This window comes from Adiantum capillus-veneris, chromosome 9, assembly GCF_014529385.1.
Source record: "Adiantum capillus-veneris isolate H3 chromosome 9, ASM1452938v2, whole genome shotgun sequence".
In the NCBI taxonomy this organism is placed as follows: domain Eukaryota; kingdom Viridiplantae; phylum Streptophyta; class Polypodiopsida; order Polypodiales; family Pteridaceae; genus Adiantum; species Adiantum capillus-veneris.
In genome coordinates, this window is record NC_140939.1 from 67,496,718 (window position 1) to 67,640,896 (window position 144,179).

Here is a 144,179-nt window from a genome sequence, read left to right on the forward strand (position 1 = left end):
TCCTTTTTGGCTCTGATAGGCTGGTTTAGCAGAGTCAATTTTGATCTAGCGTGTTTTCTGGTCACGGCATACAATCAATCATGAGTTTCTTCTTGCCTTGTAAAAACCATGTTGGATTTAGGATCTTTCTCCTCATCTTTGATGGTTTTGGTGTAGTGATCATTGGAGTGTGTTGTTATTTGACATTGAAGATAAGATTGTCTACTACGCAAACTTCGAGCAAAGCAAGTTGTTTCACGGTTGTGTAAAAACATAAGGCACATCCCCGGAGAGGTCACCTAATAAAAATGTAACCTATCACGTGAGTTCAACAGAAGGGTATTTAAAGTTCTTGAAACTTACAAAAATATATATACAGAAGGAAATTATTTTTTCAAATTTGGAAAAAAATTATAGATTTTAAAAGAAAAGGGTACATTATATTCTTAACAAAATTCACAGATAAGGGGTTTTACAAACATGTTTTGAACGCACGTGATATGGTAGTTTTACACATAGTGAACCCCCCAAGGGCACATCTGGGTACACTTGAAAGTAGTATCTCTTTGCAATGTGTTACTGACTCAAGTGGTTACGTATGTAGTGCCGCAAAAAAACTTGTATGTTGTGTAGAGCATGTTTTGTTAGAACATGATCTAGGGACTACCATCCGGCACGAATGGGTCACCGTGTCCACGCAGGTTGATGACTATAGTTGTGGCTAGCGGACTTGTTTGAATGCCTTGTTGCTCCTCATTTAAATTTTGGATATACCAAATGTAAGTAATCGTGTTGTTTCATTGTTTGTTTGCTACAACGTTTGTATTAAAAGAAGCAACATCTTTACTTACTTTCCTATTATCACGCTTCTACAAGAACTTCAATTACATAACTACACCCCAAAGATGTGCGACATTTTTCTGTAATGGCCATCCAGCATAAACAGATGTACAAGAGAGGAAGGACTGAGAGCTGAGGAGTTTGAACACGCTCGCATTGACGAAATGACGCAACGCTACATGTTGGGAGAAGAGGGGGAGATTGACCACTTAAAATATTCAACACAAGCTTCCAAGCAATCACCATCAAACTGTCCACCCCTTCTTCCAATTTCCAAACACACACACTCACCTAGACTATGACACACACACACACACACACACACACACACACACACACACACAGTAAACATAGAATTGACATAGACAAGCTTGTAAGAGAGTGTAAGAGATGTGTAAGAGATAGAGACTAGATTAGAGAGTACACATCAAATAACCATAGCATAAGAGAGTAGAGAAGAGAATCTGCAAGAGAAAGGCCTAAATCTAGCCCCAAACTCCACGGCACCTCTCTTGTGGAGTTGGTATTTAATATATTATTTTGAGTTTAAGGTGCCAAAAATTGAGGCCCCTCTTTACAACCACTTTCACTTTTGTAAATGAGTGAAGCTCATTAGTTCTTGCATGACCCATAAGGGGAGTTCCCACTACAACTATTTACAGAGCCATAGTGGCTTATTGGAATGATGTTCTAAGATACTGTGCAAATATAAAATGGCCAAGAGTAATTGTCGTCGCCTCTTCATCCACTCCCCGCATTCCACTCTACAAAATCATCATCAACTCAATTAATAAAATAAATAGACGGCACATAATTAACCATTACGCCCAGCTATCCCAATTGCAGCTAACCACTACAACATGAGGGTGCCCAGTCTCGTAACATCCCTCCCACCAAGGATAGCAACTGTCCTCAGTATGTTACGAGATTGGGCACCCTCCTGCTGTAGTGGTTAGCTGCAATTGGGATAGCTGGGCGTAATGGTTAATTATGTGCTGTTTATTTATTTTACTAATTGAGTTGATGATGATTTTGTAGAGTGGAATGCGGGGAGTTGATGAAGAGGCGACGGCAATTACTCTTGGCCAAGGGGTTGGCTATTCTTCAATAAGAATGTGTGTATGTATGTAATGGCTCATTGAGAAGGCCTCCTTATATAGATGTAAGGGAGCCTCTATTCGCCCATGTGTAGCTGCCCTTGTTTAGCCATATCTAAGTAGAACTCGTCCATGCATCCGTGTGTGACCGCCCTTGTGTAACCAAGTCCTAGTTTAACTCGGCCACCGGCCATTGAAATCCGAACACCAGCCGAAGACAGGCCACTAGCCACCGGTCATTGACTTACCAACCATCGGCTAGCCGTTTTTCGATTACTTTCCGACCACTATCCGTCGACCAAGGTATTCTGACGAGAAGTTTCGACGGATCTTTCCTAAAACTTTGTCTCGAGGACCCCAAAGGTGAGCCCTAAATTTTCTCCGTACCATCCACACGATCACAAATAAAGTCCTCATCAACGTACAAGTTGGAATCCACCAAATATATGTGCACTCCTCATATGGGGGCCTTACAAACTATGCAACATACATTGTGGTAGGCAAACCTAACGAGTGGGCATTACAAGTATAGTAACAAGATATAGTTTATTTAACACAAAACAGAAAGTTCAATTCATAATTTGGCTTTCAGACATTTCATATTTCTTGGAAAAGATCATAAGATGTGCATGGAGTTGAAGCGGTCCTTTTCCCTCAAGGGCAACAATTATGAGACCAACTGCTTCTTCTCCCAAGTGTCCTTCGCCCTATCTATGAGGACACATCCATGCATCCAAAGTATGCTCCACAATCATCCTCAATCCCCTTAGATCTTGTGCTTAATGCAATGTCTACGCTACAAGTTCAATCACATTTAACCAATTAAACGTTGATAAACTCTTGATTGTAATCACATTCAACCAATCACACATTAGTACACCACTTGCATAATCAAGAGTGAAGGCAATCATGGATAGACCAATTCAAGAATGGGGCAAGCTAGAATCCACCAAATATACGTGCACTATTGGCTTCTCCTCATATGGGGGCCTTACAAACTATGCAGCATACACTGTGGTAGGCAAACCTAACAGGTGAGCATTGCAAGTATACACATCCATGCATCCAAAGTATGCTCCACAATCATCCTCAATCCCCTTGGAGCTTGTGCTTAATGCGATGTCTATGCTACAAGTTCAGTCACATTTAACAAATTAAACGTTGATAAACTCTTGATTGTAATCACATTCAACCAATCACACATTAGTACACCACTTGTATAATCAAGAGTGAAGGCAATCATGGATAGACCACTTCAAGAATGGGGCAAGCTATCATCAATGCAACAATGGTCGAAAAGCCTTGGAGTTGAAATGGATCCAAAACCATTTTCGACGGGAGATCTACCTCAACACTAACACGAGGTCTTCAATGAAGCCCCAACCATGGGATCCAAAGTGGAGAACTGCAAGCGAGAATCACGAGATGTGTGGCACCGTCCATCGACAAAAAGTATACAAAGACACAATTAGCAAACAAGGACAAGGGAAGGTGGGTGTCCAAGTTTAGTTATAAACATTATGCTTGCCACTCATATCACATGATAAGTGCGGACAAAGTGGTTATGCCATCAACCTTGCAAGCATGAGGTGCTGAGTTCAAATAGTGTGGCCGCAAGGTGGGTGCCCATTTTTGTTGGGCCATCCATCCGCCTCGAGTTTCCCGTGGGGCCAACAACCATTGATCCCACCGCCCAGGGGTCTTAAAGACTTAGTGATGAGGGGAGACCCACAACTTGGTATTTGTAGGAGACCAAAAAGCATCGCCAAAACCAGCTAACATGTACTCTTAACGACTCGTAAACCAAAAAAAACATTGCCTAGATGCATGTGGCACAATTGGCGTTACAACCACTTAATAGGCTGAATCTGTAGCAATCAATGAGCCCATAGCTTTTTTTGCAATTAAACGGAAGTCCAATGATTCCAGACACGCTGGCCAAACAGATTGGACTCCCCGGTCTCAATTGGTGAAATCAAAAAAGTTATAGAGGGACTCAAAGTCAACAAAACCCCATGTCTAGACGGTCTCCCGGTCTGAGTTCTATATGACTTTCAAGGAATGGATCACCCAGTTCCTCCTTTTAGTTTGGGAAGAGATCTACAACAGCTCTAACGCAGTTTATTTCAAAGGAACAGACAGGATTCATCAAGGGAAGAAGGATCCTCGCGGCCATCATCTAAATATGGGAAGGGATAGAAAATGCCCAGGATACTGGAATTGATTTTGTCTTTACTAAAATTGATTTTGATAAAGCCTATGATAGGCTAGAATGGTCATTCATTTTGTTAAGTATGGCTCATATGGGATTCGGCACGAGGATCCTTCTGTTTGTCAAGACACTATTTGGTAATGCCAGAGCTAGAGTGGCTCTAAACAATGCAATTACGGAAGCTTTCTGGCTGAATAGGTCGGTGAGGCAAGGGTACCCCTTGGCCCCCCTCTTGTTCGCTATAGCAGTCGATGGTTTGAATTGGCTTGTAAAAGGGTACTGGCTTGTAAAAGGGTACATGGAGCAGGGTCTCATAGAAGGAATCCGACAACCACCTAAAGGAATGCACTAAAGCATGCAGAAATTTTCTCTGGTCGGGAGACACTACCAAAAGAGGAGCTGCAAAAGTAAGATGGGATGTATGTTGCCTCCCAAAACATAAGGGGGGTCTAGGGCTGCGGTCCATAGAAGATTGGGCAGATAAGCTTGTAGTGAAGACCATTATCAGGGCCATCCTTCAGCCGGAGGAGGAGTGGGTCATTCTGCTGTTTAGGAAATGTAACTCCTTCGCATTAGAGGTAGACGAGACTTGGCAACAACTGCCATGGGTCACAAATTTTTTTTGTCACATGAACATCACTCCCAAGGGATCTGATTTGATGAAATCACTGTGGGGTGCTTGGAATAAGTTCAGGTCGCAAATTTGTCCAAAATGGGACAACCCTCAGGGTCACAGAATCCATCACTATGACTTTATCTAGTTCCCCCTTAAACCTTGCCCCCCTATTCAATCCAGACAGTTCAGGATAGCAAAGAGGATTCACAGAAAAGGAGCCAGAATTTGGGGAGACATTTGGAACAAACAAGAACATATATGGCTCTCCTTCTCGGAGCTGATTGGGAAATTCTGACCAACCTTGGGAGATAGATTTATTACTTACGAGGATGCATTGCCTTCCAGTAGACCAGCTCTGGATGCTCTCGATCTCAGAACCCCCATGGCTAAGGCATTTGGATGGAGAGGAGGATTCTGTCTGTCATCGCCCCGTCTAAAGCCCTTCATGTCACTCTGAACAAAAAGTGGAGCCAGAATTGGGACAAAAAAAAGTAGTGCTCTAAATTCAAAGCTTTATGGTATGCAAACATCCCTCCTAAAAAGTCTTTGCTACTTTGGTTGATCCTACACAAGGCAATCTGGACAGGAGTAAAATGTAGAGATTGTGGTCAGGGTTCTGGACTTTGTTTCCGATGCGTAAATACAAAGGAAGACCTCCCTCATATCTTCCTTATCCTCTATCATGATCTTGACCCCACTGGCAGAAGGTTTTAAAGTTTTGGCCCTCTGCCAAACAGTGGCTCTTGGGAGACTCACTTAAAATCATCTCTTCATATTGGGCCAAAATCCGTTCCGAGGTCATTTGGATCATGTGGAAAGAGAGGTATGCAGCGGTGTTTGAGGAGTCTTACCAGACTAAAAGTCTGAGAATGCTTTTTATTGACTTCAATTTGCAGATATTCCAGCTAAATTTGGACCAGTCTAGGATCTACCATGCTCAAAGCAAAGTGTTCGCAGATTGCAAGGCCAACTATGAAGCACCGTGGAACAGCTGGACGAAGGCAACTCACCAGGGGAGGACTCTCCAACAGAGGACTAAGGAAGTAGAAGGAAAGCTGGTTGTTGCGATCAAGCTCATGAGCTGATGCTCAAAATTGAGCACCGAATCCAAATACTGGGTTACTAGTGTTGTTGTTGTTTTTCTTTTTGGCCCCTCCTCTGTAACCTCTTGTATATCCCCTCGCCCCTCCTGGGGTTCATGGATGTAGTTTTTTTTTTAAGTCTCTCTAATACAAGTCTGATCTTTTTGGTAAAAAATAAAATAAAGAGGCAGATCTTTCAACCAGGGAACCCATGTAGCTATTCTTTAATGACCCACAATGCAGCTTGATCTCACACTACATGTCAGGGATCAAGGACCAGGGGCTTCCATCATGCAATTGCAATTGCAATTGCACAACACATAGAAGCCAATGTAAAGGGGGACTCCTACTTCCCTTCAAGCACACCACAAGACCAACCGTGGACAGCCCTTGTGCCAATGGATATGGACTTTCAAAACACCGAGATGTCTAGTAGGAAAAGCTAGCAGGTCGCAATGCTCTCAATCACCACAAATGCTTTTATCATAACAATTATGACGCAATCATGTTAACAAGGTGAAGCCTCTACAATAGGCATTCTAAGACAAAATGCAAAGGAAGTCACATGGGGGCCCCCTCTAATAAAGGGACCCATTCACTAACTAAACAAAGGCACACAAACGTTTGTACACCTTTCTCCAGGCATTTTGCATGCCAAGACACTGTGCAAGGAATTGAAATGCCTAAGTTCAAGTCTCTAAAGCCACCCACTTACAAAGCATTCTCGCAAACACATGAGCAGATGGTTGATGGAGGTAACTGGAGGTCTTCCACAGGTAAAGATGCTCAATCTGAGTCCCTACACACAATCAATCCTTAGAAGTATTCCTGATATGGGAAAAAGCACATTGAGATGCACTATCACTTCACTAGAGACAAAGTAATGTTATGACTCTCATAGTCCCTCGGGAATTTTACACATTGCAGCGAACATACTTGCCTATATGAAGGTTTTACACTAGCCACTTTTGAGGTCAAATGTCGGGTCCCAAAGTATCCTGTAAAATTTGTGTTTCCATCTTGCAAGATCCTTTGAATTCTTATAAGACAATCAGAGGCTCATTATTTATGCTTTGCAGGAATTGTACATACATCTACACAGTGGACTAGTCCAAAAAACTCTTCATGGGGAATATATTGAAGCTCCTAGACATGCTTTCTTCACACAACAAACGTCTTCCCATAGCCTGCATTGGCTGCACCTTATGCAAGAACTGCCTGTATCAAAGTAAAAGTGCACAAACCCAACATGTGCTATATAGCAGAGCCACAGCATACTAAAAAGTGATTGTTTTGCAGAAATCTGCACTGTCGGAAAACCTGCACAACAGGAACTAGACTCTTTGCTTCACCAAAACTCCAATTTGGTCTTTACCTCTTGGAAGAGGCTCGAAACCATTCAAGACACTCTTCAGCTGTTGCGGTCATATGGCACAACTGCCACGTTCGAATCCGAGTCTGACATTCTTCGATTACTAGACCACCCTTTTCCAATCCAAGCTCAGACATAATCTCCTTCCCACTTAGCAAGTGATTTAACTTCCATACATTCTCAAGGCCTAAATTCATTATCGCAGCTTCAGCAGCCAAGAATCTGTCTGCCCTCTCTTTGCCTTGGCGATCTTGAAGGTCGGGTGATTCTGCAAGGGATTCAAGGAGGAGAGCAACCCTCCAAAGCTCCTTTATGTGACCAATCCATAACCCCGCCTTGATCATTTTTCTTGATTGACTTGTGATTACCCAGTCTTCAGCTTCAACAACGCCTAAATTTTCTTCCTGTTCATCAAGCAGCACCTTTAAAACAGTCGTTAAGCCATCTGCCGCATTATGTAAGCTAATTACCCGACTGGCATCCTGGGCTCTCAGCTTCAAAGAGTTCTTCATGATGGTCCTCACCAAAGAAGTCTGTTTGTTTTTCATTTTACGATGGAACTTCCTTAAAGGTAGCAAAAGTGCTGCATAGTAACCAATCCTCCTCTGATCCACTGTCAATTTGAAAGCTCCATTAACCATATCCAAAACTTCAACCATAGCTTTGAGAGTTCCCAAGCACAACCTTTCAAGTCCATCAGGTATGTTCTTCTTTAGCTCTTGCGGCACTCTGAAGACAAACCAAAAGAGATTCAAATCAACTAGCTCTTCCACAGCTCGGACAGGATTTGCAACATTAATGATTAAGTCAATCTCTACTCCAATCCGCTCTCGACTGATTTTGTTTAATAGGGCAGTTCTTACATCAATATCAGCAGCGGCTTCTCTTAAATCTTCTTGAATTATGTAGTCAAATCTTGTGGCGAACCTGACGACACGCAAAACTCGAAGTGGGTCCTCCATTAAAGTAGTTTTTGGAGGCAAAGGAGTCGCGATGATGCCTTGGCGCAGGTCCAATAACCCTCTGCCTGTGAAATCCTCTATGGAACCTGTGTTAATGTTGTAGAAGAGGCTGTTTATTGTTAGATCTCTTCTCAAAGCATCTTCTTCGGGCGTGCCAAGCGTCATAGTTGGTATCTGGCCGTTTATGGCGTAAGTTGCACAGCGAAGATTGACAAAATCGATGTCTACTCCCAAAAGCTTCATTCGAGCACTTTCCAAATGTTTCGATTGAGCAGGGTTGCTGTGTATTATCAAAAATTTCCGAGCTTGTTGATTCTTACTGATCAAGTACTCATTCACTTTGTCACAAAAGGCCTTTCCTAGCATACCCTCAAGCGCTATGTCGATATCGTGGCATTCCTTTCCTAGAAGCTTGTCGCGAACCCAGCCACCTGCCACTCGAAGCTGAATGTTGAGCTGAGAATGGACAAGAACGTCTTTAAGGGTCTCAAAAATCTTCTGTTCGAGGTTGGAAATGAGAATGGAGTCCGCCAAGGAATACTGCTTATGAGGCATGACGGAGCTGTTGTGAGACGACCAGGAAGAAGACCGCCTTGTGTGTCGAACGATGAGAACCACAGTCGCGACGGGGAAAGCAGGAGCCTAGATCTCGCCAACAACGTCTGCAACAATTCTGTCTTTACGGTCCCGCCCTCTTTGCTTTCTTTGATCAACAAGGTAGGCCTACTATTTGCTCGCCCTTTTTACTTGGTAAGCCTAAGGTGCTTTTCCTAAAGGACGCCAGGGGTTAAGCCAATTGGCGCAAACGTTTTTTATCAGAGGCTAACGTTTTTTATCGTGTGTTCGATTGGGGCTCACAGCTTTCTATCTAGAATTTCATCTCTTGGAACACATTGACTACGGGATAGCTCAACAGTGGCAGGACCAGAAAGCTCTGGGTTGTTTTCAGCAAATACAAAGAGAGGACATTTCTCTAGATGCAATCACCTATGCTTGCATCTTGAAGCCATGTGGTACGATGCAGAACGTAGAGAACGGAAAATGTATAATAACAATCTACAACATGCTTGACACTGCCTTGGTCGACATGTATCCCAAATGTGGCAGGGCCAAGGAGCCCTGGGCTATCCTTAGCAAATGCAAACTGAAGGCATTTCTCCAGATGAGAGATGCCCAACAAGGACAAGGCCACGAAGCTCTAGCTTGTTGTTTTAAGGATGCGAAGCAAGGACACTCCTCGCACTACGTAGGAGTTACAGGGACCCCTACATGATGGTTATGTAGCAAAGGAAGGAAAGTAGTTATCTACACCCCTACATCATGGTCATGCACTAGAGAAAGGTGAGCGACAATTTGCTTTGTGGATTTATATTTTGACACCTTATTGAAGTGTGATAGCCAATAGCATAGGTACGCGCCTCTATATGCACAACAACAGTAGTGATATAACACAAATTCAAAAAATTCCCGCAAAAAAAGGGCATTCCATGTCTCTATGTCATAACAAGGGAATGTAAAAGAAGCTTCCTACATTTTAGTTACTATACCCAAAACGGAGTGGATGTAAAAGCAAGAAGAAAAGAAGAAACGGATATGTGTATGGATGTATTGTGTCATAAAGAGGTGGCTCATAGTAAATACAGTGCTTAGATCAACAACACAAAAAGGGCAAAAGGGTTGGCAACAAGTAGTAGCCAAATTTGAAAGACTGCAAACTTCTCTGCAAGGAATAGTACAAGAGGAAGGGGCCTCTTAGGGAAGCTTAGCCTTTATCATTGTAGGGGACATGTAGGACTCCAATACAAGCAACGGTGATATTTTTAGACAAGATCGGCGTGCTTTGGCACTGCCTTGAAGACATGCATGCCAGATGTGGTGTGCTTGAGGAGCTTTGTGTTTGGAATGTCATCTCTTGGAACACACTTATTGCGGCATATGCTCAACAGCAGGGCAGGAACAAACAGCTCTGGGCTGCCAAGTGAGGAAATTTCTCCGAATGCAGTCACCTATGCTTGCATCTTGAAGGCGTGTGGTACTATGAAAAACGCCAATATGGGAAACATAATTCATGATTATATCTTAAGTCAATGGCTACTAAACCAAAACGTTGTGCTTGGCACTACGTGTATGCCAGATGTAGTGTACTTCAGAAAGCACAAAGAGTTCTTGAGAAGCAACTTGGAATGTTGAGTCTTAGAATGCATTGATTGCGGGACATACCGAACAGGGGAAGGGCAAGGAAGCTTTGGACTGTTTTTGGCTGATGTGAAGCAAGCGCATCTCTTTAAATGCAATCACCTATGCTTGCATCTTGAAGGCATGTGGAAATTTGAAAAAAGTTGAGATGGGCAAAAGATTTCACGATGACATTTCTAGTCAAGAGCTAACAAAAAAAAAAAAAAAACGTTATGCTTGGCACTGCCTTGGTCAACATGTATGCCAAGTGTGGCACAGCCTGCAAGGCCTAGGATTTTTTTCAGCAAATGAAAAGCACAAAAAGGGCTTGAGGAGCTTTCTGTCTAGAATGTCATCTCTTGGAACACACTGACTGCAGGATATGCTCAACAATGGCAAGACCAGAGAGCTCTAGGTTGTTTTGACAAATGTGAAGCGAGGACATTTCTCCATATGCAATCACCTATGCTTGCATCTTGAATGCATGTGGCACTATGCAAAACATAGAGAATGGAAAACATATAATCAACAATCTACGTCGTGCTTGACACTGCCTTGGTCAACATGTATGCAAAATGTGGCAAGGCCGAGGAACCCTGGGCTGTCCTTAGCAAATAAGAACACGGGAAGGGCTAGGAGGCTATTGATTGTTTCGAACATATGCACCACAAAGGAATTTCTCCTACTTTAGTCACGTATGTTTGCATCCTAAAATCATGTGTGATGGTCCGGGCCAAAGACAAAGGCAATAAAATCCATGATGAAATATCGAGTTAAGCATTGTTGGAGTATAGTATTGTGTTGGGTTCTGTTCTCGTGGATATGTATGCTAAGTGTGGTGCTCTTTCTCAGGCGCGAAGCATTCTAGAGAAGCTCCCTTCTTGTGACGTGACATTGCTAGTCGGTTATGCTTGCCATTGCCTTAGTCAACATGTACGCCAAATGTGACACGACTAGCAAGCCCTAGGATGTTTTTAGCAAATGCAAAGCACAAAAAGGGCTTGAGAATCTACCTATCTGAAATGTTAAGTCTTAGAATGCATTCATTGTGGGATATTCCTAACAACGGCAAGGCAGGAAGCTCTAGACTCTTTCAGATGCAAAGTGAGTGTATCTCTCTGAATGTAATCACCTATGCTTTCATCTGAAAGGCATGTGGCAATTTGGAAGATGTTGAGATGGGCAAAAGAACTCACGATGATATTGTTAGTCACAGTGTCATAAAATCTAATATCTAACCAGCCCAAATGATTTTCTCATATTAAACTGATCATTTAATGTGGGAGAATAGACGGGAACAAGGGTTAGAATATAGACATGTGCTTACAGGTCTATCTCAACACAGGACCAATGGTAAAGGGGTTCAAATGAGAGATGATCTATCAAAGAGCAAGGCCAGCTAATGGAGCTTAAAAGACCTTAGGGTTAGCTTCATTAAAGACCTCCAAGGGTTAGTGCTATAAGCTTTAAGGTTTAGGACAATTTTCATTATTTAAGGTGGGAACCTATGCCTGTGACTAAGGTGCTTGAGGTGCTTCAAGTCAACAAGGGATGCTACAAAGGAGGGACGAGCCCAAGAAGTAGGGGAAGAGAGACAAGGTCCACACCTCTCACAATGACTTCTCCCCTAAAGGGGCTATGAGGACACATGTCAGGCTCCTAGCCTAGTTGCCTCCTAAATGTGCTTAAATCCTATTAGCTAGCCACCTTAAAGGTCCAATAAGCATTACGATAATTATATTGAGCATATCTTTTATTAGGAAAGGCATTCTAAATTCCAGTTAATTGCTAAGAATTCCTATTGGACAACCTACCAAGGGGTCCAATGAGAATTAAGTAGCCCATGGACTATCTTAATTCCTATTGGCCAATTGACCAAGAGGTCCAATGAGAATTTAGCTCTTTTATTTAAATGTTTGAAGCTTGGAAAATAGGGGTAAGAATCACAAGGCTACCCTTGTTTCTTGAATGGATCAAGGCCAACCATTGGCTAGCCCCAAAAGCATCCAATGAGCTTGTAGCTAGTGTAAAAGACCCAAATCGAATTCTCTCTCTCTCACACTTGAATGCCATGTCCCATTTCCACTCTCATTGTGTCTTGGGAAGTACACAAGTCTTCTCACTCTGAAGCATTGTGAAGAGAAGAGCCTACACCAACAACTCTTGGCTATGGATGCAAATCCAATCAAGAGGCAAGCTCAAAAGCATACAAACATCTTCTCCATCTCTATTAAGTAAGCTAAGCTATGCTACTATGAGTGATGATATGCAGGCGGATTAATCCTTTCTCGTAGAAATACTTCTCCTTCTCTACTCTCGATCTCTGCCAGCTCTCCTCACCTTCGAAGGTGTTTGAGGTCTTGGGATAGAGGCTTGGGATATTTCAAGTTCATTTCAAGTTTTCTAAGTGTTATTAGTGAAAAATCTTGGTGTATGAAGCTTCCATCTTCGTATCACCAAAGAAGGTCTCAAGAAACACAATATTTGTATTGTACCAAGTCTCTCTTGATGGGAGAATCTATAATACAAAAGCCTTTTGGAGGGAGGACCGGCTCCAAGTAAATCTAGTCCTCAAATGTTGTCAATGTCTCTAATTCTCTCTTTTTTTCAAGTTATTGCTCACGCCATGTTAGCTAGGAAATGTGTTTAATGTTGCTCTCTCTATTCAAGCACTCTCTCTACCTACAAGAAGGAACTTCCTTAATGAAATTCTCACTATGTTAATTTGTTTCCGCTACAATCTAAGTTAATAGGCCAATTCCATTACATCCAGACTATTGGGAAAAGCCATTATACTGTGCATTTCTTTGGTCAAAAAGTATGCCAAATGTTGTAGGCCAAGAATCACTGTGGTGTTTTCAGCAGATGCGAAGTGAGGACATCGCTTTAGATGCAATCACCTATGCTTTTGTCTTGAAGACATGTGGCACTACCAAAGGCTCTTTGGTAGGCGTCGTTCAGATTGTTGGCATTTGGCGACCAATGCTTTTTACAAAGTCTATGTTATGCTCATGATGCATGAAGCTTTCCATCTTCATTGCATCACCTAGGTCACAAAGATTGTATTGCACCAAGTCTCTCTTGATGAGAGAATCTATAATACAAAAGCCTATTGGAGGGGGGATCGACTCCACATAAATCCGGTCCTCAACTGTTGTCAAGTTCTCTAAACTTTCTCTCTTGCAAAAGTATTGTTCATGCCAAGTTAATTAAGTACTATGGTTATGTTGCTATCATCAATAAAGTTCACCCTCTATGTTCTCAAAGTAGTCTCACAAAAATGCTCACTCTAATACTCCTAATTCCGCTATTCTCAAAGTTCATAGGCCATTACCATTACATTTCGATTGTACACTATACTGTTTAAATAAGAAATTCAAATCATTTAAAGCAATATTAGCTTTATATTCTACTAGAACCTATTAAGCTGAGGCGGAAGTGACAGTGGGCCAAACATGAAATGTTCTTCCAAGCTGGTGTATTGGTACTTAACCAGGCAAAAGAAAAAGATGGCATCACGAGTCTAACAATGCTGGATTATGTCGGATCAGATGGTGATGCGCTCATGAGGACATCGATCTCTCTTGGGGGAGGAGTGAGTGTTACGGGTCTCCCTATCCAAGGTCATCTCAAGACCCTCCACTCCCTCTTGGCCCTTTCATGCGATCTTGAACCTCGAGGCCTCAAGGACTCGTGGCCCTTTCAAGCGATCTCGACCCTTGAAGCCTCAAGGAATCGTAGCACAAGTGGCATCCATAGCGCGGCTTATGGATGGTAGGGGACTCATTATCGACTCAGTGCGTGGACATGGCCCCTTGAGTTATTAAAAAGAGTTGATGGTAAGTCGAGATGTAAGTGAACTTTAGGACCTAATGATATTAAGCTTACGAACATGCAAAGATGGAGGTTGGGACCTGCGGGTTCCTAGCGCAGGAAACAGGTTACAAATCAAGGAGAAGAGCATCACGGAAGGATCTGCGAGGTTTGGCCTACGGGGAGTAGTCGACCCTTGGGAGTTGTCTTACAGGCCGGGCCTGGTTCACTTGTGGTGCGAGGTAGACGCATGCTATGAATTTTTGGAGAAAATTCAAAGACATAAGGCTGTAGTACCTTGCTCTCCTTTATTTTGGGCATTGGTGCCCACAGTGGGCTATAGTGACGTTTCCCCTTGCGAGGGTTGAGTTGTTTTTTTTCAGAGCCCGAGTTGGTTCCAATGTGTTACTTGGTGCTATAAAGAGACCTGTGTGGGGGAGTATACCCCCCAAGCTAGCCCCCTCCTTGCTTTGGTTGACCCCCTCTTCTAGCACTATCTTGCACGTGATTGGACCTCCTCAAGCCTGGCCAATCACATGCTTAGTGCATACCAAGCAACAAGGGTAGCATTGGGACAAGTGTCCCCCTTTTCCCTTTGAGAGAGAGGATTTGATAAATACATAAACAATTAATTAAATTAACTAAATTATCATTGGACCCCTTGGGAGGTCAACCAATAGGCTTTAGACACACTATGAGGACAACATGAGGAGGAGCTTGACAAGTGTCCTATTTGCTTTCTTTGTACCAAACTTTCCTTGTGTGAGGGTGTGTGTGTTCTCTCTCTAGCTCCTACAATGAGGGCTCGCCCCCCCTTGAGTAGGGATCATGTTGACTTTGTGGAACACCCCCTCAAGCACCTTAGTCATGGAGCACCTTATCACCTTAGTCATTAAGCACCTCAAGCACCTTATACAGCAAGCACGACAAGCACCTCAAGCTTGGGCCAGGTTCCCACCTCAAGCACATCCCTAGCTTGCCTAAGGTCAAAGGACATTTAACACTAACCATTGGAGGTCTTTAATGAATCTAACCCTAAGGTCTTTAAGCTTCATTAGCTAGCCTTTCTCTTTGACAGATCATCTCTCATTTGGACCCCTTTACCATTGGCCCTGTGTTGAGATAGACCCATAAGCACATGTCTATAATTTAACCCTTGTTCTCGTCTATTCTCCCACATTAAATGATCAGTTTAATATGAAAAAATCATTTGGGTTGGTTAGATATTAGATTTTATGACACGAAACAACAAAATAAGGTGCCCTAGCTCAGTATCTATAGCATAGTGATTGAGTGATTCTACTATAGTGATTGCACCAAAGCTTATGAAGTGAGAATTCATCACTATAATAAACCATAAATAAGATTTGGTGAAATCACTATAGTAGAATCACTCAATCACTTTAATAAACCATAAACTGTCTATGGACGTAGAACATAAAGTTACCTCTGCTTCTCTTTATAACTTAAATATGTTTTTTATGCTATTTCATGTCTACTGATTGAGTGATTCTACTGTAGTGATTGCGTCGGAGCTTATGAGCTGAGAACTCATTATTACAATAAACCCTACACCGTCTATGACGTAGAACATAAAGTTAGCTCTGCTTCTCTTTAAGTTTAATCTATATCCTGCATCTTTTGTATTTGTCTTAACACGTGTTTTGTGTCGGGCAGAGAGGACATATATTCACAACAGTGGACATTTTGATTGCACAAGCATGACTCCAGCTCAATAACACTGTAAGGTACGTTATCTGCATCCAATTCTCCATGCATATGCATTTTCTTGGTACAACACATAAATGCTATGGAGCAAGGCATGGCTTCTGTTTCTTATAATTATTGGAGAGACCACAGTGCCAACTCTCCACCATATTGTTGTATGGCACTTCTGCACGATGTGCACTGTATATTTACCATTTTCACTTTGCGCCTAACTGCAAGACGAAATGTTTAACTATTCACATTGCTTTTATGTAGCTTTAATTCAAACATTGTCGTCCGGCTTGCACAATTGGATGACACCCGTGTACACGATCACCAAATTGGTAGTGCAATTCACTTTTTAGTATGATGATACTTTTTTTATTTTTTGAGTTTGTCAATGCTTCCTTAAGTTTAGTTTAGCCACATGTTTTTCTCACTAGTTCATGCTCAATCTCAATCATCAAATCTATATATCAAATATACACGCACTTCCTTTCGCACAATTCAGCAATTCAACTTATGTATTACAATATTCAATACACTCTATACATGTTTACTTTATTCCTAGGTGGTTGATGTGAATCTACAGATGTCCTTGTTTGGCAATGCATTTTATATATTGTAGCCCAATGTTCTCCTTTGCAGAACTATTCTATAGCACAAGGACAACCCTTTATCCCATCTTTTTCCTCCTCAAATATGTTTTGCATTATGTTCTATAATCAACTACCAAGACTCCTTGCTCCCTTCGATTGTGACAACACGTATCTCTCTCTCTCTCTCTCTCTCTCTCTCTCTCTCTCTCTCTCTCTCTCTCTCTCTCTCAGGTTCTATGAGAAATAAGAGAAAATTGACTACATTTAATTTAGAGCAATAAATTCACATGCACTTCTTTTTTTTAAATTCGTCGATGCCATGAAATTGGACCATTTTATAGACAGCCATAGAGGTGATCAATCGTCATCCACGCAATTTTATATAAAAAAATCATGAATGCGCTTCGTACTTTGTTTACTTCATTGCTAAATGCTTGATGTCAATCTGCGTATGTCCTGTTATGTTTTATAGGTGTTCTGTAGCAACGCCCACCAAGCAAGACTAGTTTATTTACTTGTTCGCCCTCTTGCCTTTCCTTGATCAACAAAGTTATGACTTCTTCTCTGGTATAATGGTATTATCTACTCCTTGGACACCATAGAGTCACAAGGCGATGCACGGAAGTCAAGACCCTTTTCGGAACTATAACTTTTGCGGGTCCTTAAATCGTTTTGAACACATGACCCTTTCTTCTCAACAAGTATTTGAATTATAACTCCCTAAACAAAGAGTCCAAGTGAAATTCAACGAAAATTAAGTTCTTTTTCAAAACTAGAACTTCCACCTACTTCTCACCCCTAGAAGAATTGGCTACCTCTTTGTACCCGTACTAAGGTTACTTGTGAAAAATATTGGCCTTCTAAAAAGACCTCAGCATGTAGTTTGTTTGTGCAACAAAAACACACTAAATCACCCAAAACTTTATAAAATCTATGGAATTTGATGGACAAGGATGCATATTTTCTAGGGCTATAAATTGCAATCCTTCTCACCCTTCCTTTGTGATTTACCCTACACATGCATGGAAAAAAATTAGAGCTCTTCCCAATGATGGGCAAGTTGCACAACAAGCCCTTCGTCACAATAGGGTGTTTGAAAAATAGCCCTGCACGAGAAAGGGTATGTTTGGTAGAATTCCTTCAAGGATCACAACTAAGTTATGTAGAACATATAAGTAAATAGTGTTTCATTGTCTTGCGGATGACTACCATGGGTGAGATAGTAGAAAAAGTATAGCTCTATATACACATGTTACCATATACATGTGGTAGTGATGTGTGTGAACACACTAGGACCGTCGGGGCATTTTTTTCCTCTTTAGGAGGTTTTTTCTGCCGAGCATTGTATATACGCCCATCACTCTAGGGCTATCTATCTTTCCATTGCACACTAAGTAATACACTCTCTATTGTGTGCCTTGAGCTTCCTTCGTCTTCTCCAAGCTGCGTGTGTTTCTCTGCAACCCTAATTCCAACAATTGGTATCAGAGCAGGTTGCGTCCTCCCAGGCTTAGTCGCCAGCTGCTCCAGCACACGCCTGCTCACTTTCTTCGATTACAGTGAGGTTTGGCGAGCGTTCGTAGGTCGACAAATATTTCGGGAGAACTCGTAGAGCTCAGTCTGCTCAGATTTTTGATTCGGGTTCATTTCGGCCTTCGTTTCCACTACAGGCAGTACTACACATGCAATTTTGTCGTTTTATGTAGAATTTTTGTCAGTGTCGTTTTCTGCATAACAGGTGCCTTATAGTCTTCTACGGTTTGTGCTATATAGCACGTGTTGTTCCCGCTCCGTTTCTCCTATTTTCGGGAAGTTTTCACATCAGGTAAAGCATTTACCATGGTTGGCAACAACAACACAGATGTGTTCAAGATGTTTGCTGCTGTGGACAGGTTGGATGGGGACTATTACCCTATGTGGTCTTACATGATGCAACATGTTCTTGTGTCAAAGGGCGTCTGGAATATTGTGCAGGGCATTGATGTACGTCCTGGTTCTGAGGATGTAGGCGATGTTGAGGATGTTGCAGGTCTTGCTGCAAGGATTGCAGCTATTAGAGTTGTTTTGCCTACGGTAGAACAAGCTCGTTGGGATGTAAAGGATGCGCAGGCTCATGCATTGATTGCATTGTCTGTGAAGCGCACCATTGTTCCTCACATCCGTTCAGCAAAATCTGCAAAACAAGCTTGGGATATTCTAGCAGGTCTTTATGCAAGCCGCAATGAGGCTAAAATTGCTTTGCTGCGTAAAGAGCTAGAGTCGAAGATTATGCATGAGGAAGATGATATGGACGCTTTCCTTGCTAGTGTCAAGGATATCAATGAGCAACTTATTTCTACAGGAGAAGTCATTTCAGACAGTTCCCTTGTGCAGACTGTTCTTGATGCCTTACCAGATTCTTACCAAACTTTTGCTAGTACTTGGAGACTTATGACCAAGGAAATCCAGAAGTTGTCAAGTTTGATGCATTATGCACATTTCTGTTGCAAGAGTCACTTTCCATAAAAAATAGGAGTAGACAGCGTGCAGTTGAATAGGCTTTTATTGCTTCTCAAAGAAAGGGTGGTAACAACAATGCAGCCACTTCTTATGGTTCTTTTGTGAGTGGCAAAACTTATGTTCCTAATGCTTCTGCTGGCAGCAATTCGTCGGGGAATTCTGGTGACAAGGACAAAAAGAAGATGCGTTGCCATTATTGTAAAGCTAATGATCACTTGATCAAGTCGTGTCCTAAGTTGAAGGCCAAAGAGGCTAAGAAGAAAGAGGGTGGTTCCACTGCAAATGCTGGCTCCACTACAAATGCAGCCAATGTTAAGTCTTCTGTGAAAGGAGACTATGATGTTGATGTTGATGTTGATGTTGATGTTGATGTAGAATGGGCTTTTAGCATAGAGTGCACTTACAATCCTGCTGTCCATGATGCATGCTTGTTAGTTGTTGCAGATTCACATGTGTGGTATTTCGACAGTGATGCTAAAAAGGACATTACCTCACATCGTGAATTGTTTACCTCTCTCGAGTCTGTCCCTCAAGGAAATTCTGTCACCTGTGCCAACAATGCCTCTTATCCAGTTCAGGGAGTTGGAAAGATTGTGCTCACTGCTGCTAATGGCAGTTCCTTCACACTTGTTGATGCACTTTATGTACCTGGGATCAAAAAGAATCTCTTGTCTGTAGCCTCACTTGCTAGACTTGGACTTGTAGTCAAATTTGTGGATGACAGATGTACAGTTCATGATCTCAGTTTTGGTGATGAAATTGTTGCATCTGGCCTTTTGTGTTGTGGGCTGTATAAGCTCACTTTGTATGACAAGTGTGGGAAAAATTTTGCAAATGCTGTTGCAGATTCAAGGGCTATTTCAGATGCAAAACTTTGGCATGCACGTTTTGGTCATCTGGATTTTGCCAGTTTGCTGCGTTTGCAGAAATCTGATATGGTTTCTTCTTTGCCGCCTCTTGAAGCACCTGTCAAACATGTTTGTGAAGGCCATATTTTGGGTAAGATGCAGCGTTCTAAGTTTCCAAAGGATGGTTCAATTCGGGCCATATGCAGGTTGCAGCTTGTGCATAGTGATGTTTGTGGGCCCATGCAAACTCCGTCCTTGGGCAACTACCTTTACTTCATGACTTTCATTGATGATTACTCCAGGCATGCATGGGTATTTCTGCTTAAAGCGAAGTCCGAAGTTTTTATGTGCTTCAAACAATTTCTGGCTATGGCTGAAAATGTCTCGAAATGTACTATGGGCACCCTCCGTTCCTATCGAGGGGGGGAGTATATGTCTCATGAATTTAATGCATTTCTGGCTAGTCGTGGGATAAAACACCAATGTACAATGCCTTATACGCCTCAGCAAAATGGTGTTGCTGAGAGGAAAAAACAGGTCACTGACGGAAATGGCACGATGTATGGTCAAAAGTCAAGCTTTGCCGCATTCTTTTTGGCTTGAGGCCATCATGTGTGCCACTTATGTACTTAACAGGTGTCCTATGAAATCTTTGCAGTCTATTACTCCATATGAAGCATGGCATGATAGAAAGCCTTCTATTGAGCACATGCGTGTTTTTTGGCTGTTTGGCATATGCTTTGGTGCCACAAACACAGCGAAGAAAATTGGATGATAAGGCTGTCAAATGTATTTTTGTTGGTTATAGTGTTGAAAGCAAAGGTTGCAGGTTGTATCATCCGCAAACAAAACGTATTTTGGTTTCACAGGATGTAGTGTTTGTGGAAGATTCTGTTTAGCCCTTGCTGTCATGTACTAGAGACAGTAACGTAAGCTCATAGGACATTTATGACACTTTGTTGCCTCTTTTCAGTGGTGGAAATACAAATGTAAGTTCCAATGAGGCAAATGTACAGTCTATGGGGGTTTCTGAAAATGTTGTAGATCAACCTATTACTGATGCAGATGTACGTGATGTACTTGATGAGGAAAGGGCTGAAAATGAGCAGGCTAGAGGTATGCCAAAATGGCTGGTGCACACTTACTTTGCGTGACAGTAAGTTCCAATGAGGCAAATGTACAATCTATGGGGGTTTCTAAAAATGTTATAGATTAGCCTATTACTGATGCAGATGTGCATGATGTACTTGATGAGGAAAGGGCTGAAAATGAGCAAGCTAGAGGTATGCCAAAATGGTTGGTGCACACTTTGCGTGACAGTAAATTGGATGCACCTTTGTCTAGTCGTACTCGTTCAGGCTCTCGCCATGCATCTTATGCATCAGATTGTTATGCTTTGGCTGTGTCTAGCTTACATGATGTTGAGGAGCCTCTGTCTTTTGATGAAGCACAGAATTCAAAAAATTGGATGGCTGCCATGCAATCAGAATATGATGCACTTATACAAAATGACACATGGACTTTATGTGATTTGCCTCCTGGCAAAAAGGCCATTGGTAAAAAGTGGGTTTACAAGTTGAAATGCAAGCCGGATGGTGAGATCGATCGCCATAAGGCTCGACTTGTTGCAAAGGGTTATGCACAACAAAGGCATAGATTATGAAGAGACTTTTTCTCCCACTTGTCGTATGACTACTGTGCGTTTTCTATGTGCATTGGCAGCTCATTTTGGTTGGGATGTACATCAATCAGACATTGTTACTGCTTTCTTGAATGGTGACATATTTGAGGAAGTTTATGTAACGCAGCCTCGTGGTTTTGTCATAAAAGGACAAGAGGACAAAGTGTGCAGATGTAAGAAGGCTTTGTATGGGTTGAAGCAATCTCCTCGTGCTTGGTATGAGAAAGCTGATACTCATTTGGTCAAACAAGGCTTTCGTAACAGTCCCACAGAAAGCACATTGTATGTAAAGCGTGAGGGTGATGTACTTCTCATTGTGGTTCTTTATGTCGATGATTTTCTGATCACTGTACCAAATGAGAGACATATTGCAAAATTTAAGGCTGATTTGAATTCTACTTTCAAGATGAAAGATTTGGGGCTGTTGCATCATTACTTGGGTATACAATTTAAGCAGTGTGATGGTGGTATTGCCTTGTGTCAGAAAAGTTACATAGAGACATTGCTATGTAAGTTTGGACTTGAGGATTGCAAACCTATTGCCACTCCCATGGAAACAGTTTTGAAGTTGAGTCTACATGATGCTGTTGATCCTGCTGATGTCACTCTTTACCAAACTGCTGTTGGCTGCCTCATTTATGTATGCAACACGAGGCCGGACATTCAGTTTGCAATCACACAGGTCAGCAGATTTATGCATAGCCCAGGGTCTAAGCATTGGCAGGCTGTCAAGAGGATTTTCCGCTACCTTAGTGGCACTTTACTTCTTGGCTTGTTTTATCCCAAGAGGGGATCATTGCCGCCAGACTTACATGATTTTTAGGACTCAGATTGGGCTGGTTGTTTTGACACCCGAGTGTCCACAAGTGGTTTTTGTTTCATGCTTGGCAGTTCATGTATATCATGGTTGAGCAAGAAGCAACCTACTATGGCCACTTCGAGTTGTGAGGCTAAGTACAGGGCAGTCTTCACAGCTACGGTTGAGTGTGTATGGCTCAGACGCCTTATGGCTGATTTGGGTGTTGGATAGGACACTACCAACACTATCTACACTGATAGTCAGAGCGCATTGGCAGTTGCAAGGAACCCAGTTTTTCATGCTCGCACAAAGCACATTGAGGTGCATTACCATTATGTCAAGGAGAGACTCTCAGCAGGAGAGATCAGCTTGGCTTATGTGCCAACACAGGACAACCTTGCAGAGCTTTTCACAAAGGCATTGTCTCGTGAGAAGCTTGAAGCTTTCCTCAAAGCTTTGGGCTTACTCCCCTTTGTGGACTGATCATGTCCTCAGGGCATGGCACTTCCCTTTACTCATGTGCCAGCTCTCGTTCATCGTATCACTCCAGGGGGGATTTGTTACCATATACATGTGGTAGTGATGTGTGTGAACACACTAGGACCGCCGGGGCATTTTTTCCCTCTTTAGGAGGTTTTTTCCCCCGAGCATTGTATATACGCCCATCACTCTAGGGCTATCTATCTTTCCATTGCACAGTAAGTTATACACTCTCTATTGTGTGCCTTGAGCTTCCTTCGTCTTCTCCAAGATGTGTGCGTTTCTCTGCAACCCTAATTCCAACAACACATCCAATATTTTTAAGCCACACTCACAATTGTGAGTGGTGATGTTATATCAACTTGGCAAAGAATATAAAACTAGCCTCAAGACTACATATGTCTTGATGAGACAAGGGTTTTAAAAAGGGGCTTTACAATAAGGATATAAGACTCACATCAAGTCCTCGTAGTCAACGTACACCTGCTCATTCTATAAATATCTCTAACTTACCCTTCACTTATAAACATAAAACTGCTAATTATTGTAGCTATGTAGAAGAAATTCTAGTATAGTAGACATCCTTGTACACGGAGTGTTATGCCTTCCCATGGTTGCTATGTTTGTAGCTATGCTTGAGTTTGTCATATCAATATACATCATATATGGTGTAACCTCCATGAAGAAGTCATGTTTGTCATAGTGAGATGAGTGTATTCTCGTATCATGATTAAGCTCATTTCAAGATTCACTTACAAGTTTGAGCTTTTTGGTAACTCAAAATAAATTCTATCAATTAAGTGGTACATAAGCATAGTCAGCCTATAGCACATCAATAGAACCCTTGTCCATAGCAATTAAGTGGTACATAAGCATAGTCAGTCTATAGCACATCAATAGAACCCTTGTCCATAGGTTGAGCCAACTCACAATCTTTTATCATGAGCTAGAATCATGTATACTCTTTACCCAAGACCCTTTTCTTGAAGCGTAACTCATCCAGTGTATGTCCTAACATATGGACATTTGGTATCTTGTTGCACTGATCATTTAGTGGGATATATACCATGCATGTAATATAGACTATAGCAATAGAATGCTTGAATGAGAAATCATAAAGAATTGGAAAAATAAATGCTAAATTGGTTAGGTATGGTTCATAACCATGCTTATTGACAAGAAAGAGATATCATCTATTGCATCCATATAAGAATGAGGAGACTAAATCATAAAGAATCACTTTTTGACCACAGAAGAAATATAAATGTGTAGAAGAAAATATTCGCGTCCAAAGAATAATTAAAAATGCATATAAGTCAAACAAAGTTCTGATCAAAAAACAAGTTAGTAAAGTATGTATTTGAGAACATGCCATGCATGCAACATATGTGTTCACTCATGCACAAATTCATACCAAAGGTCTTAGAGGTGTGTGGAAATAAATATGATTGAGCAACTAAATACATATGTATGGAGACTTGTGCATGCCTTGCATGTCTTAATAGGGTACTTATGATGTCATGAATAGTAAAACATAGGTATAGATTTATGCATAATCATATAGAGTCTCCACCATCGGTCCCCGTGCTTCTTAGAGAGAGTATAAGGATGATTTGGTGAACACAAATAAGAGGTACCAAACTATTAAAGAATGTAATCTTCTTGTCAACAACTATAGAGGCACTTTGTCATCAAGAAAATAATATGCAATCGGTAAATACCATAGGCAATGTTTGTCCAATCATGAACTTGAGCAGGTTTGTCCCTAGAATGAGGAAGCACTTGTTGAAATGACTCTGTCATAGAAATATAACTTCACAAATCACTATTGTACAATAAATGTTTTTGTTCCTTGTGACTCATAGTCATTGCACCATGACCCATAACATTGGAGAGATAATATCCTTATTTTATGGAATCTCTATCTTCACATTGAAGATGTGTCCTTGGAGTAGTCCTCAAAACTTTTAGCATTGTACCTCATTTTTGCAGGCACCTTCAGTAGATGTAGCAGCAGCTTATTGTAGTCATAGATACAAACTGTAATGATTGTAGTAGCTACAATCATTATAGAGCTCTGCTTGATGTCTAGAACTTCCCTTGTCAATTTGGTCACTTGCTTTGTTGGCAACCAATGCCTTATATGTAAACCAGTTCCATTGAGTAAAGCTAAGAAGTAGTTAGGTAACCTCTAACACTTGGAATGTACTTTGCATGGATGTAGAGGATTGTAAATTAGCCTTACAAAAAGGTCACAATCACAAAAACAGTCATGCCAATTCATAATAACAAAATTTTGTTTTGAAATCCAAACAAAGTTCTTGTAAGAGCAAAAAATGTTTGGAAACATCATTTTTTCTTTGCCAAAACTATCAAAGGCTAAAGTTGCAATTGTTGACCACCTATTTTTCACTACATTATGTAAAAATTGGTGTAAAATCTAAGTAAATTTTTTTCTACGAGTTGGAGACCATGATGATTCCAATATGCTATGCAAGAAAAATGTATAAAATCAAACTTTATATGCAAATATTGATAGAAACCAATGTGAGGGTGTGGTTTATGGCATAAAAGTGTCCACCCATCCATTACATATATCGCCCTTGCTATTAGTCGCCCTGCCCCACAGTATTCCATATGGGCTCATTGTCCCTTGTCTATGACACTATCCAAGACCCTTTTCCTCGCAATATTTTTCAATTTTCTATATCTCTCTACCATTTATCTATGTGTATACTCTATATACATATGCATCTATGTGGGTAGAGATAATGAACATTAGAAACTAATTATAAACTTAATCAAAGCTTGCATCAAAAGAGGGGGAGAGAGAGAGAGAGAGCACAAAATAAACTTGATTATTGAACTAGTTGAAAACTCTACATGGTGGCATCTTTAAATAGGGCTAGAGAGAGAAATACAAATGGGTATTACAAGTCTACACGAGTACTCCCTCTAACCATGAGCTAAAGTGGCCTTTCTGTTGAGAATGGAAAAAATAAGTAATTTTATGCTTTGCTTTGTAGGGCCTCACACACCCAAAAAAGCCTTAGCTTTTCTACTTAAGATTAGAAGGGCCAAATCAAGCTCACATGGATATGTTGTAAATCTCATGCAAAGTACTTTGCACTCATGTGGTGATAAACAAGATTTGATACACATACAATAAATGCAATTTCTCACAAAGTAGGTAATTTGCGCTTGATTATGGCACTTAGGGTGCAATTAGCCAGCAATGTGTGAGCGATTGGCACAAAGGGGACTTATGCAATCAGTCTAATTAAGTGCACAACGCCAATTTGATGATAATGAAACTATAATCAAGTACACATATGCTAATCAAGTATAAACCCATAATAATTTGTTTATACACTTTCCTGTCACTATGATAACTAGTCAATTAGAGTAGTGGCTCATGGTTTGCACAAGAACATGCTAAAGATTGGAGTAGTTGGAACATATGTTAGAAAAAGATTAATTCACTAATTAGAAAATTAAGGAGACTAACCATTAGGGTGAGGTGGACTAATGAAATTTACAATAAGAGGCTAATGACCCCTTCAAAGCTCTCATACCATTTGAAGGCTATGGTGGGTACAGAAAAGAGGCATTCATCACTTAAGAATAATTAAGATTAGCAACTAATAAGACACTCAATCAAAGCATGCCCACAAAGAGAGAGAGAGAGAGAGAGAGAGTGCAAATGCAAAGTAACCTTGATTATATTAGTTGAAAACTCTACATGATTGTTGAGAGGCACATGTTAGAAACTGACTCTGAATAGCTAAGTCGGATTTTGACTTATCGGATATTTACTGAGCTGTATTTTGCTAAGTCGGATGTAACTGTCTTTCAGTTGCAGTCTGCTGAATGTCTTGTGACTGGGTAGTTAAGTCGGATTTATCTATATAAGTGGGGAATGTATCTGCGCACGATGTATCTGTTCTCTGATATGAATGTGATGATGATGGTGCAGTGCAGCAACTATTCAGTGTATTGTCTCTGCTTACTCTGATATTTTGAGTAGTCATGTTTACTGTGTCTGAATTGTTGTTAATGAAGTATGGTGGAGTAGATGGTTATTCTTGCTGTGTATGATGTTCATGTGTTGACCTAACCCACAACACATTTGGCGATCCTGCTGGGTTAACGTTTATTTTCAAGTAATGATGCATGTAAGAGGGAGACAGGAGAGTAGGAAGAGTGTACTACACAAGGGCTCAAGCACAGGCTGGAAACATTGATCCATTTAACTATGATCATGACAATCAGCAATCACCCGATGCTCAGGGGCAGCAACCTGTAGACCAAGGAGGGGTAGGATCAGGAGCAGCAGGAGAAGAGAGAGTGAGGCAATTTATTGGAGCTTTATTCCTGGCAAGAAGAACCACCAGGAGAAGGATCCAGTTTGACCCACTTCAGGGGGCTACCAGGCAAAGACCTAGGAGACCACCACAACCCATTCCAATGGCTCAACCACCACCCAACCCAAAGGTCAAGGCAGCCAAGTTTAGAGCAGGGAGTAAGGAAGATGCTGACTGTCATGTGGCACAGTTTGAAACTAAGTGGAAGGCAAGTGGCTATCAGGTGATGTATGCTGATGGAGTAAAGATGGAACAGTTTGCTGCCACATTGGAAGGAAAGGCCATGAGTTGGTTCAGCCAATATGGCATTGCACATTTTGCTACTTATAATGCTTTGAAGCAGGCATTTCTGCAGAGATTTAGAAAGGAGAAGACTCCGACTGATGTCCTAAGAAAACTCAGAGACATTAAGCAAAATAAGATGCTGGTTGAAGACTATGCACAGAAGTTCAGAATTTTAGTAGAAAGATTGCAGGGGAATGAAAGACCCACTAATGAAATGTTAGCAGGTTATTTTTTGAAAGGATTGAGAAGCAGCTTAAAGGGAGCAGTAGCTAGCATTGATATTGCTGGAGGTCTGGATGACATTGTTACTGCTGCTGCAAGGGTGGAGAAGAGACTTGGCATGACCAAAGCAAAACGAAAAGAAGACAGTGACTCAGATTCAGAAGAAGCATCTGAAGACACAGATTCCAGTGGGAACTCAGATTCAGACTCACCATCAGACAGTGATGAGGAAACAGAAAAAAGAAAGAAGAAACAGAGCAGTAAGAAGAAGAAAGTCAAGCAAAAGCAGAGTATTGAGCAAGATTTGGTAGGCAAACTTAAAAAGTTTGGTTATTCTGTTGTAGCACCTAAAGAAAAAGTGTATTGTCACATTTGTGAAAGGGATGGACATAACACTGCTAGCTGTTGGTACAATCCAAAGAATAGAGGGCAGACAGCACCTAACATAGGAAGAGGAAGACCAGAAGTTGGAGCCAATCAAGCAGTACCATTTAGGGGAAGACCACCATTTCAGAGGACAAGACCTCCTAGACCTCCTTGGAGAGAGCAGGAGAACAATAATAATAGGAGACCCTGTGTGTATTGTGGTGCACCAGATCACTGGGTAGGTCCCAATTGTGCTTTATGGGTGAAGCATAGGGAAGAAAGGGGAATGCCCATTGTGAGATATAATCAGCCCAATCAACTTGAAAATCAGCAACAGCAGCAACAGCAGCAGCAGCAAAATCAGCCAGCAGCTCAGGCAAATGTAATCTTGTTTGATGTGTTTTCTCAGGATGAGCAGATTCAAGATACTGACCAAGAACATGAGCAGCAAGGGAATGAAGAGGAACATCAATGGGCTTGTGACTGTAACCAATGTGTGCAGGAGGATCATGTTGAATTTCTAGCAGTGACTAGGTCTAAGGATAAAGCACCTTTGGATTGGAAGGAGCAAAAAGGGGTAAGAGACCAGGTTACAAAAAGGATTTCCAAACACCAGGCAAAGCAGGTGGATATTGAGGATGACCCAAAAGAAAAGGAAGAGCAGAATAATGGGAGCAAGGAGGTGGAAAATAAACAGGATAAGGATTGGTTTGAAATACTTATTAGCTCACCTCTTCAATTATCTTTGGATCAGTTGTTGCAATTGGTTCCAGCTTTCAAAGACAGATTGTTCAGAAAGCTGCAGAACCTGAATGGACTTGGCACAATGGACAGGCAGTTTTCTCCAGCAGCAGCAAATAGAATTGATCCAGCAGATGTGGACTTTGTGGTACCACTTATTAAAGTACACTTTCTTGGAGAAAATTTTGATGATGTGTTATTGGATGGAGGCTCTGGGGTGAATATTTTACCAGAGGCAGTGTACAAAAGAATGGAGTTGGGAGCTATGGCTCCAGCACCTTTTCAGGTGAAAATGGCAGACCAATCTAGGGTACAACCTTTGGGAATTCTCAAAGCACAGGAAATTCAGGTGTCAGGATTATCCTTTTTTGTTAATTTTGTGGTACTCAGAATGTCAGACTCAGCAGCTGCATATGAAATGCTATTAGGAAGGCCTTGGTTCAGATTGGCTAAAGTAAGACAGGACTGGGGAGAAAATGTTGTCATATTGAAAAAAGGGAAAAAGAAAGTAACCATACCTATGAGGGGAAGGAAGATGGTTCCATTAAGTGAGAAACCACTGTTTGCTCAGACTATTAATTTTGCTGATGAGGTCACAGATGACCAAGAGGAAGAGTTCTTGAAGGCCAATCCAACTGTTGTACCTGTGTTTGAAGTAGATGTGGAAAGCATGTTACAGCAAGGTAAGGAACAAGATGAGCCAGATACAGGTTTAGCACCAGGACAGACAGTGCAGGGTAAGGAACTGTTACAGTTGGTGGACCAGAAATATGCTATGTCTGATAAGGAACAGATTCAGCAGGAAGAAAAGGAGGCCAGGGATATGGCTGAGAAAATTTATGAAAAGAAGTTTGGGGCATCAAGCAGGGTAGAAAAGGAGGAGCTTCAGGAGCTGAATTTAGGAACAGAGGCTGAACCAAGAATGGTCAAAGTGAGTGCACACATTCAAGGGGAATTTCTGGCACAGCTGTTGCACTTATTGGTTGATTATAAGGATGTGTTTGCTTGGGATTATTCTCAGGTGAGAGGCATTGACCCAACACTACATCAGCATAGGATTAATTTGAAAGAGGGTGCAAAACCAATTGTGCAGCAAAGATATAGAATGAATCCTAACTTTGCCAAACAGGTGAAGGAGGAGCTTGATAAGCTCCTGGCAGTAGGGTTCATTAAACCTGTACATGAAGTATCATGGTTGTCTCCTATACTGGTTGTGCCAAAGAAAAATGGAGCTTTAAGAGTATGTGTGGATTATAGAAAATTGAATGCAGCAACCATTACTGATCCCTTTCCTATGCCATTTTGTGATGCTGTGTTGGATGCAGTAGCTGGTCATGAAATGTACAGCTTTTTGGATGGTTTTTCTGGTTATAATCAGATTAGTGTTGCTGAGTCGGATCAGCATAAAACAGCTTTTATAACTGAATGGGGAGCCTTTGCCCACACAGTGATGATTTTTGGGTTAACCAATGGACCACCTTCATTTAATTTTGTTGCTCATAAGGTGTTTGAACCTTACTTACAGGACTTTATGAGAGTCTTTGTGGATGATTTCTCAGTGTTTGGAAAGAAGGATAAACATCTGCTACATCTGAAGCTCTGTTTTGAAAGATGCAGACAATTCAGGATGGCTCTGAATCCTTATAAAAGTGTAATTGCTGTGAGGAGTGGAATACTTTTAGGACATGTGGTGTCAGAAGCAGGAATAGCTATAGATGTCAAGAAAATAGAAGCCATTCAAGCAGCACCAGTTCCTACCAATGTTAAAGAGTTAATGAGGTTTGTTGGACAGACAAAGTGGCACTCCAGATATTTGAGGTATTTGTCTAATGTATGCTTGCCATTAACTCAATTAACAAAGAAGGATGTGGCATTTGTATGGGATGAACCTCAGCAGAAATCATTTCAGATGTTGAAGAAAATGATATCAGTAGCACCAATTTTGCAGCCACCTGATTGGTCATTGCCTTTTCATGTGTTTGTTGATGCGTCGGATATAGCAATAGGAGCTGTACTGATGCAGGAGAAGGAGAAGGGATGGTTCAGACCTGTGTACTATGCAAGCAGGGTTCTCACAGGTGCAGAAAGAAACTATCCTGTGACAGAAAGAGAAGCTTTAGGGATGGTATATGCATTGAATAAGTTCAGGCATTACTTGTTGGGGAACAAGATAGTTTTTCATGTTGATCATCAGGCCTTGTTGTATTTGATCAAGAAGCCACTTCTTACTGGAAGGCTTGCAAGATGGATGTTGTTGTTGCAGGAGTTTGACTTTCAGATTGAGCATACTCCTGGGAAGGAGCATGTAATTGCAGATTATCTAAGCAGGATTGAAACAGGTGAAGCACCTACTGGGGTAGATGATGCACTTCCTGATGCTCAGCTGTTTGATGTGCAGACTACTGTGACTGAGTCTTGGTATGATCAATTGCTGATGTTTTTGACTGATGGAACTATACCAAGGGAGTTCAATGCTGATCAGAGAAGAAAATTTGCACTGAAAACTAGACCCTATTTAGTTATTGCAGGGGCACTATATAAGAAAGGCATTGATCAAGTGATAAGAAGATGTGTGCCAGAATTTGAGCAAAGTGTAGTCTTGCAGGAAGCACATTCAAGCACAGCAGGAGGGCATTTCTCTGGAGATATTACAGGGAAGAAGATTTTGCAGGCTGGATTATGGTGGCCCACAGTTTTGAAGGATGCACATGATTATGCCAAAAGATGTGTAATTTGTCAGAAAACAGGTCAACCTGATTCAAACAGGGATAGGATGGGGGATCATCCTATTTTGCCTTTGGAACCTTTTCAAAAGTGGGGTTTGGACTTTGTAGGACCTGTCAAACCAACTTCCAAGAGGGGATGCAGATACATTTTAGTGGCTACAGATTATTGCACTAAGTGGGTAGAAGCAGTAGCATTGAAGGATAATAAAGCTTCAAGTGTGGCCAGATTTCTTTATCATAACATTATGACCAGGTTTGGGTGTCCAGTGGAGCTGGTAAGTGACAGAGGAACTCATTTTCTGAATGAAGTAATTTCAGAGCTAACAAGGACACATATGATTATGCACAAGAAGTCTACAGCATATCATCCACAGGCTAATGGTCAGGCTGAGAGCTCCAACAAAACACTGATAAGGATTTTGAAAAAGATTGTGACAGAGAATCAGAAGGATTGGGATGATAAGTTGGATTCTGCCTTATGGTCCTTCAGAACAGCTTTCAAAGTCACTACTGGTATGACACCATTCAAGCTGGTGTATGGGCTGGAAGCTGTGGTGCCTATGGAGTTTGTGGTACCAAGTTTAAGAGTCTCAGCAGAGAAGCAGTCTCCAAAGTTGTCAGTACTACACAGGAACAAGTATCTGATGCAGCTGGAGGAGGATAGGTTGGTAAGCTCTTACATTACTGAAGTCATACAAAGAAGAAGACAAGCATGGGTGACCAAGAATGTGAAGTTCAAGATCTTTCAGGTTGGAGATTGGGTAATGTTGTACAACTCTAAGCTGGGACCACATCCTGGTAAATTGTCATTGAGATATCAGGGACCATATCAGATTGTGTAGGATAAAGGACAAGGGACATTCATCATAGCTGATGTGTTTGGTACAAGAGTGGAAAAGGCAGTTAATGGTTTCAGGCTGAAGAAATTTCAGGGAAAGCCACCTCATTTGGACTGGCCAAGTGTAGCCTGTATGACTGTAATACCCCTACAGTCAGGAGATTCAGAATCAGCAAAAGGAAAAGGAAAAATGCTGGCTTGCATGGATTTGAGGAGGTCTTTTCATAGTATCCCATATAATTCACAGGTTGGAGGAAGTAGGCAGTTCCAAAGTGCACATCCGATTCAACATTGTAGATGTTGGAAGAGTACCTGTGTCGGAACTGACCAAGTCGGAATTTTTAATAAGAAATTATTAGGCCCGATTAATAACTTCGGGGAGTGTGCTGAAAAGAAGTTTCGTAGCACTTCAAGGATACTGGGTGGAGATATGTGTGCATGGTGCAGCGAGTATAATCATACATGCAACAAAAGTTCAGTACACATGCAGCAGCGCGGAGCATTCGGGTTTTTGCTTGAAGAAGCTTTATTCAGTCCTGCCATGCCGAAAGCAAAGCAATTGATGGCCATGCAACCACAGCCTGATGAGGAGCAGACCGAAGGTTCGGGGCGACGTTTGAGAAGCAAAGCTTTGCCTATGCGGCTTGACGTTAGCAGTGCAGACGAAAACAGTGACTCTGCAGAAGAGGAAACGCCAACGCCGACTCCTGTGTTAGAAGGTAAGGTGATGCAAGCATTAATGGACCCTTTTATGGACTTCAAAGTTGACATAGATTGTCAGGCAGAGCGCAACGCCATATGGTTGCAGCAGGTAGGATTGTATGAGTTTGCGATTCTGCCTTGGGAAGAATGTAGAAACAACGTATATGCAAAGTCTCAGTTGGAAATACTTAGGAAGACTAAGGGGAGAGTGTCACCGCATGTGGTACTCAATGTGGAGTTGGTGTCTGAGGTGTTCAAGCTGCCTTTGCATCCTAATACACCTATTCCAAAGTGTTCAGAGGAAGCACTGAAAAAGGAGTTTGGTCCAAGAGAAGGAGGCAGGCAGTATTACATGCTAAAGAATGTGGCATATGCTAGGAGAGAGCAGCATAAGTGGTACTTGGAGAGGCTATGCTTTATTGTGAAGTTTGATTATATGTCAAAAGAAAACTTTGCACCATTAAGCTATGCAGAGCAGGGAGGAGAAGTGAGTTGGGCTCACTGGGTGTATGAAAAGTTGGCAGCAGAGATTCATTCTTCAGACAAGAGGAAGACGCAGGCAAATAGTAGGTTATGTGGTTACTTGTCAGCATTGTTTTTTTTTGCACAGAGAGTACAGAATGGTGAAGCAAGGTGGCCTGTGAAAGCAGAAAAACTGGTGCAGGAGAAGCAGCAGCCAGTTCAGATTGAGCATCCCATCATGGTGCATTCTGAAAAGACAGGATTTGTGAAGTTTAATGCTAAGCATATGGAGGCTTATGAGGATTTGGTGAAAGCCAAATATACTCCAGGAGAGGCCTTTGAAGAAATCACAGCAAAAATGCAGTTTGCAGATTTTGGCACCATGGATGTTGATTCACCAATGCAGGTAAAAGCAGAGGAAACACCAATAAAGCTTGGTAAGGCTTTCACATTATCCAACAAGAGGAAGAAGTCTGAACCAGTCAGCAGAGTGTTTTCTAGATTAGACTTTAGTGCTGAGGAAGTCTCTGGAGTATCAGTAGATACTGGGAAATTGGACAGTGATAAAGTAGTTCAGATGCTGCAGCAGGTGCAAGAATTTGTGAGGCAGCAGAATAATATGCTGAAGGTTCAGAGTATGCAAGCTGAAAGGAATGCAGAAAAATTGATGGAGTTTAAAGGACAGGTGTCACAGGTGAAAGAGTTTGAAGAGCAGATAGCTATGATGAAAGTAAAGTATGAGCAGGATATGGAGGAAACAGTGGGGAAACAGAAGATGGAGTTAGCAAAAGTGAAGAGATCATTGGGGGAGTTTAAGCAATGGACTGAGAAAGTGGAGGCAGCGGTTGCTTTGGAGTTGGAAGACATGGCAAAGAGGAATGCAGAGTTACAGGTCATTGTGGAGATGCAGAGGTTGAGATTGGAACCTTTGCAGATACTAGAGCAACAGATGTTGGCACAGGAGGAAATTAGCTTGAGTGCAGTATTAATGAAAGAAGGAGAAGTGTCTATCCTCAAGCAGCAGTTAGCTTTGGTTGCACAGGAGATGTGGCAAAAGACCAAGGAAAGAATGAGATTTGTCATTAAGTATCCATATGAGGTGATAAAGGCAGGGTTAGTGCATGAGGTAGAAGCACAATTGTTGAAGGAAGTGGAGGAATTGCAAAAGGAGAGAGACTGTTTGAAACAGCAGGTTCAGCAGATGGAAGAGAATCAGAGACAGCAGCTTGCAGAGGCAGAAAAGAAAGAGGAGAATTTTACTAATAGTTTTTTGATGCAGGATGTAGCTGAGGAGAAAGTGGCAGAAGAGCAGATTGATACTGTGATTGTAGATAGAGCACAAGAGGTGGAAATAGGAAAAGCTGATGCAGCAGAATCAGATGCAGTAAAGGAAGCAGAGCTGGTGGATCATAAAGTGAATGCTGAGGACCAGAGTAAGGAAGAAGCTGTGCAGCAGAGGGTGGATTCCTGATCAAGGGATATGTGAATCCGGGTCAGATTTCTGCGAAATCTACCACCGGGGCGTGCCATGTGTTGAGAGGCACATGTTAGAAACTGACTCTGAATAGCTAAGTCGGATTTTGACTTATCGGATATTTACTGAGCTGTATTTTGCTAAGTCGGATGTAACTGTCTTTCAGTTGCAGTCTGCTGAATGTCTTGTGACTGGGTAGTTAAGTCGGATTTATCTATATAAGTGGGGAATGTATCTGCGCACGATGTATCTGTTCTCTGATATGAATGTGATGATGATGGTGCAGTGCAGCAACTATTCAGTGTATTGTCTCTGATTACTCTGATATTTTGAGTAGTCATGTTTACTGTGTCTGAATTGTTGTTAATGAAGTATGGTGGAGTAGATGGTTATTCTTGCTGTGTATGATGTTCATGTGTTGACCTAACCCACAACAATGATAGCACCTTAAAATGGGTAGTAGAAGTCCATATGGGTTTTGATGTATATGTGTACACATTAATCTATAGGTGAGAGTTTATATCTCTATTTGCATGCATGTTTGGAAATTTGTGTACCAACTCCTATGTTTTTGTTTATGTGTGTTGATGTATTAAGATATTACTTTACACAAAACAAAATTTATCTTAAAAGACAACTAGCTTTAGATATTAGGGAGTTGATTTGCACAAAAACAATTCTGCATTAGACTCATTATTTGTAAAATATAATCAGAATGAACCAATCATTGCAATCATCCTATACATCAGGACCACTATATGAGGATGAATTACGCCTTCATCTCCAAGGTCGGTTGACTGCAACAACTTTAAACCCTTTTAAGCAAAGATATAATTCTGACATGCATACATATAGACAAGACAACATATTTTGTTTGACTTGGCTATGTATGGCATGTGTCGAAGAACCTACCAGTTGTTATTCACGTCATACTTAAAAATTATTAGACTAGCTACCCTCCTATAAAGTAAAGAGAAAATCTTAAGTAATTCCCACTTTTTTTCGAGTCGAATACCAAGCCAAAACTTCATTCTCAAATTAGTATCCATATGATCTTGAAAGCCTTACTTTAAAGTAACTTTTTACTTTCAGTCAAAGAGTTCAAATTTGTCTACCCATCCATAAACCAACCACAACTTGTATGTAAATTTTTAAAGTGATTTGACAAGCCGTGTTTTGCAACTAAATCTGTATTGTATGGATCTTGCATAATTCATACCAACATATTTTAAAGTGTAGCAATATCTGCTATTAGAGATATTTATTGAGGACAAATCCTACTAAGTGAAGCAACACCTAAAATCATTCATGTTCCAAGCCAAGAACTAAGCACTAAAAAACCCAAATTTCGTCTTAGAGTACAAGCAACGGTGTATCAACCAATGAAAGCACTTAGCTAGCTAAGTGTTCCAAACCCATCCAGAATCTTATTGAAATAGGTCCAGTCCTGATCATGTGTAAACTACTCAAGTCAAGGAGACCATTCATGGTGTTTATAACTTGATATAAGATTCCATACTATTCCCAGTACAAGGCAAATGTGCATTTATATGAGATATTTTATAAGAAGATGAGAATAAGATCAAAAGTTTCATTGGAGCATTGTATTATGCCTTAAATATCCTCAAGGTAAAAGAGAAAACAATCTGATACATCAAAAAATCAGCAGCTAACCTCACTAGCAACAGTTCATGCTACTAGAATCTCCCAAATCTTTGGTGTCATTTCTAAATCAAACCAGTTAGTACACATTTTGAGTCCAAAAGTAAAGCCATAGTATTCCATGACCCATCAGTCCATGCCAACTTCATCTTTAAAATAGATAAATTAAATCTTTGCTACTAGTAAGGAGTAAGTTAAATATATGTGCCATGAATTCCCCAAACCACTCAAAATTCACTCCTAAGGACATCCAGAGCAGTAAGCCAGCATATACTAGAAATCTATGACTTATTGTCATCAGCAAGAACATCAGAAGGTATTGACCCACAAGTTTGTAGTGTATATTCAAATAATGTAGATCTAAACCAATCATAGAGAAGCAGCTAAATGCTCGAGTATCATAGCATTTGCTCATTATGAATAACTAGAACATTGGGGGATGAGAACATCCATGTTTTTCAAAACACTAGGGATTTGTAAAACAAGCCAGTACCGTACCTACATCAAGTATCAGGTATAGAGATCCCATTTCTAGCAAAGGTTGTAGCCAAAAATAGGTAAAAATAGAGTATACCCTAATATCTCTAATCACCTGCTCAACAAGCTAATTTATAGTTCAGTAAAGGCAAATCATTGCTAGTCGATGAGAAAAAACTATGCCAAAGAGTGATAAGCCAATTAACTAAAGTAATCCCACCATAGTACAGTTAGAATATTTATAGCAAGTGCAACCAGTCAGTATGCTCAATAGAAGCAAAACTTCTAGATGTAATCATCCAAAAAGGACCATAGTTCCACCAGTCCATCCATCTTCCAGGTGTTCACATCCCTATCCTATATACAGGTTAAAAACATATTGTTTGATCGAGCCATAGCCATCTCATTAAGGTCAATTTACAAAATCACATGACCCAAGAACCTAGGAGCCAGACTCTAAGATGTTAGCACCATCATAACAAGCTAGAGATGATAGAATAGACCACAATCTGCAATAAGAAAATTAGAGTGCCAATAGCATAACCAATAGCATAGAGGAGTAAATAGGAAACAATAGCCAAGCCATGATCTTTAACAAAATCATACTTAATAAAGTGCAACCAATCCAAGAAGGGAGTGCCAACAAAGTAAAGCCTGAGTGTCAACCAGATTCTATAACATAGAAAGAACCAGATTGTGAAACCAGAACTTAAATCTAGATTGTAAATCCAAGAAACAACAAGATTGTAAAACTATGGTAACCCAGTATGAGTATTTAATTAAAACTACCCTCTTTAATCAAGCCATAGCCATCCCATCAAGGTAAAGTTAGAGAATCAGAAGACCCAAGAACCTAAGAGCCAAATTCTAAGATTTAAGTGTTAGTGCCATAACCTGCAACATAGAGTTGTAAAAAGGAATTAAAAAAGGTTAGTAACTCAATTTTCATATAACATTGTCCTGCACAGTGTAGATTCAACACGGTTACAAGTATTCAAGATCAATTCAAACCATAGTTTAGAGATTCAAGAAAAAACCTGCAAGGAAGATCCTTCCCAAAATCCTTGAAGGTAACATTCAATACAACCCACCAAATTCAACATATAGCAAAGCAAGCCCAAGATCTTCAATCCTCCCTTTCTTACAATCAAAAGTATCATTACAACTCTCACACTTTTAATTTGGCAACCAGCAAAACTTAAAGCACAAGTCTAAGTGAGGGATGGCAATCCCCCACCTTAAAACATAAGCCTGCAGGTAAGCTACCTTAAAATAGGCATAGGCAAGTAAAAATAAAAAGTACAAACCATTGAAAAGCAACAAAATGGACCATGATAGTGAATAACAACAGGCAGAGAATGGAGTAGCACAGCCTTGAAGGAAAGATGATACACTAAGAATACCATAGGTCATTGAAGTTAGGGCAAATATGAGCCAGTTGGCAAGTCAAAAAGGAGGGTACCACTTTGCATACCATTCATCTCAAAGCAACAAACTAGGGAGGAGATTTAGAAACACATGCCAAGTTTATATGATGATGGCAAAGATTGAGCCAATGGTTAATAGAATCGATGAGAGGTATTGAAGGCTATCGCATCAAAGGTAGGAACAAAAAAATGCACCATAGTATTAGCAAGGAAAAGATCTATAATATATGGGAAATCACATGCAGCATTACAACAAATATCAGAGGAAGAAATCACATCGGGGCTAATGTGGTGGTACAATACTTACAAGTATACAATGTTAAACGGGGACTAGTAAAGACTTGCATCTCGAGGGAGGAGAAACCTTGTTTGAAGTGTGTGAAGGAACAGTCGATCTGACTCAACAGAGGGTAGGCTGGTAGGAAAAAAACTGCTAAGTTGTCAATGGGGGAGGTGATAACTCCCATGCCAACTCCAAGAGTTCAAGAAAGTGGGTTGATAAGGTAGAGTTCACATTAGGCAAGTTATATGGGAGGCAGGCACAGTCGCGCAATAAATGCCACCTTATTTTTTAAAGCACTCTCAGAGGAGCAACCCTTAAAGTCAATCAAAGAGGTATTATGAGGGCAAACCCGTCAAGACGACAATCATGGTACATAAATAGAGAGAGAATCTAATCCAAGCCCAACTACAGGTTAGCAAACTGAAGTAGCTAGCTACGAGGCAGAAGATTGTAGCTGGATGAAGAAATCACAAGAGTAAAATTACAAAGTGTATATGTGTGTGTTGTTGTATTAAACTTAACACATATACATAAAAGAACATAACGTTCAAAAGAAAATTGGCTTTAGATAACTGGAGAGAGATTTGTACAATAAGGGCTCAGTCGTAGATTCATTTTTGTACAAAATAATAAGAATGAGGCATCAACCCAATGATCTTATAAAAAAAACTACTGAGTTGTGGAGATCCACCATACAAAGAAGCCTGGTTCTTCAATGACGGACAACAGCTGAGCCAAAACATTGCTAAGTAAAGATAGAATTCTCACATGCATCCATATAGACAAGACAATAGATTCGTTAGTCTTCAGTACCTATTACAAGTGTCTACGATCCTATCATTTGTTATCCATGTCCTACTTGAAAACTTTTTAACTTAAACCTACTATACTTTTTAGAGTATCAAATAATGCAAAGTAATAAAGATGATGACACACCATCAAAGGATAACTATTTAAACCAAAGGAGCGTTTCTACCTTTTTAAAAAGTGATCAGAAGGCCACCACCCCTTCTGATCCAAGTGTGAAAAAGTTCCTCTTAATTTTGAAGTGAATTTATTGTGATCAGAACGCCATCACCCCTTCTGATCCAAGTGTCAAAAGAATCCCCAAAAAAAAAAAACATTTTCATAACATGATGTAATTTTTTGGATTAAAACCCAAATAAGTAATGCATCTTTTTTACATCAAAAAATATATTTTTTTTGTTATGTGGATCAGAAGGCCATCACCCCCTTTTAATTCAAGTGACATAACCACTATTAATTAAATTAAGCCTAAACAAGTTTGTTTTGAGTTAGTCATTCAATATGGTCATGGATTGTCGAGATTACCTACCACTTCTACTTAAGGTCATATGTTAAAATATCCCGGTGACAATTTATTCAAGGTAAGTTCATGATGAAGGTTTATAAAATGTTTACCAAATGGTACAAACATGTGATCATAAGACTTGAAAGACAATAGCCTGGTCTCAAAGTGTTATATCCACCAACTTTATATCAAAAGCTGAAAGCTGATTTTCTTTTGAAATGTTTTCTTGAGCTCTCCTTGGTACAAACACAATTAAAAATTATTTCCACACGGATCCTTGCCCTAAATGTTAGAAAGCCCAATATAAAAAATCACAGCCCAGATCACTTAAGTCGAATCAAACTTTTTTTAACCACAGAGTAAGAACATGCCTTTAAATGCCAAAGAAAATTTGATAAAGATGAATTTAGTTGTAAAGTCAGCTAGTAAGGTAAGGTTTAGTTAAGACTATAGCCACAATCACCAAATCCACTACCATCAGGGCCTCAACCCTAAAGTTAAGAAATGCTAAAACTTCAACAAATAGCAGAAACATGTCTTGTTTATAGGGCAAGTATAAACCATTGTAAATTTTAGCCTTATTATAAAAACTAAACCATTAATGAACTACAATAGTACATATTCACCAATAAGCTCTCGTTCTGCAAGAATGCATAGTTTAGTTAATGGTTTCAAGTTAGGACCAGTCATACCAAGCACTTGTTGCAATATTCCATAATATGTCATCCTACAAGTATCTAAGATCATCAGTAGATTTAGAATAAACGAAGGCCACACCCCCCCTTTTTTTAACAATTAAAATAGGGATTAAATGTTAGCCATCTTTACTAGTAACCATCGTCAATAATGTTCCATAGGGTAACATGAAAAATTGATTACTACCTAACAACATACAAAGCATTGATATTTCAATGAGAAGGAGCATATTGCTCGATCAATTCCAAGGTGAACATTACCATAATCAGGCAGCGACATATGGCCTTCACACATTTAATTGTATACAATAGAGATACACAGTATCAAGGCAAAGTGAGGGATTAGGTCTCCCCAATCTCATAAAAATAAAACTTCGTTCAAAACATATTAAGTGCATAAGTGAAGGGTGAGTTTAGGAATTGAAAAGACAACTGAAAGTGAAAAGTCAAAAGAGATATGGAGGTGGAAAGTCAAAAGACCTTTTGTGTCCATATAAAGAGGTGTTTCTCTTCTCTTTTATTTTCCCTTTAGCATTTTTTTCTCTTTAAAGTGTCCACTCTCTCTCTCTCTCTCTCTCTCTCTCTCTCTCTCTCTCTCTCTCTCTCTCTCTCTCTCTCTCTCTATATATATATATATATATATATATATGTTGTATCCGTCCTTCCTAGCTAATACTATTGCAAGTCCGCGTGCTTTGTCATTACTCGTCACTACGTGCTATAGACTAGTGAGGGAGCACATTAGTCCAAACTCACAATAAGTGTTTACAAAATTAGACAAGGGATAACACTCGGTGCATAAAAATAAATTGGAAATATAGACTAGTGAGGGAGCAGATTAGTCCAAACTCACAGTAAGTGTTTACAAAATTATACAAGGGATAACACTCGGTGCATAAAAATAAATTATAAATAAAATTACGTCACAGCAGCAGCTATTAAACCAGTTAGTGAAACCGATTAGTAACTCAACAAGTCATGCCACCCAAGAAGCCAAGATAGTAACAAGTTATAAGTATTCTCAACAAAAAAACTCGCATGCAGTTTGGCACCAACCTAAGAGGAACCATTTTGCTCAACAAAGATCCATAATGTATTGCTGGGGAAAGAAAACTCACCAACACACTACACATTCAATTGCAGCCAACCAGTATCAAAATAACCAAGTCCCTCAACACACTTTCCAAAAAACACACAACGCAGAGCAAGGCTAAGTGAGAGAGAAGAGTATCCCTCACCTTGTATTAAATAGCTGCAAGTAGAAGTCTAGTACGCAGTAATCGAGCAATGAGTCCCTTTGATTTCACGTACAGAATCGGCCCACAATCCAAACTTGCGAGTAACAGAGCTACAAGGGTTAGTACAGTAGGAGTACTTCGGGATGGCACAGGGAGGAGAGAGAAAGGGAGGACCAAAGGTCATGCGACTACGCAGTAGGCAAGCAGGGGCACCTATAAAAGAAGTATGTAGGAAGACCTTCACACTCGAGAGGAGAGAAAAATAAAGGTCGGGTAGAAGCCACATATATTACCTACATAGGTTTATGCGTGAGGTCCCACCTAATAAACAGCATTCCCTTCAAGGAAAAGAGGAACATCTCAAATTTACCCATTGATGAGAAAGCAAGGTAAAGACTCATGGTAATCACCCACAAGACAATATAACCAACAACTCCATTATGCTAAGCATAAGCCAGACTCACTCATTGAGGGAAAAGGAAAAGACTCATGTTAATCACCCACTCCATCATGCTCAAAATAAGCCAACTACTAAAAACAGCTAAAAGTAAGCAAGCCAAAGTAACTTCTTGGCGCACAAGTCAAATGCCAAAAGAGTAGGAATTCCTTTAAAAGATAACATGCAATGGCAACAAGCAGATTGTAACCAAATGAACCACTCGCGGCCAAGTAAAGTGATCGAGTGAGTGAGTGTGTGTGTGTGTGTGTGTGTGTGTGTGTGTGTGCACGCGCACACGTGCACGCATGAATGTTTAGACATTTGTGTACCAATTTGTGAGCACTCCTATGTTTTTGTTTGTGTGTGTTGGCGAAGATGCTAATATGATTTTTGTTGGTGCCAATCGAATCAAGTGGAGCAAAAATAGTCGGTTCTTAATTGATGTGGCAATGAAGAAAGTTCATCACTAATATTGTTCAATCAATCGTAGAAGAGAGAAGGATACACCTTTCTTGAATAGCTGTGGATGATGTTTGATGTGAGTGCTTGATAGTGTTGGTGCAGGGTCGTGTTCTACTCCTGGTTGGTAGTCCTAAGGTCGAGTTTATGGATATCTACAAACCAAATGAGTTTTTGATATTGTAGCATTTGCTTAATAACCTCGGTTGTGGTACATATGATGCATAACTAAAGATGATCATTAAATTTTCCATTTTAAAAAGATGCATAATTTTGCCACCACCTTCTAGTCATACCTCCTATTTTTCTAGCCTTCTGTGGCACTTGCTTGAAGTTTGAAGTCCATCATCCATCAAAATTGTTGAATCTTTTTGTATTGTTTTCCAAAACCCAAAAGAAAAAAAAGAGTTAATGAAAGGCTGAGCTAGAAATACAGAGCTAGGTGAACAATACAGAGAAAAAAGAGAAGTACTAATAGCCAAAATATTGATAACTGTCAACACATCAATACACATAACAAGCACATGAGCTGGAAAGATAAGGGAATGAACTGAGCTGTAACACCACATCCAAGAAGAAACTTTACATAGCAAGTGATATAGAAGCCCTGCAAACGTGTACCGCACTCAGATTATGTGTAGGTCTAGTTTAAGACTTGTCGAACGTATCTATGAGGTCTGTTGGGATTGTTCCTAGGCATTAGCAGTTTTCTTTTTAAGTGCTTCAAGATCCCAAGGCACAAATTGGCAGGCTTTTTTAAGAACTTGATACTTGAAAGTACTCAAAGTGATCTCAATGTAGCCAGTTGCTCTGAGCTCAATTGTGTTACTGTTAGTTCCCGTTATGTTTCCACTTCGTCAAAGGACCTCCTTCTAATTGAACACGTCCACTCTACAAGTACAAAGTGGTAACAGACTCAGCCAACAAATGTCAAAAGAGATGGAAGAGATTGCACTCACTACCCAAGTGAGACAAGTTTGGCCATTCAGTTTCACTCGAATAACTGTACCTTGCAATTAGCTAGTGTAACGAGTTGTTAATAGAGGTGCAGTTTGTGCATCAAAGGTCCACTCAAAGAGGGGCCAACTAAATGACTGAATTTATCAATGGGGCCCACTTCATCTACTAGAGAAAAACGAGCGTTGCCAGGAATTCGAGGGACATACAGCACCCGTAGAAGGCATCTCTCGTTCTTTTCCAAGATTTTTCCACTCACATGCCCAGATGGCTAGTAGCAGTGGGTGAGCAAGCGCAAAACAGCCCATCACTGCCCATGCAAGGGAGAATACATGCAATGACAAGAGCTGACAACACCACCAGCATGATTGAATGCAAGTTGCAGCAAGAATTTAATTAAGTATAAAACTGAGATAAATGTGCACTCGCAAAGAGGCAGACATATGTCCAATACAAGGCTACTAAGATATTTACAATCGTATTTGGACGACATGGTTCATATGATTCCGAGGCCATTTTCTGGGATTATTATTTCAAGACCGAAACAAAAAATGATGACATAGTTCGCCAAATAAATCATTATTATTTGACATAGTGTTTCATGAAACCCTCACCAGTTCACCTTTTGTTGAAATAAAAGATTGTCACCTAGCAATGCCACATCCCAAAAAGCAACTCAAAGAACTACTACTTTGTGATCTGTAACATCACAACCCGTCGCCAGTTACAACACTTTCTGGCAGTCAATTAAACATGTGCATGCTATTTAAAAGACTACGTTTTCTTGTGAACGTACAAATCCACCAGCCAATTTCCCATGTAATAAATTTTTTCTTCAAATATGGATGATTCTGAGCGAAAGGGTCACAGGTGCAAGCTTCAATTTTCACCTGAGTCCCCACGGCACCTTAAAATGCATTTACGACATGCAAAGACAACTTTTAATCTACTCAACAAACACGCTACGGAGCTTGAACTTGAATCAACACTAGGCAGTGGTTCCAGTTACCACTGCCATGCACACATCCAAGAAACTAATATACAACCACCCTCCCTGAATGATGGCAGTTAGCTGATCAAACATGAGCATGTATCCAACCTATTAGAATGAAATCTACATATGTACAACAATGCAATCCTTTACCTCCCATTACTTCGTAGAGGTGTGTTGTGTCCAACGGAACTCTTTCAACACAGCTCCAGGCAAAGTATGATGCTTTCTTACAGTGTGAGAGCTTCTCTTGACATCGCATCTGCAAGTCCCTTTATTTGCTGCAATTTTGATCAGATACATACAAAGTGCAGAGCAGAGGAGCGCTCTCTCATCCGGCATACCATACCACCTGATTGCTGCCACTTGTCTTACTGCCAGCCTTGCTGCAAATCCGACCCCGCTTCCGGTACAAAAACACACCGTGTCTCTAAATTCATTGGAGAGCTTTCAGACAACTAAGCATTGAGCACACGAACACCCACTTTTAGCCAACATCAAATACATGGTCTTCAAATGGTCTTGTAGATCCAGTAACTGGATCCAGTCGCTCAGGTTTGAAAATTCGCAGCCTACCCTCCTGCAGCCCAAAGACCACTTGTCATTCATGATACTACAGCACAAGATCCAGCTTATGTCCCATCTTTGCAAAATACAAAGCCCTATTAGTAACTAATCCACTGTTTCTATCTTTACCTTTGTACCATAAGCAAGCCCACCCCCAACGACCGGGTGAAAACAAGCGACATTGACTTCATCTTCTGCACTTGGCAGCACTTTCACCAGCTCCATATCAGACACTCTGTAAATCTGCAGTTCCAGATACAGCACAAGTGAAATACCCAACCTCCATCAAAGCAGGACATACTCAAAAAATTTAACCAGGAGATGTCTCAGAAACCTAGATTAACCACCAACCTCAAGAATGGTGAAGATGGGAATGGTTGTTGTTCCATTGATAATGAGGCTCCGAAGAAGAGAGCTATGTCGTCGTCCATATGCCAGTAGTATGTGATCCGAAGCAGGCGAAAACTGCAAAAGAGATCCAAAGTAAGATGGGGAGAGTCCATCAAGGTGAGGGAAACAAACACAACCATCCTGCAGATAAACCTGGATGGACGTCAGGCAGTGAGCTGCTCTGATAGCTCTTGATGCAAGTTCTTCCCCAAACCTGCAGACAATTCAGATGTCAAAGAAACCAAAAACTAGTTGAATGTTTTTGTAGCAAGAACAACAAAAAGTAACAGAAATCAACAAGAGATGGCTTACGTCGCCTCTTCAAGGGAGTATATGCGAAGCTCATAAATAACCTGCTGAGCAGACATTGAATGTCGAGTGGGAGAGCTGGACAAGGAAGCCTCATTCGATGGGTTTCTCAGAAAAACTAACGCTTCAGAATCAGCAGGAGGTAGAACGCATGCTACGCAAGCTGCCAAAAAGCGTCCGCATGGCGAAAAGTGTGCTCCCATTTCACTGTTACCAAAAAGCTTTTAATATACAAAAAGATCCTTACATGCAGTGGCTAACTTTTAAACCAGGGATAGTCTAATTACCTGCATAGCACTGCATGTGGAATGGTTAGTCGGCATCTCCCAGGATCTAGGACTGCACTTGGATTCTTGATATCATGGGGCCAAATTCTCAGTTTCACTGTACAGGGCAGTTCTGCAGCAGCTGCTGCTGCTGCCATAGTAGATGTATCAGCTGCTATCATTCCCAAATTAGGATCCCTACTAGCAAAACCGTGAAGAACCCCCACATGCACAGAGCCAGGTCCTCCAGGGCCAGATGTGGCTAATCCTCTGTGCCCAGCTCCTCGAGAGCGACTTGCTCTAGAGTTTCCGGTTCTTGGAAGATTTCTTGCGGCACCAGAAATTCCAGTCAACCCATGCCGATGCTGATGCTGCAAACCTCTTGACTCAAAAGGTATGCTAGGAACCACAAGTATGCCGTGTTGAGGAGCTTGCAGATTGGGCTGAGCCATACCTGCCTGTGTTTGACCCATGACCCAACCCTGCAAAAAAGGTAATTCCCAACCAGACGACTCGCCAACTTGGAAAGGTGACTGTGACATGGCTGGCATGTTGTCACCAACCAGCACTTGAATATTTACATCATTCCAGATTCCAGAATTGGGCCAAATACCTGCCGCATCCACTGGTCCTTCAGATACATTTGAGGGTAGATTAACTCCCAGCAACGAGTCCCTCGTTTCACTTCTTGGTAACACCCTGGTTAAATTAGGATAAACATTCTCCACACCTGAACTTACAGGATTTCTGCTTCCTTGCCCTTCCGTGAACGCCTGTCCCTCTGCTGCCCTTAGAAGCATATCCACACCCGACTCCATAGCATTACTGGCCTCTGGCAAATAAGAAAGGTGAAAGCTCGATTCATTTATGTACGTTTCAGCCTGAATGTCGCCTTGAGCTGGCCTTGGAGAAGCATCCATTGGCACAGCTTCTGAATTAAAGCCAGAAAACTCCAAAGTATCGCTTTCAGGTAGAAACGTATCTGTATCTGGTAAAGGGGTCTGCTGCACGCCATTAGAATCCATCATCTCATTATCCATCTGCACAGCACCATAATTGTTGTCACTGACCCAAGCTGCCGGCCAAATCCAGGCAGGAGCAGGCAAAGCAGCGTCAGCATTTAAACCAGGTAAATTCCCCCGCTGGCCTGAATCAGATGCAGGTTGTTGGACAGGGGTGAAGAATATAGCAGGTCGAGGATAATGAAGATATCCAGCTGAACTAGCGAGAGTCATAGGACAATCAGGTGCATCTAATCCATTCACCTGCCATGAGCATTGGACTATAACTAAGAAAGGCCAATACATGCCCCAGATCCAATTTAGAGAAACTCAAACCTTACCTCTGCAGTAAGTAGAAGAGGGGCCCCATGGGGATGGAAGTGTACAGCACGTAATGAGCGTCTTGTTCTCAACACAATGGAAGGGGAAGCTGTGTCTTCTGCATGCCTGTTATATTGCCATATGTATAGCTGCAGCAGCAAACCATTTAAGAGTTAAAAACAAAGACGTTGCCAGGCTCAATAACTAAGTACAAACAAGTCCTCGACTGCAATTGTAAGTGACAGCTGCCTCTTATGAAATAATGGACCTTAACAGCTGCCTTTGTGAAATAGCTATATGACCGATAGGGAAACATAAACCTTATGAACCTCAATTGGATTTCAAGGATTCTGTATTACAGAACGGAAAGCAGTACTGTTGCTCAGGTCCCATCCAGATGAGCATCTATAAGTATACCATACCCCCTTGTCCGTCCTTACCCTGAGACCTTGATATCATCTATTTTATTTATATTAGCCAGCATCCCCTTTCGTCTATTTTCTTTTACGTTGTGTGGTCTGGTTGGCAATTTTCCAGAGCCCCACCAAATTAGAGAGATCTTTTCAAAAACTCAATCCCCAAACAGTGTCCAAATCAATATCCTAGATTGCTAGGTTTCAACTTCGATAAATCAAGTTTTCAACTTTGAAAATTGACAATCACAAATTTTGCATTTCTGTAGTGATTGTCCCCTTAATTATTTTCTATTCACATTCTATGCTCTGGCATTTTCTATAATCATTTCCTTTTCATAACTCTCATCAAGTTAAAATGCCAGTGTTGTATCTCCAATGCTTTCAAGTGCTCAAATACCACTGTGTTATATTGCCGATCGGAGTTTTGACCATATCTGGGCTCTCCACTACAGGAAGAAAAGTGCTTCTAGAAGTGCATAAACAACACCATGAGCTTCTATCGACAGAAAAACACAGCATAATATCAGTACGGTGTGCAGACAAACCTTGTGGCCTGATGCAACAGCTAGTAGATCTCCTTGAGCATGAAAAGCAATGGAAGCAATAGGCCTGTCTGCAGAAGTTTCACATAAAGATGCGTAAATGTCTACATTTAGCAAGTGAACACCACAACACCAAAGAAGATGAGACTTACAAAAATCATGTGAAGAAATGCACTCAGCTGTATTTGCATCCCAAATCTTCACTTCATTGTCAAGGCTGCCACTTGCTAGCACATCTGATCGGCTAGGGTGAAAACGTACCTATCACAAGTTAATGTGAGAAGGGTTAAAACAATCGAATAAACACAAATAACACCTATAATTGAGAGAGCAATCAAAGTTGAATTACCTAAAAAACAATTTAGATTTGTTACCTAAAAAGCCTAAAAAGAAAACGGTGGCTCCTCTTTTAAATATATCAATAGTACCAAGATTCTCCCACCAACCAAACTTTGTATTTCCCCTACCCCGGACAGAGGTAAAACCTCCTCCCTACACTCTACGTCAAAACTACCCTTCATTTGCTCCACCTAGCACCCACCTTCTCCATCTCCTCCCTGGCCATCTCTTATGTTCATGCAGCCCCCAAGGGATAACAAGAAGTGTTGAGGATAATGAACGACCGGATTCAAGCATTCACACGCTCCCATAGCTTCGCTTCCACAGGGTCCTTTGGCTTTTGAAAGCTGCTTGAAACAAAGCCTCCAAGCTCGTAAGAGTCAAAGACCGCCATCATGGTTGCTTTCCGAATGGCATAGTTCTCTCCATTCAATTGCCGATCCAAGGGACCAATATCCCCGCTCCTCGTTGAGGGGTGATTCACCACCACCACCGACCGCATCCACATGATGTACTTCGGTATCAAGGACCGAATTCTTGACAGAGACATCACTCCTCTTCATGGTGTTGGAGAACTTGGGCATGTGACGAGGCTAGGTCGAGGTAGAAGAGAGAAAATGCAAATCTGCCCACTACATCAGTGAAATACACAGGAAAAATAGAAAACCATCTCTTTTCGTCGTGGAAATTCAGCACCAAAAACTCGCACAAATCACCAATCCGATTCAAGAGCACACCATGGGTTTGATACCATGTCAAAGGTGCAACGGAAAAGGGTGAATCGGGTGTAAACTTGTCTGCAACCGCGAGCAAACCTCCTCTCATGACCAAGCAGCCAAAGGATCTCAGATCTATCGCGATAGATCTCTTCGTACTCAAGCTCCTAGTGCGAAAATCCCACCATACGGACACGGGAATGACTTGCAAGCAATGTCACATCGTAAAGGGTGTGTATACCGTGAAGAAAGGGAGCGCTAGCAAGAGGAAGTGAGATCGTAGGGAGAAAACAAGAGAGAGAGAGAGAGAGATGGTGGAGAGAGGCCGTGCACACCAAAACACTAGAGAGGTGTGTGTGTGCCCAAAACACTGGATCTCTGCACTAAACAACACGCCAAAGGTACAACCACGAGGTGGCGCCGCGGGGGGACGGGGGGGGGGGGGGGAGACATATATAGGCAATGTAACAAACTTGGACACCCCAAGTCAAGATTCTACCGCGACACAACAGAGATTCACTTCAAAACAGTTCACAAAGACGACACAGCCCAGTGTAGTTCCGTGCCCAGAGGTATTGGCCCCAAAGACTGGCGCCCCTTTCGGTATTTCTTTTTATATTAATCTGTGTTCAAAGTACAAGAGAGTCGACAGGCGCTCACTCTCAGACTCTGCGTCCAGATGCTCTGAGTAATGAGACCCAACCCACTTATTTATTGGTACAAGGGATGCCCAAAAGCAAAGCCCCAAAATCTTTTAACGCAAAAGCAATTGGTCTTTCCAAAAGCTTCTAGAAACAACCAGTGCAATTTACGCAAAGCGTACAGATTGCCACGTCATCAACATAATTTTGGAAGAACTGTACGGACAGTCCAGCGCAATTTCCTGCGGAATTTCCGGGCTACCACGTTAGCATTCACCCACGTCATCATTTCAGCCTGCCGGTGCATTTCATCAAGGGCCCCTCGTCCTGTGGTCAGAAGGGTGCCACGTCACCAGTTTGTGACAGGCAATGATCAGAATTGCCCTACCTAGCTGAAAACCCCACGATCCTGATAAATGGCAAAAATGCTAATAAATATGTAAACTCATTATAAGTGACCTAACACGCATATTTAGTAGCAGAACTGCAGAACACTAACCCCGGGAAACCCAAAGAACGGGGGTATCGACTCCCACCTCAAGCCAGCCTATTAAGCAACATTGTGGAGTGCATCGCCGAGAAAGATACGTCTACCTCAGATACGGCCAGGTTAGCCACAAAACAGCCCTCGCTCCCTAAACTGCTCTTGGGAGATACAAGAGCCACCACCGAAGAGGAATCTGAACTCTAACAATTTGTAAGTTGGTAAACCTTCTAATTTTCCTCCTTTTCTACTAGGGTTTAGGCACCTTGGTTGGGATCTTACAAAAATCAATGAAGTTAATTTGATATCCCTAAGGTCACTCCCAAAGTCATTCAATGTTTCTCATTTCACAGATAATCATAGATGCAAGTAACTCTCATAAAAGATGAGAGAATCTCTGCACGACATAGAGGATTCTAGCTCTGACAGAGGAATTGGCATGGACTACCTTGCTAGGGTGAGAGAGTCTGTGACTAATCAAGCGAATGCGTCTATGATCTCGACGCAAAAACCCTACCCCTAAAACCCGTCACAGCAAACATTGTTGGGGCAAGAGAGAGAGAGAGAGAGAGAGAGAGAGAGAGAGAGAGAGAGAGAGAGAGACCCAAGGGGGTCCCCACCAACCCTTTCAAGGGCCCCCCACACAATTGCCAATGTGGTGTTTGCTTTTGATTGCGTAAATGGAATGTACACACATGCAATACCTCGAATGCAAACTCTATTGACTCAAGTGGGAGAAGTCGCCGAAGTAACTCTTCAAGATGAAGTGCCTCCGGGCTGATTTGATGCACCTTTGGATCCATCTCGATGAGGGGGGTTTGACGGCCACCAAGGGTGGATATGGGACTGAATGCACTCCCAATGTGAGAGGAAACAAGGGCTGAAAACTGGCTACAAAAATGCAGTCAATCTGTCGGGCACAACAGGGCTGCAAACGCAGGTGAGGATGGAGCCGAGAATGGACAGCAACGGGAGCACTTGATGCGGGGAGGGAATGGCCAGGATAAGGCTCAATGGGCTACCGAAGTACCGGGCTGCAGCAGGGAGATCATCATTAGCAGATCCATGACATTTTTGGCGATGGAAAGGGCTGAAAACTGAAAACGTTAGGCTGATCTGTTGCTCTAGAAAATGTTGGGCTGATCTGCGATGTGGAGCAAGAAAACGCCAGGCATGTAGATGCAAGCTGGCATTCCCAAACTTATGCAAAAACACTGGCCAATGTGCTCCTTTAATATTGTCTTTTGAGTGGGATTTTAGGTCAAGTAGGGGAAAATGTGCAAATGTGCGCACGTGGAAGTTCTGACAATAACTCATTATTCTAAGACAAGTTTGACGAATAGACTGCACCAACAAGTTCCTCTAACCTAGACCTACATGCACGTCATGTCAGATGCCCACCGAAGTGTAATAACATCTGTCAAAACGCTTGTACAATCCATTTATGCAAGAGGGTTCCAAAACTAGAAAACCTAATCTAATGGACCCGTTCGAACATGCAAGTTCTACGAACAGGATCACAAAACTACCAGTACAGATCCTCCCAGGGTTCTACACACTCCTATCTAGAAATAGGTACAAAATTGTCTCTAGAGGTCGATGAAGCATGTCCAGGTGGCGCACACAACCATGTGCACCTAGCATTAAAGGCCCTTGGCCTCAAAAACCATTTGCAGTGAAAAGCTTCACATCTAAAATCTCCCGTGGCCCCAAAACGTTGGCGCCCCTTCCGATATTTCTTTTATATTGCTTGACAACAGGTTTAACACTTGGGTAGCTCTGCCTTTACTTCTGCACAAGCGAGAATGCCAAAAAGAGAGGCCCCAATAAATATTTAAAGGCCCTTGGCTTAAAAAAGCATCGGCAATTGAAAAGCTTCACATCTAAAATCTTCCCAGAGCAAAATCTAGCATCCAACAACTGTTTTCACGTTTTACAATAGTCCATAAAGGCCTTTGCCACATCAACAGCAACTTCCATAAATCGTGGCCAGGTCTGTATGTGACAAACTTGGACACCCCAAGTCTAGATTCTGTCGCGACACAAAAGAGATTCACTTCAGAACACTTCACAATTCAAGAGTCGACACGGCCCGGCGTAGTTCTGTGCCAAGAGAGATTGGCCCAAAGACTGCCTTTCGGTACTTTGTACAACTCCCACCGGTGCTCGCTCTCAGACTTTGCGTCCAGATGCTCTGTGTTAGGAAATATGACGTAGCTAAGTAGATAATTGAGTAGATTACTTAATGGAGAGAGATAATTTACACACACAAGAGATTATAGAGTAGAGAGAGAGAGAGAGAGAGAGAGAGAGAGAGAGAGAGTACACACGATATACGTGGTTCACTCACTGTGGGCTACATCCACGGGAAAGCAGCCAGTTAATGGCTTTAGTACTTCAAACAAGAAGTATGTTACATAGGGATTATACCCTTAATAGAGCTCCCGCCTTACTTCACTCTCACCACCTCACACCCACCTTGTTGCATCAACTTCAGACTATCAAATATGTGTAGAAATGGCTTCCTTTTATAGGCCAAAAGGGCCGCCCTCTCTCATGAGAGGCAGCCATGTGTAGCCGCCCTTGTGTAGAGATAAGTCCAAATCGGACCCTCCAATCCGCCCATGTGTGGCCACCCTTGAGAAGACAAGTCCTCCTTTGAAATCGACCACTGGCCATTGACTTTCGACTTCCGGCCACCAACCGACCGATCGTTTTTCGACCACTTTCCGCCGGCCGGTCATAATATTCCGACAAACGTGAAAATTTCGGTTTCCGACGAGTGATTTTTATTTCCGGCGAGTGATTTTTCTTCACGCACGATGGCTTCTCCTCATAATGGAAGCCTTACAAATGTGCGTTTTCAGCACAGAAAATTACAAGGGGTAAATCAGGCTCCATACTTAACACTCTGAGAAGTGAGACCCTTGGGTCACTTATAAATATTACAAGGGATGCTAAAAGCAGAGCCCCAAAAGCGTTAAACTCAAAAGAAATCGAGTCCCAAAAGCTTTTGACTCAATATCTGCCAGCAGAAAGCAGCAACGCAAATTACAAAAATCCATAAAGTGGACACGTCAACATGTCAGCGCAAAAAGCGGACGTCTGTACAATGCCAACGTCAAAAGGTTCATACGCGGCGACGTCAACAGGTCCGTATAGTGCCACGTCAACAGTCCGCACAGTCTCTGTTCGCAGGGTCATGCCACGTCATTAGTTTGTGTTCATAACTGTGTTGCAGGAAACGGCTCCCAAAACCTCTAGAAACGCGTTTCTACGTTTCTAGTGGGCTACACGTTTCCAACTGCCTCAAAACGCGTTGAAATGGCTCCCACTTTTCTCCTTTAAAAAAAGTCAAGCTTGCATTAGTTTATAAATTAAAAAAAAGTCAAGTTAAATAAAGCCTCCCTATTTAAACTGGCCACCCATCGTTAAAAAACAATCCCTACTATCAGTGGAACTGGTCCTCTGCACAACACAGAGAGAGCTCCATAAGTTTACAGAATTCTCTTCCCGGCACAATTGCAAGCGATCGGTCTTCCATGTGTGCATGCTAATGAAAGAGGATGATGCAAATCTTGTTAGAAAGTTTGCTTTTAATGTAATTGTCGATATATCTTTGTGTTTGGCTACTCTCTATTGGGTATACCCCCGCCGTTTCCTTGTCCTGGCAAATGCCGTTTCATGTTCTTTTGGTAGGTTGACGTTTCCAGTTCGAAAACGTTTCGTGCAACAGGGTCATGCCATGTCATCAGTTTGTGACATACCCCCCTCTTGAAAGAATGGTAATCGCCCTCGATTATGCCTGCAAAACAAACAAAGGCCATAAACCAATTTAGTAGACACTACTCTAAGTACTGACGCACTAGACACGACACATCTAGCACTTGTACAAAGACGATAGACACATCATTGCACATGACATCACAGGACATCCCAGGACAAATCAATCACAGAAAAACTCATTCCAAATCTCAGACCATGACTGCTAGCTACGTAATTAGTAACCGCATCTAGATCCATCCCGGACCTCACTGATGCCGGATTAACTAATCCTTATTGCGATCATGTCTATAGAGATTTATGATACCGAAATGTTGCAGTCGTTTCGTCTTTCAGTTCCTGCACTAAACAACTCACATTGGCACGCGGTTGCAGTTCTCGTCATCATTCCACCTGCAGACAGATGGGCAATCTGAGATTGCAAATTCAATTGTTTTGGATTTATTGAAAGTCTTACATCTCTAACCAGAAGACTCAATGGGAATTTTTTTTGGCCTTTGATGGAACTTGTCTACAATAACACGGTTCACTCTTCGACAGGGGAGGCGCCATTTGAGATAATTGAAGGTGCTCAAAAGGTTCCACCCTTTCTCAGCACTAAAGACAAGAGTTTTGGACCTGACCAGTACACGAGGGACTTGGACACTGAGACGATTGGGTGCTCTTACGTTTTGAGAAGGCAAAAAGGAGCGGCTTTTTCCAAACCTTCGCACGAGGTATTATGGCCCTTTCCGGATTAAGAAAAGATAAATGATGTCTCCTTTTGACTCAAGTTGCCCGATACTTGGAAGATTCACAATGCATTCCTTGTGAGTCTCTTGAAACCTTTTAAAGGTGAGGTGCCAGTTGATGGGGAGCCTGATGAGCAACCCAAAGTGGAAGAGAGCGAGGAGATACTCGAATTTGAACAGATTTTGGCACACAAAGAAATAAAGATGAAAGGTAAAGTGATTCGGCGGTTCTTAGTTAAATTCAAGAACTATCCGGCATTAGATGCGAAGTGGATGGAGGAGGAGGACCTAGCAAATACTCCTCCGATTTTGGAACTTTACCTTGAAGCATTCGGTTTAGCTACGTCTACTCCGATAGATACCGCAGGTCAACAAGGTTGAATTTGGTGTAGAGGGATTGCACGAGGGGAGTCACTCTGCTCCTTTGTCACAGATTACTTGGATTGAATAGAGTCATTGATGTCCCCTTTGGGTTTCAGGGATACTTTTGGGCTGACAGAATTCTACTCTATGACTTTATGAAATAGAATTTTCGAAATTGAACATGAATGATGTGTACTCTCTCATATAGTTCTGAGTTCTCCCAAATAGCCCTCTGTTGGGTGCAACGGAAGTGAATGTTGAACTTTGCTCAAGATGAGTGCTCTGAACTATGCTCAAGGTTCCTTTTACTTACAAAAGGGAGAGAGCCCTTGGCAACAAGCCTTGCTTTGTACTTTGGCTGACTATCATGAGCGGTGATCTTATACCTGTAAACCCATTTACAAGGTAGAAGTTTTTTGCCCCGTGGTAATTTAACTAGCTTCCATGTCTGGTTTTTATGCAGAGCTATCATCTCTGACTGCATGGCCAATTGCCAATTCTCGGAGTCCTTCATTTGCACTGCTTCCTTGTAACATGAAGGCTCATTGCAATCAGTCAACATGACATAGTTCATAGATGGAACAAACCTATCAAGAGGTCGCGTGACACGTCCAGATCTAAGCACCATAGGTGGCTCAGGCTCAGCCACAACCTGTGGTTCCACTCTATCCTGTCCTTGCTCCTCTTGAGCCCTGACATTTTGTCTTGCACGCGCAGGTCCATCTTCTTGGAAGACAACTCTTCTAATCTCCTCAACCCCCTTCCGTTCCTTTAGTAGAGAGTGCAAATGATCACAAACAAAGACACGCCTTTCTCAAAAACTGGCTCGTTGCTGCTCGCACCCGCCCCCTCTCCCCCCCTGCGCCATCGCCCTCCCTCACACCCTCACGCTGCTCTCCCACTTGTCCACCTCGCGCTGCCCCCTGCCCTTTGCGCTACCCCTGTTGTTGCCCACTACCCAGCTCAGCCAACTCCCCCTGCCACTCCCCCCCCCCCCCCCCCCCCCCTCGCACTGCCCCCCGTTGCTGCCCACTGTCCAGCCAACCCGAAGCAGTTCCCGCAGTCAACCACGCCAGCCCGCCCCCTCCCACTGTCCGCCCCCCTTGCCTGCTTTTTACCGTTAGCCTTCTCCCTCTCCATTCTTGCTTGACGGGCTTCGCCGGCACCATTGACGTGCTCGGTCCAGCAGGTCTTCCCCCCCTTTTTTGTCGACGATCCTCCGCCTTTTTTTACCAATAGCAGACACAGATGGCGGCTCATGCTCCACCGCAAAGGGACTCCAATGAAGCCCCCTCGCCCGACCCCGCTAAGCCCACCATTCGACTTGCTCTCTCGCCGACAGAGCAAGCGAGCCTAGCCGCTGAGGTAGAGCGATTGCAGGCGACTTCGGTCATCTACAAAATTCTCGGCACCCGACCTAGCAGAGGAGAGCTGCGAGACCTTCTCCAGGCTCGCCTTCTCGCAGAGGTGGGCAAGATCTTGGATGTCCAGATTCTCGGACGGGGGTACTATCAGATCGAGTTCGAGACCTCCGAGACGGCTTCCAAGGTCATAGCTATGAGTCCACTGGCCATCCGAGCATCACGCGCCCACTTTCGACAGTGGCGATATGGTTTTGACCCGACTTCGGATGTGCTAGTAGAGGAGGCAGACATCCCCATCTCAGTCTGCTTTCCGGGTTTACGGAGGGAGTACCTACCACTTCTTTCCAGGATTGGCTCCGCCATCGGGACTGTCTTGGAGACACCTCGTACGGCAGCATCAGTAGTTGCCAAGGCGGCTGGCATCCCCTCGGTTTGGTAGAGATACCCACACGCTCCCAAAGGTCATCCTTCTGCCTCAGGTGAGTGGGGGTTGGTTTAGACAGAGTGTGAAGTACTCGGGCCTCCCGAACCAATGCTTCATTTGCCGACAAATGGGCCACCTAGCGAAGGCATGTTCACGGAGGAGGCTACGACCTGCACCTCAGCCTCAGCCCCAACCTGCCCAGGCTGGGCCGCAGCCACAGTCAGCGGCACAGCGCACAAATTCAGAGCCACCCTCCGAGCCTACGGCTCCAGCAGAGGAGGGGTGGCAGTAGGCCCGTGCCCGTCGACGCCAGGGGCCACAGCGACAGCCTGGCACTCAGAGTGGCCCTCAGGTGCCTACTCAACAGCAGTGGGTTCCCACGGGGAACCGCTTTGGTCCTCTTGAGCAAGAGGAGTCCCCTACGCCAGCCTCCACCTCCGCTTCACCCTCGACAGCCGCTCCCCCTTCAGAGTTCCCCTCCTCCTCCTCATCCTCCCCCCCGCCCTCTGCTCCCCTCGCCTCTCCACCTCGCCCCTCTACCTCTGTCGCCCCACCCCGCTCCTCTTCTCCTACGCTCCCCCCAGCTCCTTCTCTCCCCCCCTCCTGCTCCAGTTCCACAGTCGACTCAGGAGACTGGTCCCTCGCCAGCGGCTAGGAGATCTCTTGGCAACGCCTTTGCCACGAGTCGCCTAGCGAGAGAGGGTCAGCCCTTCTTGCGGCCCCCTCTGCAGATTCAGACATCCTCCCTTGCAGCTATCCCTCATGGTCTGACGAGCATTGACCTTCGACGCCGCTGAGACTTCTTCGACTACGGGTTCACTCGCTTTCTCGGCGATTCCGCAACAGACCACGAGGCAGCCTGCTTCAGGGTCCATGCTTTGTTCCTCGCCGCTAGGGGGACAGAGGCCTTGGACTCAGCAGTTGGTTTCTCCTTTCCCCTTTGTGGTAGGGCCGAGACAAAGTGGTCCCTCGACTCAGTGTTGGGATGGTTGCATACACAGGTTCTCGAGTTCTCTCATCACATGGGAGAACTTGGAGTTACAGATTTGCTGCAGACTTTGTGGCCACTGGCCAAGTTTGCGGTGACACCCCCAGACTCAGCAGGATGTAGGCACATTGTGGTGTACTTCTTTGCTGATACGCAGTGTTTGCCTTACTATGTATACATTCATGAGGACTCCTGGACAGAGGAGGTTGCTTTACGCACGGCTCGCTCTGCTTGGGCTTGGGCTAGGCACTCAGAGCAGTCTCGCCTATCTAGAGGACGCTCGGATGCGGATTACTCCCCATCCAGGCCAGCCTCGAAGATAGCCCGTCTTGCTGCTGCGGCAGCATCTGTTCTCTCTCGCTCCCCATGAGGATCGTCTCGTGGAATGTGCAGGGACTAGGTGGGCCCCAGTTTCAGCGACAACGGGGCCGATTGCGTCAGGAGCTTCAGCGTTGCCTTGTGGGAGGAGAGATTGATCTCCTTATGCTTCAGGAGCACCATCTGTGTGAGAGCCGCATTCGACGATGTGGTCAGATTTTGCGTGGACGATATGATACCTTTTGGTTAGCTGCTTTTGGACCTGGAGGTGGGGTATGTATGACTATTGCGGATTCATTGCAGCAGGCCATTGTGGGCAGAGGGATTATTGTTGCAGGCAGGGCTCAGTGGATTCTATGCAAGTTCAGGGTGGCCTTGTGGGCTTCCTGAACATCTATGCGCCCAATGTGGCGAGTGCTCGTGCAGAGTTTTGGTCACAAATTGTTCGAGTCTTTGCCGCACGCTGACCATTGGTGTGTAGGAGGGGACTTCAACATGTTGGAAGACCCTTCTGACAGGATTGGAGGCAACCATGCTACTGTGCATGGAGTCGAGTTACCAGCTTGGGAGAGGTTGTGTATGACTTTGAGGGTCTCGGATACATGGCAGCACTCTGGCTTTGTGAGGCCTCCAGCCAGTCTTGCCTTCTCTAGATCGGACCGCAGAGTGGGAGGAGTGAATCTATCGCGGATAGATCGCTTCTACACTAGTGACCACTTCAGTGACTTAGGGGGATCAGTGGGCATCCTGGCAGGGACATCCTTCTCGGACCATGCACCAGTGATCCTCACAGTGGCAGACAGGCAGAGGAGTGGGAGCACGATGCTTCACATCCCAGAGCGGGTCTTGTTGGACTCAGCACTCAGAGAGAGGGTAGAGGCTCTCTGGACAGAGGGCATGGACAGCCAGGTTCTACCTGCAGACAGAGTGGCCTTAGGCCTAGCTCAGCTGAGCCACTTTTTTCTCCAGGAGTCTCTGGCTCACCGAGCTGCAGCGAGAGAGGAGGAGCAGCGTCTCAGACAAGGCATTGCTTCACTACAAAGGATGCAGGAGCAGCATCCAGACAGTCCATGGTTGGAGGAGCAATTACAGCAGGCTCGACAGGAGCTTGCTAGCACAGAGGAGAGGCGTCATGAGTTTGCCTTTCACCGACAGGCATCTCAGTGGACTCAGGTGGGTGACAGAGTGACAGGAGCTTTTTTTGAGACTATGGGACCTCGGCACTCGCATGCCAAGGTCAATTAGTTGAGGAGACCCGATGGGTCAGTTGTTTGTGAGCCCGAGGATATGCGTGCAGTTGCTACTGACTTTTACCGTGAGTTACTGTCGGCTGAACCCCAGTCAGAGCGGCAGGATGCATGCAGAGAGCAGGTTTGGGCACAGATGCCTTGTCTTGTGACTGAGGAGATGCGCCACAGGCTAGAGATGCCACTTCAGCTTGAGGAGCTGCACACGGCTCTTAGGGCCCTCCCTCGTGGTAGCTGTCAAGGTGAGGATGGGCTGACTCCCAGCTTTTTCTTAGAGTACTGGGACCTCCTTGGCCCAGATCTTTGTAGTGCCTTTCAGTACATTTTGCACATAGGAGAGATGCCTAATAGCATGATGCCTGATAGCATGAGTGAGGGCTTGATTTACCTCATTCCTAAGGAGGGTGGCTCCTTGGATGAGATTCGACAGTGGCGCCCCATCACCATCCTCAACTCAACCTACAAAAATCTTGCCAAGGCTCTTAGTTTGAGGATTCAGCCACTTTTGGAGAGCCTTATACATGGGACTCAGACAGGTTTTGTCAAGGAACGCAGTATCCTTGACAACATCTTCACTTTCTGGGAGGCTTCTGCCCTGGCACGGCTCCGTGGGGAGGACCTTGTGATTCTTCTTCTCAATTTTGAAAAGGCATATGAGAGAGTTGACTGGGACTTTCTAGAGGGCACTCTACGCACGATGGGCTTCTCACATGCTTGGATCAGAGGGGTGGCAGCTTTGTACAGACAGGCTCACAGTCAGGTGCTTTTGGCAGGAGGTAGAGGTGAGCGCTTCATGCTCACAAGCTCGGTCAGACAGGGTTGTCCTCTTGCCCCCTTTCTCTTTCTGTTCTATGCGGAGGCGATGAGCAGATTTTTGGTGTCACGGCAAGTTGGTTTGAGGGGCTTAGCACTCCCTATTCGGGGAGATGAGCTACTGGACGCTGAGTTTGCCGATGACTCAGCCTTGTACTTAGAGGGCCAGGAGGCCAATCTGCACAAATGTGAGCAGGCTTTGGAGACCTTCTGTTGTGCATCGGGCGCACTGATCAACTGGAGAAAGACAATGGCTTTCTCGGTTGGTAGTGCTCCTGTGCCAGATTGGATGCCAGGAGAGGGTTTCAGGTGGATTCCCCCAGGGACTGTGAAACCGGCCTGTTCAATCCAAAAAGGGCGGTAGACTTTACTTTAAACCTTGATTTAGCTTTCACCCATTATTAGTCGTCTATTTTACCTGTACTTTCAAGACACAACAAAGGGGAGAGGGATACAGGCTGCTAGATTGCACCTGTATGAGTGGACAGACACCAGATTGGCCCCTAACTTAGGCGCCCCTTTCGGTATTTCTTTATTGTTCAAAAGAGGGAATAAACACTGTGGTTCCTACAAGCTGCCCCGCACAAACTCGGCTGAATTTCCACTGTTCCAGCCTGATTTCGGCAGCATAACTGTACTAGAACCCTTCACGGTCAGTATTCCCACGCATTGACTGACTTTCCCGACGCATACGGGCACTTTGCAAAACCTGGCGAGAATCTGCAGCACGCTGAATTCTCTGTTTTCAGCCCTGAAAATGCGCCAGATCGCCTGTACAGCGGTCCCCTTGCGTCCCCGAACCTCCTGGGGGTATTAGGGTCCGTTTAGGGCCAAAACCCTAAACCTGCAAAAATACACAGCAGGCTGTAATTCACTGTTTCGGGCTCCGTTTCGCGTGCCGGTCGCATCCCTAGCAAGTCCTCGAGCTCCCGCACCTGTAGGGCTACTTGCCCTTTGAATCGGACGAGATTTCTGGCGTGAAACCTCTCCGAATTCACCTGTACCTGCGGGGGGATTAGCCGCTAGCTAATCCAGTACCTGTGCAAGAGGCTCTTGCCTCGGCAATCGCGCATGAACCCACACAACTGTACATTGGTCAAATGAAAAGCCCACTAGAGGGGCATAACATACTGCCAAAGGGGAGAGAGAGGGCAGTGCGTAGCGTGCAGGGCATCACTCCTGGCACCGCACTGTGCATAAGAGGGAAAGCAAGCACTCCATAGCTCTTAACCTGTGACAGAGACTTGCAAAATGAGCCTCCCAACTATAAATCACGTTTTTGCCTTCTCTATAAGTAGTAAACTGGCCTCAGAGTGCCAAGTGTCACTCATTTGTGCATTTTCCCGCTTTAGACCCTCGGGTCTAAAAATATCTCACCTGCAGCCTCTGTTGACTTGGCCACAGAGTAACAAAATGATCCCCATGTCAAACTGCACGTAATGACGCGAAGACATTTTCAGGTCCCAAAATAGCAGTTCCCTAAATTTTAGGAGATGCTGCCATTGTATCTTTCTAGGTCATCCGACCCTCTTTGTACACTGCGGCCACATCCAGAACTGAAATGTAGCCTCTGTAGCAAAGGATTCCACTTTGGCTAGTCAATGACCCCACTTGGCTAACCATAGTCCTTGTCCAACCTTAGTGCTCTCTTGCCCTCAGGCCCGGACTCCCTCTGGACAGTTCCACACTAGCTATGCAATGCAGGGCAGTTAGATTTCCCGAGGGGTGTTTCCAAAAAGTGAAAGTAAATAGATAATAAGAAAGAAATCAACAAAAAGGATAGATAGTAGTCACACGCTGGTGACATACCCCCCTCTTGAAATCTCAAACGTCCTCGTTTGCATCTATGTCGTCCATGCTTACTGTCAACACTGATGTATTCAACACCTGTCGACACATATACGACACATACATGCTCATTGTCAACCCTCGTGTATTCAACACCTCGTCGACTCATGTATTGCTTGCGTGTGAACCCTGTCCCAATGACATAGTGGTAGCTTCGCACTCTGCCATTGCTTTGAGTCACGAACTTTCCAATGACAAAATGGTAGCTGCACATTTTGCCACTGTCTTATAGTACACGTTGGATCCCGTAACACTTTCGAGCATATCCAAACCGACAGTTTAAGAATGCAGTTACACATGTACTCTTTAATAGAAGCAATCACTGTATCCTTGACAAACTGACAAGAAATACTCACTTCTATAGCACTAATCAAACTTTTGGACATTCCATAAGAGCAATTGCCAAACTGACAATCTGTACAGCTCTAACATTCATGTAACAGGTATTTCATTTGAGCTCACTTTAAATACCATGTACATCATTTGTTTCAGAAGCCATTGTCACACTGACAATCCATTTAGCTTTGAAACTCAAGGGGTCAAGGTAGGTTGCAAATCGAAGGCTTCCAGGTAAAGTGATAACACAGTTGGTGACTCTGCAAGTTCACCTTCTTCCATCCACTTAGCATCCATTGGTGGATAGTTTCTGAACTTTACCAAGTAACGCCTAGCAACCTTGCCTTTCACTTTCCTTTCTTTGTGTGCCAAAATCTGTTCAGGGACCAAGATCTCGTCAAGTTCCTCGACTTCCGGCTGATCTTCAGCTGGCATATCTTCTGGCACATCACCCACATAGGGTCTGAGAAGACTCACATGAAACGCATTGTGAATCTTCCAACTGTCAGGCAATTTCAGCCTATATGCAACATCACTGATTATGTCGCACACTTGAAAAGGCCCATAGTAACGCATGCTGAGCTTTGGAAACAATCTTTCCTTGCCCTTCATCTTCTTTAACCTTGCCTTTTCAAACCGTAGAAGCACCCAATCACCAAGTGAATATACCACTTCACGACGGTGACGATCAGCTGCTTTCTTTTGTTTTGCCTGAGTCCTTTCTAAGGCCACTTTGACCTTCTTGTACATTTCATCCATGTCCTGAACATACTTATCTGCTTCAAATATCTTGTCCTTTGTATGCAGTATGGGAGGAACTTTCTTGCCACCTTCAACTATTTCAAAAGGTGCCTTGCCAGTTGATGAATGCACTGTATTATTGTATGCATACTCCACCAATGGCAAATACTGCTCCCACTTTCCTTTATGCTCTGACACATAGCACTTCAGCAGATCTAGGACAGTAGAATTTGCCTCTTCTGACTGCCCATCTGTTTGAGGATGAAATGACGAAGAGAATTTGAGCGTGGTACCCATATTCTCAAACAAGCCTCTCCAGAACAAACTAGTCATGCGTGGATCACGGTCGCTAATAATCGACTGTGGCATGCCATGATACTTGAAAATATTGCTCATAAACAAGCGTGCCATCTGATCTGGCTTTATCTTCTTCCTGACAGGAATAAAATGAGCCTGTTTGCTGAATCTGCAAATAATGGTCCAAATACCATCATTTCCTGTCTGCGTTCTCGGAAGATCAAAGATAAAATCCATAGCAATACTTTCCCATGGTTTATCTGGAATAGGTAGTGGTTGCAATAACCCTGGTGCCTTTTGCCTGTCAAACTTGACCTTTTGGCATATTAGGCATTCTCGCACAAAGGCATCCACATCCCTTCTCAATGTAGGCCAATAGAAGAATGTCTCAACCGCTTTAACTGTAGCATCAATACCACGATGCCCTGCATACGGTGGGACATGACTCTCTTCCATAACTTTGCGTCGCAATGGCTTTGTGACACACATTCTGCCATGCATCATCATGAACCCGTCTTTAAGAAGATAATGTTCATGACGTTGTCCATCCATTAGTTGCTCGAAGACCCTTGCAAAATCTTCATCATTTGCATACTGTTCTCTCATATCATCAAGTTCATGATGATAAGGAATCGACACAGCTGAAATTTGTGGCTTCCTTGACAAGGCATCAGCCACAACGTTCTTCTTGCCTTCCACATGCACAATCTGAAAATAGAACATGGACAAGATATTTGCCCATCGCATATGCTTTTCAGATAACTTTGTCTGTGTCAAGAAGTATCGCAAGGTCTGATGGTCCGTTTGGACAACGAAATCTGCACCTAGCAGGTAGTGTTTCCAACTTAAGAGCGCATGAATCACAGCCAGTAATTCTTTCTCATAGACCTGCATGGTCATCTCTGGCCCTTGCAAAATTCTGCTCTCATAGGCTACTACCCTGCCATCTTGCATTAGCACTGCACCAATGCTACTACCGCAGGCATCACACTGGACCACAAATGACTTCCTAAGATCTGGCAACACAATGACTGGATCCGAAGTCATCTTTTCCTTTAAGAGATTAAAAGCTGAAATCTCTTTTTGTGTCCATCTAAAGGTGACTGCCTTCTTTTGAAGAGCATGTAAAGGTGAAGCAATCTCAGCGAAATTTCGGATAAACCTTCTGTAATAGGAGCATAGTCCCAAGAAGCTTCGGACATCATGCACCGTCTTCAAATTTGGCCATGACTTGATCGCTTCGACTTTTGCAGGATCCATTCTGACACCATCCTTTGAGACAATGTGTCCCAGAAAGTGAATCTCTTCCAGAAAAAACTCACTTTTCTTTGCATTGATGAGCAACCTATGACTGCGTAGCTCTTTGAACACAATGGCCAAGTGATGCCTATGCTCCTCTTCATTCTTTGAGTAGACTATCATGTCATCAAAGAATGTACCAACAAACTGCTGGTGTGGACGGAAAATTCTGTCCATCATCCTATTGAACGTAGCAGGAGCATTTGTGAGACCAAAGGGCATCACTAAAAATTCGTAAAGGCCAAACGTTGTTCTAAAAGCAGTCTTGTGCACATCCTCTGATCTAATGCGGATCTGATGATACCCACTCTTTAGATCTATCCTGCTAAACATAGCTGCTCCTTCTAATTTGTCCATAATATCATCAATTCTAGGTATAGGAAACCTATTCTTGATGGTATTCTTGTTCAGTGCACGGTAGTCGATGCACATACGCCATGAGCCATCCTTTTTCTGCACCAACAACACTGGAGAACAGAATGGAGATGAACTGGGCTGAATCAGCCCTTTTTCTAACAGCTCCTGTACTTGGCCCATTATCTCTTTCTGCTGAGCCGCACTAACCCTGTACGGAGGCTTATTTGGTGGGCTACAGCCTGGCACCAAATCTATCGCATGGTCCTCGGGTCTCTCTGGCGGTAATTGAGACGGTAATGAATCGGAAAAACAGTCACTATACTGTTGTAAAAATATTGACCTTTCTTTATCTAGCACAGATAAATTTGATTCATCACAATCTGACACTTCACGTGCAAAAACCAAGTACGCAGAAAGATGCTTTTTCATTACAGAAGTAATAGCAGAAGCTGATACAGTAGGAATAGACTCCGCTTTAAGCTTTACATCCAGAATGTGAGTCTTTCCCCTGCTCTGTACAGTGATCTTTTTGTTGTAGGCATCCATGATTCCCTGTACACGAAACAACCAAGGAATACCTAACAACACATCACATCCGTCCAGTGGCATGATGTAAAATTCTTCAGCATCTACATAGGACTGGATATGTAGACGCAACTTTCCAATGATGGGTGTCACAGCCTCTGTATGGCCAGGACATGCCAAACCTGCCTCTGCTGTATACCCCATCTCTTCAGGTCTGATTCCCAACTTTGAAGCCAATTCTGGGGAAATAAAGTTGGCTTTGGCACCTGGATCAAAGAAGATAAGCACTGTTTGATCCCTAACCTTTCCCCATGCTCTGCAAAGCTCACTTGCATCTGAATTTGGCTTGTCGCCCACCATATCTGGCACTAGACCAGCCATGGGCTTCTTTCCTTTCTTGTCTTCCTTGTCTTCAGAATCAGCTGGCCTTTTCTTTGTAGGACAGTTGTAGGCAATGTGGCCAGGCTGCTCACATATAAAGCATTTGTTCTCTGTCCTCAGGACCTTCTTTTGCTCTTCTGACTTGCGAGGAAAACGTCTTTTCCATTTCTTTGCTGGTCCTTTTTCTGATTCAGCCGTAGCTTTGTCTTTCCCTGTGTTGGCCGACTCCTGAGTCCCTTTAGGAGCCTCATTGGGAACGTGCTTCTTGGCTGAATTTTTCTTGCCTGATCCTGCCTTGACGCCAGTGTTAAATTCACAATCTTCTCCCTTGAGCAAACCATTGCCAGTGTTTGCTACCTCGATGAGCTGCGTCAAAGTAGTGACTTTTGTCTTCGTACAGTACTTTCTCAATCCTTTAGGTAGGCCACAACAGTATTTTTCAATCTGTTCTGTCAATGGCACAAACCTATAGGAAGTTACTGGAAGTAGAGCTTTCCAAAACTTCCGATTGTAATCATCCAGATTTCTGCAAGTGGCAGCATTAAGCTGGTGCCATTCTGTCATGACATCTGCTTCGAAATCATCAGATAACCATGCTGCTGCAAAAATCTGCTTGAAGTAAATCCATGTGGACGGAGCTTGCCCTTGAAGCAATAAAGTTGTCCACCATTGTCCCGCATTCCCTGTCAAGAAAGTGGCTGCCTTGCGGACCTTTGAAGCCTCTGTAAAGTTTCCCCCTGCATAGGCCTTGTCAAGCTGCTGGAGGAATGAAAGAGCCTTCTTCCTGTCATCAAACCCTGTAAAGGTCGTGAATGACACTCCTTTGCCACCTTCTTTGTACGGAGTTGGCCTCTCCAGCGGCGTTAAATTGTCATATGGAAGTGACTGAAACATGGGAACACTATTAGGGTTCATTTGTGTTCCTTGGCCGCTATTAACTTGACCTGGAAATGCCATATTTGGCTGCTGATTTGTAATTCCAGCCATACCAAAATTTGCTTGTGGCATCCCAAATTGTCCCTGAGTGCTTTGAAACCCTGGTTGCATACCCATGACACTGTACATGGGGTTAGGCATCATCGTTTGAGCACCCTCAAACACTGTTCCTGGCGTATAAAACTGATTTCCAGGTGCATGACCAGCCATGCTTTGGAATACGGATCCACCTCCAAAATAGCCAGGGTGTACTGAAGGTGGTGGGAAGACCTGTTGCATAGCCTGTGAGTTGCTTCCCTGCCCATTAGAACCAACTATAGGCTGCTGAAAGGTGGCGGGCTGAATTGGTACAGCTTGAAAAACTGGCATCTCAGCCACCTGTTCTTGCACCTTAGGCATACGTTGTGGAGACTGCATGTTCTCCGTCAAGTGTACAGGTGTTTCCATTGACTGTGCGGTATGAATCACCTGTGCTCGAGCCTTAACAGGCTTTTGAATATGATCCAGTGACCCAACTTGCTGAGACGGAACAAGAGGTTGCAGAAAGGCTAAAAACCTTGGGTTCTGCATTACTTGTGTGAACATAGCCACAGCAGTAGCCAACTGGGTCCTGAATATATCATCATCAGTCTGTGGTGGTCTTGAGGACTCACCCACTTCATGTGTCTGTTGACCCTGTGAAGAGGAAACCTCTTCAGTCACATCATCTGGTCTGTCAGCCATAATTGCAATTCCCTATGTCTGGTCTATGATCCCCTGTGTCTTCAAGCCGAAAACTGCCCAAGGCTCACTTCTATGGGAAAAAGTGATTTAATCCCGTCGATGGAACCATGAAACCGGCCTGTTCAATCCAAAAAGGGCGGTAGACTTTACTTTAAACCTTGATTTAGCTTTCACCCATTATTAGTCGTCTATTTTACCTGTACTTTCAAGACACAACAAAGGGGAGAGGGATACAGGCTGCTAGATTGCACCTGTATGAGTGGACAGACACCAGATTGGCCCCTAACTTAGGCGCCCCTTTCGGTATTTCTTTATTGTTCAAAAGAGGGAATAAACACTGTGGTTCCTACAAGCTGCCCCGCACAAACTCGGCTGAATTTCCACTGTTCCAGCCTGATTTCGGCAGCATAACTGTACTAGAACCCTTCACGGTCAGTATTCCCACGCATTGACTGACTTTCCCGACGCATACGGGCACTTTGCAAAACCTGGCGAGAATCTGCAGCACGCTGAATTCTCTGTTTTCAGCCCTGAAAATGCGCCAGATCGCCTGTACAGCGGTCCCCTTGCGTCCCCGAACCTCCTGGGGGTATTAGGGTCCGTTTAGGGCCAAAACCCTAAACCTGCAAAAATACACAGCAGGCTGTAATTCACTGTTTCGGGCTCCGTTTCGCGTGCCGGTCGCATCCCTAGCAAGTCCTCGAGCTCCCGCACCTGTAGGGCTACTTGCCCTTTGAATCGGACGAGATTTCTGGCGTGAAACCTCTCCGAATTCACCTGTACCTGCGGGGGGATTAGCCGCTAGCTAATCCAGTACCTGTGCAAGAGGCTCTTGCCTCGGCAATCGCGCATGAACCCACACAACTGTACATTGGTCAAATGAAAAGCCCACTAGAGGGGCATAACATACTGCCAAAGGGGAGAGAGAGGGCAGTGCGTAGCGTGCAGGGCATCACTCCTGGCACCGCACTGTGCATAAGAGGGAAAGCAAGCACTCCATAGCTCTTAACCTGTGACAGAGACTTGCAAAATGAGCCTCCCAACTATAAATCACGTTTTTGCCTTCTCTATAAGTAGTAAACTGGCCTCAGAGTGCCAAGTGTCACTCATTTGTGCATTTTCCCGCTTTAGACCCTCGGGTCTAAAAATATCTCACCTGCAGCCTCTGTTGACTTGGCCACAGAGTAACAAAATGATCCCCATGTCGAACTGCACGTAATGACGCGAAGACATTTTCAGGTCCCAAAATAGCAGTTCCCTAAATTTTAGGAGATGCTGCCATTGTATCTTTCTAGGTCATCCGACCCTCTTTGTACACTGCGGCCACATCCAGAACTGAAATGTAGCCTCTGTAGCAAAGGATTCCACTTTGGCTAGTCAATGACCCCACTTGGCTAACCATAGTCCTTGTCCAACCTTAGTGCTCTCTTGCCCTCAGGCCCGGACTCCCTCTGGACAGTTCCACACTAGCTATGCAATGCAGGGCAGTTAGATTTCCCGAGGGGTGTTTCCAAAAAGTGAAAGTAAATAGATAATAAGAAAGAAATCAACAAAAAGGATAGATAGTAGTCACACGCTGGTGACAGACTGCAGTTCGGTACTTGGGTTGTCAGGTTGGTTTGGACTTGTCCCCCGAGCAACAGATTGCTCCTCTTCTCCTGTCCATCAGGAGAAAGCTGCTACATTGGAGCTCAGTACGACTTTCGCTGGCTGGTAGAGTAGTAGTTGCCAACCAGGTGTTGTTGGCGACTATGTGGTACATCACTTCTTGCTGGATCTTCTCGAGTTCTTGTATCAGCCAGGTAGAGAGGCTGATCAAGAACTTCCTTTGGTCAGGTCATGACACTCAAATTGCCCGAGCCAAGGTGGCTTGGTCGGTCATCACACTTCCTTGTTCTCAGGGAGGGCTTGGGATCATTGAACCAGCACAGCAGAGCAGAGCCCTTCTTGGGAAGTTCGTAGTCAGAGGACTTCTTCCAGGAGAGGGGCCCTAGAAGGAGTTCTTGCTGCAGAGGCTTCGTGCCAGGGTGCCTCAGTCAGGAGGTCCTTGGCAACCTTCGACCATATGGATCTTTACAGAGTTGCGCCGAGTTGGTTTGAGCAGGAGACTGGAGGACCGCTTCGCAGTGAGTTTGCTTCGATCTTGGGAGCTCTTACAGCGTGGCCTAGAGCAGAGACAGCCGACGTGCACGGAGGAGCGCCTACGGCAGCCCCTCGTCTGGAACCCCATGGTTAGCACTCAGAGAGGCCACTTGGTTGGTAGTCGGCCTCATGTTTCTTGGGGTCCCATGGCAGCACGTCCAGCACGCTCTCTAGGTGACTGACTAGAGTTCACAGGTTTGTGAGAGGAAGTGCAGGGTTTCCAGCTACAGGGCATGAGAGGGGTGCAGAGCATGTGTCACGACATCTCAGAGTCAGTTCCAACTGAGTGGCTCACACCTCTCGAGCCAGTAGCACCCCGGTGGATGGGAGCCTTCACACGACTAGAGGTTCTCATTTCAGTCAGGGCCTGCTCAGAGTCTGTCTCAGTCTTGTTCTTCGAGCTTCAGGGTGGGGGACGACTACAGCGAGTTGCAGTAGAGGCCCCGCAGGTAGCAGAGTGCTGTTTTCAGAGGATCCGAGTAGTGGGCATCTGTGGGTGGACCTGCGTCATAGACCCCGACCCAACAGTTCTTGAGACAGGACACTGGAGGCTATGGGCTTGGGAGTGTTGTCCATTGGCACAAGTACAGTGGGATCCTGGTGAGTGGCTATGGAGGGACCCCTTCTCTTCTGCAGACCACCCAGGAGTCCCGTTCTTTCAATACATTGTTTGACTGGGACGTCATATACTAGCAGCACAGAGAGAGGCCCTCCCCGCTGCAGCACGTCATTGGCAGGAGGAGGGTCTCACAATCGAGTTCTTGGCAGACTTTTGAGAGAGGTTGTGGGACTCCTGACAGCCGAGGCGAGTCACCTTGTTTCAGTGGCTGGTCGCACATAGAGCCACAGCAGTAGGGAGCTGGCTTGTGCATAGTGGTCTCTCGGCCACTTGTACAGCTTGTGACCATTTGGTGGAGAGTCAGCATCACTGTCTTTGGGACTCTCCCTCGGCCCAACAGGTGTGGCTACGAGTTCTTCGGCTGATGCCTGCTCTCTCCACGGCTCGACAGTACACTTGGGGGGCAGCGGCTTGGTCCACCCTCACAGGCCCGGCACTTCAGTTTGAGCTATCTTCCACCAACAGGATGATAGTGATGCAGGGGGGGCGACCTACACTTCAGCCTGCTACAGAGCTTACTCCACAGGAGTGGTGCAGTGAGAGAGAGGAGTGTTGGGAGCTCATCAGTGGCCTGACACTTTGGTTCATCTGGCGGGCCCGCTGTTTCCGCATCTTTGAGGCTCGCCATGTGCCACCAGCAGAGACTGTTCGTGACTTTTGGCTAGAGCTGATCCATACTCTCAAAGGAGAGCTTGAGGGACTACAGGGCAGCTCCGACCGCATGCGGGAGCGCCGCGAGGCTTTCCTTCGACTCTGGCGCCCTCGGCCTTTCTACACCATAGTCCAGGGGGTGCTCAGATGGCACTACTGTCCACCTGTGTGGCTTTTCCCTCCTCCCATCTCTTGATTTAGCATCATTGTATATATGCTGTTTTTTCATTGGGAGAGTCTCCCCATCATGCTTGTTGTAGCCCTCTCTTGCAGAGGTGGTTGTAGCCCTATGGGCAGTTTTCATTAACTAATAGAAGGATCTTTTTCTCGGGAAAAAAAAAATGATCACAAACAAGTGGTAAACACTGTGCATAAAAGTACTAAGATTGAGAGATAGAGAGAGAAAAATACGACACCAGACAAGTTGTCAAACCCTCCTCCGAAGGCCCCACTCTCTATGGCGAGAGCGGTCTACTATAAATTGCACAAATCTCTACAATGCTATGGACTTGCCGACGATGTCGACGACGATGAGGACGACGACGAGACGCGCTGAAATCTGCAAACGCTAATGGCTAAAATCTGCAAATCTTTATTTGCTGAATTCTGACTCTATGTCGATGACGACAATGCAACGACGACGCGCTGAAAACGCAGATGCTAAAATCTGCGTTTTCCAGGCTGAAACTGCAAACTTTGGCTGACATAACCGTGCGGCGAGGATCTACTGCGGGAAGGTGAGATCTGCAAGGTTTGGGACTTATTTTGTTGTGTCTAAATGCTGAAAACTGAAAACGCTGGTCTAGATCTGAGTTCTGTCGCGATGAATCTGCAAAACGCTAAGCTTGCTTGCTGATCCAAAAACGCTAGGGCTGGTTCTGAGTTCTTGATGCAAAAACACTAGGTCCTGCTGTGTCTTGTTGTCGCCAGGTGGATCTGCAATGCAAAAACGCTGGAGGCTCTGCAAGGCTAAAAACGCTGGTTGTTCTTGTGGCTGAAAATGCTATGAGTTCCGCCCCGGGGGTCTTGCTGAGAAGGTGCCTAATGAACACAAGGTTCCTGCTGCCTCTTCTGCCAAATTGTGCTAGCGCTAGGTTTCTTGTGCACTTGCTTATCAAAATTACCCTACCTAGTTCCCAACAAAAGTCACTTAAAAATAATAAGTGAAAATTGGCTAAAATAGGGAGAAAAGGTCTATGCACTATAAAAATGCTCCTGATGGGTTCTGATGGAAATCTGATGATCATGCTGTGTGCAACCAGAGGATATGCATCTACTCTAAGTGTCTGGACATGCACGGTCTGCCAACAGACTCACAAAAGTGCCAGATCACTTCCTAAGCTAACTGAACTGAACCCATGTCATGAAGCACATAGGGTTAGATGTGTCACGTGACACCCTCCAAAACAAACTCGTGAATCGGGGATCTCTGTCAGAGACTATTGTCTCAGCCTCTCAGGCATGCTATGTAATCGAAATATCTATGCAATCAACAGTCTCGCTAAATGGTCCAGCTTGACTGTTTTTTTCATTGGAATGAAGTGAGCTTGCTTGCTAAATCTGTCAATGACAGTCCAAATGCCATCGTGCCCACTCTGTGTCTTCGGGAGATCAAAGATGAAATCCATTGCAATACTTTCCCAGCCGCAGGTGGAATTGGGTAAAGGCTGTAGTAATCCTTGTGAAACAACTGCGAACAAAGTCGTCCACATCCTTCTTGAGTCTCGGCCAAAAGAAATAACGCTCCACACCTTTCAAGGTAGTATCAATGCCGCAGTGACTCGTAAAAGGTGAACAATGGCACTCAATCAAAACCTTTTCCCTCAACGGTTGTGTAACACACAACATTGTTTACTTCATCAAGTAGCCATCCCATATGGAATATCTTGGCACTATCTCCCCATTCTGTATCCGAGTAAAAACATCGGTAAAACCCGGATCGAAGGCGTAGTGGTCAACCATATCCTCGAAGCTTCTATGATGGATCGTGGAAATAGCCAAGACGAGGGGCTTCTGAGACAATGCATCTGCCACTAAGTTTTTCTGTCCCAGAACATGGACAATCTGAAAGTGAAACTGTGACAAGATGTTAGCCCACCGCATCTCGCTGTGATGATCACTAAAGACCGTGAAATCGGCTCCAAGTAGATAATGTTGCCACTCTGTAAGAGCATGGATCACTGCCAATAGCTCTTTCTCATAAATCTGTGCTACCAATTCTGGCCTTCAAAACATTCTGCTTTAATAAGCAATCACATGGCCTTCTTGCATCGAGACCGCTCCCAGACTACCACCACAAGCATCACAATAAACTTCGAATGGCTTTTGCAAGTCTGGCAAATCCAACACTTGTCCAATATTCAATTTATCCTTGAGTGTCTGAAAGGCAGTCACCTCTGTCGATCCTCACAAGAAAGGGACTCCTCTCCGAGTCAATAAATGTAAAGGCGAAGCTACCTCTGCAAACTTCCGAATGAACCGCCGTTAGTAAGAACACAAGCCCAAAAAGCTTCTAACTTCATAAACATTCTTCACGTCTGGCCAATCGCGGATAGTCTCAATTTTGGATGGGCCCATCTGTACTCTTGTTGCTAAGACGATGTGTCCCAGGAAATGTATCTCCGACAAGAAAAACTCGCTCTTTTTGGCATTAATAACCAATCTGTGATCACGCAATGCCTGAAAGACCTGTAGCAGATGGTGTCGATGCTCTGCTTCATCCTTGGAGAAAACATTAATATCATCAAAGAAAGTGCCCACAAAGATCAATGCTCTCGAAAAATCCTAACCATCATTCGGTTTAAAGTTGTTGGAGCGTTGGTAAGTCCAAATGGACTCAACAAAAATTCGTATAAACCAAAGCTTGTCTGCAAGGCCGTCTTGTAGACATCGATTCTGATCTAACGATATCCGCATTTCAAATCAATCCTGCTGAAACAAGAGGATCCCTGAAGTCTGTCAAGAATATCATCGATCCTGGGAATCGAGAATCTCTTCTTGATAGTGATTTTATTGAGAGCTCTATAGTCAATGCATATCCTCCAAGATCCGTCTTTCTTTAGTACCAATAAAACGGAGAACAATAGGGTGAAGTACTAGGCTAGATGAGACCCTTTTCAAGGTCTTTGGTTCATGATTCTTCATTTTGGGCTCAGCTAACACGGTAAGGTGGCCAGTTCGGTGCTGTGGTTCCAGGAATTAGACCAATAGTATGGTCCTCAGGACGAGATGGAAATAACTCGCCTTGTAGACCTTCTGGGAGTCAGACAACATGTGTGTGTAGAGATTGTTGTCGTTCTTTGTCCAATTCAAACATGTTCGTTCGTTGTTCATCATTTATTCTTTCAAATAGATCGAGTAAACAAATAGACTAGATTTCATTAATTTTGAAATGGTCGAAGCTGATACAATAGGGACAAACTTGGACACTCCAAGTCTAGATTCTGTCGCGACACAAAAGAGATTCACTTCAAAACACTACATAATTCAAGAGTCGACACGGCCCAGCGTAGTTCCGTGCCAAGAGAGATTGGCCTCAAAGACTGGCGCTCCTTTCAGTATTTCTTTTATATTAATCTTTGAGCAAAGTACAACTCCCGCGGCTCAGACTTTGCGTCCAGATCCTCTGAGAAGTGAGACCCCCAGGTCACTTATAAACATTACAAGGGATGCTAATAGCAGAGCCCCCAAGGCATTAAACTCAAAAGCAATCGAGTTCCCAAAAGCTTTTGAGTCAAAATCTGCCAGCAAAAAGCAGCAACGCAAATTGTGGAAATCCGTACAGTGGACACGTAAGCATGCCAACGCAAGAAGCAGGCGTCCGTACAGTGCCATGTCAGCAGGTCCATACGTAGCCACGTCAGCAGTCTGTACGTTGTCCACATCAGCAGTCTGTACAATCTCTGTCCACAGGGTCATGCCACGTCATCAGTTTGTGTCTGCAGGGTCATGCCACGTCATCAGTTTGTGTCCGCAAGGTCATGCCACATCATCAATTTGTGACATTGTACATTGATGCCACCTCATCAACTTCCGGTTTATACGGGAGAGGGTCCACATCAACAATCTTTGGTTTGCTTTAGTTGTGCCTCAGCCGGTTGTCCAACTAGTTGTCCAACTATAAGCTCTTTAGTGGCCCTAACCCCCTAGAGGTGGCCACATCAGCAACTTGTGACACTGCACACAAGCTCTTCGCGAAAACTCCGTGCTTCTACACATCAAAAACTCGGTAGGGCTATCTTTGTGATTGGGGGTGCTCCACAACAAATTTCAAGAGAGGAGGGTAAGAGGCAATCTTTATAGGTGAGGGCGGCTAGCAAGAAGAGTGAGTTGCCTTGTGCTTTCCCGCGAGAATAGAGGGTTGCCAAAGGCACTTTTGCGATAGCCAAAATAAAGGGAGAGGGGGGGCGACCCAGAGAGAGAGAGAGAGAGAGGGAAGAAGGGGGGGGGGGGGGGGGGGGGGGGGGGGGGGGGGGGGGGGGGCCCAAAGAACTCCTTTCACAAGGCACCGAGTTTTTGGTTTATTTATAAAGTGGGCAGCCATACAATTTTTAAACCTAAAAATTAATTTGCAGAAAGGCATTAAAACATTAGTCAAATAAACCATGCTCATACACATACCTTTCGATGCATCCCTAGATGTACGAGCATAGATGTAATGCCCACATAGACTCCTTCGTCAAAAATAGCCTACTTTTTTGGGAAGCGACCGCATTTCGTCAAGAGCTATTGAGGATCCATCTTCATTCAAGTGCTTACCTCCTACACGCTACTCTTAACTCGGTTCAAAATCTACTCACACTAAGGAATATTTCCCGTTTAGAGCTCTTGTCACCCACCATGTGACGCACCAGGAAAAACCATCACATAGACTCACTTACCAAGCTTACAAAACAAATCCTTAGCCATGCTCTATGCCATTCATCCTAGAACGCATCAGAGATGTGGACTCTGAATGGTCAAATACTTCTACTCAATGCTCTAGTCATAATGTATAAACAAGTATTCATTATTGCTGGCCAAGAACATAATCCCATTCAAAGTGCTTTCGTCGTTCCCCTTGATTGAGGCATTACGTTCTTGTATATCTACTACTCTAACTCAACAAATTCTAATTTGCACATAAAATGATATAGGCTTAATTTCAATAAATTGAGTTACTCAATAAATAGTCAATTTAGAAACATTGACCAAGGGCTGCACAGAGGAGTCTGTGCAAGCATAGGAAATCATTCACAAATCGTTTTCACGGTTATATAAGTCCATGTTCTATATAAAAATTATAATGAGCAAGTTTTTCAATGTTTTCCAATGTTTTTCTATGTCTTGAAATATTCTAAAAACGTTTCAAGCGGTTGAGAATTTGGAGACACTACAGAAGTCAAAGTTGATCCTCTCAATGAGCTCTACCCATTAATGCAAACGGATTTAAGTTTTGACCACTTTGAAAACTTATAATTCTCGGCTGCAAATTAGGGTTCCTACAAAAAATTCAACAAATGGTCATTCGCTTAAAGCATATAACGGTTTGTTTCTTGATGATTCTCTTTGTTTCAAAAACTCAAGCAAACAATTTTTCTAATTGGACGCTTTGGTTCTACATTTTGAAAGAAGGACGACAAGGAGACCTATGCATATACAAAGAAGAAGATATGCTAGATCTTTTGGAGGAGGGTTTGAGGAGATGACTCGGACATTGATGAAGTGGACTTATTTTTATTTAAAATAATAGCAAAGAAAATAAGTTTGTGGTCGATACAAACCAAAATTGGATTGATGTATCGATATTGAAGAGTTCAAACGCATAGCTTGGTAGGATATTTGTGGCGGATATACTAGGGAGCTATGCATTGAGAAGATACATAAAAACACTAGATTGCTCTACTGTACTTAACGTGATAGGGCATGGTTGTGCAGGTTATGCTTCGCTGAGAAAAACGCCACATCAACTAAAAAGCTAATACATGGGCAAAATGGGCTAAAAATGCATACACACAGCCATTGTGGCCATACAACCATGTCATGCAACCTAGGATGCCAGTAATGACAAATCTCCAACAGTTTCTACAATACTCCGCAAGTGATAAGCAAAGTCAACCATGATAAAGGCTAGCAATTGTCCAAGTGAGAGCGAATGCACAAAACAAACAAAAACAACTAAATAAAAAATGACTTTATATCAATTATTGTTTACAAATCCCAGCTCAAAATTTTATCCAGCTCCCACCTAGCTGCAACGTAAGAAGTCATTCCAGTTGAGGAGCAAGACTCCATGAGACCAAAGTGTGTCCAATCACAACCGTGTTTTTTAAAAATCCATAAAAGTATTTCCCACACCTCAAAACTGTACGAAGCCATCAGACACTTTCCTATTAAACCATACAGAAGCATCTACTCTATGATCGATATTACATTGACCAAAAAATCATAGATTATGGAACTGTAGTCTTACCACCCACGGGGTCCTTCGGTGGCCACATAACGTCTTGAGGCACAATCCTGTCTTGCAGCATATAATCTTGACAGTGTGATCACCACTGCAATGTTGGAAACCATGGTTCATGAAGTTCACGTCTTCAGAGATAAAGTCTAGACATGCCATTTATAAACCTTAGCAAAAAAGGCTAGAGAGCTTACTGAGTAGATGCAAGTACGGTTCCATCGGGACTAAATGCAGCCGCTATTGTAGAACGAGGAGCCGGTTGCAAGGGGCAGTACTTGGCGGAGCAATGCAACAATGACTCTGCCTCCACCCTAACAATCCAGATTTAAAATTTAAAAAAAAGCTCCATCCAGCACAACCTACAGGCCTAACCATCCTTCAAAGTGGACAAGCAACTGGTTCATAATGGAAACAGAATGCTCAGCATCCAAACTATGGTAAGGGCAATAAATCACAAAGTACTCCTCAATGCATGTAAAAGTCTTTGCTCAAATAATCAATCAATGGTCATTACCATGAGGTGAGGGCGAGTTTCGCATTAACTGCCTCATGCTTCTTTACCCCTACTGCATCTGTGCCGCACTTAGTTGGTCCATCCCACAACTTTCTAAAAGTCCGCCTGACAGCTGGAGACACCTCTCTCCATGAAAGTAATCTGGTCACATTTCCCTCCCTACAAGAGGTGACCACATCATTGATAAGATCAGAAGGTAACACTGATAAGACTTTTTCATCACAATCCAGCCCAGAAAATACAAATTTCAATCGCACAAATAAAAGCAGCAGCACCAAAAGAAAGGCAACCCATTGGACCTCTGGAGACCATTCTACATAGAAACTGTAGAGCAATCCAGCAGGAAGTGTGCAACAGTTTTACCCATGCAACAAGTGCAAGAACTTTTGAGATGTAATGAGCCATAAGCACTAGCAAGGATGGCTTCTGTACACAGTTCTCAAGCTAAAACAAGATGATGAAGCAACAACAGTGCAAACTTACCGGTGCCTTCTTCCAGAGTAAGGATGGTAGCGAGAAGTGGATGCACCCTGGGGAGACGAATTTTCGCCAGAAAAGCTATCACTTGCAAGTTTCCTGGTATCTGAACTTGGCATGCCTTCTTATTTTAGTCTTTTGTCAAGGATCACACTACCACACTGGTCCCTGAAAACATCTGCAAATTGAAAATATTGTTTATCAAGATCATAGCCACGTGACCCTCTCGTTTAGAATGAAGAAGAACAAAATGACAAAGCCATGATAAAAGTCTATTAACTTCAGCCTAAAATTTAACATTAAGAAAATTAGCTCAATTCACATTCAAGGATTTAGAATGGATGCACGAGGTTGTGCTCACGGCCAGGACTCGTGGTCAAAACAGAATTAGGGAGATAGATGCAAAAGGCAGAGAGAGACAGAGAGAGAGAGAGCGCATGATGTACGGCTTGACTCTGCCAACAATGTCGCTCCGGGAACAGTGTCACAAAGTGATGATGTGGCATGACCTAAAGCACAGACTCCGGACAAAGAGGGGTCATTTCAACAGAGAAGACCACCATGTCTGTACAGTTCCTTTCAAGTAAGATGCCACCTTTCGCACCCTGGAATGTTCTGAGAACCGTCCTCCAAAGAAGGTCACGTCAAACTGTTGTACAAACTCAAGGGCTCGATGGGTGTCCTGGTAGCTTGAAAACGTCTCAAACCTGACCGCTTGACTCCCTTCCTTGAACTCCTTGGTTTTCTTGTTGATTTGGTCATTGTCAAAAGGGACGATCTCTCCTCCTTTGAATGGCTAGATGGCCTTCCATGCCTTCTAGACTTTTTTTTTTCAAAAATCTACTTCAAAAGAATCTTGTCTTAGGTGCTTAGAAATTGAGAAACCTTTTTAGCACCCTCCAATACTTCAAATGGCGCCTTCCCCGTGTGTTGTTGTAGACAAACTCCACCAAGCGTAAATATTTTTCCCATTAAGTCTTCTAATTCGAAATATAAAACTTCAACAACTCTAATTCCATTGAATTGGCTATCTCAAATTGCCCATCTGTCGTCGGGTGGAACGAGGACGAGAACTGCAACCGCGTGTCAATGTTCTCCTTGATTGCCCACTTAAAATAAACTAGTAAACCGGGGATCTCTCTCCAAAGCAATAGATTCAAGCATGCCATATATTCAAAAAATCTGTGAGAGACAATTTCACCAAATGGTCAAGCTTAAAGTGGGCCTGTTTACTGAATCTGTCAATGAATGTCTAGACTCCAAATGCCATCATGCCCACTTTGAGTCTTGGAGGGATCAAAGATGAAAACCATAGCAATGCTTTCCCAGGGGCGGATGGGAATGGGTGAAGACTGTAGGAGTCCGTGTGACTTATGCATGTCAAAACCTGACCTTTTAGCATACTAAACAACTGCGAACAAAGTCATCGACATCCTTTTTGAGACTCGGCCAATAGAAGTAATGCTCCACACCCTTCAAGGTGGTATCTATGCCGCGGTGGCCTGTAAAAGCTGGACAATGGCACTCTGTCAAAACCTTTTCTCTCAAGGGCTGTGAACACACAACATCGCTTTCCATATCAAATAGCCATCCCGTATCGAATAGCCTAAAATTGTCTCCCCATCCTATATCCTAGTAAAAACATCAACCAAGTCAAGATCCATGGCGTCAAGATCCTCGAAGCTTCTGTGAGGAATCGCGGAAATAGCCAGAACCAAGGGCTTCCGAGACAATGCATCTGCCACTAAATTCTTTTGTCCTTGAACATGGACAATCTGGAAGTGAAACTGTGACAAGAGGGTAGCCCATCACATCTGCTTTTCCGAAGACTGCTTCTGTGACAAGAAGTAGCGCAAACTTGATGATCCGTAAAGAATGTATAATCAACTCCAAGTAAATAGTGTCGCCATTGAGTAAGAGCATTGGATCACTACCAATAGCTCTTTTTCATAAATCTATGCAACCATTTCCGGATGTAAAAACATCTTGCTCTCATAAGCAAATTGTAAGATGCAGCGGAAGTGAATGTTGATCTTGCTCAAGATGAGTGCTCCGAACTATGCTCAAGGGTTCCTTTTACTTACGGAAGGAAGAGCCTTCCGTTCCTTTAGTGAGAGAGTGTGTAACAGACTTGGACACTCCAAGTCAAAAATCGATCACGACAGCACCAAATAACCACTTCAAAACAATTCACAGATCACGATAGATTTGCACGAGCCCAGCGGAGTTCCGTGCCTAGAGATATTGGCCCCAAAGACTGGCGCCCCTTTCGGTATTTCTTTTTGTATTAATCAAATCAAAGTACAAGAGAGTGGCTAGGGTTTCACTCTCAGACTCTACGTCCAGATGCCCTGAGAAGTGAGGCCCTCACCACTTATTTAAAGGTACAAGGGATGCCCAAAAGCAGAGCCCCAAAAGCTTTTAAAATAAAAAGCATCAGTTCTCTCTCTCTCTTAGAGAGTCTTTTCTCATCATTTTCAAAAAAAAACAAAAAAAAAATCAAGTCTCCGCGATTTCCGAAAATTAGGGTTTGCAAGAATTTTAGGGTTTCTGGCAGAAATTAAGGTTTCTGATGTTCGCCACGTCATCACTTTGTGACATACTCCCCTCTTGAAAGCATTGTAATCGACCGCGATTACGCCTGCAAAACCGACAAAAGCCATAAACGGTCTTAACAAACACTGACTGTTAGTACCTACGTACTAGGAACACACATCTAGCACATGTACAAAATCGACACTCACATCACACGACATCACAGGACATCACCAGACATCACAGGACATTCAACATTCATTCGGATCTTAGACCATGATTTATCCGCAATGTAGCTAGCAATCACATCTAGGTCCAATCGGGACCTCAACGATGTCCAATTGACTAACCCCTATTGCAAGCATGTCTATTCGAGATCAATCAGACCAAAATGTTGCAGTCATTTCAGCTATCAGTTCCTGCACTCACAAGAAGTCAAGAACAAATCAGTATCAATATCAGGAATTCCATTTCATAAAGTCATCCAGCAGAATACTGTCAGCTCTCAGTATCCCTGAAGCTCAAAGAGACATCAGTGACTTTAGTATCAAAATCAAGGCATCTGTTGACAAGGGAGCGGAGAGACTCCCCTCTTGTGCATCCCACTGCACCAGATCTCCGGCCAAGCTGAATTCTGGGTTCCGTTTGGAGTAGACTATGCTAAACCAAAACATCGAGGTAAAGTTTCACAATCCGAGGAGTATCTGCTAGGTCCTCCTCCTCCTCCTTCCACTTCGCATCAAATGCAAGAAAGTTCTTGAACTTAACCAAGAACCGCCTTCGGACTTTACCTTTCTTCGTATCGTTATGTGCCAAAATCTGTTCATGAACAAGGATCTCCTCGTTTTCTTCCACTTCGGGTTGCTCATCAGGCTCCCCATCATCAGGCACATCACCCTTAACACGGTTCAAGAGACTCACATGCAATGCATTGTGAATCCTCCAAGTATCTGGCAGTTTCAATCGGAAGGAGACATCATTTATCTTTTCAGTAATCTGGAAAGGTCCGTAGTATCACATACTAAGCTTTAGAAAAAGCCTCTCCTCTCCCTTTTTCTTTCGTAGGCGTGCCTTCTCAAAAGTAAGAGCACCCAATCATCCTCCTTCAATTTCAAGTCGCGATGATGGCGATCCGCTACCTTTTTCTGTCGTTCTTGAGACTCCTGCAAAGTCTCGCGAACCTTGGCAATAGCCATATCCAAATCTCGCGAATATTCATCCGCTTCAAATATCTAATCTTTCGTGCTCAGGAAGGATGGAACCTTCGCAGCACTTTCAACAATCTCACATGGCGTCTTCCCCGTCGAAGAGTGTATTGTGTTATTGTAGGTAAATTCCACCAAAGGTAAGTTCTTTTCCCATTGAGTCTTCTGATCCAAGATACAAGACTTCAATAAATCTAAAATCATTGAATTGGCAATCTCAAATTGCTCGTCAGTCTGCAAGTGGAACGATGACGAGAACTGCAACCGCGTGCTAATGTTCTCCCAAATTGCCTTCCAAAACAAACTCATGAAAATCATCGTGATCTTTCTGTGTTCTCGGGAGATCAAAATGAAATCCATTGCAATACTTTCCAAGGGGTGGGTGGGTATGGGTAAAGGCTGTAACAATCCCTGTGCCTTATGCCTGTCAAACTTGACCTTCTGGCATACGAAGCAACTGCGCACAAACTCTTCCACATCCTTTTTGAGTCTCGGCCCAAAGAAGTATCTCTCTACCCCCTTCATGGTGGTAGCAATGCCGCGGTGACCCGTAAAAGGTTGACAGTGGCATTCAGTCATAACCTTATCCCTCAACGGCTGTGTAACGCACAACATAGTCTTTTTCATCAAGTAGCCTTCCCGAAGGGAGTATCCAGCTATTGTCTCCTCATCCCGTATCCGTGTGAAAATATCTGCAAAATCTGTATCTGTGGCATACTGATCGACCATATCCTCGAAGCTCCTATGATGTATCGCGGAAATAGCCAGAACCAACGGTTTGCGAGACAAAGCATCTGCCACCACATTCTTCTGTCCCTGCACATGGACAATCTGGAAGTGGAACTGTGACAAGATGTTCGCCCACCGCATCCGAAAGCTCCTTCTGTGACAAGAAGTAGCGCAAACTCTGATGGTCTGTAAAGACAGTAAAATCCGCTCCGAGTAGGTAGTGCCGCCACTGAGTAAGAGCATGCATAACCGCCAAAAGCTCTTTCTCATAGATCTGTGCTGTCATCTCCGGCCTAGAGAACAAACGACTCTCGTAAGCTATGACATGGCCTTCTCGCATCAAGACCGCACCCAGACTACGACCACAGGCATCACAATATACTTCAAATGACTTCTGCAAGTCCGGCAAAGTCAAAATAGGTCCCGTAGTCAATTCTCTTTCAATGTCCGAAAGGCAGTCACCTCTGTGGGTCCCCACGAAAAAGGTACTCCTGTCTGTGTCAAGGTATGCAAAGGGGAAGCAACCTCTGCAAACTTTCGTATGAACCGCCTGTGGTACGAACACAGTCCCAAGAAGCTTCTAACTTCATGGACATTCCTCAAATCGGGCCAATCACGGATAGTCTCTATCTTGGCCGAGTCCATTTGCACTCCTACTGCTGACACAATGTGTCCCAAAAAGTGTATCTCTCGTAGGAAAAATTCACTTTCTTTACATTAATCACTAACGTGTGATCTCGTAATGCCTGAAAGACTTGAAGCAGATGATCTCTGTGTTCTGCCTCATTCTTGGAGAAAACAATGATGTCGTCAAAGAAAGTGCCAACAAATAGCCTATACTCTCGAAAAATCCTGTCCATCATCCGGTTAAATGTCGCAGGAGCATTGGTTAAGCCAAAAGGCATCACCCAAAACTCAAATAACCCAAAAGTCGTCCGAAAAGCTGTCTTGTAGACATCTCCTAGCGCTATCCTAATCTGATGATATCCACTCTTCAAGTCAATCCTGCTAAAGCACGAGGATCCCTGTAACTTGTCGAGTATATCATCGATCCTAGGAATCGGAAATCTGTTCTTGATGGTGATTTCGTTGAGAGTGTTATAATCGATGCACATTCTCCAAGATCCGTCTTTCTTCAAAACCAACAACACTGGAGAGCAATACGGTGAAGTACTAGGCTGGTCAAGACCCTTTTCCAAGAGGTCCTTCACTTGGTTCATAATCTCTTCATTCTGTGCTCAGCTCACACGGTAAGGTGGCCGATTTGGTGGCGTGCTTCCAGGTATCAGATCAATGGTCTGATCTTCAAGCCCTCTGAAAAGCAATCGGCATGAGTGTGGAGAAAAATCTTGGCGTTCTTTCGATCGGGTCAAAACATATTCAAACTTTATCCTGCGTTCAGTTCTCTCCCAAAAGAATGAGTAAGAAACTGAAGTTCATCAAGTACAATCTCTAAGCCCTTCATTTATCAAAGTCGCTTTCTCGGCCCGGTAGTCAACCACGGCGTAGTTCTTGTGGTATCAAGGGATCCTGAGTAGAACGTCACTCGCGTGCCCTGAATACCCCTGTCATTGCAAACGAAGTTTGCCAATGCTCGGTGTAATGGCAACATCCCATCCGGGTGCCAGTCAAACTACCTTTGCCTATGGCGTTAGTCTGTCAGGCGTAATTCCAAATCGAGCCACCAATTCCAAGTGAAAAGAAGTTGGCCTTGGCTCCTTCAAAAGAGCTTCCTGATCCTTCACTTTGCCCCAAAAAGCGGCAAAGTTTGTACTTTCATTCATTTGATTCGGTGCAAGTCCCACGCCATGTGGTACCAGTTCTACTTTTCTATCTGCCTTTTCTGCCACATTCCTCAGTTGCTCTCGAACTCTCAGACCTGTCGTCGTCTTTATCATTCTATTCTTTCTGTGCATTTTTAGGACACTTCGCGGAGATATGTCCATGTTTCCCGCATCCAAAGCACTTCCCCTCTCTGATGAAGCGAGCTCTCTCCTCAGGAGTAAGCTCGGGTCGTGCATCCTTTTTCTCTGGGTTGCTCTTTTTCTTTCTACTTTCATTCCCAGAAGTCTGTTCGGCTCGTTGTGTCATGGCCTCATCTATGGGGTAGGTCAGATTGCCAGAGTGAATGGCAAAGCCACGCTTCGCATGACTCATCAACTCCTGAATAGAAGCTGACTTCTGTTCCAAGCAGTGATCTCGGATCTCTGTAGGTAGACCGCTCAATCTGTTCTCTGAATGAGATCTTCTTGAATGAAGAGGCGGGTAGAAAAGAGCTCCAGAATCTTTCACAGTAAGGATTTACTGTATCGCGCTTGGTCATCCGAAGATGGTTCCAAGCAGCTCGTATATCTCATTCATATTCTTGCGTCAACCAAGAAGAAATAAAAATCTTTTTAAATTTCAGCCATTTAACTGGCGCAGTCTTGTTTAAAAGAAGCGTGGACCAGCAAGTACGAGCATTCCTCTTAAAGTAAGAGGCAGCTCTCCGAATCTTGGAGTGCTCTGAATAGCGTCCTCCCGCGAAAGCGATGTCAAACTGCTGTATAAAAGACAAAGCCTTCGAAGCATCTGAGTATCCTGAAAAAGTATCAAACTTGATCGAGTGGCCACCTTCCTTAAACTCTCCACCTTCCTTAAACTCTCGGACTTTCTTGCTTTCATCTTCGAGAAAGTCATACTAGTTGGCTTTGTAAAAAAAAATCTTCTTGTTCGCATAAAAGTTTCCGTCATCGGAATCTGAGCTGTCTGTACACGAGTCCTCAGTAGAACTGTCAGTCTCTGGGCGAGATGTAGCCTTCTTTGCCTTTTTCTTGCCCTTTTCTGAAGCTTTGTTTCTTGCTTCGCTTTTTACCTTTTCTGTCTTCTTCGCTCGAATCTGAAGAGCTAGAAGAACTGTAAGAAGAAGAAGAAGAAGAAGAACTGGGTACTCCTTCAAATCGAACACGCTTCTTCTGTTTCTTTGCCTTGTCAAAAGTCGATTGACGACCCAAATATCCCGGAAAGTCAATGCTTTTCTTCTGCTTTTTGCCGTGCTTTTTGGCTTTATTTTGCGCATCAAAAAACTGAGCAATCCGTGCATCAACCACGTTCTCCAGTTCCTTCTCCATATATTTCTTGGATGCAGAAGGTTTCTTGAGAGCGGGTTTCGGGAGTGGTGTTGTGGTTCTCTGCCACTCCATCTGTACCTCTTCCAAAGAGGTCTGGGTCACATATTTTGCCATCTTCAGGTCCTTGGCAAAATTGAGCATCGTCTTTGTTGCATCGCCAATCAATCGACGACGCTCCATCTCTCTTTGCTCCGCCTGAGTAGGCCGAGGCGGGCCATACTCTCTGTCTGAATCTTCGTTGTGATCCCAACCCGCATCTCCAGATGCAGAGGGAGTCGACTGATCATTACTTGAAGCCATAGGTGCCGCAGAAAAAAAAAATCGGGGATCGGATTTCCCGTAGAAGAGAAATCGGACGTGCTCTGATACCACTGTAACAGACTTGGACACTCCAAGTCAAAAATCAATCGCGACAGCACAACATAACCACTTCAAAACAATTCACAGATCACAATAGATTTGCACTGGCCCGGCGGAGTTCCGTGCCTAGAGATATTGGCCCCAAAGACTGGCGCCCCTTTCGGTATTTCTTTTTGTATTAATCAAATCAAAGTACAAGAGAGTAGCTAGGGTTTCACTCTCAGACTCTGCGTCCAGATGCCCTGAGAAGTGAGGCCCTCACCACTTATTTAAAGATACAAGGGATGCCCAAAAGCAGAGCCCCAAAAGCTTTTAAAATAAAAAGCATCAGTTCTCTCTCTCTCTTAGAGAGTCTTTTCTCTTTTTTTTTATAAAAAAAAAAAGCAAAATTCGCGTCGCGCATCGTTTTCTAAATTTTATTTTTTTTTCAAGCCTCCTTGATTTCCGGAAATTAGGGTTTTTGGCAAAAATTAGGGTTTGCAAGAATTTTAGGGTTTCTGCTGTCCGCCACGTCATCACTTTGTGACAGAGTGCAATGATCACAAACAAAGTGAATGCTACTGTGAATGAAGGTGTTGAAAATGAGGGAGAGAGAGAGAGAGAGAGAGAGAGAGAGAGAGAGAGAGAGAGAAGAATACGACACCAGACGGTTCTCAAACCCTCCTCCATGGCCCCCCCTCTCTATGGCAAGGGAGGTCTATGCTATTGATTGCACAAATCTAGTACAATGGTCTAGATGCAATGGACTTGCCGACGATGTCAACGACAATGATGACGACGACGAGGACTGGCTGAAATCTGAAAACGCTAGGGGCTGAAATCTGGAATCTGCTAGCTGCTAACTCTCTGCTGAATAGTGACACTGTGTCGGCAAGGACGGCGATGGCGACGACGCGACGACGATGCGCTGAAAAAGCAGATGCTGAAATCTGCGGGCAACGGGCTGAAACTGAAAACGCTGGCGATTTGACGGTACGGCGAGGATCTACTGCGGGTAGGTGAGATCTCCGAGGCTAGGGGCTGATCTGCTGTGTCTAAGTGAAGTGCTGAAAACTGAAAACTGAAAACGCTGATGCACTGGGGCTGATCTGACGCCGAAAACTGCAACTGCTAGGCAAGGTCTGCAACTGAAAAACGCCAGGTGATCTGTAGCAAAAACGCCAAGGCTGATCTGCTATCTGCTGAAAACACTAGGTTGAATCTGTAGCGCTGATCTGTAGCCAAAAACGCTATCTGCTCTGCTCGCTGGAAACGCTAGGCCTTTTGCCGGTCTTGCTGAGAAGGTGAACTGCAAGTTGCTGGAACTTCTGTTGCCTCTTTTGCCAGAAAGTGCTAGCGCTAGATTTCTTTTATAGTAACTTAGCAAATTTGCCCTACTCACTTTTCCAACAAAGTTACTTACTAAATAATAAGTAAAAATTGAGTAAATTGGGAAAATGTGATGGGTACTGAATGTCATGTTGATGATCATGTTGTGTGCAACCAGAGGATATGCAACTACTCTTAAGTGCATGGACCTGCACGGCCTACGCACAGGCTCACAAAGGTGCCAGAACACTTCCTAAGCTGATCTGAATCCTAGACCTGAAGTAGCTTGTCCACATGCACATAGAGTGAGATGTGCACGTGACATCCCCTCCTTTTCAAAGTGAGGTACTCGTACCGAGCTGTATGGTGCCGAGAGAGTGCGCCAACAACGCCTGGAATCCTACAAAGAACTCTTCGCCGGCCCACTCTGATGCGTGGATCGTACAATACTTGAACTTCATGAAGGTCTGCAATGCTTGTTTCTTTGGGCCGAAACGAAAGCGACAAAAAGTGATATGTGGCGGCTTCAATGCTCCAACTTTGGCTATGGTCGTGTATATACCTTCTTCAAGAATCTTTGAGGAAAATTCCTAAAACCACTTCCAACACAAAATCATAATCATACCCATTCCATGTAGAGTAGTAACTCGAAAAAAACTATTCTTCCGAAATGATTGTGCATGCAATGCAAATGAACAAAGTGACGGAGTGCCAAAGCGTTCACCAAACACACACAAAAGTGAGATCGAATCTTGTCTAGTCGACCTAAACCTATCAATTGTGGCAAATCACAACGGAAATGTCTATGCTTGATGGACAATCTTACTTGTGCGCTTCCTAAGACTGTCATGCCAAGGAAGAGACATGTAAAAGCAATTGACAAAACGGACAATCGGTAAACAATGTGAATTCCTTGAATGCAAACTTTTTTTCTTTTCGAGAGTGATCCGCATACATCCGTGCTCATCCAAGAGTGAATCATGTGCATCGTACAATATGGCATGCCTACGAAAAGGGAACATATAAAGATGGTGACGAAAATACAAGAAACCGTCACGAATGAAACACTCGAACAATGCGTGCTCACTAATCATGCGAACACACAATACTTCTTGAGTGGGTTCTTTGGACCTTGACTCAAGAGCCAAGAATGGTTGTGCGTGATTGATCGTATCTGTAATGAGGTTAGCTTCACTAGAAAAATCATCAACTAAAACATCATCCTTGTGAACAATCACATCTCTATCATGCAAAACATGTGTGTCGTGCTTCGGAAAAGGAATGACTGAGAGAGACTCCTTTTCTTGTTCTTTTTCGTGTTCCATGTCATGTGTCTTTTCATGTTATTTGTCATGCAACAAATCATGCTTCTCTAGAATGAGACTACCTGTTTTATCCTCGTCCAAAACATGAGTGAGAGATTGATGACATAGATGGAATCTTAGTGCCACATTGAAGAACCATAAGAGGTGCTCCTTCAACTGCGAAACTGAGAGTGTTTTCTTTCCAACAAACTTATGGATTATGACCTTTAAACCACTTAATGCCAAAAATCAAACCGTATCCTAATCGTATCCTGAGAGAGGAGAAATCACAAACTTTCGACAAAAACGGACATTTGAATGGACACGGTGACATCAAGACTTTCATGCATAAACGAAGAGTGCATGCCAGGAGCAAAACCAGAGGTCTTAATGAGATCAATGGGTCGAGCTTCGAGACGTGCGCTCCTCACGAGTCACTAATCACATCATGCATACTACCAAAATCAAAGAAGACCACAATACATTGACCATTCACATAACCATAACAATGCATGAGAGATGCATTGGCATGATCGTGAGAAACTTCAGACACATTAGTGTGTTCTCTAATTGCATTAATAGAAGATGTGAATCCTGTGAGTTCCTTTGTGGATTCTTTATGTGTGTTCTTAGGACAATCTCGTCTTATGTGACCCTTAGTGTGACATTGATAACATCTACCTTCCTTAGCATAAATGACTTAGTCTTCTGACGTTATGTATCCTCCTATAATTCCTTGTGCAGCTTTTTCATCTAGGGTTAGCTTAGGTTTAGCAGGTGTATTAGCTTTACCTTAAATTCATTTTGAGAGTTCTTTTCCGAAGGATTAGAGAAAAATTGGCTAGAAGAGTTATCGTTCTTACCGTTCTGCGGGTTCTGAGGAGTCTAAGAGGGATTATGAGAAGACTTGTTCTCCTTAGGCTTTCCTTTGTTGTGCTTCATCTCCTATGCAAGAGCAATCACTACCGCCTTGTTGAGATCTACGGAGTCAACCGTCAAAGACTTCGACATCGAACCTGATATACTCGTCTAACCCGAAAATAAAAGCCTCTTTGCGCTTCGCATCCGACTTGCGTAATTGGGTGCCAAGCTACAAAACACGGTTAGAAAAGGACATGACTGAGATATCATTTTGCTTGTGATTGCGCCAATCTTCCTTTAACCGCGCTAGGTACTGAGGTGGCAAGAACCGCGCCTTTAGCTTGTCTTGGAAGTCAGCCCAATTAAAAGAAAGGGGCAGCGCCTTCCTCGGCTTCCTCTAGGTGCGCGACCAACTGTGCCTCTTGCCACGCTTGATACCAATTAATGGTATCACCGGCAAGATACATGACTACCGTCAAAACTTTACTCTTTCCTATCTTCTTAGTTGTCACAAAATAAGCATTAAATTGATGCAAACAAGAATGAATAACATTATCATCCATCTTACCGTCATACTTACTGAATGTCAATTTCTCAATGACAGGGTTGTTGGAATCCGCTTCTCGACTTATGCTACCTGATGATTTGCCCTGGCTTGGACTTTGAGGTGCGTACCTGTAGGACCAACTCTTGCATGCGTTGGTCTCTCTGCGCCTCACATTCTAATTCCAAGGCCACCTCGTCTCTCTTCGGCCGCCATGCGCACGTGCTCATGCTCACGCTCCAAGGCTACCCTTCTTTCTTCGGTAGCCAAGCGCGCTTGCTCGCGCTCGCGATCAAAGGTGGCGCGTTGCGCCTCTTGTTGTAGCATCATGTCCATCATCGACTTGACCAAGGCCTCCATAGAACCCGTGGCGTAGATGGGGAAAGGGAAGGGTCCGAAAATCCTCCTCGAGGGAAAAATTCTTCGTCACCACCTCCATGCGGCCGCCATGCGCGCGTGCTCATGCTCACGCTCCAAGGCTACCCTTCTTTCTTCGGCAGCCAAGCGCGCTTGCTCGCGCTCGCGATCAAAGGTGGCGCGTTGCGCCTCTTGTTGTAGCATCATGTCCATCATCGACTTGACCAAGGCCTCCATAGAACCCGTGGCGTAGATGGGGAAAGGGAAGGGTCCGAAAATCCTCCTCGAGGGAAAAATTCTTCGTCACCACCTCCATGCTCATCACCTTCACACAAAGTATCCATTCCGCTTCAAGTGATGACCATACACTGAGATCTTGGGTACTTACGTTCATGAGGAACTTAGGTTCTTGAGGTTCTTGGGTTCTTGGGGTTCTTGAGTTCTTAAGGTTCTTAAGTTAAATAGCTTGCAATCGGTGTTTGAGAAGACAACGCACCAAACCGCATCTCGGTGTGGCTCTCAATGTGAATGAGCTAGGAGTGACCTACTACCCAGGTCGGGGATAAGTCTGCTGGAAGGTTACCGAGAGTGAGTGTAAGCAACTCTAAAGGTAGCAATCCAAATGATCAAGAGTGTAGAAGAGCAACTGCACTACCATCCAAGCTAGGCTCCGCGTGACTCCGGATGTAATCGCGAGATGCCTGATCTTTTGCATCTCGCGGGTAAGCTTTCCAAGGAGTCCAAAGCATTGAAGTCCCACTCCAGTCTGTAGATCCAAGCAATGAACCTATCCAAGAAGAGATCCAAGATCCTCTCCCTAAGCCCATGTAGATGCTCCTGTGTAAGCAAGTGATCTGACGTGTCGAGGTCAAGTGGTAAGTGTCCGTCCACCAAAGATGGTGGTGTCTTCTCTTGGAATGTTGGAATCCCATATGCCATGAGCATGGCCATATCTCGTGTCAACTCCTCTGATGAGTGCATAGGTGTGTCCATAGCAAACCACAAGTCACCACCCCTCTGGAGTGCGCAACCGCCCAATGATGGTTGGAATGAATGGATCTCCCAAGGATCATACGCCCGTAGATGATCAAGCTGATGTCGAAACTACCATGTACTACAGCAGTCACTGAGAGACCGCAAGGAATACCACCGAATGGTGTCCTGTCGGGATGTAGCATCCTCAAATGCACAAAATGCAAGACTGTAGGCTGCTGTCCACCCAAAAACGCAACTGCGAGGTGATGAAAACACTGTTGTCCAATGAATTTCAGCTTGCTCGTACGCCACAGTGGCGGAACGAGGCCCTCCCGTTCCCGAAACGCGTTCCCAAGCTCGGCGCCTCCTCAAAACGGAAGCAGGAACGGAACATCGTTCCCTTCCCAAGCATAACCGGAACGGGGCCTGGAAAACCAAATCCGGAACGCCAAAGTTTGAAAATATGGCTGTTTGGGACGAGTCTTTTGAACTTTTGGAGGGGTATTAATTCCATCCTCTCCTATACAATGAAGGGCTTTAAACCCTCTCTCTCAAGCTCTCTTCTCCCTCAAGTCTCTCTCCCTTTCCCTCAAGGATTCAAAGTTCAAGCCTCAAGCTCCATCACTCTCAGGCTCTCAAACTCACCCTCTCCCTCTCCCTCAAAATCTCTCTCCCTCTCCCTCAGGCCTCAAGGCTCCAAGCCTTCATTGAAGTTCAAGCCGCAAGGCTCAAGCTCCATCCCTCACTCAAGGAGTGTTAAGCTCCATCTGGCATCCCTCCCTTGTGTAAGCCTTAAGCATTATTGAAAAGCATGTCTAAATAAGATTCTTCGACTAATGGTGTGTGTAGCTCTCTACTAACATATAGGTTGAATCCAACTTAATTTAAGCATATTTTAGCTTTACCGTTCTGGTCCCCGTTCCCGTTCCGCCACCGCGAGGGCCCCCCGTTCCGGAAATGTCCCGAAGCCCCTCGTTCCCGTTCCAAGTAACTTTGTTGTACGCTCCCAGCAAGGTCCAGAGCGGTGCAGAGGGTCTAGGGAGGGTGGGAAATCCAAGTCACAACCCAAGGTGGGCTGAAAACAGAGTACAACAGGTGTTTGACTAAAGATGAAGAGGATTGTTGCCAGCAAGGCACCGGATGCTGAGCCGTGTAGGAATAGCAAGATCCAATGGGCAAGGTATCATGGAGACGTGGCAGTTGTTAACTATGTCACAAGGACAAGGCAACTGCTAACTTTAGTTGTTGGTTTCTTTCCAATGATTTTTGTTTTATTTTTGAGACCCTCTTTTTGAAGTAGCAAACGGTCGGACATTGTATGGCCAATGTGAACGGTAGTTTCACCCGCAGACGGGAAGTGGTCGGCACTGGAACTCGTATAGTGAGAGGATGTCTAGGCTCAGAGCAAGATCATGTAGGTCCCCCCGTCACACTTACCAAGTTGGTGGATACTAGGAAGTGAACTCAATAAAGGCACAGTGTAAGGTGCAACGGAATGATTGTTTGCGCTTTGCTCAAGATGAGTGCTCCGAACTGTGCTCAAGGTTCCTTTTAGTTCTTATGGAAGGGAGAGCCTTCCGTTCTTAATCGAAAGTGCTATGATCACAACAAAGTGAATGGACACTGTGCGTGCAAGTGTATGAGACTGAGAGAGAGAGAGAGAGAGAGAGAGAGAAGAGAGATACGACACCAGAGACGTTGTAAAACCCTCCTCGAAAGGCCTCACTCTCGTCGGCGAAGTGGTACAATGACGATGCAATGGACTGATGCAATCTGGGACTATGCCGATGACGACGACGGTGATGACGACGATGACTTTAGGGCAAAAATCTGTGTTCTTCTATCTGCTGAATTTCGGGACTGTTTCCGTGGCTGAAAATGACTTTTGGCTGCGTTTTCGATGGCTGAAAATGGCTATCTTCTGCAACCAACTAGGGCTGAATCTGTTGTTGTCCAATAGGGCTGAAAACGCTGACCATCTGATGCGGTAAGGGCTGAAAACCAAAAACACTGGTTGTTCTTTTAGCATTAGTGAAAAACGCTGGCTATCTAGGAGAGCTAGCGATCATGGAAGGCTGAAATCGCCAGGGATCTGGTGCTGATGATGATCAAAAATGCTAGCTTGAAGGGGTTGGCGATGAGGCAAGCTGCAAATGCCAGGTCCTTGTGGTCTTGAGGGGTTCTTGCCGAGAAGATGCTTGTTGAGCGGGAAGCTCCTGCTGCCTCTTCTGCCAGAAAGTGCTAACTTGGGTTTGCTTATATATTTACTTAGCAAAATTGCCCTACCGGAAGTCACTTAAAAATAATAAGTGAAAAATACCAAAAATAGGGAAAATAGGCTAAATGCACTGGAAAATTGCCCTGACTGAATCTGATGGATTCTGAAGGGAATTCTGATGATCATGCTGTATGCAACCAGAGGATATGCATCTATGCTAAGTGACTGGGCATGCACGGTCTACGAATAGACTCCCAAAAGTGCCAGATCACTTCTAATCTAGACTTGACTCGACTGACTGAACCCTGATCATGCTGTCGCTTGTCCACGGACACATAGGGTTGGGATGTGTCACGTGACATCCCCTACTTTTCAAAGTGAGGTACTCGTACCGAACTGTATGGCGTCGAGGGAGATCGCCAATAGCATCCGGAATCTTGGAAGGGACTCTTCGCCGGCCCACCCTGATGTGTGGAACGTGCGGTACTTGAACTTCATAAAGGTCTGCAATGCCTTCTTCTTTGGGCCGCACCGAAAGCGACACAAAGTCCTCTGTGGCTCCTTCAATGCTTCTACTTCGTCGAGAGTCATGCTTCTTTCTTCTTCAAGAATCTCCATGGCTGAAAATTCATGAAACCACTTCCAACAGAAAACCATGAACATACCTATTCCATGTAAAGTAAATGGAAAAAATATTGTCTTCCTAAAAGACTGTGCATGTAATGTAGATGAACCAATAGACGGAGTGCCAAACCGTTCACACCACACATGCAAACAATGAGATCGAATCTTTCTCTTTTGATCTAAAGCAATCAAATGTGGCAATTCACAACGGAAATGCCCATGCTTGATGCTCATACTTTCATGTGCTCTTTCGGGTACTGTGTCATGCCAGGGAAGAGACATGGAATGTGACTTCCTTACATGCATACTTTTCAGCTTTTCATGAACAATCCGCATACATTCGTGATCATTCATGAGTGAAACGTACTCAACGTACAATATGTCATGCCTAGTAAAAGGGATCACATACAGACGCTGACTAAAATACAGGAAACGATCACGAACGAAACACTCGAACAATGAGTGCCTATCAATCATGCAAACACATTATACTTCCTGTGAGGGTTCTTTGGACCTAGGCTCGAGAGCCAAGATCGATCCTTCGTGATTGATCGAATCTGCAACGAGGTTAGCTTCGCTAGAAAAAGCATCAACTAACACATGATCCTTGTGAACAATCACATCTTCTTCATGCAAATCATCATGCTCATCATAATCATCCAAATCATCATTCAAATCATCATCATGCTTCACACAATCATGCAAATCCTGTGTATCATGCTTGAGAGAAGAAGAGACTAAGAGAGTCTCCTTTCCCCAAATCTCTTGCATCTGTGCCTGAACTTGAGAATAGAGTCGCCAGAACTCTTTGTTTTGTCGGTCGCTCTGTTCTTGTATTAGTTTGTTCTCTGCTTGTCTTGCTTTGTTCTCGCGATCAAATTTGGCTTGACATTCTTTTTATTCGAAGTCGTACTGGCGTTGTATGGCTGCCATTCCTTCTTTGTATTCACGATCTATGGCTGCCCTTCGTTCTTCGTAGGCCTTTCTTTCTGCCTCTCTTTCTGCTTTTCGTGCTTCGCGGTCTAACTGCCGTTCCATAAACAATTGCTCCAAAGCCTCCATAGGAGTTAGTGCAATCCTTGACGTAGATGGGGAAGGGGGAGGGTCGGAAAAACCTCCTGGTGGGGAAAATTCTTCTTCGCCTCTCTCATGCTCATCACCTCCAAGCGAAGTATCCATTCCGCTTTGAGTGATGACCATCCACTGAAGTCGTGGGTTCTTGTGGTTCTTGGGGTCTTGGGTTCTTAAGTTCACGAGGAACTTGGGTTCTTGGGGGTCTTGGTTCTTGGGGGTCTTGAGGGTCTTGAGGTTTTCTTTCACTTGCAAATCGCGTTTGAGAAGGATCTTCTCTTCACCCGAGTTCTACTCTTTTCCGCGGGCGCACCCCTTGGCGGCCTTGCGCTCACACCAAGGTTGCTTTTTCCCACCTCACGTCGATTGGCCGGCCGCTAAGTGCATGGTCCGCTCTCATTGAGTGAAAAGAGACACAAGGGGAGGCTGGACAAGCCCTTCTTTCTTGGGATTCCTGTCACTCTTCAAAAAACACGATTAGGAATCGACACGCCCAAGCGAACTTGGGTTCGTGCGACCTCAACAAGCAAAAAAATTATGTGATTCTTGTGGTTCTTTCCTTGAGTGATACAGAACACTGCCAAAGCACTGATACCAATGTAAGGTGCAGCGGAATGATTGTTTGCGCTTTGCTCAAGATGAGTGCTCCGAGGCAACAGGAGCTCCCCGCTCAACAGGCAACTTCTCAGCAGAACCCGCAGGGACCCCCCCCCCCCCCCCCCCCCCCAAACCTTGGCGCTACCTTCTCCAGTAGCTAGCGTTTTTGGTTGCAACAGTGACCCTCCCAGATCTGGCATTTTCAGCAGTGCCTTGATCGCCACAGAATCCCTCAGCTTAGCGTTTTTTATCATCATCATCTCCACCCCCTAGTCCTGGCGTTTCAGCCTTGTCTTCATCGCCAGCATACCAGAAGCCCAGTGTTTTTGCTAAAGCTATCAAGATCTGCCAGCGTTTGCTATTTTCAGCCATAAACGCAGCCGAAGGGGCAGTGTTTCCAGCCATCAGAACAGCAGATCAGCGTTAGTGGTTTTCAGCCCTTGCCGCATCAGAACCACAGCATTTTCAGCCCTATGGAGCAGCAGTAGAATCAGCCCCAGTTGGATGCAGAAGTTCCCCCATTTTCAGCCATAAAAACGCAGCCAAAACAGTCATTTTCAGCCACCGAAACAGTCCCGAAAATCAGTAGTTAGAAGACCACAGATTTCAGCCTTCAAGTCGTCGTCGTCATCACCGTCGTCGTCATCGGCATAGTCCCAGATTGCATCAGTCCATTGCATAGTCATTGTACCACTTTGTGCAATCAAAAGTAGACCACTCTCGCCGACGAGAGTGGGGCCTTCGGAGGAGGGTTTTACAACGTCTCTGGTGTCGTATCTCTCTTCTCTCTCTATCTCTCAGTCTCATACACTTGCATGCACATTGTCCATTCACTTTGTTCCTGATCATAGCATTTTCCACTAAGAACGGAAGGCTCTCCCTTCCATAAGAACTAAAAGGAACCTTGAGCACAGTTCGGAGCACTCATCTTGAGCAAAGCGCAAACAATCATTCCGCTGCACCTAACAGTATGACTAGGGGAACATTTTACAACTCTGCAGCGAAGTCAACTGGGCAACCAGTCGGGAGATTTTTAAGTGACAAACCCGAAACGGGAAAATGCTTGAAAATGCGCCAAGTGGCACATTTCTGTGCACTTGCCTCATGCATCAAGAAGTGGCGCTGAATTTATAGCTGGGACGCTCATTTTTGAGTTTCCTGTCACAGGTTAAGACCTATGGAGTGCTTTCTTTCCCACTCATGTACAGTGTGGTGCTAGGAGTGATGCCCTGCACGCTACACACTGCTCTCTCCCCCCCCTACGTGCAGTTATGTGATGCCCCACAAGAGGGCTCCTCATTTGCCTGATGTACAGCTGTGTGGGTTCATGCTTGTGTGCTGAGGCAAGAGCCTCCTTGAGGAGGAACAGGGGTAGCTAACTGCTACTCCAAAGCAGGCACCAGTGAGGGTCATAACCTCACCGTACAGGTGCGAAATCAGCGTTGTGTATGCGCTGTAAATTAACTGTTTTTCAGCCATACGGACACCAGAACCCTGGGAATCGTGCCCCACTAGCAGAGGACAGCTAGGGGACTGTTTGGGGCTGAAAATAGGGCAAAACCAGTAAATACAACGTGCTGAATTTACTGTTTTTGGGCAGGAATCAGAGGGTATATGCCAATGGAAGTGAGTTCTAGCAAAGGAATTGGTTTCGCGCAAGTTTTGGGGCTGTTATGCTACCGAAATTTGACCAAATCAAGTAGTATCTAGCGGGATGCAAGTAAAGGATTCCCAGGACTCTACTTTGTAATTATAAAGAAATACCAAAAGGGGCGCCAATTTTGGGGCCTACAGGTTGTCGGCGTCTGCTCGGGGCATTCTAGCTTCCGAGCCGTGTGTGTACTTAAGTGTTAATTCCCGTCACAGGTTTCCTTTGAACGTTCTCTCTGTGTGTGTCTAAAGTAAAGAATTTCGGGTGAAAGCCAAAGCCTACCGCCCCACAAGCCGGTTTCAAGGTTCCGTTGCCGAGACATCAATCACTTTTTCCTCAAAGAGTGAGCCTCGGTTGTTTTGGGTAAAGACACAGAGTACAAGAACGCGGGATTACACTATGGCCGACAAAGGGAAGGGCATTATGGAAGAGGGTTCCTCCTCAAAGGACAGACAGGAAATTCCTATGGTCTTCGAGATTGGCGAGAGCTCACGGCCACGCTAGACTGTACCTCTTGTTAATGTGAATGTCCCTCCAATAGTACAGGGCTTTATGACTGGGCAACTTGAGGATGATGCGTTCAGGACTCCGTTAGTTGCCGCGGTGAATGTCTTTTCGAAACTGGTGCAGAATCCAAGGTTTATGGAGTTCTTGCAACCGCCACCAGTGCAACAGCAAAATAGGCAACCTACACCGCGTACGGAGCTTGTTGAGGCTCAAGCCCAAGTACTTAATGCAATTCAGCAGGATAGGGAACACTCACATGTTACGGAGTCAGGGGCTCCAAAACAAGTTCCTCCCGTGCTTGAACAGGTGGCTAGAACGCCTATTCCCCAGGTTATGCCAATTCAGCCCGCCACCTTTCAGAGCCCGCATGCTGTCTTGAATGGACAAGGAACTGGATACCAAGCAATGCACCCAGTTTTTCCACCACCCACGGTACATCCTGGGTATTTCGGAGGTGGATCAGTGTTCCAAAGTATGGTTGGTTATGTGCCTGGAAGCCACCCGTACATGCCAAGAACAATGTTTGGGGGTATGCAAGGCATGATGCCAAACCCCATGTACGGTAGTATCGGCATGCAGCAGGGTTTTCAGTGCAACCAGGGCCAGTTTGGGGTGCCACAGGGTCATTTTGGCATGGCTAGTTTTTCTGGACAACACCCAAATATCGCACCTCTGACACAAAATGTGAATAGCCAAGATGTGCCGATCATGCCTACTACAGTGCCCATGTTGCAACCTATTCATATGACAACTTGGGGCACTAGAGAAGCCGAAAGCTTACAAAGAAGGTGGTGCAGCTATAAAGTTTAGCACTTTCAGTGGCTTCGAGGATAAGGCAAAGGCTCTCACTTTCCTTTAGCAGTTTGATACAGCTTACGCAGGAGTGAGTTTTACAGAGGCCTCTAAGGTCAGGAAAGCTGCCACTTTCTTAAAGGACAATGCGCTTACATGGTGGACGACATTGTTAATGCAAGGACATGCACCCGCCACTTGGGTTTATTTCAAGCAAATGTTTGCATCTGCTTGGCTGTCAAATGAATTTGAAGTCGACGTCATGACAGATTGGCACCAACTTACTTCGGCTACATGCAAGAGCTTGCTGGAGTACAATCGGAGGTTTTGTAAAGTGTTACTCTCAGTGACCTCCTGCAGATTTGTGCCATTGATAGAGCAGATAGAGACGTACTGTTGTGGGCTGCCTAAAGGGCTTCGCGATTACTGTACCAAGAACAGAGTGGCTACCCTCACTCAGCTTATGGAAGTTGCTAACACTGGTCTTGCCTTGTTGAAAGGAGAGGACAGTGGGTTTCCAAGCAACGAGAAAGAAGGGCAGCAAAAGAAAAATTCAGCGAAGAAGCCCTTTGTGAAAACGGCTCCTAATGCGTCACATGGGTCAGAAAAGGCCACTAAAGACAAGGATTCAGCCGAGACTTCTGGAGCGCAGGCAAAGAAACAGAAAAGGAAGCCTTTTGTGCGCAAGTCGCTTGAGGAAAAGAAGGTCCTTATGGCTAAAAATAAATGCTTTATATGCGAGCAGCCTAGTCACTTTGCTACCAATTGTCCACAAAGGAAAAGACCAGCTAACTCAGAGGATAAAGAAGACCAGAAAGGCAAAAAGCCTAAACCCACGGCAGGTTTGTGCCAGACATGGTGGGTGATAGGCCCAGTACAGATGCCAGTGAGTTATGTAGGACATGGGGTAAAGTTAGGGATCAGACGGCACTCATCTTCTTTGATCCAGGTGCCAAAGCCAACTTTAACTCACCAGAGTTAGCTATGAAGCTGGGCATCAGAGCTGAAGAGATGGGATACACAGCACAGGCAGGGTTGGCATGTCCTAGCCACTCAGAGTGTGTTACTCCCATTATTGGAGAGATGCGTCTCCATATTCAGTCATATGTGGACACAGAAGAATTTTATATCATGCCATTGGAAGGGTGCGATGCACTACTTGGAATTCCCTGGATGTTCAGAGTACATGGCGTGTTGGATGTCTTTGGCAAGACAATCACCCTTTAGCATAGGGACAAAACTCATGTTTTGGATGTAAAGCTCAAAGGGGAGTCTGTTCCTATTGTATCTACTTCTGTTATCACTACTGTAATAAAGAATCATCTTTCTATGTACTTGATTTTTGCACGTGATGTCTCAGATAGTGATCAGTCAAATTTATCTGTGTTAGATAAAGAAAGGTCAGCATTTTTACAAAAGTTTAGTGACTGTTTTTCTGATTCATTACTGTCGCAATTGCCGCCAGAGAGACCTCAGGACCATCGGATAGATTTGGTGCCAGGGTGTAGCCCACCAAATAGACCTCCCTCCAGGGTTAGTGCGGCGCAAAGATTATGGGCCAGGTTGAGGAGTTATTAGAGAAGGGGCTGATTCAGCCTAGTTCTTCACCCTTTTGCTCCCCAATGCTCCTAGTGCAGAAGAAGGATGGCTCATGGCGCATATGTATTGATTACCGTGCGTTAAATAAGAATACCATCAAGAATAAGTTTCCTATTCCGCGAATTGATGTATTCTCGATCATTCAAAGGGTGCTGCAATTTTCAGCAAGATAGACCTTAAGAATGGGTACCATCAGATTCGTAAAAGGCAAGAGGATGTGCACAAGACTGCGTTTAGAATGACATTTGGTCTTTATGAGTTTCTAGTGATGCCGGTTGGGGTTAACAAATGCTCCTACGACGTTCAACAGAATGATGGACCGGATTTTCCGCTCGCATCAATAGTTTGTTGGGACGTTCTTCGATAACATGATAAGTCTATTCGAAGAATGAAGAGGAGCATAGGCGTCACTTGACCATTGTGTTTGAAGAGCTGTGTAGTCACAGGTTACTTGTCAATCCGAAGAAAAGTGAATTCTTCTTGGAAGAGATCCACTTTCTTGGCCACATTCTCAAACGATGGTGTCAAAATGGATCCCGCAAAGGTCGAAGCTATTAAGACATGGCCAGACTTGAAGACTGTGCACGATGTAAGAAGCTTCTTGGGATTGTGTTCCTACTATAGAAGGTTTATTAGGAATTCTGCAGAGATAGCATCGCCTCTTCACACATTGCAAAAGAAAGAGGTCGCTTTCAAATGGACCCAAAAAGAGATTTCAGCTTTTAGTCTCTTAAAGGAAAAGTTGACTTCAGATCCAGTAATTGTTTTGCCAGACCTCAGGAAGTCATTTGTGGTCCAGTGTGACGCGTGTGGCAGTAGCATTGGAGCAGTGCTAATGCAAGACGGATGGGTAGTAGCTTATGAAAGCCGAATTTTGCAAGGGCCAGAGAAGACTATGCAAGTCTATGAGAAAGAGCTCTTGGCCGTGATTCATGCGCTTTCTAGCTGGAAGCACTACCTCTTAGGTGCTGATTTTGTTGTCCAGACAAACCATCAGACCTTGCGATACTTCTTGACACAGTCAAAGTTATCCGAAAAGCATATGCGATGGGCAAACATTCTTTCCATGTTCCACTTCCAGATTATGCATGTGGAAGGCAAGAAGAATGTTGTGGCTGATGCGTTATCAAGGAAGCCACAAATTTCAGTTGTGTCAATTCCTTATCATCATGAGTTAGATGACATGAAGGAACAGTATGCTACTGATGAAGATTTTGCAAGGATCTTTGAACAGTTGCAAGAGGGGCAACATCATGAGCACTACCTCCTCAAAGATGGTTTTATGATGATGCATGGCAGACTTTGTGTCACAAGGCCACTGCAACATAAGGTCATGGAAGAGAGTCATGTCCCACCGTATGAAGGGCATCGTGGTATTGATGCGACAGTTAAAGCGATAGAGACATTCTTCTATTGGCCTACCTTGAGGAGAGATGTGGATGCCTTTGTGCGAGCATGCATAATTTGCCAAAAGGTCAAGTTTGACAGGTAAAAGGCACCAGGGTTGTTACAACCACTGCCGATTCCGGATAAGCCATGGGAAAGCATTGCTATGGACTTTATCTTTGATCTTCCAAGAACGCCAACAGGGAATGATGGTATATGGACCATTATCTGCAGGTTCAGCAGCAAGCAGGCCCATTTTATCCCTGTCAGGAAGAAGATAAAATCTGATAAGATGGCACGCTTGTTTATGTACAATGTGTTTAAGTACCATGGTTTGCCACAATCCATTATCAGTGATCGTGATCCTCGCATGACCAGTTTGTTCTGGAGAGGATTGTTTGAGAACATGGGCACTACGCTCAAGTTCTCGTCTTCGCTTCATCCACAAACTGATGGACAGTCAGACGAGGCTAATTCTATTGTCTTAGATCTGCTGAAATGCTGTGTCAGATAATAAGAGCAAGTGGGAACAGTATTTGCCCTATGCTTGAGTATGCGTACAACAATACGGTGCATTCGTCCACAAACAAGGCACCATTTGAGATTGTTGAAGGCAGCAAAAAAGTTCCTCCTATTTTGCATACAAAGGACAACATCTTTGAGGCAGATCGATATGTTGAGAACATGGATGAGATGTATAAGAAAATTAAAGTTGCCTTGGAGAAGAATCGGGCAAAGCAGAAAAAGGCTGCTAATCGTCACCGTCGTGAATTGCTATTATCACCTAGTGATTGGGTATTGTTAAGGTTCGAAAAGGCAAGGTTAAAGAAGATGAAGGGCAAGGAACGGCTGTTTCCTAAGCTCATTATGCGTTACTATGGGCCTTTTCAAGTGCTTGACAAGACCAGCGATGTGGCTTACAGGCTGAAATTGCCTTATGCATGGAAGATTCATAATGCATTTCACGTGAGTCTTCTTAGACCCTTCGTGGGTGATGTGCCAGAAGATATGCAAAATGAGGATGAGGAACTTGATGAGATCTTGGCACCTGAGCAAGTTTCGGCACATAAGGACAGAAAAGTTAAAAGGACAAGTTGCAAGACGTTATTTGGTGAAGTTCAAGAACCATCCGCCTATGGATGCAAAGTGGATGGAAGAGCATGAACTGTCAGAGTCACCAAATGTATTGCAACTTTACCTTGAAGTCTTTGGGTTACAGCCTACCTATGCCCCAACCCGACGTGTGCAAAGGAGGGGTAATGATAGAGCTAGCACACCAAATGTACATATGAAATCAGTGTAATAGATGGAAATGACAAAAGTATGAAGGTCTCATTAAGTCATTTGTATCTATGTGTACGATCTTTCTTGCGGATACATGCAATGATAAAAGAGTGTCGATAGCACAAAATCATCAATGGCGTGTATTTATGGTATGCAATCGAGGACGTTTGCGATTTCAAGAAGGGGGTATGTCACGGGGACGTGGCAGTTGTTAACTATGTCACGAGGACGTAGCACCTGCTAACCTTAGTTGTTGGTTTCTTTCCAATGATTTTTGTTTTATTTTTGAGACCCTCTTTTTGAAGTAGCAAATTGTCGAACATTGTATGGCCAATGTGAACGGTAGTTTCACCCGCACACGGGAAGTGGTCGGCACTGGAATTCGTATAGTGAGAGGATGTCTAGGCTCAGAGCAAGATCATGTAGGTCCCCCCGTTGCACTTAGTAAGTTGGTGGATACTAGGAAGTGAACTCAATAAAGGCACACAGTCAAGGTGGGACTACCAACAGAAAGTATCCAACAGTTGGGCCACATTGCACTTTTGGATGCGTCCCAATGAGGATAGATGGTCAGATGACCAGTGGGAGCCCAACGGAATCATTTCCTAAAATTTAAGAAACTGCTATTTTGGGCCGTGAAATGTTTTCGCGTCGTTACCTTCGGTATGACTAGGGGAACATTTTACAACTCTGCCGCGAAGTCAACTGAGCAACCACTCGAAAGATTTTTAAGCGACAAACCCGAAACGAGAAAATGCTTGAAAATGCGCCAAGTGGCACATTTCTGTGCACTTGACTCATGCATCAAGAAGTGGCACTGAATTTATAGCTGGGAGGCTCATATTTAAGTTTCCTGTCTCACAGGTTAAGAGCTATGGAGTGCTTTCTTTCCCTCTCATGTACAGTGTGGTGCGAGGAGTGATGCCCCACAAGAGGGCTCCTCATTTGACTGATGTACAACTGTGTGGGTTCATGCTTTTGTGCCGAGGCAAGAGCCTCCTTGAGCAGAAACAAGGTAGCTAACTGCTACTCCAAAGCAGGCACCGGTGAGGGTCATAACCTCACCGTACAGGTGCGAAATCAGCGCTGTGTATGCACTGTAAATTGACTTATTTTAGCCATACGAAAGCCAGAACCCTTGGGAATCGTGCCCCAATGGCAGAGGCCACCTAGGGGACTGTTTGGGGCAAAAAACAGGGCAAAAACAAGTAAATACAACGTGTTGAATTTACTGTTTTTGGGCAGGAATCAGAGGGTATATGCTAGTGGAAGTGAGTTCCAGCAGGGAATTGGTTTCGCGCAAGTTTTAGGGCTGTTATGCTGCCGAAATTTGGCCAGACCGGGTAGTATCTAGCGGGATACAAGTAAAGGATTCCCAGGACTCTACTTTGTAATTTACCCTCTCAAAGAATAAAGAAATACCGAAAGGGGCACCAATTTTGGGGCCTACAGGTTGTCGACGTCTGCTCAGGGCATTCTAGCTTCCGAGCCATGTGTGTACTTAAGTGTTAATTCCCATCACAGGTTTCCTTTGCATGTTCTCTCTGTGTGTGTCTAAAGTAAAGAATTTCGTGTGAAAGCCAAAGCCTACCGCCCCACGGGCCGGTTTCATAAGGCCCAGCGCTGCCCCCTTCTGCTAAAATGCTGACTTGCTGTCCAGAAAACGCTGGCAATTCAGCCCCAAAAACGCAAGTGCTGCTGTCCAAAAAAACGTAGATCTGCTGGCTGAAAACGCAGGTAGAGGGAGGGGTGTTCTGACGAGGGAAACAGCCTGAGAAGGCTAGCGCTTGCAGCCAGAAGGTGATCGCCATGTGGATCTGCAAAAAAACGTAGGTGGAGAGGGGTCCTCCATGACAGAGAACTCAGCATCTTGTCGCTTGCCTGGCTAATGCAAAAAACGCTAGCAGATCTGATCTTGAGAGAGAAACCTGATGCGGAGATGGGCCTTGGACATGAGGAGCCTGAAGTTGCTGAGTCTCGAGTAAAACTTTTCAATCGGGTAATCCTTCAGGTGTTTCGCAAGTCTTGGATCTCTAGAGTACTTGATCAATCTTTTCACACATGTGTCAACCTGCAGTTGACGTTTGTACTCCGCTCTGGCAAAATTCTCCACCAAGAATCTGTCCAAATCTTCATTCTTTTCTTCAATTCCTGCGCCGTCAACTTTTCTTTTGCCCGCCCACCTAAAGGTGTTATCTTTGTCAGATTCTCCGAGAAAACCCATAAGTAATCTGGAATTCTTTATGGCTTATGCCCTGTAAGACAGAGCGATGAAGGGAGGGAGCGCGCCCGATGCACGATGTACGAAGGGTGGGAGCGGCTAATAAGTCCTAGGTCGCGACACGAAGATTCTTTCACAAAAACCTGTGTGCTCTGCAAAAAGGATCGGATCCTCCGTAGAAGAAGAATCTTTTTGTGCTCCGATACCACTGTAACCGGCTTGGACACTCCAAACCCGAAAATCAATAGCAACAGACAAACAAATACTTCAAAATTACTAAGCTTCAATTGAGAGAGAGTGAGAGAGAGAGAGAGAGTCAACACGATTGCAAAGTACAAATCCCGAGGGACCTCTGCTCTCAAACTCTGCCTCCAAATGTCCTCAGAGTGAGGCCCCAAGGGCTCTTATAAATTTTACAAGGATGCCAAAAACAGAGCCCCAAAAGCTTCAAACTCAAAAGCAAATAGTCCACAAAAGCGTTTTGTCTAAAATCTGCCCCAAAAAACACGCAACACAAATTACAAAAATCCGTACACTGCCATGTCAGCATGTCAGTGCGTTATGCCGAAATCCATATTGCTACCATGTGGCACCCAACCGTAATCTGCCACATCATCTGCCGTGCAATTTCTACCACATCATCAGTTCTGTCCGTCGGGTCATGCCACGTCATCAGCTTGCGACAATTGCCCGTTTTGTCAGTCGGTTTTGCATGTTCATTCCTTGGCATGAAACATTCACGCGAAAAGCACGAGCACGATTGCCCGTAGTGATTTGCCACAATCGATAGCTATAGGTCGAAAAGTCAAGTTTAGATCTCACTTTTGACATATGTTTGGTGAACGGTTTGGCACTCAGTCACTTGCATTTCATGCACAGTCATTTAGGAAGAATAGTTTTTTTCCAGTCACTCGACAAGGAACGGATATGTTTATGGTTTTGTGTTTGAAATGGTTTCAAGGATATTCCTCAACAGAGATTTCTGAAGAAGATGGACACGAGATCATAGACGAAGTTGAAGACATGGAGCCGCAACAGATTATTTTGCGTCACTTCCGGCGTGGCCCAAAGAAGAGAGCATTGCAGACTCTCATGAAGTTCAAGTATCACGCGACCCACAAAACAGAGTGGGCCAGCGAAGCACATCTCGTAGTGATACTGTCTCAATATGGAAATGGAACTTGCAGAGAAAAAATAGAGCTCACTAAAGTAGAGAGAAAAAGCAAGAAGTAAAGCTATATGGGTGGCATAAAACAGCAAGAAGTGTCATTTTGTGGGCAGCATGAAGAGGAGGGAGCACATACATGAGTTGCTAATTACATCAATGGGATTGAGGGTTCTATCTCCATTTACATAAAAACTCTTATTGTTCATCAGAATTCTGAATTTTACATCATTCAGATGGCAGTTTCCTATTCCTTAGTTTCCCTTATACTTTTGGAAACCCCAGCATGCGACTTGCAGGAGCACATACATGCATTGCTAATTACATGATTGGGAATAAGGGTTCTATCTCCATTTACATGAAAACCCTTATTGTTCATCAGAATTCTGGATTTTACATCATTCACATGGCAGTTTCCTATTCCTTAGTTTCCCTTATACTTTTGGCATCCCCAGAAGTGGAACGTATCAATCCTTGATTGGTCCCATAGGTCACTATGGTCTTCCAGGAACGTTAATAGGACTCTCTCTCTCTCTCTCTCTCTCTCTCTCTCTCTCTCTCTCTCTACACACACACACACACACAAAGGAACACAAGCTTACTGCAAACTGGGAACATTCTGGTAGTGCATCAGCATACAAATCTGAAGTAGACATGCTACAAAGGCAGGCAATTTGTAGAAAAGCAGATCTTACCAGTTTGGAAACTCGAGGATACAGAGCAAACCCTAAACCGGCACGTCAGCCCGGCGACCCGTACGCGTGGAGCCCTCCAAATCCTCTTCCTGAACGCGCGTCAGCTCTTCAGGTCTGCACGCATCAGACCAACAAAACTTAGCCGAGCCTCTCTATCCCTCTCTTGTGTCTGCGGCTCTGCGTTCTCTCTCTCTCTCTCTCTCTCTCTCTCTCTCTTCATTTCATCTCTGGCCTAGGTGACTTCGCACATTTTCTATCTTCGTATTCTTACCAAATTAGAACTCATCAAAAAGACAATTTGAGGTTGATCGTTTCAAAAAGGTTGCAACGTAAACGCATTTGCACCTCGGAAGACAATTTAGGTTTTGATTGTTTCACAAAAGGTTCCAAACGTGTTTACATTTGCAAATGGGCAATGACCCCAATGAAATCCAAGAACGATCGGTCGATCAACTCACCTAGCCTTATCGTCCACATTGCTTATTCACAAGTCAACATTTTAAATATCTTCTTTGGCAAAAATAAGGTTAGATCTAAAAAGACCACACTTGCAAGGAGGGGGGAGGGATTGTTAGATTTACACCACTCTACTGCTTCACAGGTCTAGGGCATGCATGTACGGCTAGTGTGCCTCCGGGCTGGCCACCCTTTCCATATGCATACAGACTGCATTGTTTGGCCGCCCACCTTGTTTGTGCACCCTCATATTTTTATTTTTTCTTGTTGGGTTGTGGGGGCTTTTATCTGGCATTGCCCTACCTCCCCCTTGGGCACCTATATATGAAGCCAGGCGGGTACCCACAGTCATAGTCTGACATACATTGTGTTTGCAAGTCTTGTGGTTGATGGTAGTCATGGGGGGCTAATCGCCCCCTCCTCTCACACTTTGCGTTTGCGTCTTCTCTCTCTCTCTCTCTCTCTCTCTCTCTCTCTCTCTCTCTCTCTCTCTCTCTCTCTCTCTCTCTCTCTCTCTCTCTCTCTCTCTCTCTCTCTCTCTCTCTCTCTCTCACACACACACACACACACACACACACACACACACACACACACGCTTCCGCACACGTGCACTCTTACATGGTATCAGCAGCTTCAGGCTCTCCATTGATCCTGTGCTGCATCAACATCAGGTTCTCCTCCCAAACAATCACAATAGCCAGCGTTTTTGGAAAGCATCAGTGTTTTTGCAGATCATGCCATCATTTTTCCTTCTGGCTGCCAACGCTACACTTTTGGGGCATTTTCATCGCCAGAAATCCCTCCATCTACTCTCGTTTTTTGTCAAATCTGGTGTTTTGGATAGCTGCAATGTTTTTGCAGCAGGAGGGCAATGCTCAGTTTTTCAACCCTGGATCTTGCCTACTCGATCCGGCTCAGCATCCGATACCTTGCCAGTCCTGTTCCTCTTCATCTGCTACAGATTTCATCCATAAACACATGCTGTGTTTTCTCTGTTTACAGCCCATCAGGGACAGTAGCTTTGATTCCCCACCCTCCTACACCGTCTGCATCACTCTGGACCCTGTCGGGAGTGTATGAGCACGCTGAAATCGTTGGACAGCAGTGTTTTCATCACCCCAGAGTTGCGTTTTTGGGGTGGACAGCAGCCACATGGCTTTTGTTTTTCATAGAGGATGAAGTTACCTCCTGCCAGGACACCATCCGGTGGTGGTTCGTGCGGTCTTTCAATGACTGTTGCAGTACAGGGTATCTTTTGCATTGGCTTGATCATACACGGACGTACAATCCTTGGGAGATCCATTCATTCCAGCCATCATTTGGCGGTTGCGCACTCCAGATGGGTGGTTTGCTATGGACGCACTTTGCACTCATTAGAGGAGTTCACACGAGATATGGCCATGCTCGTGGCATATGGGATTTTGACATTCCCAAAGAAGACACCACCATCTTGGGTGGATAGACACTTATCACTTGACCTCAACACGTCAGATCACTTGCTTACGCAGGACCATCTACATGGGCTTGGGGAGAGGATCTTAGATCTCTTCTTGGACAGGTTCATTGCTTGGATCTACATACTGGAGTGAGACTTCAGTGCTTTGGACTCTCTTGGAGAGTTTACCCGCAAGATGCGAGAGATCAGGCATTCGGCGACTACATCCGGAGTCACCCAAAACTTAGCTTGGATGGTAGTGCAGTTGCTCTTCTACACTCCTAGATTAGAGTTGCTTACACTCACCCTCGGTAACCTTACAACAGACTTATCCCCCGACCTGGGTGGTAAGCCACTCCCAGGTCATTCACATTGAGAGCCACACCGAGTTGTGGTTTGGTGGCGTTGTTGGCGTGTATTATATTTTGGTTGACATCGAAGGATTGGAGGCAGGAGATACAGGCAAGACGGCGCAGACAGATTGGTCTGGTCTTTCCTCTCCTAAAGGCTCTTCATAGCGCAGACTGCTCAGTCTGGCTTCCCTTCTTCATACAGGATGATTACGGTGCAGACAGTTTGGTCTAACTACACCTCTTCTCAAAGGCTCTTCACAGCCCAGACTGTTGAGTCTGGCTTTCCCCTCATCTTGGATTACCCTATCTACTGACAGGACACCATCTCATGGTGGTTCATGCGGTCTCTCGATGATTGTTGCAGCTTATAGTAGCGTCTACAATGCATACTGCTTAGTCTATCTTTCCTTGATTCGAAGGACGTTTACGGTGCAGATTGCTACATCTACCCTTCTTGGAGTTTTTCACAGTTTAGCCACCTGGCTACACTAGGTTACAGGTTCATGCATTGACAAGCTTCCCATCATTCTCATGATGGTTCATGGGCTTCCCCATTTTCTCCAGACAGTTTGACTACAGACACCACAGATCCTATTGAGCAGGACACTTGCAGACCTATTGGCACTTCTTTTACGACAAGGAGTTGTTTTCACACTCAGTTTAGGACCTTCACACAGTATCTTTACCCTGTATCGGCGGAGTATAGCAATTTGCTACACTACTCGTGATGACACTTTACCATGGAGATCTCTCGGTGGTTTGGACACCCCAGATTGTTGCAGACATCGCAACAGACATCTTCATCATTTGGCTCACATCTCGGCTTCATGCAGTTTGTTCAACATTCGGTTCTAAGAGGGGGTGCTAGATTTACACCACTCTGCTACTTCACAGGTCTAGGGCATGCATGTACAGCTAGTGTACCTCCGAGTTGGCCACCCTTTGCATATGCATATAGACTACAATGTCCGGTCGCCCACCTTGTCTTGGCACCCTTATATTTCTTTTTTTTCTTGTTGGGTCATGGGGGCTTTTATATGGCATTGCCCTACCTCCCCCTTGGGCACCTATATACGGGGTCAGGGAATTCCCATAGTCATAGTCTAACATACAATGTATGTGCAGGTCTTGTGGTTGATGGTATTCATGGGGGGCTGATCGCCCCCTCCTCTCACCTCTCTCTCTCTCTCTCTCTCTCTCTCTCTCTCTCTCTCTCTCTCTCTCTCTCTCTCTCTCTCTCTCTCTCTCTCTCTTTCGCACACATGAACTCTCAAAGGGGGAGAGAGAATGAAAGAGATAGGTGCAACATGCTTGCATAGCTAGCTACACTCCTACTCATCAGCCCAAGATAAATAGAGGCTCCCTTATGCTTCCATTAGCTATACCATGTGAGTTGCCTTCAGTTGCACGGTACAATTGTTGGGTAGAATGATCCACACACACACACACACACACACACACACACACACATGGTGATGACAACATATAAACAGTGTAACAATTGTAGAGGCATAGAGAGAGAGAGAGAGAGGGAAGACAGTAGCTATCTTTCAAAAAATTGAAATTCCATCTTGATAATCTAAGTTGAACTCAACGAGTATGTAAGAGAGAGGGTAGAAGGAGCATGCCCCTACATGCAGGCCTAGCCTCTCAACTAAATAAAATAATGATGTCAACAACTCCTCCCAACCAACCCCTATATATAGTCTTCTATTTAGGCCCCCATGAATGTTATTCATGCTCTTAGCCTTGGAGCCTGACTTGCCCTATGCCAAGGGTTTTCATACTCAAAAACAAAAGTGGAAAGTCTTTTCTTCAATTTTCTCAAGTGGCTCCTTCTTCAAGTCTATCTTTCCACCTAACTAATGCTTGATGACAAGTGAAATGTTGTGTTCCCAATACGTGAAAATCCATCACTCATTTGGGTTCATGCAGTAAATTAGGAGGTTCAATGAAGTCTCCTAAGATACCTTGATTAACAACATTGTCGTCCCTTTAAACCATGTTTCTAAGCAACTTACATAAAAGAATGGATTATTTTCCCTACTTGCTTGATTATTGTAAATGGACCACAATATCTTTGAGATATCTTAGGTGTGGTTCCAATCTTTAAACATTCTGAGTGTTTTGGAACCTTGAAGAACACCTCTTCACCTCCTTGAAAGTAAGTTGATGACACCTTTTGTCAGAATACTTCTTATAACTATCTTGTGCTTGTGGAACATTTTGGCAAGCAACTTGAAACATGTCCATATGGTCTTACATAAATTCCATGAAGTGCTAAAGATTTTATGTGGCTAACCCAACTATAACTAGTGACCTAGGTTGAAAGCCATACATTAGCATAAATGGACTAAATTTTGTAGTCATATGTGTTGCACTGCTATGAACAAATTCCAAGATGGGGAGATAACCTTCTCAACTTGTTTATGTCTTGCTTGTATGCTCTTAGCATATCTTCAAGCACTTGATTGACCTTTTAGTTGACCATATGTTGGGGTATAAAGCCCAATGTGGTCGCCCAGGTAAGTGGGCGGGCCACCAGGTATGTACACATATTCTTTTGTAAAAACCTAATAAGAACTCACTATGCTCTACACATTACAGTAGAGCGAGTTCACCATATCGTCGTGCTCTTCTTCTCGCACTCTCTCTCCCGTCGCACTTCCGCTCGTACTCCTTCAACTGGTATCAGAGCTTAGATCGAGGCTCGGGGCAGCACTGCAGGAGGCTAGAGTCACCAACTCAGATTGGAGTGAAATTCGACAGGCGAAGACACGGCCCCAAGCCTCGATCTCGGCCACCGTTCGGCTTCGACAAAGGTCTGCGCAGGCCATTTTCGACTACGTGGTCTCAACGGGTGCAGATCTGACTCTGCAAGTTTGGGGTTTTCGGCCTACGACTGCAGGTGCTGAGGATATCGACACTCCCAGAGTGTTGATTTGTGGTTGTCTACACATCGAAGGACGGATCATAGTTCTTGGAGGCGTGTCACATACGACAAGGGCACATCTACACACAGACTGTAGGCGACATCCACTAGTTCATCAAGTAGCTTGTGTTTGCTGCTTGATATTCCAGATTTCATCCTGACATTGCAGGTACTTCCACATGGGATGTATTGTCAGAGATGATGTATGTCTGTTGAGGGTTTGCTGGCTGTGAGTCACGCAGCAAACAACCGCCGCAGCGGTTACAGCATACAGTGGGAAATTTGTGGATGTATGACTTTGTGGTAAGTCTATGTACTGTTAGATTTACTGCAGCCTTTGTTGAGGGTCGAGTGAGGTTTTATTGAGCTGGGGGATTCTCGAATGTTAAGATCCTTTCGGTGATACAGGTCTTGGAGCGATCCCTCGAGCACCCTTAGATAGGCAGCTAGGATGTGTTGACTGTGAGTTAGACAGTTGGGATTGCATCTTTGCTTTACTGCCGTTGAGGCATTGTCGCAGTCTATGCTTATAGGACAGTGACAGGACTGTCAGAGACAGTACAGGCACATGACAGGTTTACCCGCAACTTACAGTGTCAGAGAGACAATGTGTTTTTGAGCTGTTTTTGGTCTGTTTTTTAGTACACCAGAGCCATTTTACAAAGGAGACTCTGCCAAAATTTCTGCAGAATCTGAAGCTTTCTTGGTTCATTTGACAGGTTGATATTGGTTCAGAGGTCAGTTTACAGGGGAAACTCTGCCGAATTTTTTCCCAGAAAAGTAAATTACTGTGAAGCGTAGCTATGACTGGATCACAGGACACTGCTCTTTACAATATCAAGAAGCTGGATAGAACCAATGTCCCATTGTGGAAGAAGCAGATTTGGCACGTGTTGGTACAAAAGAAGCAGATAAAACCTATAAAGCTCAAGGGGATAAAACCAGAAGATATGGACGAAGATGAATGGAGCGAAATGGATGAATTGGCACTTTCTACCATTATGCTGACTTTGGCAGAAAGCGTTTACTTCAATGTAGCAGACGAGATGTCGGCTTATCAAGCATGGTTAAAGCTGAGTGATCTTTATGAGAAGAAGAGTGCAGCTTCACAGGTATACTGGCTTAAGAAGCTTGTTGACTTGAAGATGAAAGAAGGGACACCTATGTCCAATCATCTGAATGAATTCAACACAATCTATAGTCAGTTGTCAGCTCAAGGTGTCAAGTTTGATGAACCTGTTAGAGCTATGTTCCTGTTGATCACATTGCCGGAAAGTTGGGACACTTTTCGCACAGCTTTGAGTAATTCTGCACCTCCAGATGGTTTGAACATAGCAGGTGTAGAAGGAAGTCTGCTTACTAAAGAAACCAATAGAAAGACAATGGACAAAGGCAAAGGAACAGCCTTAGTTGTCAGGGGAAGGACCAAAGAAAAGTACAAAGGTGGAAAGAGGAATCAGTCTCCTAGCAAGTCCCGCAGTGCTAAAGGCAAGAGTGACATAGAATGCTACCATTGTGGCAAGAAGGGTCACATGAAAAGAGACTGCAGAGAATGGAAAGCAGAAAAAGGCAAAGAGAAAGCTGAAGACCATGGTGAGAAGAACAAGTCCTCAGTGAAGATTCAAGAAATAAATGTGAAAAACACTGTTGCAGAGGATGACAGTCTAGTGTCAGGAGACATCTACTTCTTGAAGAATACAATGGACTCAGCTCTTCTTACAACATCTGATGGAAATGCAATGAGTGACTGGATTATAGACTCAGGGGCATCACTTCATGTGTCTCCAAACAAGGAGTGGTTTACTTCTTATGTGACCACTAAAGATCATGTTCGGCTAGGCAATGGGAAGACATGTGAGATCTTAGGTGTTGGAGATGTTCAATTGAAGTTTCAGAATGGCTCTTCTTTCACGCTGAAGAATGTGAGACATGTTCCCGCAATTACAAAGAGCTTGATCAGCACAGGTTTACTTGATGATGCTGGCTACGTCACCACTTTTGGACAGAACATGTGGAAGATATCCAAGGGTTCTATGACAGTAGCACATGGAGTAAAGTCTGGAGGACTTTACATGATTTATGTATCAAATGTCTCTAAAAATGTAATCAATGTAACCGAGCAGCCGAACGTTTCTTTGTGGCATAGCCGGTCAGGACATATGTCCAAGAAGGGAATGGAAATCTTGTCTCGTTCTGGTTATTTGTCTGGCTTTTCAGTTAATGATTTTGAATTCTGTGAACATTGTCTGTATGGTAAGCAAACACAGTAGCCACATAAGCATAGAAGCAGTAGAAGAGATACACAGTTGGCACTTGTTCATAGTGATTTGTGTGGACCTATGCCTAAGCTATCTCTAGGGGGAGCTTCTTACTTTATGACATTTATAGATGATTACTCGAGGAAAGTATGGGTTTACTTTCTCAAGCACAAGGATGAAGCGTTTAGTGTTTTCAAAACGTTTGTGACACTTGTGGAGAATCAGAGTGGCAAGAAGCTTAAATGCTTACGCACTGACAATGGTGGAGAGTATGTTTCAAAGGCCTTTCAGGACTTTTGTGAGTCAAAAGGTATAAAACGTGAACTTACTGCTCCTTACAATCCTCCTGAAAATGGTGTTGCTGAGAGGATGAATAGGACCATACAAGAGAAGGTCAGAAGTATGTTGTCTAATGCACAGCTGCCAAATGGGTTTTGGGCTGAAGCTGTATCAACAACTGTTCATCTTGTAAATAGATCTCCTAGCAAGGTTTTGCAGAAGGATTCAGTGCCAGAGATGGTATGGTCAGGCAAAATGCCCTCATACAAGCATCTCAGAGTCTTTGGTTGTGAGGCATATACTCACGTTCCAAAGGAATTTAGGAATAAACTTGAGCCAAAGAGTAGAAAGTGCATCTTTCTAGGCTATGGTAATTCTGGTGAGATGGGGTACAGACTTTGGGATCCCAAATCCAGAAAGGTTGTGCGCAGCAATGATGTTCACTTTAATGAATCCAAATATCATTCTAAACCAGAGAGGGTTGAGGAGATTAGAAGAGTTGTCTTCCAAGAAGATGGACCTGCACGTGCAAGACAAAATGTCAGAGCTCAAGAGGAGCAAGGACAGGATAGATTGGAACCACAGGTTGTGGCTGAGCCTGAGCCACCTATTGTGCGTAGATCTGGACGTGTCACGCGACCTCTTGATAGGTTTGTTCCATCTATGAACTATGTCATGTTGACTAATTGCAATGAGCCTTCATGTTACAAGGAAGCAGTGCAAATGAAGGACTCCGAGAATTGGCAATTGGCCATGCAGTCAAAGATGACAGCTCTGCATAAAAACAAGACATGGAAGCTAGTTAAATTACCACAGGGCAAAAAGGCACTACCTTGTAAATGGGTTTACAGGTATAACATCACCGCTCATGATAGTCAGCCAAAGTACAAAGCAAGGCTTGTTGCCAAGGGCTTTAAGCAAGAACAAGGCATTGACTTTGATGAAGTCTTCTCTCCGGTGGTCAAAATGACTACATTGAGATACTTTCTTGCATTGGTTGCCATATTAGATTTGGTGTTGCACCAAATGGATGTCAAGACAGCGTTCTTGCATGGTGATTTAGATGTGGAAATTTACATGCAGCAGCCAGAAGGGTTTGTTGGGAAAGGCAAGGAAGATCGGGTATGCCAGTTGTTAAAGAGTCTTTATGGCTTAAAACAATCACCGAGGGCATGGTACCATAAATTCCACAAGTTTATGCTTTCTCAAGGCTACAAACGTAGTGAGTTCGATCACTGTCTATATACAAAGAAGGCTAAGGATGGTAGTTGGCTGATCCTTATTTTGTATGTGGATGACATGTTGATTGCTGGCAAGCACTTGGAAGAAATTTCAGCTTTGAATTCAAAGATGGCAAAATCGTTTGACATGAAAGACATGGGTGAGGCAAGTCATATACTTGGTATGTGCATTGAGAGAGACAGATCAAAGAAGTTGATTTGGTTATCTCAAACAGAGTATATTGACAAGGTTTTGCAACGTTTCAATATGGAGAAGGGAAAGGCACTGAGTGTTCCATTGCCACCATATGTGAAACTTAGCAAACAAGATTGTCCTGTGTTTGAGGAAGAACAGGCTGAAATGGATAATATTCCATATGCGTCTGCAGTGGGTAGTTTGATGTATGCAATGATTGCTACTCGCCCAGACATTGCATTTGCAGTGGGAGTAGTAAGTCGATACATGTCAAACCCAAGCAAGAAACATTGGGAGGCAATGAAAGGAATATTGAGATACCTGAAAGCTACAAAGAGTATGCGTATATGCTATGGGAGTCAGGAGCTAAGTGTAAAGGGTTTTGCAGACTCAGATTATGCAGGTGACTTAGACAATCGAAGGTCTACGTCAGGGTATGTCTTTACATTGGCTGGTGGAGCAGTATCATGGCGTTCTAGATTACAAGATTGTGTTACTCAGTCTACTACAGAGGCTGAATATGTTGCAGCATCAGAGGCATTCAAGAATCAATTTGGCTTAATCGACTAGTAATAGATTTGGGAATCAAAGAAGAGATGCCTGTGTTATATTGTGATAGTCAAAGTGCTATACAATTGGCTTGCAATCCATTTTATCACTCAAAGACAAAGCATGTGGATGTGAAGTATCATTTCATCAGGGAAATGCTCGAGGATAAGCAACTTCAGCTTGTCAAAGTTCACACCACAGAAAATCCTGCTGATCTACTTACAAAAGGACTTCCCTCAGAGAGCTTTGCGCATTTTCGCAAGCAGTTAGGTGTAGGGTAGTACATCACTTCTCTACATCTCTTGTATATTAGCTTGTATAGTAGCTTCTCTCACACTTAAAGTACCACATTGGACTTTAAGTGGGAGGTTGTTGGGGTATAAAGCCCAATGTGGTCGCCCAGGTAAGTGGGTGGGCCGCCAGGTATGTACACATATTCTTTTGTAAAAACCTAATAAGAACTCACTATGCTCTACACATTACAGTAGAGCGAGTTCACCATATCGTCGTGCTCTTCTTCTCGCACTCTCTCTCGCGTCGCACTTCCGCTCGTACTCCTTCACCATCTATCTCTAGATTCCAATGGTACTTAAATCGAATTTCACACCCGATCTCTTGGAAACAGCCCTCCACAAGTGAAAATTTGGATCGCAATCACTTTAAACATTCTAGTCAAACCAAAACGTTTGCAAATGTGTCTCACAAATAGCCTTGACAATTTGTTAGCTTGGAATTTCTCAAAATGCAAGGCATATTTTTTAACATGTCCACGTAATCCTAACTATTAAACTATTGTCTTATGAGTGCATATGTCTTCATGAGGCTTGGTGCCCTACACTTAAATTATTATGACATTTATAATTATTTTGGCACCAAATGTTTGAGTCTATCGGTATACAAAGTCTCCCCTTGTGTAGCAGTATCCATCTTTTTGAAATAAAAGTGCTTCCATTGAATCGACTTATCACTCAACATATGAGAAATGTGTGTGGAGGTATTAGATGCACTTTAGCATAGGAGTGAGAAGGATCCCTCATTTTAACATGGGTCCACACCCCTTAATGACGATAAAAAGCACACTTTTTAGTTTCATCAACAAGAGCATTAATCTCTAGCTTCCTACCTAGAGTATCTGCTACAACATTTTACCCACCCTTGTGATACCATAGCCAAGCATCATACTCTTAAAGAATCTCAGACCACCTAGCCTTTGCACACTTCAAATTAGTTTGCTATAAAAACCATTTAATATTTTTATGGTCAAACACAATCTCCAACTAGTGTCTTCAAATAGTGTCTCCATACAAATAGTGCCTTCAAATTTTCAATGTGTACACTATAGCATAAAGAACTCCATCGTAATCAAAATCATGAAGATGGGCTTGATTGAGTCTCTTGTTCTCCAAATCCATGCGCCTACCATATTTTTTACACACTCTTAAAGCCACCACAGACTCCTCCATGGCCAAGGAAGGAGGAGGAGGTAAGGAGATTCGGCTCACCACCCAACTGAAGAGGGCTAGAGAGTGCTTCTATTTAGCACATGTTATGCATCATATGATTTGATGAAAATAATACCTCAACGCCTAGCTATATAGTGGTGGGTTACCTATCTACGCTAGCTCAACCCACCACAAATAATCCAACCCAAGGTGCCCTCACCCCTAAACCTTGAATACACTCGACATCCACTATTTGGTGGCCTACTTGCTCTTGGTGTGTGGTAGAGCTCTATCACCACAAGCTCCTTTAAAGGTTGTGTGAAATTCCCCTCTATCCCCTTAAATGAAGTTTCCATCCTCAAAAACATTATGGGATTTTTTTTTGGTAATAGCATAACTGCATTCCCAAGGAGATGCGTCGTTTTTTATGTCTTTCCACATCCCTTGAATCCGATGGTGATACTTATGCATGGTATGATGATCCCCATATCCAAGGATCTAAGGTTCATGTGGACTATAGGTGGCTGCTTAACAAGCTTTACCACAACCTTTAAAGAAACTACATTCTTCTCGTGTGATGAAGATATTTGTCAAGTTGTTAATAGAAAACATTGGATGCACTTGAGAGATTTTCAAGAACTAGATTGTAGGAAATTGTATTTTGTAAGATTTTTTTAGACTAGCTACCAATGTTATGTGCTCAGGGAAGCCAACATGGACTCCACCATGGCCAAGGAAGAAGAGCTAGGTGGTGAGGAGCTCATTTGTAGAGGGCTAGAGAGTGTGTCTATTCACCGCACATGATATGTATCATATGATATGATGACAACACTTCAATGCATGGCTATTTATGTTGATGTATCAAGCTCAACACATTGTAAGCATAGATGACTTCACATCTACATTATCATTGGCACAAGAGAGTGGACATGAGGTGTAATGGTATTTATTTATGGTGCATTAATACATGTTTATGGTATGCATGATAGGTGGAAGAAAGCTAGATTGTTCGATCATCTCAAAATCTAAGGATGGATGCCAGATGCTCACAAATAAAGCTCTGCTATTATCTTTATTTTATAAACTCTCCCTCTTGTCATAGCATTTTTGGAATTTATGAATTGGATCACATGGTTCATTGTGACGGACCCATGGGGGGTGGGGGGGGAGTAGCCTTTACTTTGGTGTAGTGTCGTTCCCATTTTCTTTGCTCTAACGCTTGTCTATTCTCTCTCACAGCATGTGTAGTACTCCGCTCTAAGCAACTACTAGACCCGTGTTATAGATCTCATGGTTCGAAGGCAGTAGATCAACCTCTGCACGTAAATATTTCTCCAACTTCATCCCAAAGAAGACAATTTTCATACGAACAACCATCGACGGAGTCCTGTTGGGGTATAGGCGTCTGTGCCTTGCCCGGACGCCCAGAGTCTGGGCGCCCACTGACTTGTATACCTTATACATAGCATAAGTGTATAGGGGGCTGCTCACTTTTGGAGTCTCCCCACCCATATCTGTGTGTCGTGTGTCTCCTTCTCTCTCTCACTCTCCGTCTGTGGTGCTCCCCGATCCCCTTCAATTGGTATCAGAGCGTAGGTGCAGAGGGAACGCGTGTGTGCACAGTCACGATGACAGCGGAGAGCCAGTTTCATTCCCGAAATCGCGTCCGCGCGCGCACTTTCAAGAGTGCAAACAGGGTTTCGACTTTGGCATCGGCAAATTCAGCTTTTCGAGAGCGTTTTCAGCAGGTGTCCTGCTGTTTTACCCCCCTTTTGAAGCCATTCGAGCCATCAGAAACCTCATTCGAGCTACGGTTGAGGAGCTGCATTTTTCAGCCCTCTTTTGGCAGTTTATGTTGCGTTTTTGGGTCGAAACGGAGGTTTTTGGCATAGCTTTCACACCCGGACTCGGATACATGTGATCCAGGAGTCTACCTTGGGGTTTTGGCACGCTCCGGATGCGCTCGTCATATCAGAATTTTAAAATTTTGAATGCTGAATTTTCTGCAGCAGCAGTTGTTTATTGTGTGTCGAGGATTCTACACATGGTTTGCTCTCAGATGTGAGAGTGATATTTGCTGCAAGTTTCCTCACAGGTGGGAGGATACAATGTATGCCTTATGTGGTTTGATGCTCAGGGAGACTAATGTGATTGCATTTTGAGCTCGGCAATGTATGCCTCGAGCATGTTTTTGGCAGTCACAGGTAGAGCAGATATTTGTGTACTAGATTTGCAGTTGTTTGCAATGATGTATGCAAAGTGTGGAGATTGGTGCATGCATTTGGAGTGCGGTTTGATGCGCTTTGGTTGCTCATGGTTTTGAGTGTGCAGTCAGTTTGGTTACTGGTTTTGTGGCCATTTTACTGACGAAAATCTGGCGAAATTTTCCCAGGAGTTTTATGCACATCATTTATGCGATCTAGGTAGAGATTACGGGTTGCACTCAGCATTTGCGTGCGGTGTTCTCTGCAGGTGGGAGATTTGTGCGTGTGTATGCATCGATACCGCACAGTGTGGGCTTGGTGATTAGCTCACGGGTTTGACAGGCGTACAGTTATCTTGGCACACTCACAGGAGTGAGTATTGTGATGTATGCTTGTGTGGCTACGAGCTAGGTAGCCGGATTCGAGCACTAATGGCTTGAGGTTTTTCATCAGGTTTTACAGGTTTACAAGTTTATAGGCAGGTTTGAGGGCTTATTTGGGCGCTGAATTTTCAGCCATTGTTTCCTCTTTGCAGGTGTCCATGTATGGCTCAGTTGTAGGCTGATTTGGGACACGTTTGTGACTTGTTTATGCAGCTGTTTAAGAGCTGAATTTTGGGGCTGATTTGCGGCCATATCTTACAACCATATTTGCAGACTTTTGTTGATGCGATTTGAGCCAGTTTACGGCTAATTTGGTTGACATTTGCTACTCATTGTTGGTTGCTCTTTTGCGAGCATTATGGCTGATTTTTCATTTGACTTCCAGCGTTATGGTCTGACACAGTTTGATGGTGTAGATTTTGTTGCTTGGAAGGAACATATGCTTGTTGCATTGGCGGATTTGGGGCAGGATAAACCCTTGCATGGTTTATCGGTGAAGCCCAATTCTATGCGTGATGATGATTGGCAGGATCTTGATGAGTTAGCCATGTCTACGATTCGTTTGCATCTGGTTGAGTCTGTTGACTGGCAGGTCTCGAGGGAGACTACAACTCATGCTTTATGGCAGAGTTTACATGCTATGTATGTGACATCCATGTCTACAGGGGAGTCTAGTCCCACTTCTATGTCCATGGGAGAGATTGATCCCACACGCAAGTCTCGACGGCATAGAGACTTGACATATTGGCATTGTGGACATAGAGGGCACATTAGGCGTCGATGTTTCAGGCGTTTGAGACAACGGAGGCGACAGATGCGTGATGCAGATTTGGGCATGACAGATGCTGGTGAGATCAGTACGGTGGTTACTGAGTATGCTTGTGACGGTGATGTCACATTTACATCTAGCTTGTCTTCAGACGATCTTATGTCTACGGATTGCATATCGGATTGCACATTGTCTTCACATTGGTTACTAGATTTAGATGCTACTTTCCATGTCACGTCGCATCGTGAGTGGTTTAGCACGTTTTCTAGTGGGAGACTTGGTTGTGTGCACATGGCTGATGGTGTTGTGTATGACATTAAGGGTGCAGGAGACGTATGTTTGTCCTTGCCCAGTGGTATGAGATTTACCCTGCGTCATGTGCGTTATGTGCCAGATCTGAGACGGGATTTGATCGCGATTGGTCAGCTTAGAGATTGTGGATGTCAGATTTCGCTACCCATTGCATGTGGATCACGAGAGAGACGGTGTTGTCTCTGTGATCATGCAGCCAGGTAGACAGCGAGAGAGCAGGCGAGTCTCTTTTGCTTGTGGGTTGCAGGATGCTTTGCATGGAGTGCAGAGTAGTGAGCTCGTTGTGCACACAGTTGGGGCACGACTTGAGTAGTCACACAGAGAGGTGACAGAATCAGACATGCATGCTTTGCTAGTGACTGAGCAAAGCAGAGAGTCAGTTGTGCGAGATACTTCTATGCAGGATAGACAGGTAGAGCGATCTTGCTCTAGTGAGTCACGACAGGAGGACGTTGTGCAAGAGTCTATGCATACGGAGTTAGAGCATGAGAGCTCTATTGAGTCACATCAGATTGAGTGGTCATGTTTGCAGTGGATGATTGCAGAGGAGGCTGAGACGTCAGCGATTATGCAATCATTCCTTTCTATGCTCGACAGTGAGCATGGGGATATAGTTGTGCAGGATATGTCTTCCAGCAGACATCTAGAGCAGCTGGTTTGCTCTGAGGTTGCACGACAAGTTGATGCGTCTTTTGTGGACAGTTAGGAGATGCATGTGGCTAACACGCCTTGTCAGTCAGAGATGCCTATTGCCAGGGATATATATGTTGATGCATGCTCCGTAGAGCTAGCAGGGCCCGCTAGCATTGCATCGGCATTCGGTGGTCTCATGTATGAGATGTTGATCTTGAGACCGGATATCGCAGTTGCAGTGGGAGCATTTGTAGTTGGGGTTGTCAGTCGTTTGTTGACTGATGATGGCATAGTGCACGAGGGAGATATGCAGGTATTGTGTACATACTTGCAGTACGTCTGGTGGTGTATGGACTTACACGGGAGCAGGACAGCCGGATGCACACGATCACAGTCAGCCAGTGGGCATCTGTTGAGAGCGGTTTTCTCTCACCTTTTGTAGTCTTTAGACTAGGTTCCCTTGCTTAAAGGCACAGTCGCCTTTAAGTGGGAGGTTGTTGGGGTATAGGCGTCTGTGCCTTGCTCGACCGCCCAGAGTCTGGGCGCCCACTGACTTGTATACCTTATACATAGCATAAGTGTATAGGGGGTTGCTCACTCTTGGAGTCTCCCCACCCATATCTGTGTGTCGTGTGTCTCCTTCTCTCTCTCTCACTCTCCATCTGTGGTGCTCTCCGATCCCCTTCAAGTCCACCCCACCAATACCCGATACCACATATTTCAAGAAGTAGAGATGGAGAATATGTTAGATGCGTTCTTTGACATGGATCCCATCATCGAAAACCTAGAAGGCGGAAACATTCAAGGCAACACTGTGAACCAACCTCAATCATCCTGTCTATATCGACAACATGATAGCAACGATAAAGAGGGCAAGATGATGCAAACTCTTGCACGTATGCTGCTTTGCAATGGTGCAAAAATCTCAGTTCTCCATATCGCTTTGGCAATGCTTAATTTGTAGTCTGCCTATGGGTGGTCTGACGCCTCCGTCACATAGCTTTTCAGGTAAATACATTGTATCCTAAGCATGCCAAAGTGCAAATTACAATTCAATAATATGATCGTTGTGTTCACTTGTTGATGTAATAATAGGTTGCTCAACGAGCAAATCTTGCCGGAAGGCAATCACGTGCCCCCTACCCATCGAGCCGCTAAAAAGCTTCTCACTAACTTGGGCTTGGATTATCACAAAATACATGCATGTCCTAATGATTGTATACACTTTTTCAATGAGTATGTAAATTTGGATCAGTTTCCCAATTGTGGATCAAATAGGTATAGAGAGGACACACAAGGAAAATTTATCCCTGCAAAGGTCCTTCAACACTTTCCTATCATTACAAGAATAAAGAGCATGTTCAGGTGCAAGTCTATAGCCGCTTTGATGACATGACACTCAAATACTAGATCGACAGATGATGTGATGCGGCTACCTGTTGACTCTCGTGCATGGAAGCACATAGAGGAAAGATGGCCTACATTTAAGGATGAGCCTCCATGTAACCGTTTTGGTTTGGCAATGGACATAGTAAACCCATTTGGATTATGGAGTTCGTCATGGAGCACGTGGCCTATTTGCTTGATTAATTATAATCTTCCACCATGACTAGCTATCAAGAAGGGCCATATGTTGTTGTCACTGATCGTCCCAGTAAAGTACAAAGCAAAGAACATGGACGTCTATCTGGCACCACTTATAGGAGAGCTCCAAATCTTATGGACAGGGATCAATGTGGTTGATATGTCCCAACCAATCGGACGATGAAATGTACATGTGCAAGGCATTCTCATGTGGACCATGCATGATTGGCCAGGCTTCGATGAGTGTTCAAGTAAGTATCTTGACAATGCTTATATATTTTAATTATATGATTTTTTCAGGCTTGAGTTACTCGGACAATCATGCATGTCCAAAATGTGGTCCGTCACCTTGACTTCCATTGCTCTGATCATTTGAGCAAGACAGTTTACAAGGAGCATGGTAGATTTTTGTCTAAAGGACATGAGCTACGTGGACCAAACATATACAAACATGACATGCATCTACTGAAAGCGAGCGATTGAAAAAACATGTGGCTGGAGAGGGGAGATTTCATGCCACCCAGCATGAAAAGACTTTCTATTTTCCATGAATTCCCGTTAATCATCTGCTAGACCCAATGCACATCTTCAAGAATGTGGGGGAGATCATATGGAAGACCATCACTGGAAAAAGGGAGAGCAAGGCCCAAAGAGATGACCTACAGGTTGTGGGTTGAATGCCAGAGATGTGGCCTCAACTTAAACCCAATGGAAAGTTTGCTATACCAAAAGGTCCCTGGGTTTTGAGTCGTGAAAAAAACTATATCTTCATTCAAGACTCCCACTGTGTACCTGAACCTAGAAATGAGCTTTCAAATACTGAAGTTGATGTGGAGAGCGACAAAGAAGTGGAGTTTGATGATGAAGATGCATAAGTACAGATTGAGATAGACATCTTTGGTGCATCATCTCTCATAGAAGATGAGAGATTGACTACTGATTTTTGCTAGGAACTCTTTTGTAAAACTCTTTTAATTAGTTTACAATGCTGGATAGATTTAATGAGTTGTGTTGCAAGTTCATTTTTTTGTTATTTGTATTGCTTAAGCTTTTCTTTTGTAAACTAAATGTATTGTATCTGTGTTATTTGTGTATATGTAGCCATGGCCGATGACGACGATACATACTCTCCTAGTTTTAGTTTTCTTGTCACTCCGGCTGGCATGTTATCAGAGCAGATGGGCTCTTTTTTGTCCCAATTCACACCAGAGCAAGTTAGTTACGCACAGAACCTTTGGACAACTGGTTCCTCTAGACCTATTACGGTCGCCCCTACACCTAGGACTAGTGTACACCGACGGCTAGTTCATCTTTGAGACAAGGTAGGCGTTGTTCTGGAGGTGGTGGTTGTTGTGTTAGCGGTTCTATCGATGCGTCCACACCACCGAGAGAGCGTCCACCACTCTCTTCAATAGATAGTTCATTGATTGGCACACCATGTACACCTTGGGGATCACACAATCATGATCATAGCAAGGTGTACAAGAGCAGGGATGGGGATGTTGTGGCGAATAGGGTAAAAAAGGCTATGCGAAAGAGGATTTGGAAGCTCTCTATAGTTCGGTTTGGCCAATCTATGATGGAAACTTGGGATAATCAAGATGATGAAAGAAAGAATTACATTGTTGAGGCCTTTCACAAAGAGGACATGCCGGCAAAGGGGTATGATCCACTCTTGAATGACTGGTTTTTAAGCGTGGCAATTGTCACAATGTCACACCGTCAGTCATAGGCGAGAGACAGGTATAGGGATGACATCCAAACCAGCATGGCTGGATGCAGAGGAGTGGGCTGGGATTGCACGAGAGACACAAGACAATCCTCAGAGATTTTAGCAGCAAAGAGATGCAGCCATAGCATGTTTGGAGTCTGCTGGAGCGTCACATCTTGGGAGTGGGGACTACGACACACTTTGGCATGAGTTTGTAAGTACTATATGTATGCTTTAAATTGTCAAAAATGTATATGTTATTTGAAGATTTTTCTAATGATTAATTGTTAATTTTGCTGGAAGTTGTTGTGAAGCGCCCTTCAACACAACGAGAGGAGAAGTATGGATACAAGCATGGACTTGTGGCCCTTTCGACCCAGCTGCAGGAGCAAGGAGAGGCCATTGAGACTGGGAGGCATTGCCATGAGGGTGACATCCTCCATATATGTTTTCTTTTGTAGATGTGGTCTTCTTGATACAGTTGTGCTCATTCATTCTAAACATGTACAATTTCACGCTTATGTTTATTGTCATAAAATATAATATCTAACTTTACCAAATGATTTCTCATATTAAACTGATCATTTAATGTGGGAGAATAAACAGGAACAAGAGTTAGAATAGAGACATGTGCTTCTAGACCTATCCCAGCACGGGACCAAAAGGAGAGATGGTTGAATCTCGATAGGGGTCCAAAAGGAGATGGTCTATCAAAGAGCAATGTGCAATAAGTGCTTCTAGACTTACCTCAGCAGGGGACCAAGAGGAATAAGGGTCCAAAAAGGAGGTAGTCTATCAAAAAGCAATGTGCATCTAATGGAGCTTAAAAGACCTTAGGGTTAGCTTTATTAAAGACCACCAATGGTTAGTGTTAAAAGTCCTTTGACCTTAGGCAAGCTGGGGCTGAGCTTGATGTAGGAACCCGACCTAAACTTACCTTTGACCTTAGGCAAGCTAGGACTGAGCGTGAGGTGGGAACCCGACCTAAACTTGCCTTTGACCTTAGGCAAAAGCTAGGGTTGAGCTTGAGGTGGGAACTCCACCTAAGGTGCTTATCATGCTTGATGACTAAGGTACTTGAGGTACTTGTCATCCTTAATGAGGAATTTGCTTTAGAAGCTTCCTATACATGGGGGGTAAGGTGCTTGAGTCAAAAAGAGACCCTACAAACTTAATGTGGAAGTTTCTTGAGAAGCTTCCTATACATGCGGGGTAAGGTGCTTGAGTCAAAAAGAGACCCTACAACTTTAATGAAGAAGTTGCTTGAGAAGCTTCCTATGCATGGGGGGTAAGGCGCTTGAGTCAAAAAGAGACCCTACAGATTTAATGAGGAAGTTGCTTGAGAAGCTTCCTATACATAGGGGGTAAGGTGCTTGAGTCAAAAAGAGACCCTACAAACTTAATGAGGAAACTGCTTGAGAAGCTTCCTATGCATAAAAGTCCCAAAGTTAGGGGAATCTTTGACCTAACCTTCCACTCACCCAAAGGGCACCCCTTTTCTAAAAGGGCACATGGGACACATGTCAGACTCTCATTAAGCTTAACCACATGGTGTGCTTGAATGCTATTGGTTGGGCTAAAGAGGGGTCCAATGAGCTTCTAGTTCCATCCAATAAATATCTAGATATTTTCAAGCTCTCCTCTCTCTAAGGGGTAAGGAGGACACTTGTCAAAAGACTACCCATGTACTTGACTGCATGATGCATGTGATTGGCTAGGGGGAGACGGGTCCAATGAGCTTGCAGCATGTGGAAAAGTTGCAACTCGTCCCAAGCAAGCAAGGGGGGTGCTACTAGGGGGATATACACCACACACACACTCATTGTGTGGAATCATTCTCGCTTGGTGAAAGTTGAGGAACTCCACCTCCTTCTCCAAGCTTGTGAGAAGTGAGAGCCTACACCAACGCTCTTGGCTATGGAATGCAAATCCAACCAAGAGCCATGCTTCAATGCTTAAGCTTGCCATCTTCTCCATCTCCATTACTATGTTATTATGTATGCTAGCAAGAAGAGTAATGATAAGTGAGCAACTATTCCTTTCTCCTATGGAATGTTTCTTCTTCCTCTTCCCTACCCTCATTCCCCGCCAGCTCTCTCCACCTTTGAAGGTGTTTGAGGCCTTGGGACTGAGGCTTGGGATAGTTAATGCTTTCTACAAAGTTTATGTTATGTTTGTGATGCATGAAGATTTCCATCTTCATTGCATCACCTAGGTCACAAGGAACACAAAGATTGTATTGTACCAAGTCTCTCTTGATGGGAGAAACTATAATACAAATGCCTGTTGGAGGGGGGACCGGCTCCATATGATTCTGGTCCTCAACTATTGTCATGTTCTCTAAACTCTCTCTCTTGCAAAAGTATTGTTCACGCCAAGTTAACTAAGTACTATGTTTATGTTGCTACCATCAATTAAGTTCACCCGCTATGCTCGCAAAGTAATCTCACAAAAGTGCTTTATCTAATTTCCTAATTCTGCTACTCTCAAAGTTCATAGGCCATTTCCATTACATTGGTATCAGAGCATTTGGTTTCTCTTTTCTTGCTTAAGAAGAGGGGTCCTTAAGTAGCCTATTAATGGTTGATTTTGTTAATTATATTAGGGTAAGTGGAACTGGGATCTATTATCGATTTTGTTAAGTCCACTATGTGGGATATGGTGCACACCTCGAAAGCTTCGGTCTTAATAATGGAGTCTTTTTAGACTTGCCTACGACTTTACCATTATTGAGCCATAAGAAGCTCGAAAGGAGCTATCCCTCGGCAACTTCGCTATGTTAGACTCACTCCACTACTCTCTATAATTAACCAATTCGACCGTGGTGTAGATTCTTAAGTGCCTATTTTCAAAGGCTAAGAGGAGTAGCAACTAAGGTTTTGAATTGCCAAAGCATTGTTGAAGATGATGAAACAGGAAACAGAAGGAAGATAGCAACTCAAAGTAGGAAGAAGATGGAGAAGGAGAAGACACAGAGCAAGACAACCAAAAACACGAATATAACTGACTGAAGGTTTTCTGTCATACCAAGCTTCATATGCAGTAATGGTCTTCAAGGCACGAGTAGGACACCTGTTCAAAACATGTGCTGCACAAGTAACTGCCTCCATCCATAGCTTATGAGGCAAACTCTTAGCCTTGAGCATACATCTAGCTGTCTCCATTAAAGACCTGTTCTTCCTTTCTGCAACACCATTCTGTTGTGGTGTGTATGGCATAGTGCATTGGTGTTTAATGCCTTTCTTTCCCAAAAAATCCTTAAATGCACCTGACATGTATTCACCTCCTCGATCGGTACGAAGAGTCTGTACTTTGCAACCTGTTTCATTTTCAACCATGGCGACATAATGTTGAAAAACTGCAAACACATCTGACTTTGCTTTGAGTGGATACACCCAACAAAACCTGGAAAAGTCATCAATGAAGGTCACAAAATAAAGGCTGTTTCTTATAGATGGCGTCCTCATAGGACCACATACATCACTGTGTACAAGCTGCAACTTTCGTGTCGCTCTAACTGAACCATCCTGCGAAAATGCAAATCTGTGCATCTTTCCAAGAACGCAACCTTCACATACATGTCTTGGTGGCATCTCCAATAAAGACAAATCATGCACCATATTATGACGTTGTAAAGTCATCAAACTGCCATAACCAACATGCCCAAATCTAGCATGCCACAACTCAGCATCCTGCATGGCCTGAGTCTTTGTTTTTGCAATACATACCTGAATCTGCTTTTCATAACGATTTAGCACAAATAGTCCATTGTCCAGTGTACCTGTAGTGATAAGAGAATAACCATTCTCTCGATCTCGTACAACACATCTGTCATCCTCAAAAATGACCCGAAGACCATTTTTTGCAAGAGAGGATACAGACAACAAATTCTTCTTGATCCCTGGAACATATAAGACATCTGGCAAGCATAAATCTGAACCATCTGAAATGGTAATCAAAATCTTACCAACGCCTTTGATTGGATAAGAAGCATTATTTGCACATGTCACCTTCTTTCCTGCTGGAGCTGCATCCAATGAACAAAACAAATCCTTCCTTGAAGTAATATGCCTGGATGCACCACTATCAAAGTACCAAATCATTTGTGTCTTGTCAACATTGTAAGCAGAAAAATCTGAACATACTACAAAAGCATAAGAATCCTGCACAAAGTTTGCAGACTCTTCTTTAGCTGTAGAAGAATCACCAGAAGCTGAAACAACCAAACTTGACTCTTTCTTCTTTTCTTTAGCAATTCGCTTTTTACACTCACTAATGTAGTGACCAGGTTTCTTGCAGTAGTGACATTTACCTTTCTTCTTGGACTTGTCGAAATCACCTTTAGACTTCTCTGAAGACTGTCCTGCACCAGACTTAGAGTGATGAGCACTCTCTTTACCCTTGTTTTTGTTATGTACAACAAGAGCATGATCCATACCATCCACCTGTAAAGACTTGTTCTTACGTGATTGATCCTCCTGCAATAGCAAAGCCACTAACTCTTCAAAATGAAGAGGGTCAGGATTAGCTCGCAAAGACAGAGTCAAAGAAGTCTGAAAAGTCAAATAAGATGGTGGTAGTGAATTGAGTGTTTTGGAAACCAAGTCCTTCTCTGGAATCACTTCATCAATGCTAAGCAATTGCTCTTTAAGATCCCTGATTTTTGTAAGATGCTCGACAATATCGTCACCTTCGTCCATCTGTATTTTGTCAAGTTGTTTCTTCAAAAACTCTATTCTGGTAGCGTTTCTTCCTCCAAACATAGCTTGCAGAGTGTTCCAAGCATCCTCAGAAGTTCTGCAAGATCTGATATGTGGTGTGATTGTCCTCTTTATGGTTAAGGCAATCACAGCCATAGCATGTGCATCTTTAGTATCCCATCTCTTTTGCTCTGCAGTGACTTGTGAGGGTCCTGCACCACCAGCTGCACCACGACCAGGCGTGGCAGGCGTAATGCTACCTGGACGAACTTCATCTCCAGATACATAATCCCACAATCCTTTACCAACCAAAACATTTTTGGCCATAAAAGACCAAAGAGAATAGTTGGTACCATCCAATTTGTCTTCGGATGTAAACGCACCAAAAATCTCTTTCTCCGTAGATTGAGCCATACTGTAGATGCACACAAGAGAGCAAAGGAACCTCCAAGAGATTCACAAATCTCCTCTCCAATCCAAGAAAAACTCTACACAAAATCTCAGCACAAAGCTAAGACAAGTTGCTTCCCAAAAGAACTGTTTACCTGAAGAAAATCTGTCAAAAAGCACACCCTCTTGATCTAAACGCCTCCGAAAAGTAACTTCTGCTACGCTGCTCAGAACAAAATTCTGAGGGCTGGAACGGCTTCGAAAGGGGGGTAAAACCCCAGGTCACCTATTCAGAATACTCCCGGAACGTCAAGGATGCTCCCACGAGCAAATTTTCCGAAAACTGCCTGAAAACTGCGATTGCGCGCGCGGACGCGAAAACGCAAGTAGAGGCTCTGGAAATCACCTTGCTCTGATACCAATTGTTGAAGATGATGAAACAGGAAACAGAAGGAAGATAGCAACTCAAAGTAGGAAGAAGATGGAGAAGGAGAAGACACAGAGCTTGTGTACGAGATCTCTGTAGTCTCTCTCTCTGTATTAGAATAATAGTGTATACAAACTCAGAGCTACAAAGCTTATATGAAACCCTAAGAGATAAGGTGTCCTTTCACACCGGATGTCCAGGGGGAAAAACCCAGTGGGAGAAAAGTGCCCCTGGTGAAGAGCGTATACACACTAACACTACTACATGTCTACAAGCATACACTAAGTAAACACATAAGTTTAATTAACATGGCTGACAATAACCAAGAGAGTAAAATGAACATTGATAACTTTGATTTTGCACATGAAGGTGCTAATGATGATGCCCCCATGTTTGTTAATTATCTTGTTACTAGGTTGCAACAAGCTATGGGCAACCCAGCTTTGCAAGCCAACGTTACTCAAATAACTTCGTGCTTTTCCTCTCCAAGAGGAGAGAGAGCTTAGGAGGCCTCTTGATGAGACCCCCAAAAGAAGACTCTCTCCCATACAAGAGGAGGAATCCAAATATCAAGAAAGTAATGAATCCCTAAATTCCTCCAAAGATGTGGCTCCACGAAGAAGGCGGACTAAACGATCGCCAACTTCTCCCAAGAGGAAACGGTTAACCCATAGTCCTTCTCCTCGTTACTTCAAAAAGGAAGAGAGGAAACAAAGGAAGAAAAGGGCAAGAAAGAGGTCACCCTCTTCTCCTTCTTCTTCACCTTCCTCCTCTACCGATGAAAGCTATGGCTATTCTCCTAGAGAATACAAGAGGGGAGGACATCACAAATCTTACCCTACATGGCGAAGATCCCAAAAGCTCAAGAAGGTCAAAGAGGGAGGAAAGAGTATCTCTTTCCTTACCTATGATGGCACCTTTGGTGCTACCAACAATGTATTGGCCTTCATCCAACAATTTGATGCGGCCTTTGGAGATGAGGGCTTCACAGAGTCCTCGAAGCTATGCCATGTAGCTATGCACTTCCAAAAATCGTCTTGTCAATGGTGGGCTAGCCTTTTTGGCAACGATGAAGCCCCAAAGATATGGAAAATGCTACAAGTTTTCATCATGAAGCAATTCCTTGCAAGTGATGCAAAGGACAAAGTGCTTACCAAATGGCGGTGTTAGAAGCTTCTCAAGGCTACTATCTTTCAAAAGATAGACTTTGTCGAGCAAAAGTAACAATTCTGTGTGGGATTACTCAAAGAGATGGCCTAGTATGTCAACTCTCAACAGCCTGGTTCTATCACCAAAGTAATCCACCACACCATGGTTGCTTTGCGCATCAATTTCCAACAAGGGGCCAGACGAAATGTCAAGCCCATGGAAAATAAAGACAAAAGTGATGCCAAGAGGGAAATCCAATGCCCAAAATTATTCCCAAGTCCATTTCAACAACAACAACAACAATCTATCCAAGGAGAAGGGAGTTTACAAAGGTAAATATAAACTCTCTCCTAAAGAGCTAGAAGCTTTTTGTAAGGACCACAAATGTTTTAAGTGTGGGGAGCAAGGCCATGGTTATCGTCCTTGCCCCAGGAGAATTGCCTGCAATGAGTCTCCTAAAGCCTCTATGTTTGAAGCTCCAAAAGAGGATGCTCATTGCCAAGGATTTCTTCTTTCCTAAGTTTGGGGAAAGATGGAAGAGCATGATGCCTTTATTTTATTTGACCCTGGTTCAACTCATAACTTCATATCCACGGAGTTGACCACTAAGCTTGTAAGGTTCCTCCCTAAACCCTAGAGCCATTCAGAACTTTTTTAGCCTACAAAATTTTTTTAAAAAGCAAGACCGACAAAGAAGTCATGCGGACAACGAGACTTTACTCCAAAATGAAAAGACAAGGATATTCCGGATAAGAAATTACGTCATCCCTTTATTTTTCCAAAAAGATTAACATTATTTTCATACTTCTTCGTCAAAAGCCGCGTGGGAACTGATCTAGATCGAGAGCTGGTAGAAAAAGGGACTAACTTGATTGGAAGATAAAGTTAAGAGATAAGAATTGAGAAGAAATTAGGATCCAATAAGAATTGAGAAGAGAATTAGGGTCCAATAGGAATTGAGAAGAGAATTGGGGTCCAATAGAAATTGAGAAGAGAATTGGGATCCAATAGGAATTGAGAAGAAATTGGAGTTCAATAGAAATTCAGAAGAATCCAAATTGAAATAAAATTCTTTGATTGAAGAATTCAATTTAGAGTAAAATTCTTGATGAGTCAAAAGTTACACTTTCCACTCATTCTCTCTCTAGCTTGCATTGAGGGTGAGACCAACCACCCTCCCTCTCTCTCTCTCTCTCTACTTTCATGGGTTTTTAGTGGGACTGTATTTATATTTTTTCATCCACCACCCCCCCCCCCCAAGTATATACATTGTATTCTACCCACCATTTCCTATATAAGCACCCCCTCTCCTTTGTAATTTTACACACATTGCTAAGCTACTTGCATACTTGTCATGCTCAAGATTATGCTTAAGTAAATCAAGGTTTCCATTAAACCTTGCTCTTGCTCTCTCACTCTCTTGAAGGCCAAACCCTTGAGGGTTTTATAAAGAAGCTCCTCTCTCCTTCCTCTTCATCCTAAATCCCTTTCCTTCTTCCTTGAGCCTCACATCTCTTCAAGAAGGACTTCAACCCCACTTCTCTCTTGCTTAGAGGAGGTAATCTTCACTTCTAGCAAGATTAATTAACATAAACCATGTGTTTTAATACTATGAAGGTTTATGTACATCATATTAGATCTTTAATGGCAACCTTGCCTTTAGGGATAATCTCTAATGGTATCCTTGCTTCCTTAGGTTGAGGCTTAATGGTAACTTTGCACTTAGGTGTAAGCTTTAGTGACTACCTTGTATTTTAGGTTTAAGCTTTAATGGTAACTTCACAATTAGGATTAAGGGCTAAGAGTATCTATGCATCATTAAGTTAAGCTTCAAAGGTAACTTTGCATTCTTAAGCTAAGCTGTAATGGTAACTTTGTACTCAGGTGTAAGCTTTAGTGACTACCTTGTATTTTAGGTTTAAGCTTTAACAGTAACCTCGCAATTAGGGTTAAGTGCTAAGAGTATCTATACATCATTAAGTTAAGCTTCAAAGGGTTATTTGCATCCTTAAGCTAAGCTTTAATGGTAACTTTGCACTTAGGTGTAAGCTTTAGTGACTACCTTGTATTTTAAGTTTAAGCTTTAATGGCAACCTTGGAATTAGGGTTAAGTATTAATGGTAGTTATGCATCATCAAGTTAAGCTTTCAAAGGTATATTTGCACTCTTAAGCTAAGCTTTAATGGTAACTTTGCACTTAGGTGTAAGCTTTAGTGACTACCTTGTATTTTAGGTTTAAGCTTTAATGGTAACCGCGCAATTAGAGTTAAGTGCTAAGAGTATTTATGCATCATTAAGTTAAGCTTCAAAGGTAGATTTGCATCCTTAAGCTAAGCTTTTATGGTAAGTTTGCGCTTAGGAAAATCTTTGCAAGACAAGCTTGCAATTTAGGGTTTAGCTTCTAGAGTGACCTTGTGTGATTAGGGTTTCGCTTCCATGGTGACCTTGTGTGTGATAAGGGTTAAGCTTCCGTGGTGACCTTGTGTGTGATTAGTGTTAAGCTTCCATGGTGACCTTGTGTGTGATTAGGGTTAAGCTTCCATGATGACCTGGTGTGATTAGGGTTAAGCTTCCACGGTGACCTTGTGTGGTTAAGATTAAGCTTCCATGGAAACCTTGTCTCATTAAAGAGAGAAATGTTTAGTCTCATTATGGTAATCAAGGTTAGGGTTTGCATGTCTCTTTATAGTAGGAAGAATGTATGGTTATAATCCTCTCTTCCAAGCTTTAATGGAAAGCTCTAAATTCCCATTTTATTCCCAAAGCGAGCTTTAATGGAAAGCTCGAAGACTCATAAACTATAGGATGACCTTCTAGCTTCCTAAATGGAAAGTTAAGCACCATAAGTAAAGAGTAGTCGTCTAAGCTCGATAGAAGTAGTTCAATTTTTGGTATTGAAGAGTATTTCTAAAGTTGCCAATTTCAAGTTTGTTTGCAAATACGGGATGGGGGAGATAGGGGATAACTTTGCGGAATTGATCCCCGTGTTGTTTTGAACCGAAAACTCTACAAGCTTCCATGGAGATGTCCCATGGATGGCAAAGGATTGCAAAACCTGGGAATCATACAAAACGGGAATTGAACTTAAAAAGTTGGCATTTCCGAAGAGACATTAACCATCAAATGCCTATGGCAAAAACTCGCTTGTATTTTCTAAATAAACTTGGCTGGTAGATAATTAATGAAAGTAGGAATTAAGGTCGATAAATGTATGAACCTGGAAATTACCAACTAGGAGTTAAAAGGGAATCTCGAGAGGTGATAGGGATAGCCTATTGCAAAACATAAATTTAACTAGGAGTTTTGAAGATTGTCTGGATTGACCGGAAAGCAAGATGGATCTTCTGAGAGGATTCTCTTGGGGAACTTGACGGAGATTGGCCCTTTTTGGCTAGGGCAGCGTAACCGGCAAGTTTGTTATACCTAGGTCATTCATGCCCGAGAGATAAGGGATGAATGGGTTTCTTTTATTTTTGCCCAGCCAGGTGAAGTACCCGCGGTTTCTTATTGGAAAATGGCCATAATCCGGGTATGGCCTGATGCCAATAGTTGGATGAGAAGGTCATACTCAGGAAGGATGATGTGATTTGAATTAAGGAAATTTGTTCGATTTGGTTGTGTAAAAAGGAACTGGAAAGGCTAGGAATATAGGGGCTATCCTGTGCATCTATGACCAGATGGTGCTATACCTTTCAAAATAAAATGCTTAAGAAGAAATGATTAAATTACTTGATGAGCCTTTCCCAAACACTTAATTCTGGAAAATATTGTGAAGGTGCTGCCATTTTGATGGCTTGTAACCGATTATCTTGGTCCTGAGTAAGGCAAGATGAATTGGTTGAAACTACGTGTGCTGCATGATTAGTTAGGAAACTAGTTACAAGCTAATTGTAGCAGATAAAGGTAAAGAAATGAATTAAAAGTTTTTAAATAAAGATCTGGTGGGAACAACCAGATGAATTTTCGTGAACGAGGGTATGCAACAAATTGTATGCTGCTTGTTGTTTGACGATGTCTGATAAACTGTCTTCTTGATTTTGTAGTAGTTAAGTTCTACCTCGAGAAGGGATTTTCATGAAATGGTTCGGTGGGTGGGCGGATCCAGAGGGTCAGATTGCCAGATTTTAATTTAAATTTTTTGTGTTAAACGCTAGGACTATGAGGGATAAAAGTGGGTAAGTGGCAATGAGCAAGACCCGGTAGGATTACAAGATCCCTCTTCTTAGGGGAAAGCTATAACTGACGTGCCTGCTTCAAGAAAAATGGGTTATCACCATGAACCAAGGGAGAACAAGAAAGCAAAAGCAGATCCTTAAGTTAAAGATAAAGAGAATCAAGACTAAGGACCACGATATCGGGTGTGGGTAACTGAAAGATGCCAAGGACGAATTAAATTATGATAAGCGGATAGAGTCGTCAAATTGATGGGATTTACCCCCTTGGGTTGGCATTCGAGATAGGCCGGAGTCCTGTTTGGGTGTCGGTCCCAAGTGGGAGGGATACCTGCAGATAGATCTACGTCAATCCCTGGAGCAGTCTGGAAGACTGAGGGAGGTGAGTAGGGTCGAGTCTGGGTATGGCTCTCACAAGTGGTATCAGAGCCTAATTTTGGACCTTGGACCTTGGAATTTCGGATTAATGCATGAGGGAAAATCAACTCAGTCTATTCTACACCCAAATTTCAATAATATATTACAAAATGACATCTTGATGTTCCAATAAATTATTCTAAAGTTTTCAATATGGTTTGGGATTTGCCAGAAGAAATTTAGTAGATTATTGATGAGAGGATGAAAACTGTTACGCTAGAGTTCGAAAGGCTTGCTATGCTGGAATATTTTAGGGAGCTCTTATTTCCAGAAACCTATACTTGTCCCTGGGATTTAAGCAAGTGGGAAGTGTGAGTAAAGTTGGAAATGAATGATATAGAAATTTGTGAAAGAATAGGTAATGCACTTGTGCGAAGACGCATAGAAGTGGCATAAATGAATGAGGACGCATGCACTTGTGCGAAGACACATGAAAGTGGCATGGATGAAACTTCTATTGAGCTTTACTTGTCATTCTCCCTTAAGCTTAGTAATAAGGAGCAAGATTGGGTAAAGTAGCTACCACATGAAGAATTAATTTTTGGGACATTGAGTGGAAGATAATTTTCGGTAATAATGAAGAAATCCAAGAAGTTCCTATGATTAGCCACAGATAAAGCTATAAGTATATATAGCAAGACTCGTTTTGAAATTACTGATGGCTTGGAATATTCAAGAAGAAAAAGTTTATAGGATAGTCCTGAAAGAATGGGGATAACCGAACCAGAGAACACGTTAGTCATGTTGAGACACCCTATTGAACTTTTCTCTCCTAAGGAAAGTGCCATTTCTACTAAGAAATGGAGAACATGTGGGTCGAATGGAGTTACACGATTAACCTTATGGGGACGTGTACAACTATTGAATAATTTACGGATTGCAATGATGAGAGAAAGTTGGGACTAAGACCAAAGAGATATGGTATGGTCCAATCTTATTTCCAGATTTTGAAAGTAAACTTCTACTTATAGCATCTAATTTGCCTCATGAAAATATGTTTATTTATCCAAGCTAGAATTTTGTCTTAGAATTGTGGTAGTCTCTCTTACTAAATAAAGAATATGATATTGCAGATAGTAACCATGCCACCCCGTCGAAAGCTGAGAGAACGAGTTGCCCCTACTGTTGTGCCGATAACTAGCCCTGAAAGACCTTCAAACCCTTCAGAGCAAGTGTCACTTGAAGTTCTAGTAACCTTTATACCTAAAACCACCACTGTTGATGCTACTCCGCACCTAGCCTCAACTTATTCCAAGATAAATCTCACTTCATGTTACTACCAAGTTAGGATCAAGGAGGGAGATATTCCCAAGATTGCCTTCAACACCAAGTTTGGGTATTACAATTTTACAGTTAGGCCTTTTGGTCTAACTAACACCCTTGCTACCTTTAATCGCGTGGTGACATATCTCTTTACGAAGAAGTTAGAGATATTTGTTTTGGTCTTCATGGATGACATTTGGCTTATTCAGAAGCCAAGAAGATCGTAAACAATATCTATGACAATGTCTTAGAAAGCCATTGAACCTGTTTTGAAGCTTCCAAATTTTTTGACAAGGTTTTTGAAGTTCCAATAGCGGATGTCATGTCCCTTATAAATAGGAGGGATTCTACAGCAAGAAGTTTACCCCGTAGCCTATGAATCTTGAGGGCTTAGGATCCCCAAGAAAAACTATCCAATGCATGTTGTAACCACTTCTCTTTTAGCGTTACTATCCCTTTGCGATATGTAATCTCTTGATGTTTTGATTATAAGATTAATACAATTTTCCAATGATATGTAAGCTCGTGATGCTGTAATTTTTGAAAAAAGAAGATCAATCCAACCTTCTACTTTCAAGTTCTTGTAGTGCAATGAGAAGTTATTACTGTGCATTTGACAAATAGAAAAGACAGTAAATGAGATGTGCTTAAAAAAAACTCACAAGGAATCAAGATGGGAAAGTGCAATAGATAAGCCCATAAATATTGCAGACATTTAAAACTCCGAAGAAGACTAAGAATACAAACTTATGAGTTAGCAAAGAACTCAAACTTGGAATCTTTACTCAAAACTTATATAGACAGAAGACCCTTTGCTCAAATAATAATAAATAAAAAAAATGCATCAAATAGAGATGTCCTTAAGAATTTAATTAAAGAGGAGAGACTGACATTTCAAGACAAGGAAGTAAAGACAATACTCAAATTTTTCAAAAAAGGGTTATTTCTTCAATTAAAGCCAAAAAGGATTACAAGGGAGACAGGAAGTAATTACAAGAGAGACAAGAAAATTTATAGCTCATCAAAATCCTCTAATATATGGTCACATAACCAAGTATCGCAAGCACTGCACATATTAGGATGCTCACCCTTTAGAATGCTTTTATGAGAAACATCATGAGCAATTTCTCGGGTATGAGCTGAGGAAAGAAAAGGACCTCTAAGAGGAAGACTCCAGATAGTATTGAGGAAAATCTTGAAATGGGAGATAAACTGCACAAGCAAGAACAACCTTGCGGAGAACCCAGGATCTCGTGTCCTTTTGACGTAGTAGTATCGAGGGCCAAGTCCCAGAGCCTCTGTAACCATAGCAAGTCGAGTATTGTTGCGGAAATGGTTTCTACCCCAGAGAGTCACTCTTTTGAGATGTCGCCATGTCTTCCATATCGTCTAGCCGAAACAAGAATTTGGTTGAGGAAAGAGGAGATCTTTGTATCGCTCTAAGAACTGTCTTTTAACTGCCTCATCTGCACTCTGCAAGTGAGAGATGCATACACGAAGAACCAAGTCTTCTTGCCAAGACGCCATCATATAAGAAAATGACTAAGTTACAAGAGAGTGAAGATCGTAAAAATACGAGGATAAAAAGTGCTGATAAATAAGGAATTATCAGTAGCTTATAAAGAGGAAGTAGCCTATTGAAGAAGCCACAAACTGGATGACTTATTCAAGAAGATAGCTTATTAAGAAAGACTTCCCATGACTCCAATATTATATTAGCAGATTTTTGGGGATGAAGAAGTGTAAGAGAGAAGTCAAGTTGGAAGCGTTAACAAGAAGTTAAGTCGCAAGACGTATCCAAGAAGCTTCATCAATTACGTATTTTATTTGAGTTGAGGACAACTCTTTCTTTTTTTTTTGTTGGGGAGAGATGCTGCCTTCAATAGACTCAAACACCTCTTGACCAGCAGTCATGTCCTCATCAACCGTGACTAATTCACTCCTTAGCTCTTCTTTACCCGAGGAAGTTCAATAAGAAATTCAGGTAGACCCCTATTTTAGACCTCTTCTGCAAGAGATTCAAGCTCAGAACCCGAAGGAACACTTAATAGACTATAACTTAGCAGATGGTCTTCTTTACTACCTGGAAAGCTTCAACCCCTAGATATTCCTTAGATGAAGTGGGAATGTCTGAGTATGGACTTTGTTACAAGTCTTCCAAAGACAACTGGAAACTATGATTCTATTTTTTTCATAGTAGATAAGCTCACTAAGGTGGCTCATCTAATTCCAGTCAAGCAGACTGCCACCGCCATCGACATAGTCCAAGTATTTGTCAAAGAGGTAGTCAGATTACATGGAATCCCTGCAAGAATCATCAGTGACCGGGATGCCAAATTTACTTCTAAGTTTTCGCAAGTTATGTTTCGATCTCTGGGTACCCAACTGAATCTCAGCTCAGCATATCATCCGAAGACTGATGGTCAAACTGAGCGAGTGAATCAAGTCATTGAAGATATGCTTCGAGCATACTATAACGAGCAGCCCCATCAATGGATCAAGTTTCTTCCCCTAGTTGAGTTTGCTTATAACTCTTCTCACCATCGCAACCTCGGAATGTCACCCTTTAAAGCCTTGTATGGTCAGGAATGTTTAATCCCTCTTCGATTAGCCGACCCAGCTCTTCATGTTCCTGCCGCTAAGTCTACCCTAGAAGAGATGGATCATCAACTTCTAGTCATTAGAGACAACCCGAAGAGAGCTAGTGATAGGTAAAAGAGCTACGCTGATCTTCACAGCTCCGTTAGAAGCTTTAGCAAAGGCGAATAAGTTTTCCTCAGAGTCAAACCCAAACACAGCTCCTTAAAGCTAGGGAAATTCCATAAGCTTGCATTCAAATATTGTGGACCTTTTGGAATCCTTAGAAAGATAGGAGAACAAGCCTACAAGTTAGCCTTACCACCTCACATGCACATTCATAATGGTTTTCATGTCAGCCTCCTTAAGAAATATGTTGCTGACCCTCTACATGTTTTAAATCATGATGACACCATTCTCGTCAATCAGGAAGAATTTCAAATGGAACCAGAACAAGTTCTGGAAACTAAAGAGAAGTAACTGCGACACATGACAATTCGAGCAGTACTAATCAAGTGGAAGGGCTATCCGGTTGAAGATGCTTCCTGGGAAGATTGGGACCAGCTAATTACCCAATTTCCAAGTTTTGGAGGATGAGCCCATGTAATTCATCTTTTGGAATCAAATCAATATCTCTCTTTTGTCCAAACCCTTGATCATATTTTTGGTTGGTTCTTCGGAACAACTTATAATTATTCTTCAAGATATCAATGGCACTTTTGATGTTATTTTTATGCGGATGTAATCAATCGTCATATTTATGGAGTTCAAGCATCTCTAGTCAGTCAATTCTTTTGAGATTCAAATCGTCTATGGGGTTTTACAAGTCTAATTGTTATGATATGTGAAATATGTGATTACCAAGTGAAAGATGAGGTAGTAAGCTATAGACATAAGAGAAATAAGGATGGAGGAAATAAATTGGATACACAAGGGAGGAGATATTGCAAGATTAATTGAAAGATCAGTATGAAATCCTTAACTATCAAGAACATGGTATCAGTTGGATGATATCAATAGAGAAATGAGTTAACACTGAAAACAGAAAAAGTTAAAGTCTAGGTAAGAATGGTAAGATTTTCACAAAGCGTATTGAGGCTGAAGAATTCCAAAGGCCGAGCAAGATTTGTTGAGCGAACTAAAAATCGAGCAAAACTAGCCAATCAAAGAGGTAGCATACATAGCATTGTCAAATCTTGGTACATTTTGACAATACTTCATTTCATGTGAAATTTCATAAAGTTAGCACACACTATAAAATTTCTCATTATATTTCTCCACATCTAGAGGCATCTTCACATATGTAAGAAAAAAAAAACCCTTTGTGCACAGTCCATCTCTCTCTCTCTCTCTCTCTCTCTCTCTCTCTCTCTCTCTCTCTCTCACACACACACACACACACACACACACACACACACACACACACACACACACACACACACACACACACACACATTCAAAAATATTTTTAATATTGACCATGCATGAGGAAATCAAAAAAGTAAAATTTTTCTTTTGTGTATAACAATTATGTAAATTAGTAAAGTACTTCAAGGAACTGAAGTTAATGTGTACAAGGTAGTGATAGATCATGGCAAAAAATGTAAACATGACCATGCTAGGAATACTTTTATATCAACTTAAGTGTTTGTTTAGGACTCTGTCCCCTTACAATTGTTAAAGGTTGCTTTCACTTGAGTACTAAATTGAGTGTGGAAGTGTGCACGATTATATAAAAAAAAAAGACTCATATATTGCTTAGCAGGAACTATTGCATGATTTTAGCTCACAATTAACTAGAAGTGCATGATTGTCAACCATCCACATGGACAAGGAAACAACGGGGGAGTTCAATTGAGCTAGAGTGTAAGTTGATGCAAATTGGTCTCTCTCTCTCTCTCTCTCTCACACACACACACACACACACACACACACACACACACACACACACACACACACACACACACACACACACACACACACACACACACACACACACACAGTTTCTCTCAATAAGTAGACTCGCTCTCACATTAGAAATTTCTCTTCTTCTTCCTCATCTCTCTCTCTCTCTCTCT

The 144,179-nt window shown here is 43.5% G+C and overlaps 4 protein-coding genes across 4 annotated transcripts; 2 read left to right on the plus strand and 2 right to left on the minus strand.

Annotated features, from left to right (window-relative positions):
* Positions 1-6,304: 6,304 nt before the first annotated feature.
* On the minus strand, positions 6,305-8,880 carry LOC147450614 (CCA tRNA nucleotidyltransferase, mitochondrial-like). Its single transcript, XM_086520754.1, has 2 exons — positions 8,126-8,880; positions 6,305-7,927 (listed from the first exon to the last, which is right to left on the minus strand). The coding sequence occupies exons 1-2, from the start codon at positions 8,713-8,715 to the stop codon at positions 7,198-7,200; spliced, it is 1,320 nt and encodes a 439-aa protein (XP_086376880.1). The 5' UTR covers positions 8,716-8,880; the 3' UTR covers positions 6,305-7,197.
* A 17,432-nt stretch (positions 8,881-26,312) lies between these two features.
* On the plus strand, positions 26,313-32,307 carry LOC147450615 (uncharacterized). Its single transcript, XM_086520492.1, has 4 exons — positions 26,313-26,351; positions 28,408-29,868; positions 31,138-31,296; positions 32,215-32,307. The coding sequence occupies exons 1-4, from the start codon at positions 26,313-26,315 to the stop codon at positions 32,305-32,307; spliced, it is 1,752 nt and encodes a 583-aa protein (XP_086376618.1).
* A 480-nt stretch (positions 32,308-32,787) lies between these two features.
* Positions 32,788-34,938, plus strand: LOC147450616 (uncharacterized). The gene is made up of 3 exons (XM_086520755.1): positions 32,788-33,012; positions 33,616-33,774; positions 33,874-34,938. Exons 1-3 carry the CDS (start codon positions 32,788-32,790, stop codon positions 34,936-34,938), a joined length of 1,449 nt encoding a protein of 482 aa, XP_086376881.1.
* Positions 34,939-44,687: 9,749 nt separating this feature from the next.
* Positions 44,688-108,534, minus strand: LOC147450617 (uncharacterized). The gene is made up of 14 exons (XM_086519778.1): positions 108,291-108,534; positions 79,199-79,370; positions 78,716-78,874; positions 78,396-78,512; positions 78,211-78,295; positions 48,846-48,954; positions 48,697-48,764; positions 47,756-47,884; positions 46,435-47,678; positions 46,151-46,354; positions 45,992-46,052; positions 45,800-45,913; positions 45,578-45,691; positions 44,688-45,461 (listed from the first exon to the last, which is right to left on the minus strand). Exons 2-14 carry the CDS (start codon positions 79,309-79,311, stop codon positions 45,369-45,371), a joined length of 2,610 nt encoding a protein of 869 aa, XP_086375904.1. The 5' UTR covers positions 79,312-79,370; positions 108,291-108,534; the 3' UTR covers positions 44,688-45,368.
* Between the last annotated feature and the right edge of the window lie 35,645 nt (positions 108,535-144,179).

Coding starts and splice junctions, on each gene's coding strand:
- LOC147450615 (XM_086520492.1), top strand. CDS start 26,313: ATGACCCCTTCAAAGCTCTCATACCATTTGAAGGCTATG. Junction 29,869..31,137: donor ATCCTAACTTTGCCAAACAG/GTGAAGGAGGAG, acceptor TTTGATGTGCAG/ACTACTGTGACTGAGTCTTG. Junction 31,297..32,214: donor ATAAGAAAGGCATTGATCAA/GTGATAAGAAGA, acceptor AAGATCTTTCAG/GTTGGAGATTGGGTAATGTT.
- LOC147450616 (XM_086520755.1), top strand. CDS start 32,788: ATGCAGCAGCGCGGAGCATTCGGGTTTTTGCTTGAAGAAGCTTTATTC. Junction 33,013..33,615: donor AAACGCCAACGCCGACTCCT/GTGTTAGAAGGT, acceptor TTTTTTGCACAG/AGAGTACAGAATGGTGAAGC. Junction 33,775..33,873: donor TGGAGGCTTATGAGGATTTG/GTGAAAGCCAAA, acceptor TCACCAATGCAG/GTAAAAGCAGAGGAAACACC.
- LOC147450617 (XM_086519778.1), bottom strand. CDS start 79,311: ATGCCAAGTTCAGATACCAGGAAACTTGCAAGTGATAGCTTTTCTGGC. Junction 47,679..47,755: donor CTCTTCTACTTACTGCAGAG/GTAAGGTTTGAG, acceptor TGCTCATGGCAG/GTGAATGGATTAGATGCACC. Junction 45,462..45,577: donor GGCTTGCTTATGGTACAAAG/GTAAAGATAGAA, acceptor TTTGGGCTGCAG/GAGGGTAGGCTGCGAATTTT.
- LOC147450614 (XM_086520754.1), bottom strand. CDS start 8,715: ATGCCTCATAAGCAGTATTCCTTGGCGGACTCCATTCTCATTTCCAAC. Junction 7,928..8,125: donor CGAGTTTTGCGTGTCGTCAG/GTTCGCCACAAG, acceptor GTTTGTCTTCAG/AGTGCCGCAAGAGCTAAAGA.